Below are 127,113 nucleotides of genomic sequence, written 5' to 3' on the forward strand. Positions count from 1 at the left end.
AGAGTACCCAGCAGAATGGAGTCCAGGAGGGAAAGTTGCTAAATGTGCAGCCATCTCTGAAAAAGATCCAAATAATGCAATCCAGCTGAGAGTTTCTTTATGTCTATTAAAAAGAATAAGGAGTCTTGCAACACCTTAAAAACTAACCATTTTATTACGGCATAAGCCTTCGTGGACGAACTCCACTTCATCAGAGGCATGAATACTAGGTATACATTAGTTGGCAGGTCTGTTGTAAAAGAGCCAGATTTCAGGCAGCGTGGAAGTGTGGAAAACCATATGGTATCCTTCACAAAGGCTTTTGAAACACTGCTGCAAAAATTACTCCAGGCAATGAGGGAGCATGTGTTGCAATAACAGCATCCTCACCATATGTTTTGTTAGTCAGGATATGGGTTGAAAAGCATGGCAATAAGAAGCTACAATAATGTGCTGGGGAGGTGCACGCTGCTTTGGAGGACTAGTTTAAGATTATTCAGGGAGAACTTAAAGTCCTCTTCCCTTTAAATAATATGCCAAAATGATATAAATCCAGATACACGTTATAAACTAAACACAATGGCATAACTCAGCTAAAGGTGAGATTATAGAAAAACAGCCCTGACCTGCTTCAAGGATGCTGGCTCACTTGGGCCTACTTCTTACTGAGGAACAGGGCCGGTGTGTCCATTTAGGCAAGCTAGGCAGTTGCCTAGGGCGCCAAAATGGAGGGGGCGCTGACCAGCCTGCCCCCCAAACCCCCGTGCCATGCCATCGCCTGGCGCCGCCCTCCCACGGCACGCCTTTTTTATTTTTTCTCCTCCCGACATTGCCGGGCGAGGGACGGGCTAGCGAGGCACCACGCTAGTGGCTGACTGGCGTGACGCCCCTCCTTGCTGGCCCTCCCCTCGCCCGGCAACGTCGGGAGAAGAAAAAGTAAAAAAGCAAGCACCGGCCGAGCGAGGAGCCCCGCCCAGCAGCCCTCCGGGCACAGAGCCTATGCATGAGCCAGTGGGCACGGAGTGGCAGCCTTGCCTGCCAGGGCGTGCTGCCAAGTGCCAGGGCCAGGGACGGCTGGGCAAGCCAGCAAGCCTTGGGTGCCTGGTTCCTCAGCGGAGTCTCCTGGGTGCGTCGCCGCTGGGACAGGGAGAACTTAGCTGAGGAAAGAGAAGGTGTGTGTGGGTGTGTGTGTGAGTGAGTGAGTGAGAGAGTGAGTGAGAGAGAGAGAGACAAACTGTGAGGGAGAGGGGGGAGCCTTGCCCCCTTCTCTGTTTCTTCCCCTCCCTGTGTTAAATTCCTGTGACTGTCATTCATTTTAACTGTTTTAAATACAGAGTTTTAAATTACTCTCACCTGCCCTGGGGCCTTGGGATGAAAGATGGGTAAAATTTTAAATAAATAAATAAATACTACCTCTTGCTGAAAGAGAAAGAACTACCGTAAGTTGTACTGATGTAGAATTCTATATGTGCTGCATCCCTATCCCAGATGATCATCTTCATTTTTAACCAGTGTTTTACATCCCTTTCTACTAGTGATGCCATTTCCTTAATAAGCATTGGTTCTTGCATCTACGCTTTGTGTGTGTTTTCCTCCTCATTAAGTTCTAGGAAGCTTAAACAGGGAACATCTACAGTTCACTACACCACACAATAGGATAGCATTATTTTCAACACAAGGCAGCACAGAGCAAGGTACAGTTCTAGAAACATAAAAACATAGGTTTGGAAAATATGTGAAACTGTTGGAGTGGAAACATTTCGTTCAGCAAAACCACAGACACCCTCTTTATATACACTTAACAGTTAGTTTTAGCATCAACTGCAGAAATAAAAAATGGCTGAATCGAGATATGCTGGTCCCAATCCAGAAAATTAGATCCATCCACTTAACTGATGCAATGCACTGCAATTATATCTGGTTCTCACTGAATTCTGAGGCCACTAATTGCTGCATGCAGCAAAGTTTAACTAGAATGGAGCCACTGCGTTAGTTCCTTGGACTTCTCAGGCAAAAAAACCCCAACAGCATGGTTCTCCCATCAGTGGGGATAATCAGGATTTAATCTGATGGGATACCTGACAGCAGAGCATATTCAAATCATTAGAGTGGCTCCATTTCAGGGATAAATAGCACCTCCTAGACACAACATCGTAATCCTGTTTTTCTAAGCCCCAATTCGTCTGAATCCAAGCAGTTTATGGAAACCAAACAGTATTTCATTAAACTTGCCAAGAATGAGAGCACCGTTTGGGATTGCAAACTATGTTGCGTCAGTGCAAATGCATTAAATGATTTTACCATTTACTTTAAAAATGTGAATGCTATATGATGACTAGGTTTCACTGACTGGAAGCTGGGGGCAGACAATACAGTTGTCTGCTTTTAGGCAGGCATTGAATAAAGTTTTAGTTTGCCTCTCTTTATATTATATTGTCTCTATTAATTTTGCTTTCATCCTGCTGCTGCTGCTTTGTATTCTTTATCTAATTTGTGTCCTCTCTACTGAAATGGTAAGCCATTTGGTAAAAAGAAGAAGAAGAAGGAATTTGATTGCAGAAATAAATAAGCAAAGGACTGAAGGTAGCATGATGGAAGCATCCTTGTGGATTTCTTTTCCTATATTCCACTACCACCATTTCCGGCCACAGAGTTGACAGGTTGTTATAGTGCTATGGAAACTCTGCAAGAGCAAGACTATGATGCTCATTTTAGCTCCTCCGAGAGCACTTTGTCCTATAAAGTGATCCTAAAATGCTACAGAGAAATCTAACTCCTGATCTGCTCTCCCACAGTGGGTTAGAATGAGGCAGAAGTGACCCTCTCTCAGCTCTGCTGGTGGTGATGGAGAGGGGCTCCAGCACTCTGGGCTTCCCCATTGCATCCATTGCCATTGGCAATGCTAGCCAATGATCCAATGATATAGATAGATCACTCATGTGAGGTAATCAATCAATTACTTAATTGGCAGGATCCCTAGATCCAAAACATGGGGATAAACATACACTCTAGCAAGAGAGAGACCATATCAGTTAAAAATCACAGAATCATGCAGCACAGTGAAGCACAAGAGTAACGGGCTGTTAAAAAGGTAAAGGTAAAGGGACCCCTGACCATTAGGTCCAGTCGTGACAGACTCTGGGGTTGCGCACTCATCTCGCATTATTGGCCGAGGGAGCCGGCATACAGCTTCCAGGTCATGTAGCCAGCATGACAAAGCCGCTTCTGGCAAACCAGAGCAGCACATGGAAACACCGTTTACCTTCCCGCTATAGCGCTTCCTATTTATCTACTTGCATTTTGACGTGCTTTCGAACTGCTAGGTTGGCAGGAGCTGGGACCAAGAAACGGGAACTCACCCCGTCACAGGGATTCGAACCGCCGACCTTCTGATCAACAAGCCCTAGGCTGTTAACGGGCTGTTAGACCTTTTAAATATCATGTTCTAGCCACTTTCATTGCTTCCCGTCTCTTCCCCTCTTGCAATGAACAGACCACACCATTTAATAAGCTCATCTCAAAACTTCTCTTTTGGCCCTATGTTCATGCATAAAGCAAGGGTGGGGATGGAACCTCTAGCCCCCAGGCCAAATGTGGCCCTCCAGGTCTTTTTGGCCCTTGGCACACTTCCCAGGCCACACTACCTGCTCCGCAGGTCACATCCTTCACCAGGCCAGACTCCCGGCTCTTCTCAAGTACCTCTTTCTGGCTGGATGGCGGAGAAAGGTGTGTTGAAACTTCTGGCTTTTATGTTTCTGGAATGTGGCCTACAATGGAAAAGTAAGCCGCATCTGCTTTTGGCTGTAACCCTGTTCTCTCAAAGTTGCCTATTAGGAAATGCGGCCAAACTGAAAAAGGTCCCCCCCCCCAGCTGATTAAAACATGTTTAATCCTCTTTTGCATTTTCATATCCCTGAAGAAAGGGGTAATCAAATTAGACCTTGCTTTGTTACTGCAACAGAGCTACTTGTAATCATTCTTTTCCTGTTTGAGCACAGATAAAACTAGGAAAAAAGGGCAGTGAATCAGCCCAGAATTTTGTGATATGCCATTTTTTAAAGGGTTACAAACTTACAATGTAAGACAATGCTTATTTTCTTGTGGTTTTTTATATGGAAGGATTTTTGCGGTGCCTTCTGTGAAAAGGCTAGATTACTAATAAGGCACAGAAAATAGATTTCTCAAGCCTATTATTCACTTGCATTATTTCATGCTAGTGTTGTCTAGATCACAATGTGCAGATTCCTACACTTAAGAGTGGTTGACTTTTTTTTCTTTAACAGAGTTTCAAGCCATGATGTTTCAAACCTCTGGATTTTTTGTGGTTACTTGTTAGATACTGTATATGTGTCTCTGGGGTCTATGGGGGTGTTAAGGGAGGGGTAGCATTCCTGGTGGGGGACACGTAGTGTTTCTTCTGGGGTAGTTTGTCCACCTTTGGTCCCCACCCTGCAGTTGGCTCTCACCCACCTGTGGCTCCTAGAAGGTGTCAGCGTGTGATGTGACAGTGGTCACAGTCCACAAATGGCTTTGGCTGGCCAACTAAACCAGGTGAGGGTAGCCGATGGGTCTCAAACCCTCGGTGAGTTAGGGACTTCCCCTGCATGTGAAGACAGCTCCAGTGGATTGAGCAGATGAGACCAAGAGTGGGTCCAAGAGTCAAGAAGGCAGTTTCTGCATGTGCTGTGGAGGGAAGTGAGAGGCAGATGGCACTCACCCACCTGGGAAGGTAGCCCATCTAGAAAGAAAACTATCACCCTAAATCTCTGCTGCCTTGAGGGATATCTTCAGAAGAAAAGGCTAAGGATTAAACTTTACGCAAATCTGGAGTCGAGTCCTCAAGATGGTTGGATGGTGCCTTGTACGCCTCCTTCCGGCAGCCCAGCTGGTGCCAAACATATTGCTCTGTTTTCCTTTTAACCACATCAGCAAGGCGCTGTGTGCGTGTGTGTGTTGTCGTTTGGGCAGCCCAGGACCTCCATACACACTGCCCAGACTTGCGGCCCAGGGAGGGCACTTCAGTGTTGCTAACACAACAGCTTGACTTCACCCCCCGAGGCACACCCCATTGTCTCTCGTGACTGACAGATGCCAACAATGTGTGCCACTCCATTAGGAAAGCATGGATTTCAGCTTCTGACATTTTTCAGTGCTTCCAAAGTTGGAGTAGAGAACCTGTGGCTCTCCTGTTGTTGTTGTTATTGTTGTTGTTGTTGTTGTTGTTGTTGTTTGTGTCCACCTCCCAGAAGTCCCAGCCAGCCCAATGGTCAGGGATAGAATCATAGAGTTGGAAGAGACCACAAGGGCCATCCAGTCCAACCCCCTGCCAAGCAGGAAACACCATCAAAGCATTCTTGACATATGTCTGTCAAGCCTCTGCTTAAAGACCTCCAAAGAAGGAGACTCCACCACACTCCTTGGCAGCAAATTCCACTGTTGAACAGCTCTTACTGTCAGGAAGTTCTTCCTAATGTTCAGGTGGAATCTTCTTTCTTGAAGTTTGAATCCATTGCTCCGTGTCCGCTTCTCTGGAGCAGCAGAAAACAACCTTTCTCCCTCCTCTATATGACATTCTTTTATATATTTGAACATGGCTATCATATCACCCCTTAACCTTCTCTTCTCCAGGCTAAACATACCCAGCTCCCTAAGCCGTTCCTCATAAGGCATCGTTTCCAGGCCTTTGACCATTTTGTTTGCCCTCCTCTGGAAACATTCCAACTTGTCAGTATCCTTCTTGAACTGTGGTGTCCAGAACTGGACACAGTACTCCAGGTGAGGTCTGACCAGAGCAGAATACAGTGGTACTATTACTTCCCTAGATCTAGATGCTATACTCCTATTGATGCAGCCCAGAATTGCATTGGCTTTTTTAGCTGCTGCGTCACACTGCTGGAGTTGTAGCCCAACATGATGGGAGTTGTAGCCCAATGACAATCTGGAGAGGCGCAGGTTACACACCCCTGTTCCAAACAACTGTACAGTGGTACCTCGGGTTACAGTCCCTTCAGGTTACAGTCGCTTCAGGTAACAGACTCCGCTAACCCAGAAATACCGGTAGTACCTCAGGATGCTTCAGGATGAGAACAGAAATCGTGTGGCGGCAGCGGGAGGCCCCATTATGCATGGAGGAGACATCAATGAATGAAAGAATAATGGACGTCTGTAAAAATTAACGGCAAGCGGTTCATCTGGTTTGCCTCCTTTTCAAAGTTAGGAAGAACTTCCTGACAGTAAGAGCTGTTCGGCAGTGAAATTTGCTGCCAAGGAGTGTGGTGGAGTCTCCTTCTTTGGAGGTCTTTAAGCAGAGGCTTGACAGCCATCTGTCAGGAATGCTTTGATGGTGTTTCCTGCTTGGCAGGGGGTTGGACTGGATGGCCCTTGTGGTCTCTTCCAACTCTATGATTCTATGATTCTAAAGTGTTAATACAAAAGGAGGATTCTGAACCGAGTCACTAATCTTATTTTCTCTTGATAAATGAGGCTCCTAAGCATGAAAGGGATGTGAAATAGTGAGGCTTATACATCTGTCACTGATTCCAGCTTCATCTGTTTGTTTAGCTATAGAAGAAAAAGAGATTGTAGGGTCTACCAGTTACAGGCTGATCTGAAAGAAAATCATAGGTGATTACGGATTTTTTCCAGTGAACAGCATAAGGTAAGTCACAATGCTGAGGCACTGATAAAATGGCCAATTACTATAACAAACCTCACATGCAAAATATGTCAGATTTGATTCCAAGCATCTCCTGTTCAAAAGATTATTTCGGGTAGCAGAGCTAGGAAAGACCTTGGGAGAACTGCAGCCAAATGGCTTCACCCATTATAAGGCAGATTCAGAAGTTCTATATTTCAGGTGATTCCACATTTTAATTTATCACTTGTAGTTCAGGAGTAGAGAATATTTTCTATTACTCCTGTGAAAATATGCTCAAATAGGTGTTCTAGCTTTTAAAAGAAGCCAAATATGCATACAATTGTGCCACAAATGATAGAATAAGTGTACGTTTTATTTCTGGAACCAGTTTTTTTAATTGAAAGGAAATCTACTAACATACATGAAGAAATACCAACTATTTACTAAAAAGTAGAGCATGAAACTCTTAATCTAAGGGTTGTGAGCTCGAGCTCCACATTGGGCAAGATTCCTGCATTGCAGGGGGTTGGACTAGATGACCCTCATGATCCCGTCCAGCTCTACCATTCTATGATTCTATGTATAACAGGAAAACTATCATTTGTTAGGGAATGAGGAAAAGGATGAAAATGTTTTTGCTTTTGAATAAATGAATTTGGTAAGCGTAATACCATATATTTAAATGAAAAACTTTTGTGATGTGAGGTTATTGTACATTTGCTCTGACTTCTGTTGTGAGTGAGAAGTTCAGGATTGCCACACTTGCCTGTGCTTGATTTTGTTGAGAAAATCACTCCTGGTATTTTGTAATCTGAATTTATTTACAAATATACAGGTTGAGTTTTGATAGAGGCACTCAGTTTAGAAACTGCAACAGAAAGCTCTACTACTTCATATTTGATCCCCAGAGAGAGGCAGACACCCCCACAAAATTGCTGCTAGCTTAGACTACAAAACTCAACTTTCCATTTTTGTCCTCCGAACTCAAACTTCTCTTTGTTCCTTTTCCACAAGATTAATAAATGCATTTGTTTTGTTTTGTTTTGTAGAGTGAAGACACCAGTAACATTATCTAAGTATTGTGCCCTACAAAGTGTACGATGCCACCACGGGACATTGTCATTGTAAATTGCTTATATATTCTGCTGATAACATACCTGCTCCTTTTTGCTATATTTGTTTGCCTCTTTGTTCTTATCTATGCATCCAACCTTCTCTTTGTCAGCAAGAACACTGACTGAAGAACCCCAAAATACAAATGCAAACCAAAATTTGATGAGTCATATTTGCCGACTTCCTTCCCACAGCATTGAAATGTATCTCTGAATCTTGTGCAACGCCATCATATAGCTTTGAGAGACTGTGACTTGGTGTATACATGGAGCAGAATGGGGTAATAAAGATGAAAATACTGATGCATACTGAAGGTAAAGGTAAAGGTAAAGGGACCCCTGACCATTAGGTCCAGTCATGACCGACTCTGGGGTTGCGCGCTCATCTCGCATTATTGGCCGAGGGAGCCGGTGTACAGCTTCCGGGTCATGTGGCCAGCATGACAAAGCTGCTTCTGGCAAACCAGAGCATCACACAGAAACGCCGTTTACCTTCCCACTGTTTACCTTCCCATTTATCTACCTGCACTTTGACGTGCTTTCGAACTGCTAGGTTGGCAGGAGCTGGGACTAAGCAACGGGAGCTCACCCCGTCGCAGGGATTCGAACCGCCGACCTTCTGATCAGCAAGCCCTAGGCTCTGTGGTTTAACCCACAGCGCCACCTGCATACTGAAGGTAGGAAATGTCATTTCTGAATGCTTCCCCACATAAAAAGCTCCCTGCAAACAAAACTTTTCACATCTCAAGAGACAAGTTCTAAGCAAGCCACCCCCCGCCCTTTCAGTTTCTTGGTTTCAGGGAGATATTTGGGTTCTTTGGTTGTTTTCCGTGTAGAGGAGCAGCATTCAGAACTGTGATTCCCACTTCACCTGCCATCTGAAGTGGTGCAGGACACTCCAAGAAAAATGCCCCCCCCCCGTTCCTCTGTATTTGTAGACCAGGCATGTCCACTTACTGCTCTGTTGGTGCAGATGAGGGAGACGCTCTCTACTAGCTACCTTGTCTCATTCCCCCAAATGGTATTCAAGCTGGGGGTAAGCTTATCAAGCATTTTTTTTGCTTTAGTAGAGGAACTGTTGATAGAAAAAAAGAAAATAATAACTCAAGTACCGTATGTCTTTTGGCTGTGGGTAAATTCTCCCCAAATTTAAGGGACAGAGACATATATAAAAGATGCAAGACTAGTGAAGACTGAATTGGGTTGGATTTCTGAGTAACTGCCAAAGTTCTCCCGCTGATGGTTAAATTCTCAGTGCTTCTCAGAACTCATTCATTTATTTTTAAATTCTACAAAATGACTCAAAAGTAAAAATGGTTCAAGAAGACACAAACACACAAAAACACATTCAACCCAAATAAGCAATAGGGCACAGTACTTCCCCAAGACATATATAAAATAGTATCTAAGTCAAACTGAGCATGACAGAGTTCGGTAAGTTTCCAGAAAGCTTATGGATGTTTATGCAGAAAATTCCATGTGAAAGTCTGAAAAGAGATCATGAAGACAAATTTTGGACAAACGTTTCCTAGTTGAGATGGATATTCTGGATAACATCTAATGTCAAGTGAGCTGACTTCTTCCTCTTCCTCTCCAACCCTGATGGACCCCTCTGTCCACATCTGCTCCAGAAGATCACCAAATCTCCAGAGCAGATTTTTGGGTTATTGGGGATGGAGGCAATAGGGAGAGGGAAAATCTGTTACACCCACTATGTGTTTCCTTCTAGTGGAGTTTTCTGGTCATTCAATGAATCTTTATGCACAGGGTTGGATGTCACAAATGAGATGGGAATGCCTATGTTCAAGTTTTCCTCCATAACATATTGCTTATCCACTCCTGCCAGTGGAAACCAGTGGTTTGGAATGGAGGTGGAGAAATGCACAAGTGATGGTGTCATTATATGGGGTAAGTGATACCATATGATACAGTGCAGAATGCAACATAGGAATATCTAGAAACATTCTTATACGGATATGTTTGTGCACAGAACAATTGTTATGCAATTCATTTTATTTACTGTTTCCAAAATTTTTGCTCAATTTGTATTTGATTTTATGAATTGTGCAGCATTAGATTGAATGAAACTGACACTGGAATCATTCGATGAAAGGTGGGGCTACAAAATTCTCCTATAAATTCTTCTAGTAGATAGATAGATAGATAGATAGATAGATAGATAGATAGATAGATAGACAGATACTTTATTGTCATTGTACATAGTACAATGAAATTGAATGTCATTTCATAAAAACAAAACAAAAGCATTATAGCAGTATCAACAACTTTTACTAAGAACTTCAAATGTTCTATTATAATGTCTATTACTTCACTGTACATTTTTTATTTCTGCATTAATATTTCCTTTTAGAATCCACCATCCTCTTGCTCATTATAAAGGTTTGGTTTCATAATATCCGTATGTCAGGTAAAAAACATATGAATGTTGTTTTCTTTATTACAGTTTTGAAGTTGAAACAAATACTTCTGCAAACATTTTGGATATATCCGACTTGATAATATTGATCCAAACATCACCGGCTAGTGGTGTTAAATTGTGTGTAATACTGGCCAGAAGGAAAATTTGAACACACCTCTTCATCAATATATGCTTGCCTGGAAATAAATATATTCAATTAATAAAAGTTCTCATAAAAATGTAAAGTTCATTCTTAATGTGTGCTGATTACACTTCAGATAACTGCTATGCAAAGTAAGAAGGTAAAGGGACCCCTGACCATTAGGTCCAGTCATGACCAATGCTGTAGCAGTACCTATTTATCTACTTGCACTTTGAGGTGCTTTCGAACTGCTAGGTTGGCAGGAGCTGGGACCGAGCAACGGGAGCTCTCACCCCGTCACGGGGATTCAAACTGCCGACCTCCAGATCAGCAATCCCTAGGCTCAGTGGTTTAACCCACAGCGCCACCCGCAAAGTAAAGTAGTCACCAAAAGCATCAATAGTATCATAGAATGATAACAGGTATTTAAGTCTGACATTTAAAAAAAACTTAGGAGGCTTATTTTTAAAGATTATGACAGATCAGTGAATGTAGAAAATAGCAAGTTCTCTGCAGAATTTCAGTAGGATGAGCATTTTGGACCAAGTGAGTGCAACCAGTTTGATCAAAACAGAATAACTCTGCCAAACTCTTGAAGATGCCTTGCACACTGTCAGATCATAACTCCACCGACCTCAGTGGTGTCTAGAACGACTGGCAGTCACTCTCCAGGAGACATACCCAACCCTACCTGAAGATGTTTGGGATTGAACCTAGGACCTTCTACAGGTGGACCTTTCCCCAGAAGGGCCTGTCTCCAGATCAGGGTTTTAAACTGGAAAGACTAGAAACCTGAGCTTAAAGAACAATGAGCAGAAGACACTACTCTATTGATCAGATAAAAACAAAAACCAGACTACTAGCCTTTATACCAGGCCTGATCAATGCCTGCTATTTTCTGGTGAGACTGAAGACGGTCATATGTATGCAGGATAGCTCACCAGACTAGGCTCCAGGCACATGAGCTATGGTGGTATAGACACTTCTTACCTTGTCTTCTGTTCCTGGGAGAGCTGTGCATTAAGATTATCTAATGTTCTCCGAAGCTCTCGATTCTGACGCTGTTGATGCCGTTCGAAAAGCACTTCAGCCCTAGCTTCCTGAATGCGCTTTCTGTCCCACTCCGCATTTCTTTGACGTTCTTCTTCATCCAACCTCTATATCAAAAAGGAAATGCTCGTTATTTCTTCATAGCCAGCAACAATTCACAAACACCCAAATCCTAACTAGGGCAATCCTCATACAACCGAACTGATGTACGTACAGTATGCATGTATGTACATGTGCAAATGGTGCTGTGCATGCCTTCTACCTGTGTGTTTAAACAAACCACGTGCCGGTGGCAGAGTTGGCATACCTAAGGCGGCGGCACAGGAGATTTCAAGCCCACAGCTCAGAACTTTGATCAAACTGCTTCCTCAGTCCTCATTGTAGGCAGGAAGTCTACCCACCCACCGAATGTGCTGGTCCCTCAGTCTTACTTATGCTGGATCTGATGTAGGTACGGGGCACGGCTGGTGAGTTTGCTTTCAACTATATGAAATCTACATATAGTTATGCTGAGAGTTGCAAGCTGCCTGCCTCTGGCATAAAGGCACAATTATACAGAGCCCAGAATGTGGAAATCCACGCAACTGACATTATCATATTTACATAAAACATTTGCCAAGTAGCATATGCCCCCATATAAACATATATACCCTAATATACTTCTTAATTATTTCTTCCTTCTGTAATTATCAAGGATTAGACATACTGCATGTTTGGTGGGAATGTGCAATGAAATAGGAGGCTTAGTTACAGTTAAGGACAAGTGTTAAAAAGACAGCTCTATTAGTTCCCGTAATTATTATCTTAGGATATTTGGAAGAGGTAGGATCAGTACAGTAACAGGAAAGAGAACTATGTTATTTATAAAACAGCTGTACATATTTTAATAGCACAATATAGGGGGAAAGGAAAGACACATTTATGGAATAGGAAATTAAGAGTTGGTCAAATTAAATGCATTAGCTTTCTGTCCATCTGGGCACAGTTTGGGCCTTCCCACCATCTTTGGTGACCGAGGCTAAGAGAATGCACTTTAATACAGAAAACCTATGGAGGTACAGGAGTTTGGGAATCTGTTTTCTGTGCCTTGCTGGATCAATGCAGCCAGGATGAGAGGTGTGGGCAGCCCTTTCCCTTCTCCTCCTTGGAACAATATACAGTGGTACCTCTACTTACGAATTTAATGCGTTCCGAACGGACATTTGGAAGTCGAAAAAAATTGTAAGTCGAATCCCATAGGAATGCATTGGGAGAAAAAATTCGTAAGTCGAAGCAATCCTATCTAAAAATTCGTAAGTAGAAAAAATCCTATCTAAACCGCATCCAAGATGGCGGACGGAGCTCCGTTCTTAAGTAGAAACATTCGTAAGTAGAGTTATTCGTAAGTAGAGGTACCACTGTATACAATTTCAAGTTTCCCACCCATTCACATCAATCATCTTCTCCAGTTTCAGGGCTTATAGAGTTCTTGGTGCTTTGGGGGAACATGTCAGAGGAACAAGGGGATTCAACGCCAAAGCTGTCTGTGGCACACCCAGTCTTCACATGCATTGACACAGACACAGACACACACATGTGTATCAGGGGCTCGCACAGTGATGTATATGAATCACTCTGCAGTACAAATTGCACACATTCCAAAGGCCTTTCAGCCAGACTCTGGCCAGCTACAGGACTGCAGCCTGAATTGGGCTGAGCTGATGAAGCATAATTTCATTTTTAAGGTTGTTAAGAAAATAATGCAGTCATCGGGTTGATGTGGATAGATTACCTGTATGTAATTGTTTTGTAGTTTTAATCATTATGGAGTAGTGTTCCCAAAATAATTGTGTGGTCAGGGTGGCAATTATGTTAAGTGTGAATTAGTTCTTACAATGAGTTCTGGAAGACTGGTGAAAAATAATTAAGTATTTGTGTTTTTTTAAACATCCTATTTCAAAAGAGGATTCATCAGTTTCTACTGCAGCACAACAGCAATATGAAAGTGAATACCAGCTTCTCCAGAACTTGTTGCAGCTGAACATCACGTATTTCTTTCAGCTGATCTTGGTTCATTCCTTTCCATCGGTTAGGAATCACTCGACCTTTACCAAAGGAACTGGCAGCTTGCTGTGGGTTTTCAGAGAGCAGGTCTCCTCTAAGCAGATTTGAAATCTCAGCCATGTTATCTTTGTCTTCTTGCTCCTTTTCAAGTTGTTTTCTTGATGCAACGTCAGCAGCCTTAAAAAAGACATTGTTGTAGGAAAAACTCAGAAAAACAGCAAACCCTTATTGGTTCTTCCAAAAGATTTACCTTGTTAAACCGGGCACAATTCTTAATGAGTACACAGTGGCATAGTAATGGGGGGGGCGTGCCGCCCCGGACGGCAGGCTGGGCGGGGGGCAGCAGGCTGGACAGGGGTGACCACCTCCGATGGCTGCCGCTGCAAGCGCCCCTCGCCGCCCATGTGGAGGCGAGGCCGGGGTGCGTTGCGGAAAGAGCTCCGGCGGCTTCCAAGCCTGGCTCCTCCACGGCATCTCCTCCCTGCCGGAGGAGCTGCCCTCCGCCAGCAGCACAGCCCTCGCCCGCCTCCATGATGGCCCTGAAGAAAGCCAGGCGGCGGGTGAGCAGGACCAGCCCCTGCAGAGCCTGCGCAAACTGGCTGTGAGGAGAACCATCTCGAGCACAGTAAGGATGGGCGGAGGGAGGGCCAAAGGGAAAGGGGGAGGCCTGCCGGACGCCGCCCGCCACTGCCTGCTGTGTCGCCGCGTCATATCCCTCCTGTGTGCACATGCGTTGTGCGTCATGACACATGTGTCACGACACGCGGCGCATGCGTGCGACGGACCGGCGGGGTGCCTTCGGGTTTGCCGTCCCGGGCGGCCAGGTGGCTAGCTACACTGCTGTGAGTACAGCATGATATTGTTATGTTATCTAATACACTTTACTACAATCCCTTCTCTTCAGCTCACAGGAGAATCAAGATAGAAAGATAAATAAGGAAGACCTAAGAATGGAAACATCAGCAACTGAATTAGACTAAATCAGGCACCCCCAAACTGCGGCCCTCCAGATGTTTTGGCCTACAACTCCCATGATCCCTAGCTAAGAGGACCAGTGGTCAGGGATGATGGGAATTGTAGTCCAAAACATCTGGAGGGCTGCAGTTTGGGGGGTGCCTGGACTAAATGAACTGAAGAAAAGGGAGCCAACATAGAACAGAGAAACACAAGAGGATGAGAATCAGAGGAAAGCATCCTGCAGCTGACTGGTCTTACTCAACTGGAAAAATGAATCTTGCTGTTTTATTGATTTCAATTATTGTGTTTCTGAAGTGCACTGTCAACTGCTTTCTAAAGTTGTGAAAAGTGGTATGCAAATACTATAAAGAAATAAGAAGAAAGAGGAACAAGATGGGAAAGCGGCTAATCAATAAGTAGGAATAAAGGAAGAGCACAAAGTAAAACTCTCAAAGATTAGAATGAGCCAAAACAGACAAGATTCACTAACTGATAAGTGACAAGAGTTAGCAGTAGTCTAACAAGTGGAATAACAGAAAGAGAAGAATCAAAACTCACCCACAGCTTAAAAACAAGATAGGAAAGAACCAGATGAAATAAATAAATAAGATGCAGGAGGGCCAACTAAAAGTTCAAGAGACTAAAGTTAAAAAAAAATTAAAATCTGCTCATAATTCACTAAACCCCACTTTATTTTGGAGGGAACATCCTAAGCTGAGCCAGAATAAACCAATGATTTAAACGTCAAAAGGTCAAGCAAACCAAATGTCAGATATCACTGTTGTTGGTTCCTTCTCTTACTGGAATCATTCATCATAAAATACGAGCCAATTCTTAAGTCATGCAGGATTCACTTGGAATGGGAGTTTTCCCACAGGCCTGCGGAGGACTTGTCCCTACCCCTTAGAAGTCCTGAGTTTTATTCCAGGAACAAAAGGATGACCACTTCCAAGGGTGGGGGGGGGGAGGAAAAAAGACAGTGAGTTGTACATTTGAAGGAAATCTTTTTGCGGAAACTGAACAACTAGTTATAATGGGGTTGTTTGGTCCTGAAATGGCCCTAAAAACATTCCATAAGAATAGACTATTCCATCGGAAATGTTGGATGGCCATTTGTCTTGGATGCTTTAGTTGAGATTCCTGCATTGCACAGGGTTGGACGATGACCGTTGGGTCTCTTCCAACTATACAATTCTATGAAACTGTTTTTATATATGTTTTATTGTTAAATTGCTTTGAGATGTTTTATGGGAACAGATTCATAAATAAAATAAAGTATGTCTCTAGAGGATGTCTAAATATTCTGAAATGTTTTTTCAGTGTCTTACTTGTTACACTATATTACACTGAACTTGGAAAATAATAGTTGATCTTGTTTTTCCTTTTAATACTGATTTACCAGAGCTTTGTTAAATTCTGTAGTAGTGATGCAAATGGCCCGTCTTGTTTCTTCATCTATTCTTTGAAGGTTCAGAGCCTTTTGATCAAGTTCCATTCTGTGTTGGTCATGGAGATCATCTAAATTAGTGAAACAGAATTGGACACATGTACCGTAAATCAGTATAACTGGGGTGGGGTGGGGAGGAACCTATTGCCGCATTCTGTTGCTTCTGCCTGTTCCTTGGACTCAAGTTTCCATGTCCACCTTACACAACCCAATTCATTTGCCCTGCTCTCCTGACAAACCAGTAACTTCTCTAATCCCTAGATCCGGCTTTCTCCCTCCAATTAATACGCATCACATGCATATGACTGTGCAATCCAATGAATGTCTACTCTTAGGTAAATCCCACTCATTTCAATGGGACTTATACCCAGTAATTAGGTACTGAACTGCTTCACTGCTCCAGACTGTGGATTAGGGCTGACAAAACTGAAATGTATTCCAAGCCCAAAAACAAACAAAAAGGCAACAACACTAGTATGTCAGGGAGAAGTGTTCTAATAAAAATATGTAGGAATTCTTTTGTCTGGCGTGCAGCTGAATAACTTGACAACTGTTTGGCCAACTACCTGAGATATAACTTTCAAAACAAATTCAAAAATCTAGGTTAATTTATTACCTGCATATTTTTTAGCTGCCAGTGCGTTCTCCCAATCTTTTTGTTGTTGCAAAAGCCATTCCCTTGTTTGTTCCTTCTGGAATTTCCACCTATTCTCACTGTTCAAATCTTCTCCCATAAACTTCTGCAGGCCAGATATGGTACATCGAGGGTCACTGTCTGCGAGACGGGCTGGAGTATCTTTCTTTAGGGCTTGCGGGTCCGACAAATCAAATTCACGCCGTGTTTCTGGCCGCTGATAATTTTGGCGAAATTCATTGACGGCTTTGTTTAGAATTTGAGAGTCTCTTTTCTGTCGTTCGTCTAAGATGCAGAGGATTTTGTCATTTTGTTTCATTTCAGCAGCTGGATTAAAAAAGAAAAAGAAAAAAGTCTCATTCACAACCCAGATGAAACATATACTCTTTTTAACTATCCTATATAATAATGTCCATGTTGTCCCTGCGTCCAGATGTCCCGTGTGTCCCTGGGTCACTGCGCATGTGCCCCAGGGATACAGGGATTGGACAGCAGAGACTGCGCGCGCGCACTCTCCCCCCACTCTGCCTCCTCCAACCGCCGCTCCCGCCGGGGTGGAGGCCGGCGAAGGCCTCCTCACAACCCTCCCTGGCCGTGAGGAGCGGCGGTTGGAGGAGGCGGGGGGGGGGGGAGAGTGCGCGCGTCCTTCCTGTCGGCGGCTGGGGGAGAGGAAGGAAGGAGGAGAAAGCGCCGCTTTCTCCTCCTCCGTTCCTGTCCCCCTGCCGCCGACAGCAAGGACGGGTCCCAGGGTTCGGAGAAGCGCTGCGCAAGCGCTTCTCCGAACCCTGGGATGTCTGCTTCCTGTCGGCGGCTGCGGGAGAGGAACGGAGAAGGAGAAAGCAGCGCTTTCTCCTCCTCCGTTCCTGTCCCCCTGCCGCCGACAGCAATGACAGGTCCCAGGGTTCGGAGAAGCGCTGCGCAAGCGCTTCTCCGAACCCTGGGATGTCTGCTTCCTGTCGGCGGCTGCGGGAGAGGAACGGAGAAGGAGAAAGCAGCGCTTTCTCCTCCTCCGTTCCTGTCCCCCTGCCGCCGACAGCAAGGACGGGTCCCAGGGTTCGGAGAAGCGCTGCGCAAGCGCTTCTCCGAACCCTGGGATGTCTGCTTCCTGTCGGCGGCTGCGGGAGAGGAACGGAGAAGGAGAAAGCAGCGCTTTCTCCTCCTCCGTTCCTGTCCCCCTGCCGCCGACAGCAAGGACGGGTCCCAGGGTTCGGAGAAGCGCTGCGCAAGCGCTTCTCCGAACCCTGGGATGTCTGCTTCCTGTCGGCGGCTGCGGGAGAGGAACGGAGAAGGAGAAAGCAGCGCTTTCTCCTCCTCCGTTCCTGTCCCCCTGCCGCCGACAGCAAGGACGGGTCCCAGGGTTCGGAGAAGCGCTGCGCAAGCGCTTCTCCGAACCCTGGGATATCTGCTTCCTGTCGGCGGCTGCGGGAGAGGAACGGAGAAGTAAAAACCAGCGCTTTCTCCTCCTCCGTTCCTGTCCCCCTGCCGCCGACAGCAAGGACAGGTCCCAGGGTTCGGAGAAGCGCTGCGCAAGCGCTTCTCCGAACCCCAGGATTCTAGCGCCCGTTATTGAACGGGCTGAAAACCACTAGTTTATCAATAAAAGAATTACAAATTTATTGACCAGCATCCAAAGACTTGCATGGGCACATTTCTGATGGTTCCATGGTTCCTAACACCAGCTGTTAGGAAGGTGAGACAGCCTGCTTCAGACAGTCAATTTCAGACTGCAAATGCTCTTAACATTTTTACCACCATGCAGATAAGTGAGAAATGCCTTTTGGCACCAAATGTCTTTGAGCTGCCCCCAATTTTTTTCTTTGTTAAATATATGTCTCACCCTCCTCCCAAAGGAGCCAGGGTGCCTGTTGTATGCATGCAGCATGGCTTCCAGCTACCATTCTTCACACTTCTGTACCATAGGCTGCTGCTCTGAAGCACACACACACACACACACACACCAGTTGTGGGAGCTTCTTTTTCAGTGACACTAAAGAAGCCTCAGAATCCTCAGTATTTTTGAGTTCCCCATGTGGTCATTTGGACCATTCCTTATTTTAAAAATGCTAAAGAGCCATTCTTTTTATTGAACCAACTTGTTTTGGTATAGAAATATGCAAATGTTTGAGCAACAGAGAAAAGTGGCAGCATGAAAAGAGTAAGGATGCAATTCTAATCATGTCTACTCAGGTAAGTGGAGTTATCAGGTAATCTGCCATCTTTCTACTCCCAAATGCCTTGCTGCCTTGGCTGATTTTCAACTTGTGAGGTTCCAAATGCACACATGGATATGTAAATACCGGTACCTGGTCCACAAGAGGGGGGTGGGGGTGGGGCCCAGGTAGGATTGGGGAAACAGCAGACTAAGTATCCCTTCTGAGGCTCCTCTCCTTTTCTTTTTCAAATGGTCACTAGAGTTCTATTACACATATTTGTAGTATTTTGAGTTAGAATCATAGAGTTGGAAGAGACCACAAGGGCCATCCAGTCCAACCCCCTGCCAAGCAGGAAACACCATCAAAGCATTCTTGACCTCTGCTTAAAGACCTCCAAAGAAGGAGACTCCACCACACTCCTTGGTAGCAAATTCCACTGCCGAACAGCTCTTACTGTCAGGAAGTTCTTCCTGATGTTTAGGTGGAATCTTCTTTCTTGTAGTTTGAATCCATTGCTCCGTGTCTGCTTCTCTGGAGCAGCAGAAAACAATCTTTCTCCCTCCTCCATATGACATCCTTTCATATATTTGAACATGGCTATCATATCACCCCTTAACCTTCTCTTCTCCGGGCTAAACATACCCAGCTCCCTAAGCCGTTCCCCCGAGTTGGGGGGAATCTTCTAATCCCTGGACCCAGCAAATGTTTAAATATAACAATTTATAGGCACTGTAACAGAAATATAGTGTCCAGATCAAGGAAAGTCATAATACAGCCCTATTCTGCCTTGGTCAGACCACACCTGGAATATTGTGTCCAGTTCTGGGAACCACAATTTAAGAAGGATGTTGACAAGCTGGAACGTGTGCAGAGGAGGGTGACCAAGTTGATCAAGGAACTGGAAACCAAGTCTTATGAAGAATAGTTGAATGTATGTTTAGCCTGGAAAAGATGAGATATGCTAGCCATCCTCAAATATCTCAAGGGCTTTCACATGGAAGAGGGAACAAGCTTGTTTTCTCCTGCTCCGGAGGGTAGGACTCAAACCAATGGCTTCAAGTTACAAGAAAGGAGATTGTGACTAAACATCAGGAAGAAAACCTTTCTGACAGTAAGAGCTGTTCAACAGTGGAACGGACTCCCTCAGAAGGTGGTGGACTCTCCTTCATTGGTGGTTTTGAAGCAGAGGTTGGGTGGCCATCTGTTGCAGATACTTTAGCTGAGATTCCTGCATTGCAGGGGGTTGGACTAGATGACCTTAGGGTAACTTTCAACTTTACAATTCTATTATTCTATGATAAGCAATGATTCAAATTCCTGGTGAAGTGATAGCCTAGGCCATAAGGTGAACAAACAAAGTGGATCTGTGCCAGATAACAAATGGGTGGGCCACCATCCCTAAACTGGCTGTTAGTTAGAAAGACTAATGGCCAGATGGAAGTGATCTGAGCCAGAAGCTGGAAGTGGGAAGCAACAGGCTCGGAAACCAGAGAGTCAGAGTGGTGTTTCTGTTTGAATCCAAGGCTGCAGCTACGAGGTGTCAATGCTGTGAGGCCCTCAATCGTAGGCTCAGGTTGTATATATGTGGAAAGAAACCATATATCGTAAAGACACCTCAGCCTTGTCCAAAGGAAACACCGCCCCTGCACCACTCGGATATTGCGGTGGCATGCAACAGTAAGCAGGATCTAGTTTGCATTGGTGCTATATTGAGTATATCTCTACTACAAATTTATAACAGATTTACGCCACTGTAATTTCGATGGTTTCCCAAAGAATCATGGAATGGGAGTTTGGTGAGTATTGTCAATAAGAACTCACACAACTACAGTTCCCATAATTCCCTGGGGAAAGAAATAACAATTAGACTTGTTTAAGTTTGCGGTGAACATATGTCTTTCTGTTGCAACTCCTACTGGCTGGAAACTAGGTGTGTTTGAATCCGAAGAGGAGTACCTCCAGATTCCAGCACACCTAGTTTCCAGCCAGTAGGAGTTGCAACAGAAAGACTTATGCACCTCTTCCGTGTACCTGGGGTTAAGTCCCACTTAATGGCACTTGCTTCCAAGTAGACATAGAACCATAGAATTGTAGAGTTGGAAGGGACACCAAGGGTCATCATCTAGTGCAACCCCATCCAATGCATGAATCCTGCCCACAGCTAGCCCTGGGGGGAGGTGTATAGGATTTTGCTGTTAATCTTATATAATGTTGGCAATTCATGAATTCCATCTTCACAGCAGAAGATTCATAGAAAATGTAAGGTGTTATTTAAGAAGAAAATAGTAAGAGAACAAATTTTGATAGTTGTTTGATAAATTACTGTTTTAAAACTATTAACAAATATACCAATGGTGTCCTCATATGCCCTCTGAGTTGCTTCTCGGATCTTTCTGTCCTTGATTTGAGCGTCCAAAGCTTCTGTGTCAACCTGTAGTTAAAAAACCCCACCACAAAACTGTTTGAAATGTATAAATTATAAAGAAATTACTGTATTACCAAAACTATGCAGGGCTAACTTCAACATAGAAACTGCTATTCAAGATGCAGCATTTAGAAATGAACCAGTGATCAGATTATCCATGAACTGCTCCAAGTCTAATCCTTTCCTAGTATAGGATGTCATTATAAGTTCTCTATACAGGAGTAAAAAGGGTATTAACATATTTTGCAAACTCAAGACACTAGCTGGAAAATGAAGACTTGTGTTCATCTATTATGTGTCCAACATATTTGCTTTAAGCACACATTCTGGAAAACAAGGGGTTAGGGTTAGGGGCAGATTCAGGTACATTTCCAGTGAGAACCAGTGTGTCACAGAATGCTGGAATGGGATGAGGGAGACCTGTGCTCAAATCCCCTACTGAGTGGCTTGGGTTCATACAGAGAGTACAACTGTCTTCACTGTGAGCACCCTACATCAGCGTTTCTCAACCGCTGTTCCGCGGCACACTAGTGTGCCGCGAGACGCTGGCTGGTGTGCCACGACGTGCGGCGACGAGAAGGGCGATTTGCATTGTCACGTGCCTGGCGGCCGCCAATACACAACTCTGACCTACCGGAAAGGAAGCCGGCCGGGTCACGACGCGGGGCGAGCGCAGCTCTCAACAGCCACCACCACGGGAGAGTGGTTTTAGACAAACTTAAAGAAGCTGGCTGGATGAGCTCAACCTGAAACTTGCTGAGCAAGGGATTGTGCTGGCAGAGAAATCAGCGGCTTGTGAAACCTTATTACAGGAGATTGCAACCAACACAGCAATTGGCAAGTGTTTCATAATTATATAGTCAATATAGGGCGGCACAGAGTTAAATTTTTAAACTTTTTTAATGGTGGTGTGCCTCGTGATTTTTTTCATGGAACAAGTGTGCCTTGGCCCAAAAAAGGTTGAGAAACACTGCCCTACATAACAAACAAACAATACAATATAGTGGTGCCTCGGATTACAGACGCTTCAGGTTACAAACGCTTCAGGTTTAGGTTACAAACTCTGCTAACCCAAAAATAGTACCTCAGGTTAAGAACTTTGCTTCAGTATGAGAACAGAAATCGTGCTCCGGCGGTGTGGCGGCAGCAGGAGGCCCCATTAGCTAAAGTGGTGCTTCAAGTTAAGAACAGTTTCAGGTTAAGAACGGACCTCCGGAATGAATTAAGTTTTTAACCAGAGATACCACTGTATATTAGTAAGAGATTCCTGTCCTTAAACACATTATTTACTTGCCTTTAGGAGCGTCTATCAAAGAATTGCTCTCAAATGTCTAAACATGACTCTACTAACACTTGGCATACTTGCTGTGGGAACTACAGTATTACTCCGTTATCAGAATAATTACAGCTAGTGATAAAGCATGGCATTTTTTTAAATCATGAAGTTCACTGAGAGGACTTTTGTCTAATCACCATCGCTCAGGTAGTGACCAAGCTTTTGTAAATTCAATGTCTTCAATGCATTTGTAGATATCATAAATGAGCAGTAATTAACAAAAGATTACATAAATAAAGGTAAATATAAATAAAACTGGGAGAGATAAATAGCAGTCTTAGTAGTAGTTGGTACTATGAGTTATACAATTTCAGAAAGAAAATAGCCTAATAATTCAAGGAATGGCTATGTTTATAAATTATTTTCCAAAGTGTTTTCCAAATATTTCTGTGGTTTATTCATAATATTTGCAATAGGGAGTTTGCAAGAAAAGTTGCAAGTCATCTGAAAAAGTTTTATGCTGCTCATTGGGACATTGCGGTACCGTTTATTTGATGATTGTATTGATCAGGCTACAAGAACCAACATGCTCAGTAAAATCAATTTTGACATTCCAATTTCAGAAATTTAAATCAACACTTTGGTCTACCGTAAAGCAGGGGTAGGCAAACTAAGGCCCAATCGCCTTCTGTGGACGGTCCAGGAATCAGCGTGTTTTTACATGAGTAGAATGTGTCCTTTTGTTTAAATTGCAACTCTGGGTTATTTGTGGGGCCTGCCTGGTGTTTTTACATGAGTAGAATGTGTGTTTTTATTTAAAATGCATCTCCGGGTTATTTGTGGGGCATAGAAATTTGTTCTTTCTCCCCCTTCAAAATATAGTCGACTCAGCCCACCATATGGTCTGAGGGAAGGTAGACCGGCCCATGGCTGAAAAAGGTTGCTGACCCCTGCTCTAAAGGTCCTAAAAGGAAGCATTGCCCCTTTCCAGGATACAGGTAGGTAGCCGTGTTGGTCTGGATCAAAGTAAAATAAAAAAATTTCCTTCAGTAGCACCTTAAAGACCAACTAAGTTTTTATTTTGGTATGAGCTTTCGTGTGCATGCACACTTCTTCAGATACCCTTTCCAGGAGTCACTCTGCCCATTGTTAGAGGCACTCTACCTACAGTACCAGAATTATTATTATTATTATTTATTCCCCCACAAACTCCACATCCCTCTCCTGCACGCTTACCCCGATGGTCCTGACCCTGGCGTCGAACACCCGGCTTTGCCTCTGCAGCTCCCTGTAGCGCCTTCGCTGGAGGGCAGCATCCTCGGCGAGGTCTCCGCGTTGGTCCAGTTTATGCATGGCGGATGGCTGGGAGCAAGTTGCTCTCTCGGGGGGGGGGGGCGTCTAAAAACCTGCAAATGGCAAAGCAACTATTTCCACTTACAGTATATGTTTGTGCGCGTGAATGTTTGTGCGTGTGTATAATAAATAATATATATACAAAAAATAAATAATTGTTATATATTTATTTATAATCCTTCTTTCCTCCTGACAGATAAAATAGCAAAAGTTAAAAACATAGGGGGTGGGAAACACTCGTTAAAAAGTATTAAACATTAATCGAATTAAAGCTATCTATATCTATAGCTTCCCCCCACCTAGCCTTCTCTCCTCCTCTTCCTCCTCGGGATGCTAAGGAGGATGTCAACAACGCGCGGTTGCCAAGGGAAACAGGCCGCGCCCCCCAGCCTGGTTCTCTTCCGCTCCAAGGACCGCCTTGCCCCATAAGCCACGCCTTCCTCCTGGCTCCGCCCACCCAGTCTCACCATCGCGCTTCCTCTTGCGCCTTCACCCTGTGAAGAACACACCGCCCTTTTCCTTACTGGTACTTCCGGTGAATGCCCCCCAACAAAGCACGGGGCGGGATTTCACCATCGACGCGAGAAGGCTAGAGCTACGCTGTGCTGCTCCAGATGTCGGAGTCGAAGGTGCTTCTAGTTTCTTCCGTGACTTCTTAAATCTTTGCTTTACTCCCGAGAAACTGGGTGCAGGGTCAGTTATCAAGCGGCGCTCCTCCTGCCCACGGGGGCCGCTCAGGGCATGGGGCCCAAGGCCTCGCCTTCTCCTCCCTGGAGGGGCCAGAGAGGCTGGACTGCTGCGGCCAAAGCCGGAAAAGTGAACGTGAAAGTAATGAAATACTGTTTCAACGCACTAGAAGTGTGTTTAAAAAAAAAACAAAAAACCCTGCACCTCCGTACTTTATACCACAGTAGACAAGGTATTTTTTTTTTAAAAAAAGTAAAATTAAAGGTTACTCTAGATACAACCTAATTTTTAGTCAGGGATAGAATTCCAGGGTTCACTTAATATATTTAGTACATGTATTATAGTGCATAACTGATTTATATTTCTAGCATATATTGATATACTGCTTGTAATAACAAGAAGATTGTTCGTAACTGATTTATGTACTTTATTATTTGCGCCATCAATAAAAGCTAAATAATTTCGCAACTAAATCGAAAATTTCTTTGCGGCTGTGGCGGTAAAGTGATTCCCTCGTTTTGCCCAGGAAAATCCTCCCGCTTCCGGGATTCCCACAAGAGCGGGCGTCTCGCCAGCCGCTCTCCGGAGTCCAGCATCGGCTGCACCCAGCGCGGCTCTCTCGACGTCCCTCGGGCAGCGCAACTTCAGCGCACGCGCTACTCGGAAGCGGAAACACTGCCCCCGGCGTCTCCTCGCGTTCGCCGGAGCCTTTAAAATTGGGGCGGGGCTTGCATTCCGATTCCGGCGAAGCTCCTCGAACTGCCCCGCCCCTCTCTTCGGACTCTCGCGAGATCTTGTTCCCTTACGGGGGGGGGGGGAGAGAGAGAGAGACGCTCGAGGAAGAGACGATAGAGACGCGTCTGTGAGGCCGAATCCGGGCGAGAAGGTGGTCGTCTTCTCCCCGCTCCTCCCGTTCAAAAACCTTTGGGCGAGGTGACCCTCGGGGCTCCCCTCAGCTCTGTGCTTGTTTGCCTTGTATGACTTTTATCGTGGTTTTTCTTTTAAAAAATAAGGAGACTAATTTTCTTTTTGAAATCCTCGTTTGAATGTGTTTAGCGCCACCTGGATTTTATATTAAATTATTACACCTATATTTTGAATATGAGGGTGTGGAGAAAGCAGGTTACGTTATATCCACCTGTATTAAAAAAGCACACACGCATCACGAAACATATGTGTGTGTGTGCGTGTTCCTATCTATACACACACACACACACAGTCTTGAGATTCCTGCAGTGCAGTGGTTGGGCCAAAAGACCCTCAGGGTCCTGTCCAACTCTACAATTTTACTTACTTTTACTTATATATAGTAGTGTTATATGGCACCTATTTTATTAACTGTTGATAATTTAAATACTGGGTGCTGAATACTGTATTGTCACTGACTTGTTAAAAATATTACTTAGGCTCACCTGGGTTCAAAGGATTTAACTTCTGGGTAGGCATGGTTAGGATGGTGCTGCAAGAAACGTTTTAAAGCGGGAATTAGACAAATTAATGGAGGATACATATCAATGGCAGCTACAGTGGGATTTGTGGAGGGCTGTGTTGAGTGCCAGTTTAGTAGGGTCAGATGGGTTGGAGAGGGCAGTTCCCTTCATTATTATTATCTATTAAATTCATGCCTAGCTACTGGCCTGCCTGTTCCAGCAATGTTCTTATATGTTACGACTATTATGTGTTATGCAGTGGAAGGTCTCCATTTAATGGGATTAATGATTTATGGTATGATCCTAACTATGTCTCTTCAGAAATTTATCCTGTTGAATTCAGTGGTGTGTACAGTACTCCCAAGTGAGCAGTGTTAGTTTGCAGCCCTGGTAGTTATCCATATCATTTCTACTGAGCAACTCTCATATTCCAAGGGTTGCAGTGTTTGATTGTTACTTAAAGTGTTTATTAACTACTGAGGGGGAATTGTCTATATATTCTTCTTTCAAAAATGATTTTCTCTTTCTCTCCTCTCCCTGTAATCCATAGATGGGATACTTGCAGCTTTTGATAGTGGAAAATTTCAAATCATGGCAAGGGAAACAATGCATAGGACCATTCAAGAAATTCACATGTGTTGTCGGTCCCAATGGTTCAGGTAACATGTGAACAATTCAGACAGGCTTCTGCCTGTTATCTCCACACGGTTGCTAGAGTTTTTCTTTATCCTGTGTATTATTTGTTGTCTTTGATGTACCAAGCAAGATTTATTGTGTGCTACTTTGAATGCTAAAAGGTGGCTCACAAATGGTTATAATGAAATACATTTTTTAAAAATCGATTGGGTGGAATGTAGTTCTACCTACCCAAATTGATTAATCTGTATTAAAATAACACATTGTAAACTAAACTGAATAAACTAGCCCTCTGGGGAAAGTTTGCTGAAGATTTCTCAGTTTGTGAGACAATGGCCATTACTCAAATATCAAGCTTTTAAAAGCCTTTAGCCCCACCAATGATGCCTTTGAGGATCTTTTCATTCTTATCCCAATATAGAATTGTTCATATAGGATGATATACCTGCTAAGTCTGTAGGTGGCATATGCATTGCTGAGGTTGCAATGTTTAATCTTCTGAGTTCTTCCAAGGTACCCTGTGTGCTTTTCTCCCTTATTTCACTGGAACTACCGTGTGGCCCTTACTTTCCTCCTCATATGCTATGCTTAAATTCTGTTTTAAGCATAAACAAGCTGTCTTAAATTCATATTAAAACTAGAAAGTAAAATACAAGCTTATTCAACCTTAATTGCTGAGGTAATACTTCATTTTCGGTTGGAAGCCGCCCAGAGTGGCTGGGGAAATCCAGCCAGATGGGCGGGGTATAAATAATAAATTATTATTATTATTGTTTTATTTTATATTGTAGAGGGGGAAAGTAGGGCGCAATAAGAGGAATTAACTTACAGCTGAGTAAGGTTATAGGTGGCTTTCATTTCAAAATATTTTAGAAGAGATAGTTCCTGTCTCTTCTAAGATGGTACCTGGTATGGCAGGTTTGTATATGTTACAGAAAAATAATACATTTTCCCCTTAAGAATTATTATTAAAATCAATTTATGATTAATTTTTATAATAGTTCTGAAGGAAAAAAACTATTATATAATATAATTACCCTATAAATTACCAAACCAAGACTTGGGGGTATAGGGTAATGATTTCAATGTTTTCTACAGTGACGTCTTTGCTGTTTGTGCTTAGGGTTATCGGAAACTATTAAAATCCTTTGTTGTATTCTTAATCTTCAAGACTAACTTAGGGGACAGAAAAGAGTCTATAATTTAATATTAAAATATGGCAGCACCTCTTAAGTGAAGCGAGGCATCTATCAGTGTCATATCAGTGAAGCAGTTTTGGGGCATACTTTTTTTTGTGTCAGTAGCATAGCTGCCAAGTTTTCCCTTTTCTCGCGAGGAAGCCTATTCAGCATAAGGGAATTTCCCTTAAAAAAAGGGAGAACTTGGCAGCTATGAGTCAGTAAGCACATTTGGAATTTAAGAGGGCTCCAATCACAAAATGGCTGCTGTGGGGTATGCTGTGTGGCATAACATAAAATGGCTGCCACATCTAAAAGAGCAGAAAGAGTACAGCAAAATGGTACAAGCATGCCCCTGCTACCCCTATCAGTGGGGGAAAAGTAACTCTAGCAGCCACAACTGTGCTTGCTCACAAAAAAGGCGCTTTTTGCCTACGTCGTCCATTCAGAACGGAAGGAAAGTGTGTCTCCAGCTCTGAAATTTAATGAAATGTGAGTGTTATTAAGAGAGCAAGCTCAGCACAGGAGAGGTTAGAGATGTTGAAGGAAAACAAATAGCAAAATGGTCAGGGGGGGCCCTCCATTTTTTCTGAAAAAAATGGGGGACGCCACATTTTCCATTTTTTTAATGGACCGTCACATCTTTACAGTACAGGAACTGGACAGAAAGACCCCCACACACACATTAAACATTGCCACACCCACACCCCACACTCTTCCCTTATCTACCGCTCTCCCCCTTTTCCTCCCCAATGTCTCAACAATTGAAACTGATCTGTAAAAATGTTATGAGAGACATTGTACACGTCTCTGTAAACTGAGAAAACCGTTAATAAAAATATTTATTAAAAAAAAAAAAGAGTGAGCAGACTCGTATGCATTGTGGGATTTTGAAGGGATGTTTAATGAGAACTTTTGTGGGTGGTTTACTGTAGGAGGTACTGGCACACAGATTCCAGCAGGTGTCATGTTGGTGATCTCAGGCATACTTTGTGCTCTTGATGCACCTGTATGGTGCCCCACACTCTGTGGGAATTGCTGTGTGAGGCACTATTTCAGAAATTGCCTCCTTATTTGTGTATCTAGAGGTATAAAAATTATTATAAAGAAGAAAGCTCAGTTATATAGTCTCCTATTACCTGTGCTAGTGGTTTTTAGTCATAAAAGTACAGTGCAAAACTGTTTCAACCTGTATCTATGACTGATAGCGAATCTTATTAAAGTTCAATATGGCGTAGTCAGTAAAATGTGCATAGAAGTGTGTTCTAAATTGTGGAATTACACTGGCCCTGTTTATAATCTAACATAAAAATAATGTCTCTGAGTTCATAGCTGTGGTGATACACGAGTCATGATTCTTTGCTGGTATGAATCAAACATGAGTCAGTGAGAAGTTTATCACACCACACCATATTTTAAGCTTTTTTTCTTATGATGGTTCATGTAGTATTGTTAATGGTTTTGACATGCCCTCAAGCTTTCATATCATCATGTATACAGCAAGCCTTTGTTGTTATTTTTGAACTTTGGCTAGGCAAATGAAATACAAGTCATCAAATCAGCCTTTCAGCTCTTCAAAAAGTTGGGTTACCCACTATGGAGTGTGTGATGAAAATTAACTTTCAAGCTTGGCTAACGTCATTAAAATATGCCCTTTAAAAAGAGGATAGAAAGGAATCTGAGAATAACTTCATTTCCCCCTAAATTATGAGGCTTGGGTAGTTGATACCCAACCCATAGAATCAGGAAAATCTGTTGGATATGATTAGACGTACATACAGTCAAGGCCGTGCCAATGGATAAAAATATCTTAGTTTAAAGGGAAGTTTCTGAATTAAGAGTCTCTTACATCTGATCTGAAATGAAAATAAAGAGTCTTGTGATTATCTAAATTATATTTGAAAAGGGTAATATTTTTATGTTTTATACAACTGAAGGGAAATCAAATGTAATGGATGCACTTAGCTTTGTAATGGGTGAGAAGGCATCTAATTTGAGAGTGAGGCACATCCAAGAACTGATATATGGAGCACATATCGGGAAGCCGGTTTCATCTACTGGAAGTGTAAAAATGGTGTACATGGAGGAAAATGGGGAAGAGAAAACATTTGCAAGAATTATTCGAGGTGAGTGGGGTTTTTCTAAATAGTGGGTATGAGGTTTATATGGAAAAAATACATAGAAGCTTTTCAATATATACGTTTTTATTTTAAGTAATAAGTATAGAAAAAATTAATACATTAGCATAATCAGCAACATACATAGAAGCTTTTATGATCATTTGTATAATTACTTTAAATTTTAAAATAGCCTGCTTTATAACTGCTGTTGATTTTGCTTGTTCTTATTTTTAGGTTGCATTTTGCATTTTTAGGGTGCATGTTTATCTTATGTTGTACTGTGTCAGTTGTGTGTAAGCCACCTTGTGTACTTCTGTAGAAAGGTGGGCTATAAATTCATATTAGTACAGTGGTACCTCGCAAGACGAAGCCGCCCAACAGCTGATACAGAAGGCAAAGGAAGATCAGCAAAGGAAGATGCCGCTGCGCTTCGGCTCCGGCAGAGACGAGCAGAACACAAAGGGGAACCAGCTGTAGCGTGGGAAGAAGGCAAAGGAAGATCAGCTGTCAGCTTCCCACGCTGACAGCTGATCTTCCTTTGCCTTCTTCCCGAGCAAGCGCTGCTGCCGCTGCCGCCGCCAGTCCTCCGAGCCAAGCGCTGCGCTTCAGCTTGGGGCACTGGCGGCGGCAGCAGCGCTTGCTCAGGGAAGGCAAGCGCCGCCACCAGTCCCCCAAACCAAAGTGCAGTAGGGGGCTTGGCTTGGGGGACTGGCAGCGGCAGCGGCGCTTGCTCTCTTGGCTCGGGGAAGGCAGGCAGGCAAGAGAGCAAGCGTCTCTCTTTGCCTGCTTGTCCTCCCTTTGATAAAAAGGGAGATTGGTGTGATGGGGGCTTGGGGGTGGGCTTGTGTGTCATAATAGGGGGGAATAGAGAGGGGAAGAGTTAACACTGACTGCCTTATGCTGAAATGAGAGATTATGGTAGGTAGTTGAGTCATCAAAATTTCCAAGGTGTTAATCACTGTGATACGTCTGCTTTCTACTGTCAAATTCCTTTGGCTCCAGAAGTCATTAACAGCTAATCACTGAGATATTCACACTTAGGCATACCAGACAGAAGTATAGTACAGTGGTACCTCGCAAGACGAATTTAATTCGTTCCACGAGTAAATTCGTCCTACGAAAAATTTGTCTTGCGAGTCACGGTTTCCCATAGGAATGCATTGAAACTTAATCAATGCGTCCCTATGGGCTTCGGGGGACTGCCCAGCCTCAGATGGGCATTAAAGGCACACGTAGAAGGGGAGAAAAGAGGAAGAGTCTTAACAGGACAATTTTGTGCTATCAAAATTCTCGCCGCTGTAGTAGCATACATGAATAGGGTCCTCCTCTTCTTCGGTAGATCTTGGCCTAAAATACCTAGCAAGAAAGCTTCTGGTTGTTTAGCAAATGTTATTTTCAACATTTTCTTCAATTCATTTTATATCATTTCCCAGTACATTTTTACCTTTTTGCAATCCCACCACATATGATAAAACGTACCTTCTGCCTCATATATCCAACACTCTTTTCATTTTTATACATTTTTGCCAATTTAACCGGTGATATATACCATCTATACATCATTTTCATATAATTCTCAATAATATACAATCCATTATTTTCAAATTTACTTTCCACAGTTTTATCCAATCTTCAAATTGTATATTGTGACCTATGTCTTGCGCCCATTTAATCATTACCGATTTTACTTCTTCGTCTTTAGTTTCCCATTCCAAAAGGATATTATATGCCTTTTTTCCTTTTGGAATTTGGAAACCAAATATAAAAAGCCTTTCTTATTGTCCTCTTTGAAAATATCCTTTACCTGTCTATGGTGCAACCAAACATTGGAGATGTTCTTTTATTTCTTCATATTCTTTCAGTTTTAGTTTCCCCTCTTGTTCAACCAGAAATTCTCTATATGTTGGCCATTCTCCCCTTTCCCCAATGTTTTAAGTGTCAGTGCTTCAATAGGTGATAACCACCAGGGTGTCTTGGGTTCTAGTAAGTCTTTATATTTTTCCCACAATTTGAACAATGATCTCCTTATTATGTGATTGTGGAATACTTTGTGTATTTTTGCTTTTCCATACCATAGGTAAACATGCCATCCAAACCTGTTATCATGTCCTTCCTGTTCTGTTATTTCCTCCCTTTCTAACTTGATCCAATCATGGATCCATATTAGGGATGCAGCTTCATAGTACAATTTTAAGTCTGGGAGTGAGAAACCGCCTCTTTCTTTCACATCTGTTAGTATCTTATTTTTTATCCTTGGCTTTTCCCCATTCCAGACAAATCTTGAGATCTCTCTCTGCCATTCTTTGAAGCATGCATTCCCCGTTATTACTAGAATAGATTGGAAGAGAAATAACATCCTTGGAAGTAAATTCCTTTTTATAGTTGCAATTCTTCTAAGTTTTTTGCCATCTGTGTGTAACACAGCACTAGTGCAAGAGCAGATCTGGTAACAGTTCAGAACTAAAAACCACGTCAGAAAGTGATGAACGGTTTTCTTGGCTTGAGTAGTCATTATCCCTTTCAAAATGGATGGATTGTATAATCTGCTCTTTCTTCCAAAACTAGGCAGCGGATCTGAATTCCTTGTTAATGACAAGATTGTCAGCAGATCTGTTTATACAAAGGAACTTGAAGAAATTGGTATAATTGCTAGAGCAAGGAATTGTCTAGTTTTTCAGGTAAATATTTGTGTTGTAATCTAATGTATCAGGAAACTAGAGCATAACTGTGACAGGTGTTTCTGCAGCTTCAGAGGCATGGAAGAATCTGGGGAGTAGAATGTGTGACATCCTGTGACCTGCAGCCCTCACACCCATTGATAGATTGAAGCAGGTACTGTATTAGCCTTGTATTTTAGCACCAGCTTAGCAGCCATGCAACAAATTGTGTGCAGAGGAAGGAGAGAGTGTTCTGCCTTTGCCTGTGCCTGGCATAGAAACCAAGCAGGGCTGCCAGAGGACGGAAGCCGTCTCCTCGTTCAGCATAGAAATCTGGTAAGCTGTTTTCAGCTCCCAGCAGGCTAGTAAACATTTTTTTTTTGCAGGCTAGTAATTTAGGCTTATTTACAGAATAAGATCAGAAGCTTTTGTTTCTTCTTAACAGTTTCTGCTTAACTGCACTAGAATTGTGGTTAACATTGACTGTGGTTAGTTGCATCACAAGCCATAGTTTGAATGGATAATAATAGCACGTAAAATGACAATGTGAAGAAACTCAGTGTGGGAAAAGCAGAAACAAAAGCTTCTGAATTTACCCTGGTCATGGAGGAGGAAATGGGGGATGCAGAAGACCAAAGCTAGTTGTGGTTTGTTTTTCCTTGTGCATGTTATGCTAAACCATAGTTCTACTTACAGGCAGGTAGCTGTGTTGGTCTGACGTAGTCGAAAAAAAATTAAAAATTTCCTTCCAGTAGCACCTTAGAGACCAACTAAGTTTGTCATTGGTATGAGCTTTCGTGTGCATGCACACTTACAGAAGTCACTGGACCCTTGTATATAGTGGGAGGGTGGTGAGGGGTATTACTCAGAAGGGTGGTGGGAATGGGTGTTTGTTTGACTGACTGATAGCTGTTAATGGCTGCAATTGGTTTTACAGGAAAAAGCAAGGGGTCAGATGGCTAACGATAGTGTTATGTATAATGAGATAAGAAACCAATGTCTTTATTCAGACCATAGTTTAATGTAGGAGTGAGAAACTTCCACCTCACTAAGTCCACCAGGCTTCACAGATTGGACAGGCTATTTCGGACAAACTAGCTACCTTTCCTGTGTCTGATGTTAAAAACTACAGTTCCCAGGATTCTTTGTGTGGTCGGCAAAAGTGCTTTGAATGTACTTTACATGTACTGTGTGTATGTGACCGAAGTTTGCTCCCAATTCTTTAAATCAGATGGTGGATTCATATGACATGCAAACATGGCCTTTGTTTTTAATCCCTTTCTCATTTTTGTTGCTGGTGACAAGGTTTTGCTTTAGTTTTAACGCATTGTAATTCTGTAGTTTGGTCCTACTTCATTTTAGGGTGAAGTTGAAACAATTGCTATGAAGAAACCCAAGGAAAGAACTATACTTTTTGAACAAATTAGTCATTCAGGAGAACTTGCTGCTGAATACGCAGAAAAGAAGAAGAATATGCAACAGTCGGAGGAAGAGGCACAGTTTAGTTATAACAAGAAGAAAAACGTTGCAGCTGAGCGCAAACGTGCCAAGTTGGAGAAAGAAGAGGTAATTCAAAGAACAGCACAAAACATTTGACTCTTAAAGTTTTTGTGCGAAGTTCAGCAATACTGTTTTTGGTTCTTAGGTGGTGTTTTTCTTGTTTTCAAGACACTTGTGATTTAAACCAGTGTTTTCTAAGTAATTTCCCATTATAGAGATTTTGCTCATAAGCACCAGCATTATTATGCCAAAATATGCTTCCTCTGAATTTACTTTTAACTATTTGTGCAGAAATCTTACGAATCGGGTTTCATTTGACATCTTTCTCTGCTTCCCCTGGTTCAGAGCTGAGAATGATGTGTCTGGTTCTTGTTCAACAGTAGAAATAATAATCAACTAAAATAATAAATGGCTCTGCAATGTAAGCAGTGGTGTAGCATCTAAGGCAAATGGAAAAGAACTACCTGCTGCTTCCCTCCCTCTTCCCCCATGGATCCAGCTTCTCCTTTTTTCAGTCCTTCCCTGGCAGCTGCTTTTCTTACTTCCCAGGCCCACCTTTTCTTTTTCAGCCAGCATACTTACTCTGTCTCCACTTCTTCTTCTGACCCTACCAACCAAATACCTGGTAATAGAATCTGTCCAATCAGAAGGGAAATAAGTGCAAAGAGTGAAAGCTAAGTAAAGAAGAGCTGGACCTTGAGCATGCAGCAGGACATGAACAGGTCAGCTGAGGAGTGTGCATGACAGGGTGTGGATTGGCCATACCCACAGCAGGCATACAGTTTCCAGATGTTTGGCCAAAACCTGGCCCTTGGACCAAAAAAGGTTAGCCATACCCGTTTTAAGGAGCAAAAGAGACTTTCTGGCCCACCATGGTGCAGATTGAAACCGTGGCACTTGTGGCCTGGACCTGGCCAGTGTGCTATGGATCTGGCCCTATTCCTCCAACACCTACGGTATAACCTGTTGTGACAAACTACAGAATCATATAATTAAACAATTATCAAATCACGTTGCTATGGGGAAGGCAAAACCTATGAATGGAGTACGTTTCCTTTCCAGCTCTGTTAACCAGTGGCTCACATTTTGTCCATAGCAAGGTGGTGAGTGTCGTAAGACAAGAGAGGCTGGGAGAAAGAGTTGACAACAGTGCCTAGGCCATGCCCCTGATAGATAGCCGAGGCAGAGATCAGGGTAGGAGATCTTCTTTCTCTGATTCACACAGAGACCCAGCCTGCAGGAAACCAGCACATGGGCACATGGTGGTACTCATCTGCTCTTCATCCACCCCTCCCCCCATAAAAACCACTGAAACCCTTGGCATAGCGATGTATATTAAGAAATTTCTAATATTTACAAATACTGTTTTAGATATTTAAATGTATAGGCTGCATCTATAAATCACAAATTATTACTCATATACTGTATATTGCATGTATATATTATATAACTGAAATAAATGCTTGTTTGGTGCTTTGCTTTCAACTTTTAACTACCAATATCCATTGCTGTTGAATATCAGTTAGCTGTTAATAATTTGGTTGTTTACAGGCAGAGCATTACCAGATGATGTTTGACAAGTTAAGGGAATGTAGAGAGAGGCTGCAAATGTTCAAGCTGTATCACAATGAACAAAAAATTAACTTTCTGAACAATAGATTGGCTGCAAAAAACAAGGATATTGATTCTAACAAAATGGCTGTTTCGGATGCTGAAGATGCAGTGGGAGCCAAGAAAAAAGTGCTTGGAGCATTAAATAGAAAACAGCAGCAGATCGAAAAAGAAATAAAGTAAGTGCACAAGTTAACACTGTTGGGAAATGTTTGTTTCTACCCATCTCTGTCAGAATGCTGTGCTACACCTAGAAGAAGAAGAAGAGTTTGGATTTGATATCCTGCTTTATCACTACCCGAAGGAGTCTCAAAGCAGCTATCATTCTCCTTTCCCCTCCTCCCCCACAACAGACACCCTGTGAGGTGGGTGGGGCTGAGAGACTTCAGAGAAGTGTGACTAGCCCAAGGTCACCCAGCAGCTGCATGTGGAGGAGCGGGGATGCAAACCCGGTTCCCAGATTACGAGTCTACCGCTCTTAACCACTACACCACACTGGCTCCTAGTGGGTGTTGCTGGTATGTGAGGATTCTGTTTCCCAATTTTCAGGAGGCAATATAATGTTGTGAAATGCTTTGAGTGGGAATGCTTCCGTTTATTCTCTTTCAGCTCTCCAGAGCCAGCCTGCCGAATCTGGAGATTATGCAAAGCCTCAGTTTCTATTTACTGACCAATATTGCCAAGAAGCTAAAATCCCACAGGAGTTCAAAATATTTTTTTTAAATCTGATTTCACCCCTTCCCTTGCCAATCCCAGCTTCTTAGCATAACAGAAGAGTGAACAAAGCCTCCAAACCCAACCTTAAAGGTAAATAAAACAAAAAAATTCCTTCAGTAGCACCTTAAAGACCAACTAAGTTTTTATTTTGGTATGAGCTTTCGTGTGCATGCACACTTCTTCAGATACACTTGCTATATACACTTGCATGCACACGAAAGCTCATACCAAAATAAAAACTTAGTTGGTCTTTATGGTGCTACTGAAGGAATTTTTTTATTTTGCTTCGACTCAGACCAACACGGCTACCTACCTGTAACTTAAAGGTAAAGGTAAAGGACCCCTGACAGTTAAGTCCAGTCGCGAATGACTCTGGGGTTGTGGCGCTCATCTCGCTCTATAGGCCGAGGGAGCCAGCGTTTGTCCGCAGACAGCTTCCGGGTCATGTGGAAAGCATGACTAAGCCGCTTCTGGCGAAACCAGAGCAGCACACGGAAACGCCGTTTACCTTCCCGCCAGAGGGGGACCTATTTGTCTACTTGCACTTTGACGTGGTTTTGAACTGCTAGGTTGGCAGGAGCTGGGATCGAACAACGGGAGCTCACCCTGTCATGGGGATTCAAACCTTATGCCATCACAAAACAGGACTGTCCAGCGCCACTTTACTGACGTTTCAGAATATGAATTCCCATATTCCCCTCACTCTAGTTAAGGGCAAACCTATCAGCTCTCTACCTAGGGACCTGGGTAGAAGTGAAACATTTCTTCCTGAGACTCAAGAGCCTCTCAGGAGACACCTCGTGACTTGGATAAGGAGAGAGGCTAGGGGAATGATTTGTCCAATGAAGTTAAGGGAGCCAAATTATTTAAAGCCTTGGATTATTGTCCAAGCCATTTCCAATGTGGTTATGTGCTCTGCTTAACCAGTTCCAGCAAAGGCACTATCCAGGGCAGCTTCAGTCTCTGCATCTGTCAGAGTATCTCGGAAGGCAGCCTCTTTCCCTGCAGTATTAAAAGATGTAGCAGAATCAGAGTGAGCCTCCCCCTTGAGTACTATATTGAGCCCCCCCCCCAATATATTAGATTAACCAGACATGGGCTTTTTTATATTGGCATTGGGCAGAATTTCCTGGTAGATCTCTGGGTGATTTGAATAAAGTAACCCACTAAATGGATGTCTCCTTATGCCAACCTTAAAGTCACATTCAAAGTAAGTGGACCATTGGTCATGCTGTGGGAAAAGGTTGATTACTTTAATGGAGCCTTTCAAAATTCTTTCTTGAATTCCTTTGAAAAGTACTTTGTTCAAAGATCAAAATATATCCATTTTTAGGTCTCTGGAAATTTTGCTGAATCAAAAACGACCTCAGTATATTAAAGCAAAAGAAAGAACCTCTTACCAAATAAAAAAAGTAGATACAGCTAAGAAAGATTTAAGAGATCATATGAAAGAACAGGCTAAGATAGAAGAAAACAAAAAAGAGCTAGAGACAGAACTGATGGATATTGATAAAGCTTGGAAAGCATATGAAAAAAAGGTTGAAGAGGAGGCACTGCACCAAGGGAGAGATGTTTTGCTGGAAGAAAGTCAGGTAAATTTCAAAACAAGCATAAAAATGCTCAAGCTTTAACTTTAGGTAGCTTTAGACATATACTTAACACATCAAGAGCTCATTGTTTTCACCATTTCATTTTATTTTATTTTTTCATTTTTGGAGTGATTATTATTTATTAGCAACATAAATTAGGAAGTTGTTGCAGTAGATATTCATTATCTTTTGTTTGTATAATATTAAATGTTGTTTTTTGTTTCTAGTGTCCCATATAGTCCTACATGTTATTTTTTAAAGTTAATTAAAACCAGAAACAAAATAAGTTTTTTAATACCTTAAATGGACAATGATTTGGAAAATTCAAGCTATAAAATTAATACATGGTGGATGTTTTTTAAAAGAATAATATTTTACTGATTGCTTGGTAAATGACTTTTATGTCATTACAACTTGGTAATGTATGTCCGATCTCGTGTCCAGATATGTAAATATAAGGAGCTGAAAGAACTAGTTAGGAAAAAAGTAGCTGTATTGACTCAGCAACTGAAAAAACTGCACTTGGAGCAAAAGGCAGATGAAGACAAGATGGCATTTGAGCAGCGGCAACAGAGAGAGATCGAGGTACTAGTAAATACAGTGGTACCTCGGTTTAAGTACACAATTGGTTCCAGAAGTCCGTACTTAACCTGAAGCGTACTTAACCTGAAGTGAACTTTCCCATTGAAAGTAATGGAAAGTGGATTAATCCGTTCCAGACGGTCCATGGAGTACTTAAACTGAAGCGTGCTTAACCTGAAGGTATGAGTGTAATTGGTTCCGGAAGTCCGTACTTAACCTGAAGCGTACTTAACCTGAAGTGAACTTTCCCATTGAAAGTAATGGGAAGTGGATTAATCCATTCCAGACAGGTCCGCGGAGTACTTAACCTGAAGCTTACTTAACCTGAAGCGAACTTTCCCATTGAAAGTAATGGAAAGTGGATTAATCCGTTCCAGAGGCAGTGTATGACAGTGGTTCTACTTGTATCTTGTCCAGTAGTGTGTTAATAATTAGATAGATAGATAGATAGATAGATAGATAGATAGATAGATAGATAGATAGATAAGTGGGAGAGAAACAGAGATCCTTGCAAGCCTTTAGACACAGCTCTGGAACAGGAAAGTTGGCAGGGAAAGGAGGAAGCTGCTTTGTGAACCTCACAGGGGGAGAAACTTGCCTGTTGTGAAAGATGCTAACCTGAAGAGCCTTTGGGTACCAGGGACCCATCAGGCAGACTCTCAGGTAAATGAATGCTTTGGGGCTCTGAGAGCTCCCTCTAGCAAACTCACAATGTTTCCTCTAATAGACTTTTCAAAGTGAGATCCTTCATTCTAAAGCCACTAGCATTTTAGAGGTAGAAGAGAGACAGTTTGCTACTGTTCATGGCATTGATTCTCTCAAGTCCAGAAGACCTGAGGATGTGTTTCTAGTACAAATGGGCAGTGTTATGTAGATTGTCCTCTGCATCATTGGCTCTATTTGGGGGAAGGGTTAATACGGCCATCTGTCAGGGATGCTTTAGCTGAGATTCCTGCATTGCAGGGGGGGTTGGACTAGATGACCCTTGGGGTCTCTTCCAACTCTAAAATTCCATGTTAATGGTTGATTGGATGCCAAATTATGCCCAAAATGGTTTATTCAGCAGCATTGCATCCTGAAGTTCTTCCAATTGGTGGGAGGGTTAAATACAGAGTGCTTTGTTTTGCTCTGTCTCTGAAGTAAGTCAGAGGAGCAGTCCACCCCTGTAGAACCTCCATCCACTAGGGAGAGAACAAGGGTGAGCCCCACATTCCTTTTTGATAAAGTATCTTTTGACATTCTGTTTTTGTTCAGGCAAGTATGAAGCAAGTTATGGAACAGATAGAAGATCATGAAAAGCGGATAGAGAAGTTGACAGAGTATAGCAGCACATGTGTGTATGTATTTATAAAATCTGATTAAATCTAAATTCATCACTTTTTGCACAAACATGAGCTATGATATTAAAATCATTTTATAATTCTTTGGTTTCCCCCACAAACCTGCTATCAAAATAGTATATTAAAGGGAGAGCATTGCATGCAATTCTACAGGTGTATTCTGTATATACCCAGGCAAACCCACAGAGCTCTGGAGTGGGCTGAGTTTCATAAGTTGACTGGGGATATTATTTTTAATATATATTAAATTTATATCCTACGTTTTCTCCCAGATGAATCCAGGGTGACTGTCAGGACGCTGTCAGAGGCTCCCAGCTGGTTGTCCTCTTTCAGCAGGTCTGGGAAGGCTCCCTCACAGAGGGCAGCACTCATCACCCTGCGGAGCCCATTGCCCAGCCCTTCCTGGCTCACTTTTATGAGCCAGAATGGGCAAGGATCAAGGAGACAGGTGGTCGGTTTCACTCGTCCAAGCAGCCTGTCCACACCTATACTGTCTTCCATCTTCCTCCTCCCTGAAGGGTCAGGATGGGGAGGTAGTCTCCACCATTCCTCCTCTGCCCAGTTCCTGACAGTGACAGACAATGCAGTAGTAAGAACAATACTCTCTCCCAGTAAATCACTATGAGCAAGGTTGTTTTGGTGCTAATACCACTTGAGGTGAAAAGGATAATGAAGAATCATCTCCACCCCTATTGTTCAGCCCGGATACTGAGATCCAGCTCCGAGGGCCTTCTGGCAGTTCCCTCACTGTGAGAAGTGAGGTTACAGGGAACCAGACAGAGGGCCTTCTCGGTAGTGGCACCTGCTCTGTGGAATGCCCTCCCATCAGATGTCAAGGAAATAAACAACTATCTGACTTGTAGAAGACATCTGAAGGCAGCCCTGTTTAGGGAAGTTTTCTAATGTTTGATGTTTTATCGTGTTTTTAATATTCTGTTGGGAGTCACCCAGAGTGGCTGGGGAAACCCAGCCAGATGGGCAGGGTATAAATTAATAATAATAATAATAATAATAATAACAATAATAGTAATAATAATAATAATAATAATTGTTATTATTACTGATCTTACGTGTGTACATTTTTGTAATGGATAGAAAGTGTCCTACCCAGCCAGGAAGGTTACTGTGCAAGGGGTGGGGGTGGGATGGGGAGATTCTTGTCTTAAGAATTTAGTTTAATGAGTTTTGCATTTGGGGATGCATACTGTTTTTCATTGTGGACACTTTGGATGATCAGGAATTTTCTCCTATGGTAGCTTTTTCCAGAGAGTTGTACTTTTATTTGCAGATCAAGATCCTATAACTAGGTGTCCCCACCTAAGATCATTTACCTAGGGGTCAGGTAAAAACACTGTTGTTTAAGAACAACCAAGAGCCTTAAAGTGCAATCCTGGTTGTTCCTTGGCAAGCAGGGTTTCTATTTGACACTAAATGCAAGGCCTGCTAGGACTGGCTTTTCTCAGCAGCTCCCAAATAGAGCCCATCCCTGCTGAAAGTGATGACAATCTGTTGATTGGCAGGTACTTCAAGCCCTCCTTGAGTTAACCAGGGCTATTGACTGTCTGGCTCCGAAGTGCCCTCTCCGATTGCATGGAGCCCGGACAGCCCCATGGTTTCCCCCGGAGCTGAGGGCGATGAAACAGTCGCTGAGACGGCTAGAGCGCCGGTGGCGGAAAACTCATTCTGAATCAGACCGAACATGGGCTAGAGCTCAACTTTGAGCCTACCAAGTGGCAATGGCAACGGCGAAGAGGACCTTCTTCACCGCTTCTATCGCATCTGCAGAAAACAGCAGCAGGAGACTCTTCCAGGTGGTTCGCAATCTATCTGAACCACCTTCGTCATTGGGGCCTGGTAGGGACCCCAATATCTGCTGCAATGCTTTTGCAAAGTTTTTTTTGCAGATAAAGTCACTCAGATTTGGAAGTAGGTAGACTCCACCGTGGGAGCAGGGCCGGGGCGGGAGAGGGCTGGAGCCCTGTCTAGTCATGTTTCATGGGATCAATTTCAATCTGTTACCTCCGAGGATGTGGACAGGCTGCTTGGACGAGTGAAACCGACCACCTGTCTCCTTGACCCTTGCCCATCCTGGCTAATAAAAGTGAGCTGGGAAGGGCTGGGCGATGGGCTCCGCGGGGTGGTAAATGCTTCCCTCTATGAGGCAGTATTCCCAGACCCGCTGAAAGAGGCGGTCATTAAACCACTTCTTAAAAAAACATCTTTAGACCCGGCAAATATGGCCAATTATCGCCCAGTCTCAAATCTACCATTCTTCGGCAAGGTGATTGAGTGAGTGGTTGCTGAACAACTCCAAGCACGCCTGGAGGATGCGGACCATTTGGATCCCTTCCAATCGGGATTCAGGCCTCATCATGGGACTGAAATTGCCTTGGTCGTGCTGGTTGATGATCTCCAGCGGGCTAGGGACAAAGGTGAGAGCTGTTTCCTAGTTCTGCTGGATCTCTCAGTGGCCTTCGATACAATAGACCATAACATCCTTCTGGATGGGAGCTGGAGGGGTTGGGAGCTGGGGGGGGGCTGTCATATGGTGGTTCTGCTCCTTCCTCCTGGGCCGTGTTCAGAAAGTGGTGGTGGGGGATGAGTGTTCAGACCTCTGGGCTCTCACTTGTGGGGTGCCTCAGGGTTCTGTCCTCTCCCCCATGCTTTTACCATCTATATGAAGCCGCTGGGAGAGATCATCAGGGGGTTTGGGCTGGGTGTTCATCAGTATGCGGATGACACCCAACTCTATCTCTCTTCTAAATCAGAACCAGTGAAGGCAGTGAAGGTCCTGTGTGAGTGTCTGGAGGTGGTTGGAGGATGGATGGTGGCTAACAGATTGAGGTTGAATCCTGACAAGACAGAAGTACTGTTTTGGGGGGACAGGGGGCGGGCGGGTGGGGGGGACTCCCTGGTCCTGAATGGGGTCACTGTGCCCCTGAAGGACCAGGTGCGCAGCCTGGGAGTCATTTTGGACTCACAGCTGTCCATGGAGCCGCAGGTTAATTCTGTGTCCAGGGCAGCTGTCTATCAGCTCCATCTGGTACGCAGGCTGAGACCCTACCTGCCCACAGACTGTCTCACCAGACTGGTGCATGCTCTAGTTATCTCCCGCTTGGACTACTGCAATGCGCTCTACGTGGGGCTACCTTTGACCTGCAATTAATCCAGAATGCAGCAGCTAGACTGGTGACTGGGAGTGGCCGCCGAGACCACATAACACCGGTCCTAAGAGACCTACATTGGCTCCCAGTACGTTTCCGAGCACAGTTTAAAGTGTTGGTGCTGACCTTTAAAGCCCTAAATGGCCTCGGTCCTGTATACCTGAAGGAGCGTCTCCACCCCCATCGTTCAGCCCGGAAACTGAGATCCAGCACCGAGGGCCTTCTGGCAATTCCCTCACTGCGAGAAGCAAAGCTACAGGGAACCAGGCAGAGGGCCTTTTCGGTAGTGGCGCCCGCCCTGTGGAACGCCCTCCCATCGGAGGTCAAGGAGATAAATAACTACCTGACATTTAGAAAACACCTAAAGGCAGCCCTGTTTAGGGAAGTTTTTAATCTGTGATATTTTAATGTATTTTGGTATTTGTTGGAAGCCGCCCAGAGTGGCGGGGGAGTTACTGGGATCCTCCCTTGACGGATTCATGGCAAAATTGCTTAGTTGACATTAAACCAATTGGGCTGTGTTTTTTACCATTTTGCTTTGGTTTGAAGTGAATCTTTAGCAGAGAAAAAACAGGAAGAAGTAACACTCACAAATGAAATTGAAAGGTCAAAGATACGAATGACTGAGTTAAATGAAGAACTGAATAAAATTGTCAGTGACCTGCATAATGCAAAAATCGATGTCCATGAGGGGAAACGCCAGAAGATGAGGGCTGAAACCTTGGAGAGCCTCAAAAGACTATATCCTGGTCACGTGGTAACTAGATGGACTCGTTGTTATATTTTTAAGTGTCCAGTAGACTTCAGAATTTTGCCTTGTGAATAGCTGGTTGTCTTTATCACGTTTCCTGCTTGATAAATGCTGAGAAGTGTTGAACATAAGTGCAACTGAGAACTAGCAAACCATTTTTGAGTATCAGTATTTTTCTAACTGGGTGAAGAAAGTAGCACTATGACGTGGCTACATAACTTTTATGCTCACTAAAAGTGAAAAACTAGTAGCTAGCTAGCTATTTATTTATTTCATAAAATATATACCCCACCTGATTAAAAAGAAATAAATCTCAACATGGTTTACAAAAAGAAACTATGAAACCACAAGAATACGTTTCACCAACTCTGGCTGTGCGGGACAAGAGGAGCAGGAAGTCGGAAGCTCCCTGCTGAACCACTTTGAGATGGGTGGACAACACTAGGAGCCAATCATAGCTTTTCCATTGTAATCGACTGTCCACACTGTTGGGAGGAATATTGTGCGTTTCCTGCGCCTGTGTTGCATCAGCACAGGTGAACATGATAGAGAGGCTGTGGGGAAGGTGCAGTTCACCTGAGCAATAATTTAATTCTTGGCACTCATTCACTTTAATCTTTGCAGCTTAAAAAAAGTTTGTTTTTTTAACAAATGATCACTAAAACATTCCATACACCTTCTTTTTCTTAAAAAAAATAGTATTTGAATTATTAGAATATCACTGGCGTACCCATTGCAGACACTGTCTTTTTAGCAATGTGTTCAGTGGCTGTGCCCAAAATGATTTTTAATAATAAAACAATCCGTTTTATGGTTATCATTTTTTTAAATATTTATTTCAAAACCAGAAAAAAGAAAGAACATAATACAAACTTCAAATTCAAAAATACAGACATTGAGTTCATTTTCTAACATTGATCTATTACATAAATTGCCTACCTTAAAATAAAAATATGCATCATTACTCTAAACTTCCCTTTGCTATATATAAATACAACACAGTTAGAAAATTTATATTCTAGATAATATTATAAATTCTCACAAACCCCCCACTCCCCCTCACCCGTGTGATCTCAGAATTTTACTTCTTCCATCTTGTGTTATTTCTATTTGGTAATTGTCCAGTTAATTCTGTTATTCTTTTCTTATTTACCCCTGTGCGTTTTACACATTATCTATTATTATTTCAATTCCGGAACAATATTTTTTCATGTATTCCTTCACTCCATCCCATTATTTGATTATTTTCTGATTTGTATGGCCTCTAATAATTGCCATCAATTTTACCATTTCTACAAACTCTCTAATTGGTTTTTAACTTCTTTCCAGCCCTTATAATAATTACCTTCGAATAAATTTATAGTCTTTATTGTCAAATTTATCCCTAAATATTTTACTTTTCGTACAATTTGTAATTCCGTTTCTTGCTCCAATTTCTTTTTATTCTGTTCATCCATATTTTTTATCATTATCTTAGTTTATCTTTATTTTAAATCTCACCACCTTGCCATATTTCTCCATATTTCTCAGCAACTTGCTTATACTTCCTCTTGGTTCTTCTACCATTACAATTATATCATCAGCAAATGCCCTTACCTTATATTCAGCTCTTCCTAGTGTTACGCTTCTAATCTCCTCCTCTTTCCTTATATCTTGATTTAGTACTTCTTATGTTAATGAAGGGAGAGGTTTGCCAATTGTGTTATTGAGCTAGATCTGATCCTATAGTTTGCATTCCCCCCCCCCCCCCGCAATATTCCTCCTAAAATGCTTCTTAAAGAAGCTTTCCTCTTTGCCTCTATGCCTCTGTGTGTTAAAGTGCAATGTAACAGTGAGACTTGCTATCAAGGCTAAGAGCTGACCTTGTCTGGAACACAGAGTAAGAGGCAGAGAGGTTTATCAGCGGTACTGCCAGGCTGACGCTGGAATCCTGGAATCCATTATTAAGTAAAGATATTGGTCTGTAATTGTTTATATTATCCTTGTTTTTATCTTGTTTAGGAATTACTGTTATATGTGCTAATTGCCACGACTCCGGGATTCTTCCTTCATTATGTTATTTATGAGTTCTTTCAGTGGAGTAGCCACTACTTCTTCCATTTTTTTTATAATGCAAGGCGGTAAGACCATCCGGGCCTGTTGACTTCCCCTGCTTGGCTTTGGCGATAGCCTCATGTATTTCCATCATAGAAAGCGGGGCATTTAGATATGCTATTTTTTCCTTTCCCACTCTAGGTGAGTCTTTCCCCTGCATATAATTATTTATCTTAAATAAAATTTTAAAGTGGTTAATAAAACACTTGCTTATTCTGGTTTGTCTATTATTTTCTCGCCCTCTTTGATTTTATCTATTAACCTCTATGTCTTTTCTTCAGTTGCCATGCCAACATTATGCTAGGCTTATTCACAAACTCAAAGGATCTCTGTTTCATCCATCTTTTATTATTTTGGATTTCAGTATTTAACATCGATGAGTTGTATTTGTAATAGCTTAATTTTTTTGTGCTGCTGTTTTATTTTTTGGTTCTTTCGCTAATATTTTTTCATTTCTCGCTATTTCCTCTCTTAATTGCTTTAAATTCCTTTTATGAGCTCCCCTTTTCCTTGCGTTTTGTTGTATATAGAATCCTCTAACAAATGCTTTGCTAGCATCCCAAATTATTCTTACACCAGTGTCTTGTGATTTATTAATCCCAAAGAATTCTTTCATCAATTCCTGTGCTTTGTTCACCAGCTTTTCATCATTTAATAATTTTTCATTTAATCGCCATCTTCTATTACCCTTTTGTTTGTTTTTTAATTCTAGTATTACTGGATTGTGATCTGTTATTGTTTTGGGGTGAATCTCTTTTTTATTTTCATTATTAAATTGTTTGAGATCGAGATTGCATCAGTTCTCCCTGATGATTGCTTGGCTTCTGAGAAATTCATGAACTGTTTCTCAAATGGGTTTTTGTATCTCTAGGCCAGCGTTTCTCAACCGCTGTTCCGCGGCACACTACTGTGCCGCGAGACGCTGGCTGGTGTGCCGCAGCGTGCGGCGACGAGAAGGGCGATTTGCAGAACTACCGTATGGAGCGGAGAACCTTCTCAGCATGGCTGCGTTTGAGCGCGCCCTTCACAAGATGGCGGCGATTCCTGTCATAACCCGCCTGCCTGCCCCGCCCGCACCACCACCACTCTCCGCTCTCTCTTTTATCTCTATGGTTCCTCCTCGAGCGTCCCTTTGACTGAGTTGTCTATGGTCTTCCGCACCCAATCGAAAGCCGCCGAGCGCTCATATAGGGCGGCACAGAGTTAATTTTTTTAACTTTTTAAATGGTGGTGTGCCGCGTGATTTTTTTCACGGAACAAGTGTGCCGTGGCCCAAAAAAGGTTGAGAAACACTGCTCTAGGCATCCCTTAAGTTTAAACTGTCCATCATTTGGAAAAAAGTATGTGGTAGTTTTCCTTTTTTTGTTTTCCTTTCCCTTTCTGTCCTATCCAGTTCTAATGAGGGAACTCCATTAAAGTCCCCCATTATTATAATCTCATCATCAATGTATTCTAGTAATCTTTCCTTCACTTCTTTAAAATAATTTGTTTCATTACCATTTGGCGCATATATTCCCACTACATGTATTACTATTTGCTGGGTCCACCTTAAAATCTTAATACCTAGAATCCTTCCTTCCTCATCCTTAAATATTTGGTTTGCTTGTAATTTCGAATTCACATATATTACTATTTCTCTTTTTTCTTTTGATCTGATGCAATAAATTCTTGCCCTAGTCTTTTATTAACCAATATCCTTCTATGCCTTCTTGCTACATGAGTTTCTTGTAGGCAAATTACATCCCATTTCTTTTTTCTCAAAAGATGTTCAATCTTATTCCTTTTAGTTTTATAATTTAGCCCGTTCACATTCCAAGATATAAGTTGCAACTCCATTATAGTTTTTACTTTTTAAAAAAGTTTTATTTAATTATTTAATACAAGTGCAAGTGTAATAATGATTAGTGAGAGTTCCTTTTTCTGTGAATTGGTTAAAATTATGTATTGTTCTAATTGTTCCGCGTTCTTTCCCTTATTTCATTAATTATGGTAGGTCTTTCTCTTCCTCTTTTTATGATTATCATTATGGTAGTGATGCCCTCCAGATGCTGTTGGACTGCAGCTCCCAACATCCTTGACCATTGTTCTTGCTGGCTAATAGCTTGAGTCCCGCAGTGTTTGGAAGCCTCACATTGGCTAGCCATATAGTATGATATTAAACTCTAATTCAAGTGGTTTTTCACTAAGCTAAAGCTGGAAAAGGGTTTTAGCAGTAACCACAAGTTTATTTTAAAATGGTGTGATAAAACAATGCCATAGTAATACATGAACATTGATACCCAGAGATTTCTAATATGCTCTACATAGTCGGTTCTCATATGGGCTCAAATAAGGTTGCTTCTAGAATGAGGATTGTAAGCTTCAGTTTTTCTGATGCCTCCTGAAAATTGATGCTTCCATCAAGAAAAAATTGGGAAAAAATGTGAAATTAGCTAAAGTGAAATGTGTGCTGTACAAACTCAAAGTTAAGTTTGCTCATTATTCCTGTTCTGTTTTTAGTTTGGAAGACTGCTTGACTTATGTCACCCTATCCATAAAAAATATCAGCTTGCTGTCACCAAAGTTTTTGGCATGTATATGGTTGCGATTGTTGTGGCTTCAGAAAAAGTAGCTAGAGACTGTATTCATTTCCTCAAGGAACAAAGAGCTGAGGCTGAAACTTTCCTTCCTTTAGATTATCTTGAGGTACACTTTTATTAAAAGTATATTAGTTTTTTATTCACAAAGCCGATTGGGGATTACTTTGACATCTAAGAAATTTTGTTAGTTTAAATTTGCTTTAAAAATATTTTGTAATATGTGACTGTAGTCTTAGAAGATTTTGTACAACTATTAAAGTGTATAGGTTTGTATACCTGGTCTCTCTGTGGCTCCTTTTGGGCATAGCTGCCAAGTTTTCCCTTTTCTCGCAAGGAAGCCTATTCAGCATAAGGGAAAATCCCTTAAAAAATGGGATAACTTGGCAGCTATGCTTTTGGGCCCAATCAATATTGTTTTATTAATTTATGAGTGTCTGAAAGCATGTTTGGTATGTTAGAAACAGATTCTGATAGGATACTTGTAATCTTTGTTACAAGCTCTTTCATTGTATTTAAGTAACCTTTTCTAAACATTTTTTATTTAGGTAGAACCAATCAAGGAACAGTTGAGAGAGATAAAAGGAACTAAAATGATGATTGATGTTATACAGCCATCATTTACTGCACTGAAGAAAGTAATTCAGTTTGTTTGTGGAAACGGTTTAGTATGTGAAACAGTAAAGGAAGCAAGACAAATAGCATTTGAAGGACCATACCGGCTTAAAGTAAGCACAAAGAACCTCACTTTTAAAATAAGATTTTCTGCTGGCTTTGAAACACGCAAGCTACATGTTCAGAAGAATCATGTAGCACATCTTTTCCAGAACTGTATCACTTGAAATGCTAGCCAGTGCCAGAAACCTTTTATACAGCTAAAATAGGCTAGACTAAAACACTTCCCCCTGACATGACATAAGACTGGTGGTGCTCTGAACATTTGCTTTTGAAAATGTGTTAGTTTTATCTATTTTGATTATTTTATTATATCTACTGGGTTTTTTTGCTGTTTTAAATTAAAATAAAGCATTATATAAAATATAATGCTGGCAGGAGCTGGGACAGAGCCACCTAGTTTATAATCTAATGACACATTAGCTACTGAAGTTAAATCATTGTCCCACTGAATGGGTAAAATAGGAACCTTCAGAGCTTTATATGTCACCATACACACCAGGCTCATAAGACAATTGACATCCAGTGCAGGTCTTTTAAAACTGCTGTTATATGAGACCAGCCAGAGTGTTCAGTAATTTATAGTTTTATGGTCAACTTTGAGTTCTGAGGTAGTGAAACCTCTATAACGTGACCGGGAGACTAATTAGGCAATAATGGCCGCCCAGCACACTTCTGAAGCGTCCTGCTTTTCGTCTTCCTTTAGCAGAGAGCACAACAAGTAGCACAGCAGCTGATCTCAAGTATAAAATAAAACAGGACTGCATCAGGCTCCTTATCTTTTAGATATACAGTCATACCTCGGTTTGAGTACTTTCAGTTTAAGTACTCTGCGGACCTATCTGGAACGGATTAATCCTCTTTCTATTACTTTCAATGGGAAAGTTCGCTTCAGGTTAAGTACGCTTCAGTTTAAGTACTCCACGGACCGCCTGGAACGGATTAATCCGCTTTCCATTACTTTCAATGGGAAAGCACGCTTCAGGTTAAGTACAGACTTCCGGAACCAATTGTGTACTTAAACCGGGGTACCACTGTATTTATTTACATTCCTGGGGATTGAGCTGACATGCTCTCTCCAGCCGGGAAAACGAAACAAACTAACAGAACACAAAGCAATTCATACCAACACAGAGGTTCTGGTTAGGTATAAGCGAGCCAGAGGTTATCACATATACTGCCTTTCATCCAAGATACAGGGTAGTCAAATACACACTGTAATATATCATTGTCTTAATCCTGAACTATTTCACTGATTTTAAGTCTTGTTTTATTGGAAGGCAAAATTGATTTTAATATAGCTAGTTTGGAATTCCTCACCACCACCACCCAATATACTTGCCCTCACCTCAGTCCAGGAATTGTTAGTATACATATGCCTAATTGCCCTCTAGTGATATTGATCAATTCAGAAAAAAAAATGTTTAATTTTCAGACAGTGGCTCTGGATGGAACTTTATTTTTGAAATCTGGTGTAATCTCTGGTGGCTCAAGTGATTTGAAAAAGAAAGCTAGATACTGGGATGAAAAAGAGGTGAATGAACTTAAAGAGCAAAGAGAGAAGCTGATGAATGAACTAAAGGTAAAGCTATGGAAATTATGTCCAACAGTATCAGCGTCGAAACTCCCATTGTTCTAGATGCGTTTTGTGACAAACTAGAGAATGGAAGGAAAGGAGGACCTTTTTCTGCCTCCCCACATCCAGCCACTCTCCGAAGACTGGAGAAAAAGGCGTGCCTGTTATAAAAAGGCGTGCCTAGACATTCCATTGTTGGGCCCCATAACCTAAGTTAAAGGTGCCAGGGTATTGTAATATCATTACTGTAATACTGTAAAAGGAACAATTCAACTTTTGATGAATTGATTCAGTTTTTTCCCCTAATGAACACATTTTTAAAATGCAATTTCCCATAATATTATGCATTTTTTTTGTTACTTTCACTAATACATGCTTTCCCTAAGAAACACATTCTTGTGCATATTACTCGGCTGGAGAACTGCACCGCAAATTTCTTACAGAAAGTGTGATTTAGGTAGGTTTCCCTTTAAATGCAAACTAAATCAGATTTCTCTCCTATCCCTAGGACTTGATGAAAATCAAACGCAAAGAGATCGATTTAAAGCAGTTGCAAGCTCAATGCCAAGGAATTCAAACACGACATAAATATTCGCAAAATGAGCTAGAAGTTCTTAAAAGAAAACATATTGCTAATTTCTATAAGGTAATATTAAACTCTCACATGGCTGTTTTCCTTGTCTCACTTTGGGCAAAATGACCTGCTTTTTGGTTTTAACTAAGACATCTTAAATGGTAACATAATTGAGGTTTTTTCTTTACCTGTTGAAGAAATAAATGTAATATTTTTTTAAAAAAACCCATAATTTATGAGGGAATGTTTCTTTTGGGAGACTTGACTTTCATTTTTATAATTTTATACTCTAAACATGTCTACATTTAGATGAACAGGAAACTAAACATTGCCCTTTTTGTGTTTGGGTGTTGGAGTGGTGTGGGGGGGGGGGGCTTCTTCTAATCCCCAGACTGGCTTACTTTTTTTTGTGCCAAGGACTGCATTGCCCTTGATCCAGGGGCGTGAGTGCAACCAGATTTTTGTCAATTTTGTTTATAAAAGTCAAATCTTGGGAGGGTGGGGAGGACACAAAAAACTTATGTCATCACAGTAGCATAGTGAAGTTTACCTTTGGAAGGAGCCCATAAAACAATTTCTTTAAATTAAATTTTTTATTAAATTTATTTTGTAAATTGAGAAATTTAGGTTGTCGGGCCTCAAACATATTGCTGTCACCAGTTACAGCAGGAACCAGTTACAGCAGCAACAAATTATTTCTAAGAATCAATATCATTAAAATCATTAAATGTTTTAAAAAAGAAAAAATGGAAGGCCCCACAAAAAGCCTTTTTTGGCATCATGGTCTCATAAGTGGGGAACCAATAGAGCAGTTTTAGCAGAGGCCTCACAAAAAATGGTTTTGAGTGCAAAATGCAGGTTAGCTACCTATGTTCTAATAGTTACATTTGCAGTACAACTGTGTGGTTCCAGAATAAAATATCCTTACAACAAAGAATTAAAACAGTGAGACTAGTTCTCCATTGTTTTTAAAGACTATTCATATTTATTTGTATTTAGGAAAAATCTATGCTGGAAAGTGCACTCTTAAATAGCCAGTCAGAACATGAGATGTTGAATGAAGGAGTTTTACAAAGAGCTGTAAAAATGGATGGACTCCAAAAGAAAATTAATGAGGTATAAGTTTTTCATTCATGGCAGCATATAGAATCATAGAATGGCTATCTTATGGCAATTTGTTGTAGATGCGTGTTTCTTGCGTGGCACAAGGACATAAACAGCACATAAAACTTTGTTAAAATAAATTTTAACGATGTTAATAACAAAAGCATAGACAAGTGTTCAAATAATTTTCTGGCATCTGTGGAAAAAAGGCACCCCCATGTATGTAATATAAAACTAGCTACTTAATACTAACTCTCCTCATGACATCTTTTGAGGTGCTTTATTCATTTAGTGTAAAATAATGTTTGATGAAAAAATTACATTGGGTTAGCATATGGTGGGCAAAATAATTACATAGTGAGTTTCAATTACACCCAAAGGGACATTTTTGATCCTGTTGCAGGATGCCTTTATCTCCCTTTGAGATAGATGACTGGTATTGCTCAGAACTCAAGTTCTATAAAGCCCTTTATAACTGCAGAAAGGTCGCTGTTTCCCCTGGCATGATCTATCTGAATTGCAGCATCCACTGGGAGAAACATGTATGATTAATGACTGCACAATTTTAATGTCCATCATAGCCAGATACCTTATCAGGGTACAATGATGGTCCAATGTCAAAGACCCATCATTCAGAGGTTAAGATACAACTTCCCAATTTATTTGGATAATTCTTTGACAACTTACAACCCTTTGTGGGAACGCTGCTCAGTTTAGTAAGACCCATATCTTATGTTTCATTTAAATTGAACCAATATTGTACGTAAAGCAGGTCGGCTTTAGCTGCCATAGATGCTAATCAAAGTTCAGCTCTCTAAGAAGAACTGATGGTGTTCTTGAAGAATTCTATCTAAAAAATTGTAAGTAGAAAAAATCCTATCTAAACCGCATCCAAGATGGCGGACGGAGCTCCGTTCGTAAATAGTTATTTGTAAGTAGAGGTACCACTGTGAAATTCTTCTGGCCCTATCAAGCTTTTCAGTGTTCTTGTGTTCCAATTAACAGGTCAATACCTCACAGTGAATAATATAATACATTATTAAAGAAGAAAATGTGCAAGTGAGGTTTCTTTCCAGTGAATTTGTGAAAGGTCATTAAGAAAATTCTTGTCTTGACAATGTTCCTAAATGGCACATTCACACAGACACAAACATATAGAAGTGTTGTTGTAGATTTGTGTATAGATTATATACTTGTTGAATGTAATATGTGAACATCCCTACAATAACAATTGATACGTCTTACATTTCTAAAACCTTCATAAACTCTGTGAAAGAACTTCTTTTAAGGAATTATATTTAATTGCCTTCTTGGTGGGGGGTTGTTGCAATAGGTGGAAGACAATGTTTTCCGTGAATTCTGTGCAGAGATTGGCGTAAACAATATTCGTGTATATGAAAAAGAACATTTGCAAGAGCAGCAAGAAATTGACAATAAGAGGTAACTATTCAGAAGTGAATAGTAGTGATGTTTCGTAGCATCATTCTGTAATCAGAATTCCTCCTTATTCTGTATAAATACGGTACATACTTAATGTCTCTGTCCTAGGATATTGTTCAACTATCATCATATGATGATTATTTTATTGTTAAATTCAGGTCAGAACTATGCTTGCATAGAATGCCTTTGCCAGTATGCATTTGCTACTCCTTGGGGATGCAAGTACATTGGGGGAGAGGAATTTATTCTTTTCCAAAGCTGTTTTTCCTACCCTATCCGCACCAACAGGGATGTTTGTGTCTAATGTTTTTATATGTTGCTTCCTTATTTACCCCTGATTCCAATACCCTTTGCTTCCTTGGTTGTTTTTCTTGGATTGAAGATTAGATTGTAAGTTTTGGGGGATCTACACTGCAAAGTGCCATGCATTCTGATGCCACTATATTATTATTATTATTATTATTATTATTATTATTATTATTATTATTATTATTAAAGAATAGCTTGGTTTTTTACCTTGCATTTAGAGAAGGACAGGCAGCCTAAAGCCACATGCACACCTGCCCAATTTCTAGTTCAGCTGATCAGTTCAGCATTTTAGCAAGTGTTATCTGTCCCTCCTCTGGTAATCTGCTGTGTAGAGTGGAAGAGGGGGCAAGAGAAAAATAGGTGTGCCAGAAATAAAGAGAGAAAGGGGGATGCCCCACACAATTCTGACTCTGTCCCTGCCCACTGTTGACTTTGGCCCTACCACAGTCAATACACATCCCTTGACATTACTTCTGAGAGATGTAATCGCCTTTGACAGGAAAACATTGCCCTCTCCATCTTAACATATTGCTGTATTGTGTCTGTTCAGGTTTCAGTTTGAAAACCAGAAGACACGACTGAGTGCTCAGCTTGAGTATATTTGCAGCCTGGTAGACAAGGCGGTGAAGAAGAATAACATGTTAAAGGAGAATATTTGCAAAGATGAAGCTTATATTATTAGCCTGAAAAAGGTAACCAATGCTTTGTACAATAATTTATATCCAGCTTTTCAAGTTTTCACTACAATTAAGCAGTGAATAAAATTTCTTAAAGTAATAAAATAATCAGATTTGGTTACAGTCATTTACTTCACAAAAGAAATTGGTTTAATTATTTTCCAAGCACAATTCAAAGTATTGGTGCTGACCTTTAAAGCCCTAAATGGCCTCGGTCCAGTATACCTGAAGGAGCGTCTCCACCCCCATCGTTCTGCCTGGACACTGAGGTCCAGGGCCGAGGGCCTTCTGGCGGTTCCCTCACTGCGAGAAGCAAAGCTACAGGGAACCAGGCAGAGGGCCTTCTCAGTAGTGGCACCCGCCCTGTAGAACGCCCTCCCATCAGATGTCAAAGAGAAAAACAACTGCCAGACTTTTAGAAGACATCTGAAGGCAGCCCTGTTTAGGGAAGCTTTTGCTGTTTAATAGATTATTGTATTTTAATCTGTTGAAAGCCACCCAGAGTTGCTGGGGATGCCCAGCCAGATGGGCGGGGTATAAATAAATTATTATTATTATTATTATTATTATTATTATTATTATTTTATAAGACCTCCTTTTCTAGGCACTATGCAGACATATCTTGCGAATCGCGGTTTCCCATAGGAATGCATTGAAATTTCTTTTTTTGCCCACAGGAACGCATTAATTAAATTTCAATGCATTCCAATGGGAAACTGCGATTCGCAAGATGAATTTTTCGCAAGACGAATTCGTCTTGCGAGTCACCATCAGATCGCAAGACGCATTTGTCTTGTGTGAAATTCATCTTGCAGGGCATTCGTCTTGCGAGGTACCACTGTACCTTGTCTGGATAATATTTATAAATACTTTTATAAATACTTTTCGTACATAGGATGAGGCAAACTTTTTACAAATGGTAGAGGAAGTTATGGTGGAACTGCAACAGCTTAAGGAAAGGTGGAATGTTAATAAGGCTGATATTGCAGAAGCACAGAATCAAGTAGAGGAATCAAGGATAGCATTGCTAACTCTAATAAGGTAAGTAATGTTGTGTTTAGAATAGTTAAGTGATTTGTGGGCGAGGAACTCCAGATATCCGAAACTTCTCACACAAATTTGTGTGAACAGGAACATTTGAGTTGAGCATTGTATATTTTCTAATCAGATAGTACAATACTGTACAACTGCTATGACCTAGATCCGAAGGGTTGTGATGGAGAGGTTCTTCGTGTACAACAGGGTCTCTCCAATACCATCTTCACTGCAGCCTGACAAGCCACTCATGAATTGGTGGAAACTTAGATGCAATCTCTGGTGCAGAGCAGGTTAAGAGATCCAGAAGCCGATGTGCACATGTTCGGCTACGGTGCTCGTTGGATCAACACCGCAGGGTGGCTTTGGATGGTAAAAGAAAGTGGCAAGAGCAGATCTGTAAATGACTCAATTACAAAACTGTTTCTATCTTTGAAAGAGGGCATGCAAAACTTTCCCAGTTACTTGTGTCTGCTTACACACGTCACTGAAAGAAAGAAAGAAAGCTGAATTTGATGGGGAAGTAATGGATTTTTAGAATGGATTGAGCTAACTTTGTATTTGGGTTACAAACTTAAGCTTGAAGTGTGGTTCAAAAGTACTATCTCGTGTGTTTCTCAACCCAGGTATTAAGTCTAAATTAATAATATAATACACAAACTATTCTTATATAAATTTTAAACCTTCAGCAGGTGAAATAGTAGTGTTATGTTTTCTATGTTCTTGCTTTTTGGTGGCAGAGAGTTGGCAAAGTTGCAAAAGGAAGGTATTGCCATCGAGACCTCTCTGGAGCAGAAAAAGTTAGAAAGGCACAATACCTTTCTTGATTGCAAACTCCAGGACTTAAAGATAGGACTTCTGTTGGGATCTTTGGATGACATTAGTGAAATAGAGGTAGGTTTTGTGGCATATTAAATAATTTAATACAGTTGTGGAGTTCGTACATAAATAAGGTCTGCCAGACCTTGATCTAACTAGAGTAGTGTTTTCCAAACTTGGGTCTCCAGCCGTCAGAGATGATGGGAACTGTAGTCCAAAAACAGCTACAGTTTGGAAAACACTGAACTAGAGTTTTACCTGGTGGTAAGTACCAAATTTTTAGAAGAGAGGGCACAGAGAGAACCAGAACTGCAAGGATGTCATCCCGATGGGTGTTTCCCCCTGAATCCAATACTATTTTATTCAAATGCTAGGGTGTATATTTAACAATCGATGCTCCTGCCCCTCAAAAAGGGCAAACGTGTAATAAGATATGATATTTGGGGGGGGGGGATAAAATTGAGGCACCACTGGTTTTCATGAAGAAGTAAACAGTACCTTAACCATAAGTAGAAGGATGGGAGAGAAGAGAGAAGCAAATGCTGCGGTTGTTTGGGGTTTTTCAGTTTTAAGTATGATGTATCTCCATTAATTTTGCTGGCTGTTTGTTACAGCTGGGATCTGATACTGAAACTACAGAAATGACGGCTGATATCTATGAAAGAGAACAGGCAATTCATGTAGACTATAGCAATCTTGCAAAAGAGCTAATGGTAAGAGAAGATCTCCATTTTAATATTGTGTATGAAAGCATGTTTTCATGAGCTTGGTTCCACAGTTTATTCTCCGTTTGGCTGAATAATGTGGTTAAAAGGAACATCTGGCTACCATGATTCCTGAGATATTCTCTGCCGCATGCAACTTGCTCAGTAAGCAGGGCTACAATCAGTCGCCCCAGAGACTGTCCATCCCGTGGTTTGCAGGACCACTGAACCGCTTCCTGCTGCTATTAACCATGGAGGGAAGCTTTCATGGATGCCCATTGGAGCTTCCCTCCCACAGACGGAAGCAGCTTCAGGGAGAAGGGTGGTTTTCATCAGCATGTGGGGGACATTCTCCCACAACTTGTGCAGTCCGCACTTCATAGCACAACTACCTGTTGTGATAAGTGCTTTTGCATTTCATAAGTTTGTGGTGAGGAAAAAATGGGGAGCATTATGTATGCTACCTTGAGCTCCTTGGAGAAAAGGTGGGATATAAATAAGAAAAGAGAAGAAATTAGTTCTGCATTCATTCTGCATTACTGACACTGCACACTGTGTTGAGACTATTGTTGTATGTAGGTATTCACAGCTATATCAGGTTTGTCACCTGAACCAAATTCTCCCTGGGGCCTGGAGGATAGTCCCTCAGATGGGTAAATATTGCCATCTGCCATCCACTGGCAGGAATTGCAGAGTTGGGGAACTAGATTTCTCCCGGTGTAGAGACCCTGGTCAGTTTCCTGCATCCTCTCCAGATGGTTTTGCCTTTCATAGCTCATGACTAGCCTCACATCTTGGACTATTGGGTGATTTATCTTCCCTTCCCTCTGCTTGCTTGCTTGCTGTTCATTATGGTGAGTTTTTTTAGTGGTTTGGGTTATGTTTTTTCCTGACAGTATTTTAATTTTTTCTTCACACGTCTCCCCACATCCACTTGGCTTCTTGGCCCAGTGGTTTGGTGTTTTGTTTGTTTCCTGGCCCCTCAGCTTCCCCATCTGGAGTGAATCCCTGAGTTTAATTTTATTCAATGGTAGTTGTGGTATGTGAGCAATTGTCTTCAGTCTCTTGCCCACACCTGCTCTCCTAAGCCACAGCAGTTCATCATCTTCTCTTAGTAGCTTTTGCACCCAGATCTTTCCTGAAAGCCTTTTTAAAACATGTTTCTTAGTCCTAGTGTGTTTTCCTTATTGTGTCAGTATCAGTACCTTAAAAATCATACTTCCTAAACTCTGCCTTTCCTGCTTGTGGGTGATAGATGGCAGTATCCAACCCTCTGATGTATGCTCTAAGAAGGTCAATAGCACTATCTGAGTCCATAAGGCCAGGAGGAATAAGCATTGCACTTGCAGCCCCACAGGGACAATCAAAATGTTGCAACTGCAGCAGGTCACTCTGGTGTGGACATTACCTTCCCCCCCCTCTCTTTTATTTTAAGACTTTGGGGCGATTTTTAATAACCCAATACCAATTATCCATTGTTTTTATACTTCCTTATTTCATTTTACATCTAGGACTTGCGCTCCGACAAAGATATTGAAACTCGCCTAACACAACTTCAGCAGGAAATAGCATCTAGAGAAAATGTTTTATCAAAAACAGCAGCACCGAATATGAGAGCTCTTGAGAGATTACATGTTGTTATGGGCAGATTTCAAGAATCGGTTGATGGTAATATTGAACTTTTGTAATTAGTAAAATTTTAATTAATAAAATTAAGAATAAAATTAACATTTTTAATTAGTAAATTTAATAATAAAACGATTCTGCGATTCTGATAGTAGTAGTAGTGAGAAAGGTGTTTTTGTAAACCCAGATTGCTTGGCACTCCACAATGCACTTATATCCCAATTTATTACATTATTGCAAATCTTTCAAAATGTCCTAGCAGTTGACAGGAAAGAGGTGAACACATGTCTTAGATTAGAAAGCCATAACTTTCATTCATTGTTTGCCTTCAATAAGTAATTGAGATAAAATATTTGAAAGGTGGGCAGGAGGCCTCCTCTCCACCCCCCCCCCCCAGAAGTAACTTGGCTGTTTGTCCTGCTGGACTATCTATTAGGGCCTTTTTCCTCTGATGAAGCCCTATACTTGAACATATGGTTCGGCTATGAGCAGGCCCCTTCAGCACTTGCTCCCAAACCTGCTGGGCAGTCCCCATCCCATCCCATCCCATAACGGCTTTACTGTTCTGCCTGACAAGTTGTCACCATTATTTGCATCAAGCAAGGACTCCACTTTCTTTACATTAGTAAAGAAGCAACAATTTGCATGCACTATAAACAGGCAACACCAGATGGAGCCAGAGAGCAGGGAATCTTTATATGCGTTTTTCCAAAGGGTTTTTTATTTTGTTTTGTTTAACGATCTAATTTCTGACTGACTTACAGCATTTTTTTCTGTGTGTGGATTCACCACAAGATCCCTTAGGCAATATTCCAAGAAAGTAATCATCGTTGGCCTTTCCCCCCTCCCTTTCTTGAGATAATAACACCTTAGGGACCTGAAAACATCTCTTGGTTACAACATTTAAAAAACTTCCAAAAAAACTTGTAAGATACTCTTCTTTGTCCCTCCTGTGATGACTCAAAGCTTCCATTCATCCCAAGAGTTACCTATCAGGCCCGCAATGCTTGACAAACATCCTGGGCACCACACATCCTGGTTGCCCCAAAGGGCATGCAGGGCTGGGAAGACAGTGCTGCCCTTCTCAGACCCCACAACTCTCTCCTATGTCAGGGGCCCTATGTCAGAATCTATACTTCAATGGCAATTTTTGCAAGGATGTTCATTTTTCTTTGTCCCTTTAGGGCAATAGATGTAGAGGTACTGAAGAAAGAGTAAATCCTGGTAAATCCAGTGTTCCTTCAAAAAAATAGACATTTGCAAGGATTTTTCTTTCTCTTCATGAAAGTGTGAAGCAATTCAATTTTCCACCATACACAGATAGATAAATGGGCCACATAAGCTACAATAAAGTTTGAATTTAAATAGCAATGCAAACACGTAATGTTCACTGAGAACATTTTTTTTTAATTGCAAGAACCTGGCCTTGTACAGCACAAACTTGTATGTTGAGAAAAGTGTCTTTCTGTTGCAAAAGAATATCTGCATAAATACTGTTTTCTTGTGTTTGTTTACTGTAGTTGGTAGGAAATTATGGGTAGAATCCAGCTTTGCTCTCATGGAGGGACTTTTGATTCAGTGGAAAAGGAGAAGGGTTGATTTTTGCTAATTCATTCTTTCACCTGCACTCTCCACACCACCTTCAACCCTCTGCTGGAGGGTGACAGCTATCTGAAACTAATTTGAGTATGGAGTAAATTACTTACCTATGTTCTTAAATTAGCAGAAGCATACACCACAAAAAGCTCTTCCTTGAATGCAAGGACATTAATTGGATTCTACCCTATATTATATAAGGGTTTATAATATATACCCTATATATATATATATATATATATATATATATATATATATATATATATATACCCTATATATTAGAGATGCGGGTGGCGCTGTGGGTTAAACCACTAAGCCTGGGGCTTGCTGATCAGAAGGTCGGTGGTTCGAATCCCCGCAACAGGGTGAGCTCCCGTTGCTCGGTCCCAGCTCCTGCCAACCTACGCTAGCAGTTCAAAAGCACGTCAAAGTGCAAGTAGATAAATAGGTTCCGCTCCGGCGGGAAGGCAAATGGCGTTTCCGTGTGCTGCTCTGGTTTGCCAGAAGTGGCTTAGTCATGCTGGCCACATGACCCGGAAGCTGTACGCCGGCTCCCTCGGCCAATAAAGCGAGATGGGCGCCGCAACCCCAGAGTCGTCCGCAACTGGGCCTAATGTTCAAGGGTCCCTTTACCTTTAACCTTATAAAAATAATTCCAATATTTTAGTGATGTGTTATGTTAAAGCTAGTTCAATTATCCTTTTACAGTGTTTGAGACTTGTAGGACAGAAGCCAGATTATGTAGGCAAGAATTTGAGAAGGTGAAGAAAAGGAGATATGAGCTGTTCAGCCAGTGTTTTGAACATGTGTCAGTAGCTATAGATCAGATCTACAAAAAACTCTGCCGAAACAATAGCGCTCAGGTTTGTAATTTTTCAGATATTTCATTTAATACTCTTTAACAACAACAGTGAGTGTACTGGTTCTAAATTAAGGCTAGATTACTGGTCTATCAGAAAACGAATCATTCAAGGAATTATTATTCTTAGTTTTTAAAACAAATATAGGCAACCAGATTCAGGATTCAAAATAAAGTGATCCAAGACAAACAGCAAAGGGTCCAATCCCTCTGCTTCCATGACTTGGAAATACAGAGTTAGCTGGGCATGGGGAAATGACAGAGCTGGTGAAAGATGACTTACCTGTGAAGCTGCATCAAGGCTCCGCAGTAGAAGAGTTTGTTTCGGGGGTGGGAAGTTTGTTCTTTGCAAAGCTGACATGCAGTTATCATGAAGGTTAGGTTACCTTGACATGTACAGAACTAGTGTGTTCTCAAGCTTTGTGCTCATGGACACAGAAAGGAGCTCTGGCTTGTATCCAAAGCAGCTCGTGAATGATTTTTTGTTCTTTTCCATCCAGTACAAATACTGCTTTGGACTTTCATATCTAGATGCTCCCTGTTCTCCAAATTTACTTTGAAGAATGTTGTATTGTTTGCATCCATAACTTAAATAGGATTACATTTTTGTCCAAAAGAATAATTTAAATTGTATTTCTGGAAACCAGTATTTTTTTAGCATTCATGAAAGCTGAGGAAGCCAGTATGGTGTCCTCCTGATGTTGCGGACAAGAACTCCTGTCCCTGTTTGTTGGCTGTTCTTGCTGTGGCTAATAGTTGTTCACAGCAACTGGAGGTCACCATGTTGACAAAAGCTAATGCCCATGTTTTGTTATTAACTGAGCAAGGAAGCTGGTATCTTTCAGGCGTTTCTTAGTCCCGAAAATCCCGAAGAGCCTTACTTGGAAGGTATTGGCTATAACTGTGTAGCTCCTGGAAAAAGATTTATGCCAATGGACAACCTGTCAGGTGGTGAAAAATCTGTTGCAGCTTTGGCTCTTGTGTTTGCAATACACAGGTAATAAATACACTTCAAAAAAGAATGAAATATGATATAACACATATATCACAGTTTATACAACCGTGGTATCGTTTTGAAGTCACTCCACTCTTCATATAATGTTGAGATTCTACCTCTGGGCATATATGGTGGACAAGATGAGAAGGGAGAGCAACATATATAAGCTTTCAGTTTGTTCTGGGAGTGTGGAAAGGCAAGAGAGGATTTGGTCTGTTGTCGGTCCTGTGCTTAAGCTTAGAAGTTCTGGAAGTAAATGTGGAAAACTGTTGATACCCGGTTTCCAGGGGATGTTCTTTCTATATTCAGTTCTACCTCAGGCTCCAACCCTGAAAACCTGGTTCTCCAATTTATTTAACTAGATCAACAAGAGATTGGCAACATGGTGAGAAATACACAAATAGATTTTAGCCTAGAATGTCCCACTTTTCCCCAAGGTCCAGCTATTCCAACGGAAGTCTGTCAGGGATGCAACCAGTGAGGGGGCTTCTTCCAGGTGCAGAATTTGAGAGTGGTGCAGTATTAATACTCCTAAGGAACTGCAGCTTTTGCTACAAAGATACAGTGATGCCTCGCTATACGAATGCCCTGCTATACGAACTTTTCGCTAGATGAATGGGTTTTGCGATCGGAGGTTGCCTCGCAAGACGACGAGGTTTTCTATGGCCGCCGCTTTGTCTTGCTGTTGCCGCCTGTCCTGTCTGCCTGCCTTCCCCGAGCCAAGGGAGCAAGCGCCGCCGCCGCCAGTCCCCCAGAGCCCATAGGAACGCATTAATTAACTTTTAATGCATTCCTATGGGAAACGGTGCCTCACTAGACTAATTTTTCGTAGGACAAATTGACCCTCGGAACGAATTAAATTCGTCTAGCGAGGTACCACTAACCATCTAAGTTATCCATTAAGGACTTCCATGCAAATCAGTATCCAAATAAATAAAAATTATACAAAGTATAATTCCTTGGGGCAGAATTACTCTATTTAAAATTCAACATGGGTTAGTTTTCAGATTAGCACCATTATTTAAAGGATATAAAATATCAGTGAGAAAGTTTACACAAATCATTTACTTAGTGGCCTTTTTTCTTGCTGATTGAAACAAATGATTTAAAGTGCCTTTATTGATAATTCTGTCCCACTGGCATACGAATTATAAGGTGGGGGAGGCAGTATACTATATGGGGTGCTTGTTTTAAATTCTGTATTTGTGGGGGATTTTAGCTATATATTAAGAAAAAGTAAAAAGAAGTCTTGAAATCCAGAATATGCAGTCATTAAAGTAGAAATCAGGTGGTGGCAGGTGCACCCTCAATGGGTGAAATTGTTTCTGTTACTCTTACAGGTACAATTGGACTAATTTACTTTCCATTAATATTTGTGCTTACTTTGTTGTTTCAGCTTTAGGCCTGCCCCCTTTTTTGTTTTGGATGAAGTAGATGCAGCACTAGATAACACAAACATTGGCAAGGTAAGCTATCTGTCTTTCTTCCTAAAAGAAAAACAACATTCCATCTCAGAAACGTGCTTTTTCTTTTTATATATGAAAACAATATATTTTTTTAAGCAGGGGCAAAGAGTAAATAGCAAACAAACCCTTTATTAAAGAGACTACACTGGTTATGCTACATTTATCAGACACTATTTGAAATGGAAGGAAGCGAATTGCATCTCATGCTAATTGCCTGTTAAAAGCAGTTTTGATTGTTCACTTAAGAATCTTTCCATGCCTGCCCAACACATCTTAGGATTTACTAGTAGTTTCCAGCCACAAACACTGTTGAGTTCTTGAAAGCCACAGTTCATTGGGATCTCAGGACTCCAGAAATTGTCAGTGAGTAGACATGCATTTGCCTAGGGACCAAGGCAGGTGTGAAAAACCTCCAGTCCACAGACCTAACCCAGCCCACCGGGCCATTTTGCCAAGCCCTGCCCATGTAAAGTGAGGTAAAGACAGGGCTTGGCAAAGGGGCGTTGTAGCACTTCTTATTCAGCTGGTTGTCGAGCACTTGAGATGTACTGTGGTGCAGGGGTTTTGCAGGCTCCTTTGGAAAGGAACCTGCAACCTTCCACAATTTTTTGACAGTATTAATCAAACCTCTGCTGTAGCCCTATTAGCACGTGAGGGTTTTAATTAAGACCCAAATAGATAATAAAATTATCTATTATAGTGAGGACCCTCCCATGATTGCTTCTGGCCTTATTTGTTAAGCAACTTCTTACAATTTCTCCAAGCCGTAATGGTGTGGGTTTTTAAAAATAAAATAAAATACTGTCTTAGTGAGAAGAGATATATTGCATGAGGAATTTTTATTCCAAACAGATTCTCTAAATTAACGTATTTTATAGCATATTTTATGAACTGTGGCTTTCAAGAACTCACCTGGGGACCCAGGTGGCGCTGTGGGTTAAACTACTGAGCCTAGGGCTTGCTGGTCAGAAGGTCAGCGGTTCAAATCCCTGTGACGGGGTGAGCTCCTGTTGCTCGGTCCCAGCTCCTGCCAACCTAGCAGTTCGGAAGCATGTCAAAATGCAAGTAGATAAATCGGAACTGCTACAGTGGGAAGGTAAATGGCGTTTCCGTGTGCCGCTCTGGTTTGCCAGAAGTGGCTTTGTCATGCTGGCCACATGTGCTGGAAGCTGTACGCCAGCTCCCTCGGCCAATAATGCGAGATGAGCGCGCAACCCCAGAGTCGGTCACGACTGGACCTAATGGTCAGGGGTCCCTTTACCTTTTTATAGCATAGTCTTGTATTTGAGATGTCTTGCCAACAGTATGCTTACCCACTCTATAAAGCAAGTTTCTTTTCTAATCATTGTATTTCTGCATGTATCTAACCCTCTTTTTTCTTCTCAAAAAGATATCCAGCTTCATTAAAGAGCAGGCCCACGAAAAGTTTCAGGTTATCGTTATTTCTCTAAAGGAAGAGTTTTATTCTGAAGCAGATGCTTTACTTGGAGTCTGCCCTGAGGTATATATATGCACACAAAACACACTCTTGGGTGATAGTTTCCGCACCTTAAGTGTTTCATAGAGAAAACAGAAACAGAATATGGCTACACTTCTATAGAATCGAATCCCTGGTGATTTTAAAGGGTTGGGTGGCAGAAATGCAAAGAAGCCAAACACCTACAGCTGCATCATTCTGGCCTGGTGTGCTATGGTAACTCTTGATCATTTCTCTCCTTAGCAAGAAGATACTGTGTACAGTCAAGTACTGAGCCTGGATCTTACTCTGTATCGAGAGTCTGATGATGAAAATGAAAGGCAACCAAAAGGCAGAAAGAGATCTGCATTGAAATATGATATAAAGTGAATTTGTGGCTGTGGGCTTTTGTTTAACCACGGTGTGACAGGTTTGAATGTTACTGATTAGAATTCAGTATAAAACTAAATTCACATATATTTAATGTGAGAACTGCTTGTTTAGCATTATATTAATATGCTTATTCTCTGTGGAAGTTTAACGGCTAAAATTTGTAATAGCTGTGGCCCTACGTAGACATTAGATAGTTTCCTGATGTCTCTATCAAAAAGAAAAGCTGCTGGAGGGCCAGATGGGATTGAATGTGGAAATATTTCCCCACCATTCTGCCCCCCACCACTTTAACTTTGCCACTACCTTGAGAGGTTTCAAATAGGTATTTGCAAGAGCAAACATGTGAAAGGTCATGGGGGTGCAATATGGAATGGAAGAATGAGTATTAGCCACTCCCCAAAGCTTGATTTTTCCTCTAGCAGTGTTTTCCTGTTTAAAACAGGGTCATGACACACAGCCACATGTAACATCTGCATTGGCCTGAGTTATTATAGTTAAAGTCGCACACTTTTTTGGTGTTTTTGAGCTGATCGTTATCCTTGGTCAGACAAAGACTGGGGACCAATGACATTTACTAATAAAAAGCATATATAGACAACTAGAACCACTGGCACTGGTCACTGAAGATTATTATGCAACAGTTTCTTACACAAAATATTTCTTAGTGTTTCCATTAAATTTGTTTTGCTTGCATTCATATTTGAAAGTTGCTAAATAAACTATTCAATGTTTAGTTTCTAATTAAACTAAGTTGTCGTCACTTCTAAGCATAGATGCTAATATAAGTGGTAAACAGAGCTTTTTTCAGCTGGAAATCGTCAGAACTCAGTTCCAGCACCTCTCCGGTGGGCACCATTGCCATTCTAAGAGAACAATTGTTCATGGCGAGTTCTGACACCTCGTTTTCTAGGAAAATAGTTGTGGTGATTACATTTTAGGCTGCAATTCACTCCTGGTATCTCTTGCCCCTGCCAGATGACACAGATCAATTCTTAGAGATGCTGCATGTTATACACCTGCTTGTGTTCTTGAACTGTATCACTTTGAAATGCAGGATTGTATGAAAAATCATCCTGATACAGAAAACAAGCAGAGTGGGGAAAGAAAATTAGAAACTTTTCATGGATGCTTAGGTTCAGTAACCGTCCTGTAGCAGTCTACATTGGGTGCAGTTTCCAGATCAAGAAATTTATGAACTACTGTGGTCAAGCTGTCTTACTCGGTTATCTGGGCCTCCAGAAACACCCCACAGGCTGCATTACCTGCCGTTTCAGTAGGAGTGGAACAAGAACCACTCGCCCACAGTGCCTCCATCATGCCAGGATTCAAGCTTCGCTTATTTCCCCTCATCTGTGCCAACACTGCATCTCAGCAGCAATTCAGGTCCTACACACCCTGTCCTGATTCAGATGTCTCCAGGATAGTGATACCACCTTGCCCCAAAACTCCTAATGACTGTTGCCAGTGGCTTCATATAATCATTAAATAGCATCAGGCAGTCAAAAATCAATCTCCCAGTGCTACTTTCTGGACTTGGTCCCAAAGGTAGGACCAGAACCACAGGTCCCCCAATTCCCATTGCATGGAGCCGGTCCAGGATGATACAGTGGTCAATTGTATCAAAAGCTGCAGCAATCAAGAAGCAAGTGCAAAGTCAGAATTGCAGGGTTGGAAGGGACCCCGAGGGTCATGTCAAGCTCTGCAATGCAGGAATCTCAATTAAAAGCTTCCATGACAGATTGTTGCATTCTTCTTGTCATGCTCATATCAGGACAACTCAGTCCTAGCCCTGAATCCAGATTGGAACAGATCTCTTCCCCAATAAGCGGGTAATTGTTGGTCAGTAGCTATTGTAATAAAAGGTTAAGGGATGATATGATAGCCATGTTCAAATATATAAAAGGATGTCATATAGAAGAGGGTGAAAGGTTGTTTTCTGCTGCTCCAGAGAAGCGGACACGGAGCAATGGATTCAAGCTACAAGGAAGAAGATTCCACCTAAACATTAGGAAGAACTTCCTGACAGTAAGATGTGTTCAACAGTGGAATTTGCTGCCAAGGAGTGTGGTGGAGTCTCCTTCTTTGGAGGTCTTTAAGCAGAGGCTTGACAGTCATATGTCAGGAATACTTTGGTGTTTCCTGCTTGGCAGGGGGTTGGACTGGATGGCCCTTGTGGTCTCTTCCAACTATGATTCTATGAAAACAATGCTGTTCTAACAAAGCTCTTCTACTAGTCTCATAGCTTTTACCTTCTATTTATGTCCTTTATTTTATGACATTTTCCTAGGTTTAAATATATATATACAGAAAACAACAAATATTTGCTCCTGGGTTTCAAATCTCTTTATTAAAATGTACATAAATTAAAAGCCCTTATTGTTCCCCACTGCAACCAAGTTTTTTTTTAAACTTACAAAATGTGCAAAACCTGTTTTCATTTGCAATGGGTAGGAGTAAGCAAAATAAAAATTACCATAACTGCTGTTCCACAGATGTTTGCACAAGAGTTCACTCTGATGGGTAGGTTCTGTAGCAGTTCTCATGCACTTTTCTCACAACTGCCCTTGTGAGAAGATGATTTCTAATACTCACCTTTGGATTCAGACGAATGGAAACAAAATTAGTCCAATTAAAAGAAGGTAAAACGCTGTTTCACAGATTTATGTCAGAAGCTATATATCCTTTTGCAGTATTCCTTCACTGAGGTAGTTGCAAATTGGTTAACGGAGACCCTTAAAATGTACATATCCTGAATAGGTGTACAAGTCTGTAATAGAAAATCCATTCCTAAACAATTCTTACTAAACAATGCATATAAATTTAAAGGATCTTCTTGGCCACTCTTGGAATCCTTATCCATGATATAATCAGATGAGACTCTCATCGTAGACCACTGTTGTTCAAGTTACATTCTTGTATTCAGAGAGGGCAACATCTTCAACACTACCTGTTTTTGAAAAAAAGTCTTTTCAAATTGAAAAAAATACTATTTTCTTTTATCTAGACAAATTATAGAAGCAATGGGTATGCACAGGTGCCAGGAAATTCTGCCTCTAGTTCTAAAAGCAGCTGTTTTAAAGCTTTGAAAACTTTGGCAGAAAGGAAACTGCCTTGTAGTATTGCAGGTAGATGCTTATGCTCTCGGCTAAGGAGCAGTTTAGTATCTCTCCATGGATGATAAAGGCACACACTATGCCGAGATACAAACTTAATTCATAATTTATCCCTTTACATGCAGAGAAATGTGTTTCCATCAAGATAGTCAGTTCCAACTGCCGTTGATGACGTGAGCAAAGATCTCTCTAAACACCTCCAGATTAGGAAATAACTGCAGAGTTTGGAGATGCACGAGTTCTCCCAATTGGTTCTAGATTGCTGGCACGCCACCCCACTGTTTATATGGCAAAAATAAGATTCCCCACTTCTACCACAGAAATAAAGTAAGCAGGATAGTGTTTATGAAATCTCTGCACAAGGATTTTTTTCCTGTAACTCTTGGCATTTCAAGCCACACTTTTATTCTCAAAATGACCATTTGGGGGGGTCTTATAGTAATAAACAAATATTTATTTAACCCAAATTAGGACTTAGTGATAACTAAGATGCAGTGCAACTTCCCCCATGGTGTGGCATGACACTAGGCACATTCTTGAAAATATCAGCTGCATCCCCCATGAGACTATTTTTACACATCCTGCATTCATTTAATTCTGTTTACTTTTACACTGCAGGCTCATAAATATGTGCTATGCACTGTTTGTAGGCTTGGAAACAATGTCCCCTTGAAAATAAAAATAAATGTCAAATAACGGGTTAGAATTACCATTATCTGGAAGCCTTGGTCTCTTAAGTTGGTCATTACTGCTCTCCCCTAGCCGTCTCTTGGCACAATCCACGCAAGATGTTCCTGTAAGAACAAACAGGATTCCAAAATCGTACACATGTATTGAACATAAGGATTTTCATGAAAAGACTGGCTCCAACTAGGCACGTATTGACCTCCATTAGAATTCACATCATAATCCTGTGCCGTATGCCAGATGTAGGTAACCATTGTGGATGGAGGCCCACGTTCACCGTTGGATAACCCTTCGGGGGTCATACCAGCAGAGGTAGAATTTGCACCTGTATCAGGGTCCTGCCCATTCAGCTGTGTATCTACTTTAACTTTTTTTCCCTTTGCTGCTGCTGCCCAAACTGGTGGGGTTGGAGGCTTTTTCAGGTCCCTGAACCCACGGTTAACCAGTTATAAAAGGTATGCCAGGGTGGAGATTTCCCTGCTGAAATGAATGCATCCACAACCTGGGCCCCAGAGGCCTGATCTGGCCTCCTAAGTCCCCACTGATTTTACTGGCAAAATCAGTGGGGAGATAAAGTAGGCAGGAAGCAGGAGTGGGCAGAGAAGGTTAACGTCCAGATTGCCCCCCCCCAAAAAAAATTGATCTGCACAGGTTAGCTTGATCATTGACAGGCATTCCCCAGAGGATTTTCCCGCTTGAATAGAAAAATGAGATGTTTGTTTCAAGTAGTTTGTTTGACCAGATAACTTGAGTTTTATACAGTTGTAACTGTTTGAAGTGGTACCTCAAAATCCAAACACTGAGTTTAAGGCAACTTAAGTCCATAGATCAACAGGTAAATGTGTTTAAATTGTGGCTGTGCACAAAAGAAACACACAAATCGCCCTTCAGTGGTATTACTATAGGGTTCTCCTAAAATAAGCCATACCAGAAAAATATGCCATAATAATAATTATTATTATTTATACCCCACCCATCTGGCTGGGTTTCCCCAGCCACTCTGGGCGGCTTCCAACAGAAACATTAAATTTGCACCATTAAACACTAATACTCCGAAAATAAGCCATACCCCGAAAATAAGCCACAGTGATAGGCAGTTTAACCTTGTTAAACTGTACCATACTTAATAAAAATAATAATAAGACATCCCCTGAAAATAAGCCACCGTGTTATTTTTTTGAGGAAAAATAAATATAAGACGGTGTCTTATTTTTGGAGAAACACGGCACATATAGGGTTCTCCTGACAGGCACAACTTTGAGGTAGCCTTCCAATGCTCCTGCCTTAAGCACTACGATGCTGAAACAAAATCCCTGAGGAACACCTATACATTTACAGTACTGCTTGCAAAATTAAGGGATTACTGCACGAAACAAATACGCCATAAACCAAAATAAATAAACCATAATAAAAGTTTACAAAACATAAACCCTACCTATTATACCAAGGCAAAGTAGATAATGTATTCAAGCACCCCCTGTCACTAAATCAGCTATATTTGTTCATAGGCTGAGCTCAGTCCTTGGCCATTTTCTTCCTTGCTTTCAAATGAAATGAAAGTGAGACCAAACAGGTACAAAATCATCCTCTCTTTTTTGGCCCCCAAGGACTTAGTTTTTCTAGCACAGCAATATTCCACACGTTAGTGTACCAAGTAGTAAGAATGGCTCAATTTCCCCCAAACTGCAGTGGTTGTTCTAGCTGCTATAATAAGGTGCTATATCAACTCTTTATTATGCAAATGTTTGTTAAATTTGTCAATTATAAATCAAACCACTAACTGAGAAGTTGGGAAAATGTGAATTTAAGATCTTATCAATTTCTCTGAATACTATTGCCAGAGAGAGTTCATTATTATTATTATTATTATTATTATTATTATTATTTTACTGTTGTTGTTGTTGTTGTTGTTGTTGTTGTTGTAAAACAGAATATAATTACTCGATAATTCAAACTAGCACATAATTTTTCATGAGTGTAAAATCATACTATCCCAGGTCTTCCCAAGACCCACCCCAACTGAATATTACAAGGCCTACATTCAAATTTAAAAAATGTACTTAACCCAAAAGTGTTGTACTGTCCACCCGATCTGCATCTGGAGAAAGAATGAAAACTATGTCATGAACGAGATAGGATAGACTTAACTACATTGCTAATAAACAAGGTTGCATGTTAGGCTAAATGCACACAGGCATCTTATCTAGGACATTATTAACATGTGACTCTGCACACACGCGCACAATATTTTATATTACAATATTTCTGTATTATATAAAGTGGTATGTTTCTCCATGGAGGTGAACCGCAAATAATTATTTATATTTAACTTGTGCTTTTACTAGTCCAAGAGTCTACATCCTCATTTCTGCAGTACTGTATCATGATAATATTTCCATGATGGAGTAGACTCTTGGGATAAGAGAAAACAGCTCTTCTTCCTAGAACTACTGGGCCAAAGATGGGATAGGGCAGCATGTGGGCAACCTTCTTGAAAATGGGATATTTGCCCTTTGGCAATACTTATTAACATGTATATTTTGCTGTATCCCAAGCCTTCCAAAATAAAAAGAGCAAAATATTGTAGTACATGTGAAAAGGATCTTGGGGTCTTAGTAGACCACAGGCTTAACATGAGTCAACAGTGTGATGCAGCAGCAAAAAAAGCTAATGCTATTCTAGGCTGCATCAACAGAAGTCTAGTGTCCAGATCAAGGGAAGTCATAGTCCCACTCTATTCTCCCTTGGTCAGACCACACCTGGAGTTGTGTGTCCAGTTCTGGGCCCCACAATTTAAGAAGGATATTGCAAAGTTGGAATGTGTGCAATGGAGAGCAACCAAGATGATCAAGGTTCTGGAAACCAAGCCTTATGAACAATGGTTGAGGGAATTGGGTATGTTTAGCCTGAATAAAAGAACTCATAGATCTATAATTCGATGATTTGGCTATCATTTCCATGATTGTCATAGGTCAGGCATCCCCAAACTGCGGCCCTCCAGATGTTTTGGCCTACAACTCCCATGATCCCTAGCTAACAGGACCAGTAGTCAGGGAAGATGGGAATTGTAGTCCAAAATATCTGGAGGGCCGAAGTTTGGAGATGCCTGTCATAGGTAGTACAGAAACAAGGGATGGTGGTTGTTACAGACCATTTTACAAATGAATGTGGCATCCGAAGGATGAAGTTTCACACACAAAGCAATACCCTTTATTCCAGAAATATAAGAAACTAAAAACAACTGGTATATGGAGAAGAGAAAAAAATGTTTTGACACAACATTTGACACACACATACAGCACCTGGACTTCTCTGTTTGCAGATCTGAGTGGAGAGATCTTGAACATACTCTGGGAAACTTTCAAAGCAATTTCCATAGGATACTACTTTTATTCCGTGTAGGAGCATATCTGCCTGGAGTTTAAAAAACTGGTCTTCATTTTCTTTAAGCACCAGCATATAATGTTCTAGATCCACTTTGTTTTTGACAGTGTACAGAAAGAGGGCCTGAAATATCTGATCACGCAGGGTTTCTCCGCAGCCCACAAACAAAAACGATTTTGTCCGGTACAGGTTCTGCAGAGCCTCCTATGAAGAACAAGTCACATATAAGATAAATGTTTAATTGTAAGGCAGCCTAGGCTCGTAAACGGCCATTTTCCTGATTGCCTATAGTGGACCAAAATTGCTTCCAGGCAAGGGAGTTTTCAAACAGTTTTCCTTTAGGTTGTCACTATGCCACAAATGACTTATAATTGTACATTTGGGCTAGTAAAATTTTTGCAAGTTAGTATTTTGATGGCTTCATTACATATGTACTTACAACACAACATAACCATTTGCACTTTTATGCCCAATGAATTTGGTAGTATAACGTTACTTTTCAAAATATACACATATATTAGAAATATTTTTGTTAAGATGTCTTAACAAAAGATATTTTTGTTAAGTTGCTGAGCCACTGTCTGCATCCACTTAATTAGCATTTCATTAGAATATTTTATAGTGGAAAGAACTGATTCAAACCCTTCCTCAGAAAAAGAGTAGCCTATAGCAAATCACTACTTTTCAGCGTGACCAAACTCACATGGCTCTTGTTAAAACTACATAGATAACAAATATGGTTGCTGAACGCAGGCCTGAGTTCGACCCTCTCACACTGTGCACATCTACACTTCATCAAGGAGTGATGCATACACTGGAAAAAGTATCAGAAAAAGGCCTGCAACTTACATTGGGGTAATGCTCTGGGGATCACGCCTAAAGCCAAAATCACATATAGTCAAAACCCATCGGGTTCAATGGCAGATGGAACTGCTAAAGTCATTTCCCCCCCAGACCCCGCCACCTTTTTAATTTGTTGCTGCACGTGTAAAGCTGAATGTGCACAAGTTAAATGTGGGCAAGTTGTGGGCTTGTTGCACAAAATTCCTCCTCACCCACAAAAGCCATATATGTTAAATGATACAACATGGGCAACAGGGATTAATATAAGGAGCTGGAGGCCACGGAAGGCAAGCTCCTGGCCCCAACAACAGAAATATGCTTTTGAAGCAGTTCCTGATTTATAGGCGACATAACTTGAAAGAGAAGAATTTCCTGGTTTCAAGGTGCACATACCATCACCTCAGGGTCTTGAGTAACATCCTTATATCCTGAGGGATCCAACACCATTCCGCAGGGATCAGCGTACAGACCGTGAATGTGAAGAACTCCATATTTGACGTGTCCTTTTGCCCACTGGAGAACCTGGAGAAAGTCAAACTGTTTATTAATTCTGTCAAGCATGAGGCAGAAAGGGGTCGTGTCTCAAAAGGGACATGTGATTTATTCATTTTGGTGACAGTACTATCACTTCCCTCATTTACTTTAAAAAACAACTACCAGTAAATCAATCAATATACTTTATTCGACCGATAGTCAGAAACAAAAAACATTTCTCAGTACAAAGATAAACATATAAAACTGAAGGCATCAGAGGGATACATAAAAATATAAAAATATAAAACTGAAGGCATCAGAGGGATACATAAATGGGGTATGACCGCACTACTAAACCTCCTACAGATAACCCACATCAAGACATTCGATTATACGTTTCCGACACTTGAGCGCCAGGAGGAGGAATTTAGCCATTGAGAAGGTTATTTTCCCAGTGGGCTTGTTTAGCAAATATGCTGCCTGCCGTTCTCTTGGTCGGGAACTAAACTAAGATAAATACGGGTCTATAAGATATTGCCTTAAATCATTATAAAAGGGACAACTCAGTAGAATGTGTTCTGTGGATTCTACCTCACCCAAGGCACAATGGCACATTCTCTGACCGTATGGGACTCCAAATCTTCCCCTCAAAACCGCAGAATCAAGGACATTCAGTCTAGCCGCAGTAAGTAGTCTGCGGTATTCCACGTAGTGGATATCCACCAGGTAACGGGCTGGTGCACATACACCTGCTCCCCTAAAAACATCCCAGATTTCACGTGGGCTATGTCCTCCTGTCTCTACCAGTAAATCTGAAAAAGGAACCCACCCAAACTGCAGGCTACAGCATTTGCACAAATTTCATTTGCTACCTGTTGAAGGCTTGCCATTGTTTACAGAATTGTCTAGGCTGCAACATGGCATTCGAGAGCTAAGTTACAAATTATTAAATGCAGAACAATATTCTGCAATAATGCAAATTCTACAATGGTATCATTTCAAACAAAATGGGGGAGGGGATAATCTGCAAATCAAAATATATGTGTTTATTTTCCTTTTCTATTTTTTAAATGGAAAAATACAGCAATGTTCTAGAAAACAATACGGTGAAAATGTATCTATCAATCCAGCTACCTTCTACAGAAAAATGTCAATACAAGTAATCCAGCTATAGCCATTCAAATGGGCAAAAGAATGTTGTCAAACATGCCTCTTTCTTAACCAGCTGTTTCAGTTTACCTGGGACTTTCAAAACACCCTGTGATTTCACAGCTGACCTTTATTTCTACTGCAAAACATGCTATTGGTTTAGTTGCTATGATGTTATAGCAAGCCTTGGGCACCTGACTGCTTTGGGGTAATATAACAACACTAGATCCCACATTCACAAGTCCATAGGCTCCTACTGGCTTACTTAAAGAGTACGGAAATGCACTAATATAATAAGCTTTCCTAATTTGCTGCTAAACGTTGAATCCTCTTTGAGCTTTGTTATTGCAAAGGGACATATTTCTTGTAACTGCTTGTGAAATAGGTTTTCTAAAAAACAAACCTGACAGTGGTTATGCTACACATAGCTGAAAAGGGAACACTCCAGTACAACTAGACTAAACATTTTTGTTTTTAGAGAAACACTGTATATCTAGGTAACATTTTAAAGAGGAAGAATTTTCTGCCCACTGTTAACAGAACGCAGTATTCAAAATAAAAGAACAATGACGAAGAACAACCTTGGGCTACTTCCTGCCCCCTGCAAATGCAAGTTCCACGGAAAGAAATTTCTCAGCCTGCTCTCATTCATTTCAATAAAAGTTGTGGGAATTGCTAAAGTGTTTGCAATTGCATTCTGTAAACAGAGTGGAGGGTGGGCAGCTGGTCTTAACTAGGGTTGGAGTGAAACAGTGATAGGATCAAATATCATGAAATTAGCTTAGTTCCAGGAAAAATCATTTTGCCAATTCAACACATTTACTTGCTCAGTCCCAGCTCCTGCCAACCTAGCAGTTCGAAAGCACGTCAAAGTGCAAGTAGATAAATAGGAACCGCTACAGCGGGAAGGTAAACGGCGTTTCCATGTGCTGCTATGGTTCGCCAGAAGCAGCTTTGTCATGCTGGCCACATGCCCTGGAAGCTATACGCCGGCTCCCTCGGCCAATAATGCAAGATGAGCGCGCAACCCCAGAGTCGGTCACGACTGGACCTAATGGTCAGGGGTCCCTTTACCTTTAAGTTACATGCTGAACTCAATAGGGCTTACTTCTGATTCAACATGCATATCTCTCCCAGCCCTGGCACACACAAATACAGCATGGGACACTTTTTGTACCTTTAGATGTCTGCAAGGCATTCAATGTTTTTATTTTTAAAATCCAGAGCACTTCGGCCTGCTCAGACCACCTTCTTCTTGCTCTCAGACTACCTTCCAGATCACCTCCCCTCACTATCAGACCACCTTCCCTTGCTTAGCCAATCTTCCCTTTGCTCTCAGATCACCTCTGCCCACTCTCAGACCAGCTTCCCTTTGCCCTCTGTGCTCTTGCTAGGCCTTCTCTCACCCTCCGACCCGGACGCCGCCAAAACACTCTCCCAGAATGAGTGCAATGGCTGATTGACACGCTTCTACTATGTATTTGATTTTTCCCAATTTTTCCAACATATTCATTTATATAAGATCGCATTTAAGATTGAGGTCATGAAAGTAAAGTGAGCTAAGTTGTAGGCTTACTGTATATTCAGCTGCTTTCAATAGCAAAAGAGGCAGACAGTTATTATGTCAACAGTAATTCCTAGTTCGCCAATATTCAAAATCTGATTACAGTGGTACCTCGGTTTAAGTACACAATTGGTTCCGGAAGTCTGTACTTAACCTGAAGCGAACTTTCCCATTGAAAGTAATGGAAAGTGGATTAATCCGTTCCAGACGGGTCCGCGGAGTACTTAAACTGAAAGTACTCAAACCGAAGCGTACTTAAACCGAGATATGACTGTACAGCAGGACTTTCAGGTGAAAAATTTTTGCAGCTGCTCTGATTCTGTCCCCCCAAATAAAGCCATTTTACCTCTGAAAATACATCTCAAACCGAAACAGCTGACTTTGAGGTGGATGAACCACCCTGAAATAATTGGATGAAGGGCGGTATATGAATTTAATAAATAACCACCACCGAACACCTGATTAATTGCCCTTGTTAATTTGGTACAGCGGTAGTCTTAGCATACCTTGTCCTTATCTTTTAAGTCAAGAGATTCCATTGGTTTACCCTGTTGCTGACCAAAGATTTCAAGTAAGTTGTCATAGTTTGTGGTCAGCACCATAGTGCCTCTCTCCATTAGCCGAAGAATTGACTGCAGAACAACAGGATTCTGAATGTGTTGCTCCAAGTTATCAAAAACCTCCATTAGGCAGTCCTGAAAGAAGTTGGGCTTGGCATCTCCGGTGCGCTGGGGGAGGAAAGAGAAGCACAGAAGGAAGACATCTGTGTAGAGGCCTTTGAGAGTAAGACAAAAACTGTGAAGCCATCAAAATTCACGGGGGATGAAGCTATCAACACCTAGTGGCCCTGATGGCTCTATTTTACCTTCACCGTCAGAGGCGCATAGCCTCTGAGTTTCAGCTGCAGGAAATCACAAGTGGGGAGAGTGCTGTGTTCAGGTTCTGCCGGCGAGCTTGTCATGGACATCTGGTTGGTTGCTGTGAGAAGAGGGTGCTGGATGAGTCTCATACAGCAGGCTCTTCTTATTTTCTAACAGGGCTCATGGCATTACCACAAAGTCTGCACAATCTGCAGACTACAAGGCCATGTCTTCTGGTCCGCCAAGGTCTCAATAACTCTGCTGAAGTTGAGGTTTGTGAGTGCACAACTTGCCGTAGGTGAGGATGAGGGGATATCAGAAAGCTGTGCATTATGCTACTCTACAAAAAGTGTTTCGTTTTTTCCCTGGGGACAGTAAATAGTAACCACATGCCAGGATAACTTTTGCATCCTGGTGGAACTGTAACCACTCTCATCCACAGACAAAACAAGAAGGAAATAGAGCGCTACGGCTCACCACATTAATATACCTAAGGTAAGTCCTGGCATAACCTTGTCCTCCTGAACCATTTCAAATAGCCCCCCTGCCTCGCTCCAAAAAGGGACAACATGCCTTCCCCCAATTTGCCCTGTGCGAACAGGACGGTGTTAGCCTAAAAATGCAAACATGGAGAAACTGCCAAATACCTGGAAGCAGGGCGTGGAAAAGACCCACTTAAGCCCAAATAGTGACTTAAAGAGGCTAGTGCCTGGGAAATCCAAATCTAAGATTTCTTGGTTGCCTTGAACCTGAGCAGGAACCAAACCCCTAATCACAAAAACTGGTTCAAATGCAATAGTTCAACAAACAGGTCAGGACAGGAGGGGCCTTAGAAGGGTCTCTCTCTTTCTCCGTCTTCCTCTCCCCCCCCCCCCAATGCCAACAGAAAGGCAGGCAAAGTATACAAGGTCAGCTACCTTATATCCAGTGCTATTTTTCTAGAAAAAGAGGTGTGGGAACTAACCCTCGTTCTCTTATAATGGCAATGGCGCTCACCTGAGAGTTGCTGGAACTAAGTTCTGGTGTTTCCTCAAACTTGGGTCTCCAACTGTTGGACTACAACTCCCATCACCCCTAGCTCGCAGGACCAGTGGTCAGGGATGATGGGAGTTGTACTTCAACAACAACTGGTGGCCCAAGTTTGAGGAAAGACTATTGTATGGTAATTACGTGTGTCAAGTATTGTTTGATCCAAAGCTATAGATATGTGCTTACCGGCGACATCTTTCTGATGAGGTCATGTGCAACCACAAGCAAGTCTCGCTCTTTGACCACTTTTTTGCGGAATTCAGCCACATCCCCCGGGTGTAGCACCTCCAGCTGATCCGCGGCTTCAATGACGGCTTCAATGCAGCTTCGCCAGGAGCACAAGGCTGGAATTCCTGGCGCTACAGCAGCACTCACGCCCGTTCCAATCACTAACAGGAGGTCTTGGGGCTGCTTCCGCACAAGGCTTTTTAAAAATTTCCTGGAGAGTAGAAGTCAAGCAGAAATTCTATTTATGGCCGCAGATGACATAGCTACATTTTGTTAATCAACTGCATAACACATTAATTAATCCAACTTTTCTTTTGGAACTCAGCAGAAGTTCTCAATATGGTGTCCATGGTTCCCTCTGCCCCCTATTTAATCCTCACAACAACCTTGTGAGGTAGGTTAGGCTAAGAGATAGTGACTTGAAGAAAGACTTTAAGAAAGCCGACTAGACTTTAAGAAAGCCGACTTCAGAAAACTTAGAGAAACGCTGGGTGAGATGCCATGGAGAGTAATACTAAAAAGGAAATAAAATATTTAAAAAATCCTTCAGCAGCACCTTAAAGACCAACTAAGTTTTTATTTTGGTATGAGCTTTCGTGTGCATGCACACTTCATCAGATACACTGAAACAGAAGCCACCAGACCCTTATGTATATTCAGAGGGTGGGGGGTGGGGGTGATGGGCTAAACCTGTTGATGACTGTTAACGACTGTTAATGACTGCAATTGGTCTTGCGGGGGGGGGGGGGGAGCAAGGGCTGAGGTGCTAAGGAAAGCTTGATCATGTATAATGAGATAAGAATCCTATGTCTTTATTCATTCCAGGTGGCCCCATGGTTTTAAGCTTGCTAATGAGTTGCAATTCAGCAACTTCTCCTTCCAGTCTGTTTCTGAAATTTTTCTGTAATAAAACAGCTGCTTTGAGATCTTGTATAGAATGTCCTGGGAGATTGAAGTGTTCTCCTACTGGTTTCTCTGTCTTGTGGTTCCTGATGTCAGATTTGTGTCCATTTATCCTTTAGCGTAGGGTTTGGCCTGTTTGTCCAATATAGAGAGCTGAAGGGCACTGTTGGCATTTGATGGCATACACAATGTTAGAAGATGAGCAATTAAATAGTCCTGAGATGGTATGTTGGATGTTGTTGGGGCCAGTAATGGTGTTGTCCGGGTGTATGTGGCAGCAAAGTTGGCATCTGGGTTTATTGCAGGCTCTGGTACCAGTGTCCATGTTAAGTCTGGTGGTTGTATTATTGTGGGTGAGGAGTTGTTTAAAACCTTTCATTGCCTACAGACAGCCATCCAAACCGCCGACCTTTTGATCAGCAAGCCCTAGGCTCTGTGGTTTAACCCACAGCGCCACACGCGTCCCTGTAACTTCCCTTACTTTCCCCTAAACTTTAGTTCCTATTTCCACAATGAAGGGACCTTTAATTTCTGGTTTTCTGGTGGGTCTGTTATATAAAATGGCAGCAAATCAGTAATTGTAGCTGAACCAGAACAGGACCTGACATCAGAAAGCTGGTTTTCTCCTGCTCTGGAGGGTAGGACTGAAACCAATGGCTTCACGTTACAAGAAAGGAGATTCCAACTAAACACATGGAAAAAGTTTCTGGTAGTAAGAGCTGTTCAACAGTGGAGCAGTCTCCCTCGGGAGGTTGTGGACTCTCCTTCCTTGAAGGCTTTTAAGCAGAGCTCGGGTGGCCATATGTCCTGGATGCTTTAGCAGAGATTCCTGCATTGCAGGGGGTTGGACTGGATGACCCTTAGGGTCCCTTCCAACTCTATGATTCTATGATCACAGATGCCAGGTATCAACTGGGTTCCTTTAAAATCAGGAACCTTTTAATTAACTGTGGAAGGGAACTTAGCTGAACAGGACTGAAAGGGTGGAAGCAGCTTTAGTGTGGAAGAAGTCACAGTTCCTCATCCTATCCAATCAGTACTGTACAATCTCCCAGAGTCTGCACTGCCTCAAGCTCACAGGAGAAAAGGCACAATATATAATAAATAATAAAGGCACAAACTATAATAAATAAGAAAATAAGAATAAGATATTGGTAGTACAGTTGTACCTCGGGTTGCGAACACCTCGGGTTGCGAACAACCCGGGTTACGAACTGCGCAAACCCAGAAGTGTTTTTGCCGCATGCGCAAAACGGCGGTTCGGGCCTTTTTCGGGTTACGAACTTTTCGGGTTACGAACTGCGACCCGGAACGGATCGCGTTCGTAACCCGAGGTACCACTGTAGTATGTATGCTTTCATATTTCTAGGAAAATACTTTTTATGGGGAGGATTTAGATTTGGTTCACATTTAAAGCCCCATTTATCAAATTCACATTCTCTGAAACAGTACGACAATCAAACAGAGCCAACCGTCAAAGCACACGCGCGCGCACACACACACACCATGATTCGTGATATATTGCCAGGTCAAAATTATGAAACCGCTATCACGATCTGGACTTCAAACTGGTTTTGGATGATATATCGATATATTTTCCAGCCCTAAAAATAACATGCATAAATGCATCACATTCGGGGGAAATGCTTGTAAAATGTATACATTAGTCAAAACTGCACACAAAAATGTGTTTATTAGAAGAAATGCGCACACAAAAATCTGACCAATTTTCATGAGCATTTAAAAAAAATGCAAACTGCTACAGAAATATGGACAACAGAATTTAAGATTGGTAAAATGAGAAACTGAGGGAACCAACTCTGAGAGATGTTTCCATCCCTACTTTTGGCATTTATAAAATGTAAAAGAGTGCTCCACACAGAATTGTTGTGGATATAAAATGGAGAGGCTGCTATAAACATTAAAAGTATCAGCAATAATCCTCATGTACCTAAAAGTTTTTTTAAAAGTGTTTAAAGAGTTGTTTTCACCTTGATTTTTGTTCACTTCCATTTGTAGCTCTTTCGGCTGAATCCATTTCTCCAGCTCCTGTGAAATTATAATACAAGGATTCAATAGACTAATTACAGCTGACACATTAATCAACTTTATCAATATACTAACACATTTTGGACCAATAATTTAAAAAGTTGGCTCCAATTAATCGGGTCAACTTCTCGCCCCCTATACTTGCACCCTCTGTTAGGTCACAGCTCTCTCTCCAATAGGTATCACAGCAGACTCGCCAGAAATGATGGGATGGACATGAAAGGAACCCTGGAATATTTTACAGAAACCACAGCAACAAGAAAACTAGGTTCCACTTGCAACCCTTTATTGTTTGTTGTTGTCGTTTAGTCGTGTCCGACTCTTCGTGACCCCATGGACCAGAGCACGCCAGGCACTCCTGTCTTCCACTGCCTCCCGCAGTTTGGTCAAACTCATGTTCGTAGCTTCGAGAACACTGTCCAACCATCTCGTCCTCTGTCGTCCCCTTCTCCTTGTGCCCTCAATCTTTCCCAACATCAGGGTCTTTTCCACTGGAGTCTTCTCTTCTCATGAGGTGGCCAAAGTATTGGAGCCTCAGCTTCAGGATCTGTCCAGCCCTAACTGGCCTACTCTTGAGGAGCCATGGCAACCTAGTTAGTCTTCCAGAGAATCCCTTTCTGCTGCCGTGGCTTTTGGAACATGGGGGCGCCCCCTTGGTTCACGGGGTTCTTCCGAGACTTAGCGGGGGTCTGTCAGTGCACCAGGCACACTGAATGTGCACCCCAGGAGCATTTCCAACCCTTTCCGGCAGGCTGCACATTGCAAGGAATAGGTCAGCAAACGGGGAGGGAGAAACTAGCCATGTTCACTTTCAGAGACATTTGCCTGCCCCTGCTGAACTTCTCAGATCCCTGGGTCAGCCTACCCATGAGGCAAGGTGAGGCGACCGACTGCCTTCAGTGGCAGGATCCCTCAGGGCAGCAGATCCGGCCTCCAAGGGCTGCCTCACCTGCTGTTGCTGCAGTGGCGGCAATGGTTGTGGCCCGCTCCTTGGAGGCCGGGTCTGCAGTCTCCGCAGAGTGCCCCCACCACCACCACCAATGCTGCCCCTACAGTGGTCTCCCTGTGAATAGGAAGTGCCGCTGGTCTCCTCAACCCCCAGGAAGAAATGGCAGGGGCTGCCCCCTGGAGTCTTTACAGTCCCCTCGTCCCCAATGTTGGTCTTTACACCTCACTTGCTCCTGGTGTAGATTGTCACTCTCCCTTCAGGGGGGCACCATTTTGGGAGTTTGCCTCAGGGGCCAAAATGTCCTGGGCTGGCCCTGACCCCACGGCCCCACAAAATGCCCTTTGAAAGCCACTGTTTCTCTCAGAGAGAGCCTGGTCCGGACCCACCAGTGATCCTCAGGGCCACATCCTGCTCCCGTGCCTCTCCTCCCCAACCGTGCCATGGCCTTTTGGTTGGAGTAAAAGTGGCCAGGAGATAATAGTACAGGGGGGGGGCGAGGAAGGACAGGCGGACTTCTTCCTTTGAGGGGAAAGGGCCAGATGAGCTATTGAATGGAACTATCAAGTGAAATAATTATACCAGAAAGATATGGAGGTCTCGTACACCCCAGGTAGTGTGGTTGCTGACCTTGAGCCAGACATCTTGGAGAGTGAAGTCAAATGGGCCTTAGAAAGCACTGCTAATAACAAGGCCAGTGGAAGTGATGATATTCCAGCTGAACTATTTAAAATTTTAAAAGATGATGCTGTTAAGGTGCTACACCCAATATGCCAGCAAGTTTGGAAAACTCAGCAATGGCCAGAGGATTGGAGAAGATCAGTCTACATCCCAATTCCAAAGAAGGGCAGTGCCAAAGAATGCTCCAACTACCGCACAATTGCGCTCATTTCACACGCTAGCAAGGTTATGCTTAAAATTCTACAAGGCAGGCTTAGGCAGTATGTGGACCGAGAACTCCCAGAAGTGCAAGCTGGATTTCGAAAGGGCAGAGGAACCAGAGACCAAATAGCAAACATGCGCTGGATTATGGAGAAAGGTAGAGAGTTCCAGAAAAACGTCTACTTCTGCTTCATTGACTATGCAAAAGCCTTTGACTGCGTCGACCACAGCAAACTATGGCAAGTTCTTAAAGAAATGGGAGTGCCTGATCACCTCATCTGTCTCCTGAGAAATCTCTATGTGGGACAAGAAGCTACAGTTAGAACTGGATATGGAACAACTGATTGGTTCAAAATTGGGAAAGGAGTACGACAAGGTTGTATATTGTCTCCCTGCTTATTTAACTTATATGCAGAATTCATCATGCGAAAGGCTGGACTAGATGAATCCCAAGCCGGAATTAAGATTGCCGGAAGAAATATCAACAACCTCAGATATGCAGATGACACAACCTTGATGGCAGAAAGCGAGGAGGAATTAAAGAACCTTTTAATGAGGGTGAAAGAGGAGAGCGCAAAATATGGTCTGAAGCTCAACCTCAAAAAAACCAAGATCATGGCCACTGGTCCCATCACCTCCTGGCAAATAGAAGGGGAAGAAATGGAGGCAGTGAGAGATTTTACTTTCTTGGGCTCCTTGATCACTGCAGATGGTGACAGCAGTCACGAAATTAAAAGACGCCTGCTTCTTGGGAGAAAAGCAATGACAAACCTAGACAGCATCTTAAAAAGCAGAGACATCACCTTGCCGACAAAGGTCCGTATAGTTAAAGCTATGGTTTTCCCAGTAGTGATGTATGGAAGTGAGAGCTGGACCATAAAGAAGGCTGATCGCCGAAGAATTGATGCTTTTGAATTATGGTGCTGGAGGAGACTCTTGAGAGTCCCATGGACTGCTAGAAGATCAAACCTATCCATTCTTAAGGAAATCAGCCCTGAGTGCTCCCTGGAAGGACAGATCGTGAAGCTGAGGCTCCAATACTTTGGCCACCTCATGAGAAGAGAAGAATCCTTGGAAAAGACCCTGATGTTGGGAAAGATTGAGGGCACTAGGAGAAGGGGACGACAGAGGACAAGATGGTTGGACAGTGCTCTCGAAGCTATGAACATGAGTCTGACCAAACTGCGGGAGGCAGTGCAAGACAGGAGTGCCTGGCATGCTATGGTCCATGGGGTCACGAAGAGTCGGACACGACTAAACGACTAAACAACAACAACAAAATCAAGTGAAATAAAAGGTTAATGTTTAATCAAGAAAATGGAGTAAGAGAGGGAAGATCATTTAAAGAGAATTAAGTGAAGATAAAAGTACCAAGGAAGGATTAAAGAAGCTGGTGGGATGGGGTGGAGATTAGGTGAGTGGGGTAAAGAGAAGTAACAGTGGGTGAGTAAAAAACTTCGGGTGCAAACCAGTGTTTCATTCTATCCAAAACAACCCCAAAGAAAATCTCTACATTAAACTTTCATTTCCATTAAATTAGTTAACAGGTTTCTAACAATACTAGAAGCCAGACTGAACAGTGTATTCACACACACAAAAACCCTGCAGACATTCCTTCATCCTGTTACCTATCTGGCACAGAAACTGCTGTTTCACTCGGAGAGTAAAAATAGCAGACATTAGAGGTGCTATTTTGACCAATGACCGCCTGTTATTTGACCTCAAGCAAGGCTCTCTGGTGTCTCACCCCTAAGCTCTGATGTCACACCTACCAGGATAAAGATGTCAAGGCAAAGGGGGGGGGAATCAGAAATTGAACCTTAAGGAAGCAGAAACAAATAAGCAGCAGCACTTCAAGAATCCAGCAAAGCAGCTGGAATGGAATGTGTGTCCTCAAGGGATAAAGACACAACAAGGTGCAAACGAGAAATAGAGACAGTTGACACACTGCGCTCACTAGAGAAGCTAAGGCAAATAAGGCCACCCAAAGAGAAGAACAGGCTGATGGTGTTTCAGGTGACATTTTCTTATTGGAGAAGATCTAAGGGGAAAGTGCCACTCAATGGGTGCAGTGAAAGTGAATTAAAGGATTCTGTCTCTTTAGCACAACAAATCCACTTTTTTGTAAAGAAAAGAAAAAAAGAATCTGGACTTTTTGCAGTTTGGAAAGTGGCAGGGAAATGCATTGACAAGTGTGGGATGAGCAAATGACTAACAGCTCAGCAATGGCCAGATATAATCTAACATCCACGTAAGCTTTGTGTAAGCAAATCAGAATGAATGCTCAATTGAGAGGTCATTCGGAGGGGCCAAATAACAGTGAGAGTTTGAGGCTGAAAAGCAGGGTTCAAATTGAAGAAGAGAGAATTACAGCAGGAATAATAGAGTGGAGCCGGGACAAAAAGGGAGCACCCCCCACAATAAGCAAAAAACAACAGACAGAAGGTTCTTTTCCTTATATATTTCAAGTACACGTCAAAACCTTCTTCCCATCTCACTCAAGAGTTATATAAACACAGTCCTTTCCTGTTCCTTATGGCTGAGCGATATGCTTTGAAGAGCATCGTAGCAAGCAGAAACCCAACAGGTTCTGTTGCCGGAGGAAAGGCTTCACCTGTTGAATGCCTGCCTGCCTAACCACTCTTGTCGGGTGGGTGGAGCGAGGAAGAACAGTCAGGTTACAAATGTTACCGAGACAGAATGACTTTGATTGTTCCCTGTGCTGATAGATAAGAGGAGCCTTGGCTGCAGAGGGTGCCTTTTAGGGGTGGGGAGGCGTCTTCCAAACGAGCGATGCTCCCCAAAGCAACGAGGAGGAGCAGGGCTCCCCAAGGCGCGGAGCGTCAAGGCGCAGAACCGCCTCCCGAAAGCGGGTGGGTAGAAGAAATCCGCCCCCGCGCCGGGCTGCTCGCCAAGGAAGAGGACGAGGCTCCTTCCAAGGCAAGGCGTGCACATTATGGGATGGAGAAATCCTCGCCATTTCCTCTTTTCCGCGCGCGCGCGCCCGCCCGGGTCGCACGGGGAGGGCACCCCAAGGCCACCAGCGCTCTGGTGGGCCCCGACCCACAACCCTCCCGCTCGTGCCAGGCGGAGGAAGGCCGACCCCCCCCCCCCCCGCGCCGTGACTCGGGCGCCCCTGACCTGGCGCTGCCGCCGCCGCCGCCGCTGCTGCCGCTTCCTCGGTGACCGGTCTCCCGTCCGGCGCAACGCGACGCACAACCCCTTCTCCCGCCGCCACCGGCGCAGCCGAAGCCCAGAAGGAGCGAAAGAGGCGTCGGCTCCTCCTCCGGCGGCTCCGCCTCCTTCCTGCGAGCTCTTCCGATGGCTCCAGGCTGCAGAAACGGCGCTGCTTTGCGCCTGCGATCCTCAAACTTCGTTCTCCGGTCCACCCTTTCGGAAGGAAAACTTGCTCGCGCCGCACCGATTTTTTTTTTATTATTGGTAAGAACTGCAATTGGGTTTGTTTAGCCTGGAGAAGAGAACATGATAGCCATGTTCAAATATATGAAAGGATGTCATATGGAGGAGGGAGAAAGATTGTTTTCTGCTGCTCCAGAGAAGCGGACACGTAGCAATGGATTCAAACTTCAAGAAAGAAGATTCCACCTAAACATTAGGAAGAACTTCCTGACAGTAAGAGCTGTTCGGCAGTGGAATTTGCTACCAAGGAGTGTGGTGGAGTCTCCTTCTTTGGAGGTCTTTAAGCAGAGGCTTGACAGACATATGTCAAGAATGCTTTGATGGTGTTTCCTGCTTGGCAGGGGGTTGGACTGGATGGCCCTTGTGGTCTCTTCCAACTCTATGATTCTATGATTCTAGGAAACAGAAAGAAGCAACTCCTAGCAGTGCTTGATTTATAACATAGAACGCATACCTTTATAATATATACAGTATGATCATGGGGCATACAGAAAGCTATACAGTATACGGTAAGAACATGAGTCCTTCCCAAAGGAAGTCTCTCCTCCGAGAAATCCAGCGGCCTGAGACACCGAAACATGTGAGAGTCAGGGAGAGCTGGCACACCACCCTTTGAGAACGACTCTTCTCAAAGAAGTCCAAAAAGCATATCTGAGAATACACAACCTTGTAAACATGGGGCAGTTGTTTATGACTTGAGGGTGGGGCTCAAGTAACCCAGAACTAATAAGCCCCCCTGAGTTCAATGGGGCCAACACTCAGGTATAGCATGCATTAAAAGCTAGCCCAGTCTCCTCCTTGACATGCTAGTTTTCTCTCTTTCCTTTTTCAAAAATGGATCATCGAAAAATGAGATACCTTCTCCTTGGAAGCCTGCATTGGTAGAAATGAGAAAGAATACTACATGCTATTTCCATACCCTCCTCCTGTTCCGGCACCAGGATCTGTTCGTTAGCAGGACCACACCAGAGGTGGCACGACCCTGATGACTTGCACCAGAGTGAGCATCTTTTGGTCCAGCACTCTGGACTTGCAGCAGATGAAAAAACAGGACCTTCCGGGATCCAAACAGAAGCTGGGATTGGCTTCTGTGATCTGGTATGTGCCACTTAAAATGGGACACTTGAGGGACAGGCACTAGCAATCATGAGCTCCAAATTCTTGTCATCCAAAGTAGTGTCAGGTAAAGACATTTCAAGGATTATAGAAAGCCAAGAAAGTAGAGAGAAGACTAGACTCATGATTCTGCTAAATTCTTTGCTTAATTGGGGGGGAGGGTTAATTGTGTGCACTTCTCTGTGTCCCTCTATATCTGTAAATTCAAGCAAACAGAACAACATGGCCCAAGAGCTTAAGGGGACTAAAACATGATCCAGAACCTATTCATTTTCCTGAATACATGACCACCTTTCTTTGTATTACAGGCCAACCGTCAAACCCAGTCGTATTTATTGTACTCCCCACCCTCCCACTTTGTACTGATATGCTGGTGCCTTTGGGTCAAAATACTGTACATAAATAAGCCACAGCGTAACATAACATCCTTGGGGAGCCCTATCCAGTAGCAAAGAGCCCATCATTCCCCCAGTTTCCATTGCTCAAGTATACGGCTTGGCTAAATGACAGGATCACGTTCTCATTTACAGTTTTAATATTGTGAGATCGACAGATAAGGAAGCATAACATATTTTGCTGTTCAGAACATAAAAAAAACTGAGAACTCAAAATACATTATAAAATGCATTATAGACAACAATAGTTAGGCTACCCCTGTCCAGATAGGGGCGTAGTTGGGCCACCAGCTGAAGCTGATGGAAGGCACTCTGGGCCACTGAGGCCACCTGAGCCTCTAGTGACAGCAAAGGATCCAGGAGGACCCCCAAGCTGTGAACCTGCTCCAATTGGAGAACAGCCTTTACCAAAGGTGTCATGGGCTTTGAAGAAACTCGATCTCAGGACGCAAGGGAGAAACATACTAAGAGGAAGTTACAGATAGGTAGCCGTGTTGGTCTGAGTCGAAGCAAAATAGAAAAAAATGAAGAAGGTATCTGAAGAAGTGTGCATGCACACGAAAGCTCATACCAAAATAAAAACTTAGTTGGTCTTTAAGGTGCTACTGAAGGAATTTTTATACTAAGAAGAAGGCACGCTTGGGAAATCCACACCGTGATCAACTCCCGCCGGGAAACCAATGTCCCCACTGTGGAAGGACGTGTGGATCCAGAATTGGCCTCCACTGTCACATACGGACTCACTGTTAAAACTGTGTTTATGGAAGACAATCTTACTCGGCTACGAGGGATCGCCAAAGAAAGAAGAAAGAACCCCATCAAGAGTGATCAAGGGAACCACCTACTAACAGTGCCTCAGTCTGGATTGAGCTTCAGTTCATTGGCTCTCATCCAGTCTATAAGTGAGGCAAGATATTGTTGTGGATTTGGGGGGGACCCCCCCCTAAACCTAGACATTAACAAATTGTAGGATTTTGATTATTTGGGATATGAAGGGAGAAAACAAACTGCAGAGGAATTCCTGGGCAAGCCTATGCAAAACAACCTGGCCAAGCTAGGGCCATTGAGAAACAACATTACAGTACAGGGCCATTGAAAAAACCTTCCTCCTTCCTTGCCCTGGAGATTTGGAAGGTTGCCAGGGTCACTGGGTGTGAGGTGGCAGGAGGAGAGGCTTAGAATCTCATAATTGTGGAGTTTGAAAGGGACCCTAAGGGTCATTTAGTCCAACCCCCTGCAATGCAGAAATCTCAGCTAAGCATCCATGACAGATGGCCATCCAACCTCTGCTTCAAAACCTCCAAGGAAGGAGAGTCCACAACCTCCCGAGGGAGACCGTTCCACTGTCAAACAGTGCAAACACTGTGTGCATGCGTATGGGCTTCCCCCCGACCCGGAAGTGCACCGGAAATGACCTCTTATGGGTCGGGAGAGGCCCATACGCATGCGCACAATTGGTTTTTGGCACTTTTCCCGATCTCGAAGTGCGCCACCGCGCTGTGCGTAGTAAGAGCGGGCGGCGGCAGCGGGCGGTGGGGGTCGTCGCGGGCCCAATTGGGAGGCCAATTGGGCCGCATCTGGCCCGTGGGCCGTAGTTTGGGGACACCAAGCCAAAGGTGTTTAAACTGCAGTGCAGCTGGGGGAGAGCAACCTCCATTCTCTGCCTTGTCAGATCTCCCAGCCCACCCACCCTCTTTTTTATGCATTGCTTGACTATGGCCTTGCTATAACTAATGCCGGTTGCCTGGTTTTAAGGGCCAGGTAGGAATTTTCCCACTTGGCAAATCGGCACCAGCCATTTGGTTTTCCCTGCCTTGTAGCAATCCTCACAACTTTGTAAGGTTAGGCATTGCCCTGGTTTGCCAGAAGCAGCTTAGTCATGCTGGCCACATGACCTGGAAGCTGTATGCTGGATCCCTTGGCCAGTAAAGCAAAATGAGCGCCGCAACCCCAGAGTCATCTGCGACTGGACCTAATGATCCCTTTATCCTTTACGCCTTGTCATAGGAGGGGCAATTGTTGCCTCTGGCCTGCCCCTCCACATTAAGGGTATCCCGTTAAAGGGATCCGGGGGTGCCACGACCCCATCGGTGACTCTGGGGGTGCTCTTAATTGATGTATATCATAGGACTCCCCCTATCTGTGGTTGACCCTTCAGAGTCTTCCTGTAGATGGGCAAGAGTCAGGATATAGTCTGGCTTCATCCAAATGCCTAAGCCAAACTGCTCACAGCTGTAACCAATAAAGTTGTAGTCTAATTTATCCCAATTAACCCAATATATTTGTGTCTGTGTGTTTATTTCGGAGGGAACTGTAGGGCCTAGGCCCTAGGGCAGGCATGCCCAACTTGCGGCCCTCCAGATGTTTTGGCCTACAACTCCCATGATCCCTAGCTAACAGGACAAGTGGTCAGGGATGGTGGGAATTGTAGTCCAAAACATCTGGAGGGCCGCAAGTTGGGCATGCCTGCCCTAGGGCCTTGCTACACAACCAAACAACAAAGAAAGGGAAAGAAGAAAACAAACAAAGAAAAGGTGAGTCGGTAGGAAGGGAAAGAAAGAAAAGAAAGTGGAGGGAAGAAAACACAGAACTGTTGGAAGGTACATACACTTTGCCATTGAAACAAATCAACAAATGTATTTCAAATTGAAGTCTTGTGTTTCAGGAGTCTCTCTTCACATATAATATATAATACATAAACACTTTTCCTCACACAGTGAGCCCTGCTAGGACTTTACTTGAGGGGTTCTACGCGAGGACCCACTTGAGTTGAGACAGCTGAAAATTACTGACAACCACCCCAGCCATAAAATAGTGGCACACTTCAGCATAATTGGCCGGCAGTTAAAGACATCCTTTTCTGTCTCTTCAGAATTAAGTTCCCTTGAGTGCAATAGAACTTAATTTTTCTGGTTAATGGCTATAGCAGAGGTCAGCCTTTTTGAGTCCATGGCTCCCTTGACCAACTGTATTCTTTCTAAACAAAATAAAAAAATTCCTTCCAGTAGCACCTTAGAGACCACCTAAGTTTGTCATTGGTATGAGCTTTCGTGTGCATGCACACTATATTCTTTCTGTGACACCCCTGTGGGACTTTCCTGTAAAGGAGCCCTGGGGTGTTTTGGGAAAGCAATAGAATTGGCAGCTGTAACTGTACTTTCCTTCCCTGCTTTCCTCATCTCCATCTATGATCTGTAGTCCATAGCACAAAACAAAACAAAATGTATTTCCCTGTCGCTACTTATTTTTGCCACATTATTTGTCCATATTTTGGGCTTACTCTAGGTGGCGCTATCTGCCAGTTTCCCCCTTTGCTTATAATAGAATACTGTACTAACAGCAGGAATGGCGCTACAATCATAAATGGAAACCGTTTTTTAAAACTTTAACCAAACAAAATGTTCACTGCTGCTATTACTGTACTGTATTTATATCTCCCATATTTCAAGTACAGTGGTACCTAGGTTCTCAAACTTAATCTGTTCCAAAAGTCGGTTCGACTTCCAAAGCGTTCTAAAACCAAGGCGCACTTTCCCATAGAAAGTAATGCAAAATGGGTTAATCCGTTCCAGGCTTTTAAAAATTACAAGTAGTGTCAGGAGGAGATCAGATCTCCCTATTCTTTTCTTTTTTAAACCCTCAATAGCAGTCAAGGGGAGGGGGTAAATAAAGTGGGATAGTGCTTCTGGGGGAGAGGTTTAATCCTTTCCTAGTGATCGCACCATCAGCTTGTTTGCCCAATAGGGGAAAACACACATGCACAAATAAATGATTCTATGAAATAGCAGCTTTGGGGGTGACATCGTGATCTGACCTCCCCCCTCCACAGTTCTGGTTTCATTTTGTTTAAAAATGCAGCAGAATCCCAATGTCACACTGAGCTGGGTTCTTAGCTATAGAATCTCCTCCTTATTCCAGCTGCCTTCAGTGAGCTGTACTTAGTGATGAGATAATACTAAGGACGATACCTTATGTCTTGAGAGGAACAATGGAAATACCATCACCTGGTTTTGCTGAATATGGTCCTCCTTTTGGGAGGGCAGCAGCATTTTGTATACAATGTGAGTAAACAATAAAGAAGTAAGGTACGCCCTCCTGTATTGCTACTTCACAATAAGTTGTTCACATGTTAAAGGGATTAGAAAACGAGGGCTTCAAACATCTGAGATCGGATCAGAAGGGTCTAAATGGGGCTGTCACCGTAATCGCCCAAACTACACTTAGACAGTAGGATGACTAAAACCGCAATCTTGGAATAGGCCTGATTGAACTCCATAGGTCTTACATCTGAATGGATATGCATAGATTTTGCAATATATGTAAACCCTGCAGTTTTTTCTCACAGTGTTAAAGGTTTAAGTAATTATCATTTATTATTATTAACCAGCATGCATTGTCGCATACAATTAGAAACTAAAAGACAAAGAAGACACAAAGATTAACAAATTACCATTTCTTCAATATGGACACAATGATTACAAAAGCCTTTTTGTGGGTGTCATTTTGTATTACGTGACATTGGAGCATTTAGGACTGTACAACATTTGATCATTTTTATTTTATAGTAACAGAGCACAGAAAGTAGACCAAGCCCGTCCAAAAGCGCACTTGTATAAATGTGAGAGACATGAAATAGGAAAGCTGCCTTTTTGGACCAAAGTTCATCAGCCTTTGGGCTTTGCAGATGTATTCTTTTTTAGGCAGGCAGGAATAATGAAGAACAAAGCATTAAAATGTGCATAGAAGTTGTAGAAGTTGCTCCAGTTAAAAGGTGGCACTTTAAGAGTTTTCCCTCCTCTTAATTCTCTGGAACTTCCATTCCCCACACTAAGGCCCATTGTGTAAATAATGTATATAAGCAGATGGTTTGGGGAAAAGAGCATTCGTCTTCTCTTCTCCTCCTTGATGATTATGAGCTGAATAAAGAGCATGAAATTCACTCTTGACTCCGAGTTATTTCAGCTATTATGATTCAGACTCATCTAAGCAGCATTTCATACATTATGCGGCAACAACAAAGGTTTGTCACCAATGAATGAACATACAGGGAACCACAATCTCATTTTCAGATATATACTTTAAAAACATACTGTGGGAAGAGGCCACATAAACAGCACAAATTCTGTAGTCATTGTAGGTTAAATTCTACCAAAAAAACCACCCACCCCAGAACATTTTTAAGATACTCTCGTTCTTCAGAATGCTTGTTCTTTGACTGAAAACTTGTCACTAAAGTACATTCTTTGATTCTCTGGAAAAATCCTGCAGTTGATTCATATCTGTCGTTGCCGCTGTTCCAGAAGAAAGGAAGTGCTGAGTTGCCTGAATCGCTATTTCTTATTAGAAAGAGCTACGGCCACAATTAAGGCAACCAAGAGGACAGCACCACCAACCGAGACCAGAATGGTGATTACTATCATTCCTCCAGCTCGCTCAAACATCACATCAGCAGTTTCATAGTTTGTCACTGGAATGCAAAAGGAAAACGGATTCAAGAATTAAAGCAGGGGTCAGCAAACTTTTTCAGCAGGGGGTCGCTCCACTGTCCCTCAGATCGTGGGTGGAGGGCAGACTATATTTTGAAAAAATAATAATGAACGAATTCCTACGCCCCACAACTAACGCAGAGATGCATTTTAAATAAAATGACACATTCTACTCATGTAAAAACAAGCTGATTCCCAGACCGTCTGCGGGCCGGATTAAGAAGGCGATTGGGCCTTAGTTTGCCTATCCATGAAGTAAAGCAATCAAGACAGATTTGCAAAAGGTCAAAGTCCATTTTATATCCCTACTAGGTAAAGGGACCCCTGACCATTAGGTCCAGTCGTGACCGACTCTGGGGTTGCGCGCTCATCTCGCGTTATTGGCCGAGGGAGCCGGTGTACAGCTTCCAGGTCATGTGGCCAGCATGACAAAGCCACTTCTGGCGAACCAGAGCAGCACATGGAAATGCTGTTTACCTTCCCGCTGTAGTGGTACCTATTTATCTACTTGCACTTTGACGTGCTTTCGAACTGCTAGGTTGGCAGGAGCTGGGACCGAGCAACGGGAGCTCACCCCGTTGTGGGGATTCGAACCGCTGACCTTCTGATCGGCAAGCCCTAGGCTCTGTGGTTTAATCCACAGCGCCAACTGCGTCCCTTATCCCTACTAAGGAAGTACTTTATACTTATGTCATAGCTGCCAAGTTTTCCCTTTTCTCGCGAGGAAGCCTATTAAGCATAAGGGAATTTCCCTTTAAAAAAGGGATAACTTGGCAGCTAGGACTTATGTATAACAACTAAAAATATTGCACTGAGGTATTCAGGAAGGACTTGTATAACACAAGTATGCACACAACATGTTCCTATTGAATCAGCAAGGTGACAGAGTGTCCATGTGGTCCCACATAACTGAACACTCCTTCCTACAGAAAGAACATTCCTTCCACATAGAGAACTAGAGGTCAGGAAGAGGAGTACCCACTTCTGCATATCAGAAAAAACTAACCACAGCAAAGTTGTTCCTGTGTTAGTTTTTTGGGGGGTGGGGTGGGGAAAACAAAGTGTATTGTGGCATAGACAAACGATTTTCATTCTGGCCTACATGTGCACCTAGTGTATGGAACCTAATGTCATAATAAAAGTGGTTAGACTTTAAGGTTCTGCTTGTTCACAACTCACAAGTGTATCTATTTTTATTTTCACACAGTGGGCGGCATCCGTACATCAATGGCCACATAGGTTACGCAGCAGTGGAAAACCCAGATTCAAAATCTTTCACATACCAAGTAGGTGAATATTTTCTGGTACCATATCTGTCCTAAACTGCATAGTTATCTTTTAACTGGGCGATGTGTTACATTCTAAGATTTATCTGTTCATTTCTGAAACTCACCATTTCTGGTCTGTATTGCTGTTGACCAATCTGTATGACCTCTTATTGTAGACTTGCCATCCAAGAAAAAGAAGTTCACCCTAGAAAATAGAGATTAAAAGGCCAGTGAAAATTCATATGCACTTTAAAATATCAAGTATGAAAATAGAACTTGAGACAATCTCACTGTAGTCTTTGCCCCATGTTTTAACATGTTAAATAGGAATGCTTGACCCACCATCCTGAATCCAGTCTTAGCTTCTATTATTAAAATTGGATATTTCCCTGGGGGGAATGTTGCCTTTTTAGAATACTGGTACTTTGTACTTTTGCTTTTATCTTGGAAAATAAATGCAGGTGGTGCACGAATAATGGCCATAATTAAAAGTGTGCAAACATAATCAACCAAAAATACTGTCCTGGTTCAACCTGTCTCTTCTACTATTTTTATTACTGAAAAACTTACTTTTTTTTATAAAACTATCTCAAGATCCATTGTAAATGTTATATTTTGTTCTGTTTTGTTGGTATGTAACAAAACGTTTTGCAATTGATTCTGTACATTTTGGATAATCAGAAAACCAATAAAAATTTAATACTGAAAGAAGAAGAATATAGTAATTTTCTTTTTTAAAAAATGCCCCCCAAAGGATACTGGAGGAAACAGGGCAATGTCACTCCTCTATATTCTATTGCCAGAGGCAGTGGCTTCAAGTTTGGGTCTGCTAAACCAACACTGATGCATTGCCAACCACATTCATACATAATAGAACAAAATTATCATTTGTATGATACTAGCTAAACCCAAAAGATCTATCATTAATAGGTAAGCAAAGGATGAGGAGTTTCTCCCACCCCACAAGCATTCTAATGGAACAAGAAAGCTTTTTACACCACTCCTGGAAACCCTGTTAGAAGGCAGCCTAATTTTATTTAAGTGGTAAACCTGTGTTGGACTACGCCACTCCAGATTGTACTAAAATTCTTCTCCCTATAAAAATATTTCTTCCATATGCAGTCATACCTTGGTTTAAGTACACTTCAGTTTGAGTACTTTAAGTTTAAGTACTCCGCGGACCCGTCTGGAACGGATTAATCCACTTTCCATTACTTTCAATGGGAAAGTTCGCTTCAGTTTATGAACGCTTCAGGTTAAGTACAGACTTCCAGAACCAATTGTGTACTTAAACCGAGGTACCACTGTATAAAAAAAACTAGATACCAGGGGAGCCTAGCTTTTGCCCCATCATCATGCTAATTCTCCATGTGTATATATGGAGGAGAATTCAGACATATGGACCCCCCTCTGTATTCTCAAATGGTACGGATCCCATTCACTGAGAACTAGTATATCGTGTGCCTATCCTGACAGCATTCCAAAGGCAAGGTCCCATGTGACAGGTTTTTCTCCTGTTGATTGTGAACAAAGCTTGATGTTTGCACTGCCCTATTTTCCATTTAAGAATGCTACAATCTCAGTTCCTCCCCTGCCCAGATGCAGCCCATCATACACCAGTAACCATCTGAAAAGTACAAATATTCAGCCTCTAAAATTAGTGCATGGTCTGTAAATAAAATATACATTATTTTTAAAAAGTCAGAGGTGCAAATATTTCAATCAGTGTCCATAGTTACCTATAAAATGTGGATGGCTTAAGGGCTTGATTGCAGAAGGGGCCTTTAGTTTGACGGCAAAACTCTGATCCCACCTGGTAGCCTATGAGTGTCATGAGCTCATATTGGCTGTCTTCTAAATCCAGAACCACAAGGTTCCTAGCTATTTCACAGGAGACACTCTTGAATTCACCGGCAAAATAAAGAGTGGCTTGAGGTGTTTTGCGGAGATTTTCAATCTGTTCAGTATCTGTCACACCTTCAAAAGATGAAGAACAGCCCATCATATGATAATCACAGCTATATTTCATCAGTACAGCACAAAGAGTCATTTCATGTAGAAACAGAAAACGTTACAGCTCTTCCGGGATGACACCTGTTCAGATGGCAGGTGAGGAATTGCATCTTTGATATGCGACCAAGAATAAACTTTCTATGCATGCATAAATAGTCTCCTTCTTGACATGCTAGTTTTCTCTATTTGAGGGGCCTCTCTCTTTCCTTTTTCAAAAATGGATCATCGAAAAATGAGATCCCTTCTCCTTGGAAGCCTGCATTGGTAGAAATGAGAAAGAATACTACATGCTATTTCCATTCCCTCCTCCTTATGTTCTGGCACCAGGATGGATCTGTTTGTTAGCAGGACCACACCAGAGGTGGCACGACACTGCTGACCTGCACCAGAGTGAGCATCTTTTGGTCCAGCACTCGCAGCAGATGAAAAAACAGGACCTTCCGGGATCCAAACAGAAGCTGGGATTGGCTTCTGTGATCTGGTATGTGCCGCTTAAAATGGGACACTTGAGGGACAGGCACTAGCAATCATGAGCTCCAAATTCTTGTCATCCAAAGTAGTGTCAGGTAAGACATTTCAAGGATTATAGAAAGCCAAGAAAGTAGAGAGGAGACTAGACCCATGATTCTGCTAAATTCTTTAGCTTAATGGGGGGGGAGAGATAATTGTGTGCACTTCTCTGTGTCCCTCTGTAAATTCTCTGTGTCCCTCTGTAAAAATTGAATCTGTAAATTCAAGCAAACAGAACAACATAGCCCAAGAGCTTAAGGGGACTAAAACATGATCCAGAACCTATTCATTTTCCTGAATATATGACCACCTTTCTTTATATTACAGGCCAACCGTCAAACCCAGTCGTATTTATTGTACTCCCCACCCTCCCACTTTGTACTGATATGCTGGTGCCTTTGGGTCAAATACTGTACATAAATAAGCCACAGAATAACATAACATCCTTGGGGAGCCCTATCCAGTAGCAAAGAGCCCATCATTCCCCCAGTTTCCATTGCTCAAGTATATGGCTTGGCTAAATGACAGGATCACGTTCTCATTTACAGTTTTAATATCGTGAGATCGACAGATAAGGAAGCATAACATATTTGGTATTTTATTTTCCTCGAGCACTCGCATTGCATTTCCAGATAAGGAAAAGAGAAAAAGATTACAGCACTCAGTCACTAATTCTCTACGTTATGAAGTAGTCCCTGAAAAATGCTCCAAGTATTCTGTTGGCCATTTCAAAGCAAGCGGGATTTCATTGGGACTGGAAAGTCCAGCTGAGACATACATGAATGGAAAAGGAATGAAGTATAACATGGAACAGAAATGCTGTAGTTTTTATCTTCAGTTCTTGATCAGCAAGTTTTGCTTGTCTGTGTGGTGCCACCAGACTGATGTACAAAGGATAAGGAAAACATCTCTCCCCACCCCTCCCCAGATCACATCTGCTGGCGACTCTTGTTATTTTAACCTTTCTCAGGCTGGACTGCAGTTTTAAAACCTGGTTTTGAAAATCGTATCCTGAGCACTTGGGATATAAATGGGTATGAATGTTAATGTTTTCCCCTAAGTTTCAGGCACTCGGCATTTAAATGCCCTTCAAGTGGGTTGCATGGGAGCTATGTGGAAATAAGTTTTTAAAATTCACACAGCCGCAGGTTCATCACTTCTGGAAGACAGCCAGAACAGACCATCCCCTCAGCTACTGACCTCTGCTCAATGTAGAATGCTGAGGTTTGTCCTCTGGAGAAACATGTGAGACTTTTAATAGAAGGGAAACAATTATTAGACCAAAGGGGGCTACCCTTTGGCCTACCAAATGTTGTTGAACCAGAATGCCCCCATCAGTCCTGCCTATTGGGGCTGATAGAAGTGGAGCCCAACAAGATCTAGAGAGCCACAGGTTCTCCACATCTGGATTAGAGTAACAAAATCTCTCAGACAGGATCCCGCTCATTCCTGCACGGCTGCATCAAATGTTACATGCGCACACACACACACACACACACACACAAAATCCCATACCTGGCAAAGTGGACGAGTCAGGAACTTGAGCTACAGCTATTCTCACTGTGGCTGGAGAAAACTTCGCGGCGGTAACACACTTTGGGACATTGACAAGAAAGTAGGTGCTCATGTAGGTTGTTAAAAGCATGCTGTTGTTAGGGAAGAAATCCATTGCTGAAAAGCAAAATGAAAAGTAACATCATGGTATTGTTCCACGGGATGGCTAATTTTTCACAAACTCTGTCGATTGAATAAAGTGCACTTTTCAAAGTGCCTTTGCTTGAATCCAAGCCCCAAACTTGCAGATAGCCATCACTAAGGGCAAAGACATAAACAGACATTTATTGCTATGTTCAGAGCAGGCTCCTACTTTTATACCAGCTCCATCCCCTCCCAGTCAGAAGGGGGCAAGAATTACTGTGAAACTTTCAGTGGTACTGCTTCTGAAAGTCCCAAGTTTGCAGCACTGACGCAGGCTGCTCCTATTCAGAAGCTTTTGTGCAAAAAAACTTGAGGGCAGCTGCTGCAGAATGCCACACCATGTGCCAAATTTTCTCCACACACCCCCAACAATATTCAATAGCTGGATGTGTTGTGCTGTTTCAAATCACAGGCGCAGGCCCAGTGAGATGCTGAAATGGGCTGGCTCATGCATGCAGGCCCATCACTTCATGAACACAGCCCTGAATAGTGACAGCCTTGTCTGAATGAACCATTCAGCTTATTTCAAATGCAGGGCTTTTTGGTAGAACCAGCTCAGTTTAGCTGCCATTCTCAAGTGATGAGAAACTGCACACACATGGTTCTAAGTAATAAAAGAAGACTAATTCCTTCAGTTGAGTTGCCTTCTCTAAGTGGTTTTAAATTTTTTCTCTATGAAAGAATTATGCTGCTGAAGACTAAACTGCCCCCTAATGGAAAAGAACTCATTTAATACTCAAAGATGGGACCCAGGTGGCACTGTGGGTTAAACCACTGAGCCTAGGGCTTGCTGATCAGAAGGTCAGCGGTTCGAATCCCTGTGACGGGGTGAGCTCCCGTTGCTCGGTCCCAGCTTCTGCCAACCTAGCAGTTCAAAAGCACGTCAAAATGCAAGTACTGTAGATAAATAGGAACCGCTACAGCGGGAAGGTAAAGGGCGTTTCCATGTGCTGCTCTGGTTCGCCAGAAGTGGCTTTGTCATGCTGGCCACATGACCCAGAAGCTGTACGCCGAATCCCTCGGCCAATAATGCGAGATGAGCGCGCAACCCCAGAGTTGGTCACGACTGGACCTAATGGTCAGGGGTCCCTTTACCTTTTAATACTCAAAGATAGCTAGAAGGATTATACCCTCCAAAAAGATTAGACAGATGATAGATAGATAGATAGATAGATAGATAGATAGATAGATAGATAGATAGATAGATAGACAGACAGATAGAAGCACAAATGGGGATGGAGTTTCAAAGAACTGGAGGCCTTCAGTATATATAGGTCAGGAGTAGGGAATGTTTTCCCGCCAGACAGAGGCCACATTCTCTTCCAGAGAGGCTTCTGGAGGCCACATGCTAATGGTAGGCAGGGCCAGGGGCAAAAGTGACCCCTGAATGTGAATGTTGCCATACTCCAAGGAGATCTTCCAGGCAGGCAAAAACACTGAAGTAGAGTTTGAGGGATGACGCCTTCTGAAAGAGGGGGTGGCTGAGGAGGGATACAAGCCAGGGAGAGCCCCAAGGGCCAGAGAGGCAGATCCGAGGTGCTGGCGTAAGGCAAGGAAACATCAAACTTTAGACTGCACGGGTGGAGGGCCAGTCAAAATGGCAGTAACCCAACTTTGGACACAGAGAAGAAGGAAGCAGAACTGCTTTTCACCCTATCAGTTTATCATAATAATCCATCTCTAGTCAAATGTTGTTTTTTTAATCTCAGCAAAAAAAACTCATTAGCTGCCCATCAGCATGTTTGCCCTTTACCCATCCAGGCACACCCACCCACTGCTTCCTTTCTGAAGAGATCATTACAGCAGCGTAACATGTTTTGCATTGCAAGAAAAATTGAAATACACGATGTTGTTAACATTGCAGCTTCTCTGATGTAGTTCTACAAACAGTAGCAGGGAACATAAAGCTTATTTGGTTTCTTCCCTAACAGCTTCATATGAAATGTATCTTATCTTGCTCTATTTATATCTCTGAATATATATCACAAACAAAATGATTTCTCCACTATTGCTTTAACATACAGGTGTCCTTTCTAGCTTTCTACTCATGTCATGAGGCTTTCTAGTCATTTGTCATTTCCCAGCGACAATCAGTTATAGCCTTGAAGATTTCAGTTCTTTCTCAGACATATACAAAGCAACTCCACTGAATTATTACTTGTGATTCTTTGTTTTCCAAAGTGCCGCTTGGAACTGTACATACTGTAAAAGTAAATTTCCTTATGACAAGGATTGATTTATTGTAAGATTGCCAAGAAAAAAATATTGAAGCAAAGTTATTATGCTTTTAACATCTGCATGAGAAGCAGAAATTCCGCTCTTTGGAGGCATCCAGTTGTAATAATGGGGGGAAAAGCTTAAGTATCTGAATTGTTTACTTGTCCCACAGCTTTTAAAGGTACAGGACTCTCCCAAGGGAAGAAAACAACAACAACTAGCAACCTTAATTTCTTGCAGTGGAAGAGAAATATCAGCAGAATCAGGTCATGATGAGAAAAATATTATGGATTAAATATTTTGCAAGCAAATTGTATGTGTAGAACATAAACTGTTATTTAATATGAACAGTTATTTGCCATAAAACATCATCAAAACATATGGAACTTCATCGATATGAATTTATGTACTGAGATGACAATGGGCTTTATGTCCTCCTGTCCATCCAGACCAAGCTCTACACTTCAACGCTTTGGCAACCTATTCCTGCTCAAGCAAGAAGGTGATACTTACTGATTTTTTCCAGGTCTTCCACTAGAACAGCCCATCCGGATCCCAAACTGCCAAGCAAGCACAAGAGCAAACTCAGCTTCATCTTGTACAGCTAGTACCCAAGACTTAACTAAGTGGGCAACTGAAAGGACAGTTGATCAAACTGCAAGTTTTCTGCTTTGGGCGGGGGGGGGGGCTGTGTGGATGGGCAGCCCATTCTTTTGCAAGCATGAAATGGGCCAGAAAAACGGGGGAAACCGGATAATCAGGTGCTGCACAAGCAAGACAGGGGAGCGAGGTGTGCTGCGCACTTATGCAACAACACAGCCCTTAACGTATTGGGAACTGCATGCTGACCTATAAAAGGACTTACAGGAATGTAAAAAAGTTTTTTTAAAAAAAATTATGAGAACTGGGCTGAAACAAGATCGTTTTCTTTCTATATTCCTAATGGAGTCCATTCTTTCAGAAGAATATCAGAAGCATACCTATGGTAATATTTAACATTTACATACAGCTTCAGAGATTTTTTAAAAAACTTGTTAGGCAGTGGAATTTGCTACCAAGGAGTGTGGTGGAGTCTCCTTCTTTGGAGGTCTTTAAGCAGAGGCTTGACAGGCATATGTCAAGAATGCTTTGATGGTGTTTCCTGCTTGGCAGAGGGTTCGACTGGATGGCCCTTGTGGTCTTTTCCAACTCTACAATTCTATGATTCTATGTTAGCATGTGAGAGGTTCCAAAGTCATCTGTCTGTGCCCGGAGTTAATGTTGTTAATGTGGGGTAGACTGTAGAAAATAAATAACATATGCATTATGTGACCAAGGTAACTTGAGAGACCACCATCCCCCTTACATCCCTGGTAGCTCATGGCCTTCAGCTGGAGAGTTTCTCCCTGAAGTCCTTAATGCTAAGATGTTGTGCTACAGCAACACAGAAGAGGGCTATGGCTGCCCGTTTGGGGGACATCATAATTTTGAGATACAACAGGCACCCACGATCTGTAGTTCATGGAAACAAGTGAAGACATTTTTGTTTCAACAAGCTTTTCCAGCTGGATGGAAAACTCACCTCCGTACTCATCTCTACCTTCGGAGTTCTTTTTCTATTGTTTTAAAACAGATCCTTCATTTTCTCTGTATTTCTAAACTATTTTAGTTATTTTTATTGTAAATCACTTTGAGACTTATGCAAAAAGCAATGAATAAACTAATAAAATTATTATCATTATATCCATTTTTTAAAGTTAACTTTCTACTGTAAATGTACCCTTCCATGCAAAAACAGCACATGTAGTCTTGGGGAATTGGATAGATCTGCAGGTGTGTATTTTTTCAGTTGTATGTGGGCTCGTTCTCACTTCCACTTGTCCTGTGCTTAGAAAGCATGGGGCTGAGCAGTTTTCTCCCTGCCCCGCTCCCAGGGGTGAAGTGGGGGGGAGCCAGGGGGGCCGTGATCCTGGGCACACAATATGGGGGGCGCAAACCAGCCCCCCCCCGAAATCCCCATAGCGCCCTGCCTGGCTGGGGCAGTGAGGGTTGGGTGAGCTCAGAGGAGGTTCTTCACCCTCTATGCCCCACCTCGCCCAGCACACAAGTGTCTGCCTGTCAGCAGTGAGGGCTGGATGAGTGCAGAAGCTGAAGAGCACCCTCTGCACCCCACCCCTGACCTGGAAAACCAACTATTCTCAGGGGAAACCCACTGTTTAGCTCTAAATCAGAAGAAACTGCAAACCAACGAAAACCCAACAAGCCATTTGCTCTGAGTGAGTGCTAAAGAGCAATTTTTCTCCGGGGGGGGGGGGAGGGGGAGGAAGTGTGGCTAAGCCCATGACTCAATAATAGTGCTAATGGGTTCTTCCAAATACAGTGGTACTTCGGTTTATGAACACAATTGGTTCCGGAAGTCTGTTCATAAACTGAAGCGTTCATAAACTGAAGCGAACTTTCCCATTGAAAGTAATGGAAAGTGGATTAATCTGTTCCAGACGGGTCCGTGGAGTACTCAACCTGAAGCGTACTTAACCCAAAGCATGGGTGTAATTGGTTCCGGAAGTCTGTTCATAAACTGAAGCGTTCATAAACTGAAGTGAACTTTCCCATTGAAAGTAATGGAAAGTGAATTAATCCGTTCCAGATGGGTCCGCGGCATTCATAAACCAAAAATTCGTAAACCGAGGTTCCACTGTAGTAGCAACTCCTACCAAGAACAAAGCATGGATCTCATAAAAGCACTGCTCTTTGTTGCAGAGGGTTAGAACTTGTCCCTGTTTAGCCACAGCAGTAACTTGTCCATCTCTACTGGGCGCCTAAGAATGCCATGTGTCCTAGTATGACCTAGTTATTTATACCCCTCTCAGCTTCACAGCCTTCCCCAACCTGGAAATTGTTCGGGGAGCCTAGGATTCTGAGCCGGAAGCCATCTGTTTTAAATGTGCTTGAAATGTATGATGGGTACGCGGCTTTAGATTCTTTTGCTCTGGTTTCTGACAGCAGAAAAGTCCGTCTTGTCCAGTCCTATCCCTTCACCACTGTCCCTGCCTTTCATTCTGTTCTGTTTTCAAAGTTGATGACCTCTGCAAACAGGTTCAGCTACATGCTTTGATGACCTATAATCTTTAACTACATCAATATTTGAGTACAATGCCCATGTTCCAGAGCATTCTCATCTCAATGACACGAGGAGAATGCAAACTGGCTAGAGAAAGCTAGTTGTAATCAAATCAAGAGCAACGTGATTTACCACAGGGGTGGGGTTCCGTTTTGGCTCAGTGGGCCAGATCCTTATCTGTTCCCACCTTGTGGGCCAACGTTGACAAGTTTTTTTTTTGGGGGGGGGGAACAACCCACCTGCTAGTCAACTGACATGACATTATAACACCCTCCCACCCCCACCCCCATGTAAAATAAGGCCACAGCCATCTAGTAGGAGAAATCCAGGAGTTCAAGTCCATGGCCTGCTGTGTTAGTTTTCAGTTTTCAACATGCATTTGGAATGCAGTCCTCAACCTGCCATCCGTATAGCAAGGTCCTTTCCACAGCGCCCTGGGCAGGACCCATGATAATATCAAAATGACCACGAGGGGGTAAAGTTCTGAGAATGGCAAACACAGCTGAGAGGAGAGGATGCAGCCTGCAGAGCTTTTGACTTATTCAAATATATGAAAGGATGTCATATGGAGGAGGGAGAAAGATTGTTTTCTGCTGCTCCAGAGAAGCGGACACAGAGCAATGGATTCAAACTACAAGAAAGAAGATTCCACCTGAACATTAGGAAGAACTTCCTGACAGTAAGAGCTGTTCGGCAGTGGAATTTGCTGTCAAGGAGTGTGGTAGAGTCTCCTTCTTTGGAGGTCTTTAAGCGGAGGCTTGATAGGCATATGTCAAGAATGCTTTGATGGTGTTTCCTGCTTGGCAGGGGGTTGGACTGGATGGCCCTTGTGGTCTCTTCCAACTCTATGATTCTATGACTTCTTCAAGGCAAGTTGTGGGCAGGAAACACAGTGCATTCCTCTAGATCGTTTATTCTCAAAAAATTACACACATTTCTGTTCATTTAACTCCGAAGGGCAGCATACCACAAAGAAGCAAGTTACATTTCTTCTCATAATGAACAACATACATAGGATTGAATACCTCACAAGAGCTATAAGCCTGCACACCTGAAAGGAGGAACTGTAAAGCTTCTGCTTCCCATTTTAAACTGTTCACAGTTCCCCGTGATGTCTGACGGTTGTGGGTTGCTTAAACTCTGGTTAATGTGAACAAGCCCAAAGATCCCAGCATGTTTATTAAGCCACAGTTTACTGCAGTGGTGAACCATGTGAGTCTAAGTCTCACTTATAATGGGAAAGACAGTTTCTCAATACAGTACACCTGAACTAGGCTATTGGGCAAATATAAGTGCAAATGGCTTCATCTGCAGCCTGAAACAAGACACAAGGAAGAAAAGTGACTGGGGACTGGGCAAGTTACAACTAAGGAACACCGTCAAACTCAGTTCAAGCAGCGTTTTACCCATTCTTCAGCTCCTGGCTTCACAGCTTGTATACTCATGCTTCAGAACAGGCCTCCCCAAACTTCGGCCCTCCAGATGTTTTGGACTACAATTCCCATCTTCCCTGACCACTGGTCCTGTTAGCTAGGAATCATGGGAGTTGTAGGCCCAAACATCTGGAGGGCCACAGTTTAATCATGCAGTCAGCCAACTTTTTTTTGAAAAAAGCTTAAGCTTAAGGTATCTGGATTGAGATTTTTAGTTACATCATCACTTTACAAATCAAGTGATCAATAACCCTACACCAGCTGTTGCTAAGCTACAACTCCCACCATCCATTGGCTACGCTGCCTGGGACTGATGAGAGCTGGAATCCAAGTAGAGATGGAGGCCACAAACTCCCCATCCCTCAGCCAAGCCAACAAAAAAAACGTTTTGGGGGTGCCCTTCATTAGGTGTGATGTAGATTAGACTGACAACAGGGCCAGCAAAAATCATAAACAGCAACTCTTGCTGCGTGAAAACTGCAGATTGTGTTATTAGAGGAGCATCGCATTAGAACAAGGTCAGCCATGGCTCCTCCAACGCCCTATTGTTCCAAGTGCAGGGCGATTTTCAGGAATGTCATGATGTATGTTAAACAAATGAGCATTCTGGAATGTGGTTTCCCATGCAATTCTATGTATAAATGTTGCTCAGTTTCACCCAAAGACAGAGCTTAAGCAGCCACAACAATTTTCAGATTTGTAACCAGTTTCCTCTGCCATTGCCCTCCCCGCCCCTGGCCATGTTGACTCCAATTACTCAATATTCTCTTCTTTTAAATTGGAACTTAAATACAGCATCAATTAAGATACCTTTAGAAGTTTACATTTGTACTCTACTACAATCAATTTTCACAAATCAAATGATTGCTTTATAAAAACCACACATGCTAAATGACCCAGGCTATATCACTTAAATCAGGGTAGCCAATTTGGTGTCTTCCATATATTTAGAACTACAACTCCCATAATCCCTGGCCACTGGCCATGTTGGCTGGGCTGATAGGAGTTGTAGTTAGAAATACTGGAAAACATCATATGAGCTACCCACAACTTCAGTAACAGGGCTTATAGCCCATTGCTCAAAGTTAAGAAGTCATTCAAGCAATTAATGTTAGAATATTATTATGGACTATCCACCCACTTTTTAAACTGAAAAAAGCCATATATTTAAGTTCATTGCTGCTTGAGAGTTGGAGATAAGTTCATGAATATTCCTGTTCTACGCATGGGACTAGTCACATGGGGTCAGTTTTTTAAAGATGTGCATTTTTGTAACCAGACTTCGTATCCAAGCATCTGGGAGCATTGAAAGGGCATCCACAGCTGGTTTGCCACCTTTTCTGACTTGAAGACTATATTTAGTGGGTGGAAGAAGCTTCTAATTCTGACTCAGAAGTTTCTAGCACTCTTGGAGCAGTCTGTTGGGTTGTTTGGGATTCGTATCTCATCTCAGTGGGAGTCTCTTCTGATGCCCTGGGAAAGAAAGAGAGAAGGGAGGAGGGGTTCACATCATGCAACCCCTTGATCACTAGCTCACTTACATTTTAAACCAACTTCACTGAAAAGCCTAATGTGAAGCAAGACGAACACTACAGTCATTTAATGCATGTGCAAACCAGCCCTATTTACCCCAGCTGATTAGGACAAGTTCGTGGTAGCTCAAGCAGACACTTAAGCCACCTCAATCACTTTCCAGAGCTGCTCTCTTAATGGTGCTATAAGGCTACATCTAGGGCAGTCTTTTTCTGCAGCAAAAGCTCTCAGGCCCACCTTATAGGTTTCCTTCCCATGTGCATGAAGCTCTGAAGGGGTTCTATTGGGGGATGTTGGTTAGATCTGAACCTTAATAACAGGGCCGGCTCTAGGTAGAGTCCCGGTAGCGCGGTGTGCTAGGGCGCCAGGCCGGTAGGCGGGGCGCTGCGTGGCAAAGCCGCGCGGAAACCATGCTGCGCCCTCCAAGGGCGGGGGCGCTGGAGTGATTTCCTCCCCTCAGTGCCAGGGCGCCCGACCTGCTCGGGACTGCCCTGCTTAATAATGGGTAGAGACTGTAAGGGGGAGAAAGTACAGAGAACCGCCCCCTTGCATCAGAAGTAGCTCCTCCCCAAGCAGCGATGGAAGCGAGGGCTCTGAGGAGGCTAGTGAGGAAGTGGAGAGAGAGGGCCAGGGCTCCAGCAGCATGGGAGAGCCCCGGCAACACAGGAGGGAGGAAAGAGAGGGGGAGAAGGGAGAAAATGAAAGCATGGACCCTTTCCTCCGGTTCCGGAATTACGCAGGAGAAAGAAAGGGAGGAGATTCACTGTCCCGAGACTCCTATGTTGGAGAAGATCATGTGGGGGGGGGGCAGTGCCGGATTCTGCATCGGAATGAGCAGACATGTTTCACACACCTGTCTCACTGTAAATAGACTGCACTAATAAAAACTGTTTAAAGACAAGCATGCGGAACGTCGTTACTCTAGAATAGTCGCAAGAACCCCTGACAGAGACAAAGCAGAGCACAAAAGAAACTCACGTTACAGCCAGAAGAGCAGCAGCAAGAAATCCAGCCACTAGGGTGAACATCAGCACACTCAGGATGGAAGTTATGACTATCATTCCACCACTTCTGCGACCTGGCCAGGTATCAATGGTAGAGGACCATTTCACTAGGAGAGGAAGTGGAGTGTTGTCAGCCTTCTGCACAACCTAGCTCTTTAGATGGGACAATGAAGTAGGGTTGCCATATTTCAAACAGTGAGAATCTGGACAGAAGTTGTTGATTTTCCCGGACATATAGCCAATTTCTGCCTGGATGCTGCTTCGGACTGCAGTATTGCAGGTATGTCCACGGAATTCCAGACGTATGGCAACCCTACAATGAAAGAGCACTTGGCAACCGGTAGTTTGTTGCTTTTAACAGGAGGATTCGGTATAACAACACCGGACAGTCAAACAAAAAATGAAACACACTGTTGCCACTCCAATCTCTGAGCAGTGCCAGATTCCAGGGGTTGCAAGTGCTCACCCAGGGTTCGTGTTTCCGTTTGGAATGAGGGACAGAAGAGACTGTGGAGTCTTTATGATGTATGGTTTATTTACACATGTGTACAACCTGAACCTACGATTGAGGGGTTCACAGCATCACCACCCCAAAAGGGTCTTGTTTCTTCCTTAGCTACAGCCTTGGATTCAAACAGAAATCAAGCATTGCTCTCAAGTATTGTTCCGACTCTCTCTCTAGCTTGCTGCTTTACTTCTAGATCACATTACTGCCAAACTCTGCTCTCAACTCTGGCTTTTGTCCTTCTCACTTTCTGTGAGTTCCATTAGCCATCTCTCACAGAGCCCCTTCCTTTGTTCCCCTGAATGGCTCATCACCCAGGCTATCACCTCAGCAGGAAGCTGGCCTGCCTTTCCCAAGAGTTAGAAGCCTTGGTTAAATTTGAATACTTGCTTGATCCAGGGATTAGAGGGGGCTCAGCATACAGTTTATTCCCCCCCAAAAAACCCAGCCCCCTCATAATAATACTTACACTTTCTGGTTTTGATTGGTTGAGACCAGAGAGTTTGGTCTTTCATGACACCTGCTGTACTGTCTACAAGGACGTATTTAAACCTGGTAGCGAGAATGCGGAAAAGGCTTTACTGTTCCGATAACAGAAGACAACATCTTAACGCACCAAAACCCTGGCCTCTTACCTGCAGAATCCTCAGCGTAGGCTACAGTTCAGGCATAAGCAATAACCTATTAAAGCACTTGGCGAGCTGCTAGACTTGTTATTAAGGCCTGGCTTGAGAATCTGGATCTCTGCTTGAAAGAAATCTTATGATGGTTCCTCCCAGGCTTTCTTGCCTTCCCCACCCCCTGCCACCTTTGTCCAGAAAACACATCTGAGTCCTTGCTGACAAAGGGAGGTTGCAGGGATAAAGCAGCAAGTGCCTAGGCATCCTTCTTCCTGTCTTCTGCTTTATATTAATGCCCATCCATGACTGCTTTGCAGCTGTTTATGGCAGAGACCCAAATTCCGACACTTTGGTTTCTGCTGAATATTTAATCTAGGGATTAGTATTTCAAGCATGTGGACAGTGGAAGAGCAAACTCTCCTGATCCTGCTTCCTGAATGTAACTCCCTTTTTTTAAAAAAAGGCCTCTAAAAGCAGAGTGTTTCTGCTGGGTGCTGTAGCCCTCCCTGCATTTTGCAAGGAGTATTCTGAATGAAGCAAATTAAATACGACATAATAGGCATCTGAAACCTGGTGGGATGAGTCTCATGATTGGAATGTAGAAATAGAGGGATACAATCTATTTCAGAGAAATAGACAAAACAGGAAAGGAGGAGGAGGAGGAGCGGTATACGTCAGGGATGTGTATACCTGTGAAGAGATCCAGGATTTAAAACTCCAAAGCCAAATTGAAAGTATCTGGGGCAAAATGAAGGGAGAGAAAAATAACTGTGATCTCATTGTGGGTGGGAGTTTACTATAGATCCCCAAGCCAAACTGAGGACACAGATGATGCATTCCTGGAACAGATGACCAGGCATTCAAAAGGAAGTGAGATAGTAGTAATGAGGCTCCAGAGTCATTGGGAAGAGACTTGCCGCAGTCACAACTAAATGCAGGTCAGCTGGCTTATTTTAAATTTGTATGCTGTTTTGAGTATTTAAAAGCAGCTTGTACAAACAAAGCAGCAGCAGGAACAATACTGCTGACTTGGGAGCAAAAGAGGTTTGCAAAGGAGAGGGGGGGCCTTTTCTGTGGTGATGCCCCAGCTTTGGAATTCCCTCCCCAGGGAGGCACTGATGTTTCTCAATCTTTTCAGCATTAGGCCAAGACATTGGTTTTTATGACCTCTGTTTTGCTTAATAGTCTCGTAGTTCATTACTTTATTTATACTGCTGCACTTAATAGATTATATTGAATTTTTACTGCGCTGGAATCTCTTGAGTGAAGGGTGATTTAGAATACTTTAAAAACAACCAAATTAAAAGACGCAGAAGCGAGACAGTATGAATAAAAGCCACCAAAAGCCTTAGCAAATCCTACCATCTCAGCCTCCCCCTCCTACCATCAACCATCCAATTTCACTTTGTGGGAATATCTGGAGAAGGACTTGGGTGCTGATCTTAATTCCAGGAAGACTTATCATTATGCCACCATTCAATTGGATAGGGGGTATTCTGTCCCTTTCAGATTACCCTCAGCACTTATGTTTTAAAAACTTTCTTGGGAGAAATGCATACCTGTAGGCTGTGTCTTGGGAGAGAGGTGGATTACAAGCATCTAGAAAATTTGGGTCATACAAACAAGTGGCATCGTCACCAACTCTGACCAGATACTGAGCCATGATAGCAGGTGCTTTGGTAGCGTCCACAGCATCAGACAGCTTGGGAAGCGACGCGCAGTTGGGAACATTAAACACCGCAGCTTTGTAAGGCCCACTTTGTCCTCCACTGGTTTGATGGAAAGTAGCGTCGAGAGGTTTACTACTATTGTCCATAACAAAGGAACCTGAAGTACTTGCTGCAGCAGAAATGGACACATGCAAAAAGTTTACATGACAGTTTGTACATGGCACTCACCAGCACTCTCAGCTTATTTATTTAAGTAACTGTTATGCAGTGTTTTTTCTTGTGCCGCTGCAGGAGAATGACCAGCGGCCATTTGCCAAAATGACTGTCTGACTCTAGCCATTCCCCGCTCCCCATTCCAAACTTTGCCATCCAAGTGGAAATTGCTATCTGTAACTGCTTCTGTACAGGAGCCTGTGACAGGGACCGGTTTACTCCAGTTCCAAACAATATAATATCTGCTTTTGCCCCCCCCCCTTTGAACAAGGACAGACACAATAAGCACCCACTTACCAGAGTCCATCATGACATACAGGTATACTTCATAGGATGCTCCTTTCAACATCGAGCCATCAAACACACAGAAGGGCTTCTCTAAAGCAACTGTTGTGAGGGTGGGATTGTTTGTGGCAAATTTGGGGTTTGCAATGTGTGGTCCGAGTGTCTGGCCTTCTAGAGTAAGAAGAAAAATTACTTGCTATTAACTTTGGAGCAGTCAATCAAAATTCACCCAATCTCCCAGGTTCAAGCAAGAAGCTGTTGTACTCTTTGAACTTAGGGAGAGGGGTATAGATACAGTCTCGTAATGTTGGCATGTGTCTGTCTTGAAACTTTCTGTTCTGTTCTTTAGCCCAAACATGAATCTCACTTCTACTTAAAAACCCTATATTTTTATGGTGGCAGTGCTGCTATGGCAACCCACATCAGAACAAAATTAAAAAATTCCTTCAGTAGCACCTTAAAGACCAAGTATGAGCTTTCGTGTGCATGCACACTTCTTGGTCTTTAAGGTGCTACTGAAGGAATTTTAAAATTTTGTTTCGACTCAGAACAACACGGCTACCTACCCACATCAGAACAGACGGTGACTTAGCAGTGGGTCCTCCTGACCCACCAGTTGAAGACCCATTCACATAGCCTGATGCTATCAAGACTAAGGGAATGACACCCATGAGGATGCATTTTACCACAGCCTGAGTAGCACAGGGGTTGAGTTAGAAGCAAGGAGATTCTCCACTCAGGTCTTACCTCTAGACCAGGCATCCCCAAACTGCGGCCCTCCAGATGTTTTGGCCTACAACTCCCATGATCCCTAGCTAATAGGACCAGTGGTCAGGGAAGATGGGAATTGTAGTCCAAAACATCTGGAGGGCCGAAGTTTGGGGATGCCTGCTCTAGAGGAACTTCTCTGTTTCTACCTGTTGCCTAACAAAGGAGGGGGCCTTGCTGGTGCCCCATTTGTGGAATGCTCTCCCACGAGACGCACACCTGCGCATTCACTATGGTCTTTTAAGGAACCAGGTGAAGACCTTTATTTTTTCACAGGCTGTTTCAATTACAATGGATGTGGTCATTTGCTTTCTTTCTTAGACTAGCTGGTTTTATGCCCTTTAAAAATTATGTTTTGCTGGTTTACTCTGCTTTGCTAGGTTTGTTTTTTCCTTATAATTGGATTTATTGTTTTTATTGTTTTAAACTGATCGGATTCAGGGATTTGTTTGGGGCTTAAATGTGCTTGCAAACCAGCGTGTGAGCAGTATAGACTTTAACAAACGCTGTATGACTAGTCTATATATTTGACAAAATATAGCACAGCCTTAAGTTAGTCTGTCACTGTCCCATTTATGTATAAGGATTACAAAACATATGTGAAGTGATTTGAATATTCACAAGCACTATCATCTGCATTAAGTGTCTTTCTGCCCTTAACACAGAGAAGAGAGTGGTTTTCCTTTCCATTTCCACAAACAGCAAGCTAACTACCATAGCTGTCAACTTTCGGATTTGAAAATAAGGGCTCAGCAGCCTCACCTGTCCCGGGGACAGTCTACGGTATATCTAACAATCCAGGATAGCAGCGGGAAACGGTGCTGGAATAAGGGAATTTCCAGCAAAAAAAAAGAGGGAAGGTTGACAACTGTGGCTTGGAATAAGGGAGTTTCCCGCAAAAAAAGGGAGGGTTGGCAGCTATGCTAACTACATCCTAAGTTACAGTGACATTACAACTGCAGCACACAATGTCCGTAGTTCATATGTTCCTGTTCCTTTAACAGTTATTACATCTATCGTTGGTCATCTTTAGCACTTCCAAATCCTTACAGCAGCTGCCACCAGTAAATATCCAATCCTATGCAAATTTACTGAGAAACAGCTCCCCTCCCCCCAAAAAAACCCAATCCAGGAACCAGATAAGAAGATAGCTGCTATATGTTAGTAGTGTAGAACATCGACAGAGTCTGCTCATACTAAAGATTTTGCCAATAAAAATCACAGGCACACAAGCCCTATCTATGTTTTACTTGCAGAGGCAGGCTTTAGATTTGTAGGATCTACTTTGATTTTATTAGAATCCCAAGGTCCACCAACCCATGTCAAGTCTTCCCTTTTCTTGCGAGGAAGCCTATTCAGCATAAGAGAATTTCCTTTGACAGAGAACTTGACAACCAGGTGAGCATAACAAACAGATTGAGCCTAGGGATTTGCAATTGGTCCCATGACCAAGCTAACAAGCCATTTCACACAAAAATCTGTGCCTCGTTTTCCACTCTCCTTCAAATATTTTCCCCCAGCAACCTATTTGGGAGGGAGCAGGGGAGAAAGCTCTTTAGTTGTTGTTTCCAACAGATGTTTGAGAGTTAGGTCTCCAGGTGATTTTCAGGATATTGGCAAAGGTTTCTACCTTAACAGAGAAAATAATGCCTTTCTCTCCTTTGCACTCTTGATGCTAAACTGAAGAGCATGCTAATAATTGTTGTGGTACTTAGTTGTACAAACATTCAAGGCCAGAATTAACACAATTGTGTTATGCTGTTCAAAGCCACAGGCAAATATCATTAGTGATGCAAGACTTGAATTGTCAAGAGCACACAGCTATGAAAAATGACACTTTTAACATCTATGTGTTAATTAATAAACCATGTGGAAGGAAGAGTAATGAAAATTAAACAGATATTGGCTTACCCCAAGTATATTGTATCTACTTTAGTATCTTTTGATTTTACCAAGACTACTGTATTATAAAATACTGTCATTGGATATGTAATAATTGCACTCACCTATTGAAGGAAGTAACAGAGTGAGAAAAGGAGGAGAACAAACTGGGGGGCTCTACAAGATGCTGCACAAGAAGTACAGCAGCACAAAACACATACAGTGCGGCAGAGAGATTAACACTGACCATGTTGCCCTATTATGGCCCCCCTTTAAGGTGCTTGACGCTCTGGGACCTTGTAGTGAGGAGCAATCGAGGCACTCGGGTTACTTTTTGAAACAAAGGGGAAATTGTCCGTTCCAGATGTGCACACTTGAAAGCAAGTTCCATTGAACTTGATGGGCTTGCAGCTTCCAATGCAATATATACTTAAGATTACATTAGAGTGCCGTGTCTGAAAAGTATTTCCTAAAAAAGAAGAAGGAAGAGTCTTCTGCTTTGAATCCCAGAAAAAAGAAACTTTCTCCTGCAGGGAAGAGTTTCCATGAAGAACCTATCAGCCCAGTTGTGTAGCACAAATAGTATTAGGGAACAGGTTAAAAGCAAGCACCACTCCTGATACCAGTGACTTACCTATGCAGAGCTGCCACAAACAGCAAAAAATCAGCTGCAACCAGAAAGCCCACATAATCAGACAGTAGAAGAGGAAGCCCCTGCTACCTACGGCCCCAACTCACAAATGCCAGCTCCACAGCTCGCACTAACTACCGGTATATCAATGGTTCTACACCTTCTACTAATTGCTTTGTTCCACCAATCAGCGGCTCACATTCTGCTCCCTTTCAAGCTCTCTTGCAGGCACCCTTTCTCATCCTTGCCCCAAACAGACATTATCATCTGCATCTAATCTGGGGGGTGGGGGTGAGGGGGAGCTGTGCCTGCCTCACCCAGTAGAAGGAGACTGCAGTCCTTCTGGCACAGTTTTAGCAAGGTCTCGTTTTTTAAAGTTTGCTGTGATGCGAGTTGTTACTGGAACTTCCTCATAGTTTTCCCAAAGGAAGCAGCAGCTTATTCTGAAGTTAAAAGTAAAACATCTTGTTTTGCAATAAGAACGGAACGTATGTATGTATTTAATATATTGCATTCCTGCATGACACCTGTAATAACAGTAGCACATTGTTAGAAACTTTATTGGAGTAGCCAAGATTAGTTTTGGATTAGCACCTGCCTTCCCCAACCTGGTGCTGTCCAGCCCACAGCAACCTTGACCACCAGCCGTGTTGGCAGGGACTGATGTTGGCAGTTGCAGTCTAAAACATCCTGGAGCTCACCGGATTGATTGAGGAAGGGTGAATAATTAGAAAGGCACAAGTTCTCTTTGGTCAAATCTCTAGCCCTTATCCTCCCGCCATAATGTGAGGTTGGAAATCCTGACCTACCTTAGAGGCTTGTTGAAGGGATGGCCGGAATATAGTATATGTTCAGCACTTCAAGCATTCTGAAGCACAATATAAACGCTAAATATTTTTATGGCCACTACTGCTAGTACTTGAGAAATGCTTTCACAGATGCCTGGCAGGGATAAATTTAGTAGGTTAGGCTTGCTTCTCTCATTCCAGCATCTCCGTGCTGGGAATTTTTTGTTCTGTTCCTAGTTGGTCATGAATTTTATTTGCTTGTTTGTTTTATTCCATTGATGAGAATGTTGATAGTGCAGAAGTTGGATTTTTGAAATGTTTGCTGTACAGGGACTAGATGCTTGAATCAGTGGGAGCCTTGCTTGAAGTACTGCCGTCATAGAGAAGCGCACTTCCTGGCTGCAAGAAGCACCTGCATACCAAAATCTAGATACACTGAGGGCTCAGCTACAGTGGCAAAGAAAAAGTGCTTTATATGCGTTGTTTATGCATTCTAACACTGTGACACCAGATGGCGCTGTGGAGTTCTGTTTTTGCCAACCCGATTTCTCATACAAAGCTTAAAACGTGTTTAGCTGAAACACTTCTTTGTTGTGTCTAGATCCAGCCTTAGCAAGAGTTGTGTGTGTCTCTCCACACACACACACACACCCCATCAAAGCATTCTTGACATATGCCTGTCAAGCCTCCGCTTAAAGACCTCCAAAGAAGGAGACCCCACCACACTCCTTGGTAGCAAATTCCACTGCCGAACAGCTCTTACTGTCAGGAAGTTCTTCCTAATGTTTAGGTGGAATCTTCTTTCTTGTAGTTTGAATCCATTGCTCCGTGTCCGCTTCTCTGGAGCAGCAGAAAACAACCTTTCACCCTCTTCTATATGACATCCTTTTATATATTTGAACATGGCTATCATATCACCCCTTAACCTTCTATTCTCCAGGCTAAACATACCCAGCTCCCTAAGCCGTTCCTCATAAGGCATCGTTTCCAGGCCTTTGACCATTTTGGTTGCCCTCCTCTGGACACGTTCCAGCTTGTCAGTATCCTTCTTGAACTGTGGTGCCCAGAATTTTATTTTATTTTGAGCACATCTGTTGAGATCAAATAAGAGACCAAAATACTTCTCTGTAGTTCAAGGCATGCACCCCGAGGCAAGGTTATTCCTTATTTTATAATTTACCATATACAGTACTGACAGCAAATATTCTTAGAAGAAAATAATTACTCCAGATTAGTGTTGCCTAGTAGGTAAGAGACATGGATTTGAAAGATCCCGATTCAAATTTCTCCTTTGCTATTCAGCTTAGCAGAAGTGGATGGTTGCTGTATTGCAGCTCCTCTGTGCAATAATTTGGATAATAGTACTAGGACCTGCCACGCAGGGTTGTTGTAGGAAAACAATTAAATATTGCAGAGATTAGATAACCTTTATGTTTTTAAATGTAGGAAACACAGGCCTGATTCTTAGATGGTATAACATGGCACATCTTACAAATTTGTATGAATAAAATTATTAATTTAGGAATCCCTTCTTGTCGCTAACCTGATATGACAAGAATCCTGATTGCTAAGCATGTTCAAACTAGTATGTTTAGTCCTTCACACTGAAAGTCCAGGGACATTTGGGGCAGCCTTTCCTGTGAGCCCCCTCCCCACTGAATATCTCATGTTATCTCACTTATATGTCAACACACATATTGAGTTGTGAGCCGTTCAGTGCTGAGTAATCAAGTGATGTGTGTGCAAATGTCAATGTCCCCTTAGGAAACAAGAGTGTTGCTGCTCTAGAATGCCATTCATGCTGTGCACACTGCTTTTGTGAGGAGAGGACCATACGAAGTGGGTTCTGGCCCATTAAAAATATGCTACAATAAACTGACACACTTCTTCCTTCAAACTGTGTTGCTGTGTTTACTGTCTTCTTCTATTAATTTGTGGCATAATTTTCTCTGTTAACCTTGTAAAGGAAAAGGTAAAGGGGTCCCTGACCATCAGGTCCAGTCGTGTCCGACTCTGGGGTTGCGGCGCTCATCTCGCTCTATAGGCCGAGGGAGCCGGCGTTTGTCCGCAGACAGCTTCCGGGTCATGTGCCGAGCATGACAAAGCTGCTTCTGGTGAACCAGAGCAGCGCACAGAAACGCCGTTTACCTTCCCGCCGGAGCGGTCCCTATTTATCTACTTGTACTTTGAGGTGCTTTCGAACTGCTAGGTGGGCAGGAGCTGGGACCGAGCAATGGGAGCTCACCCCGTTGCAGGGATTCGAACCGCCGACCTTCTGATCAGCAAGCCCTAGACTCTGTGGTTTAACCCACAGCGCCACCTGGGTCCCAGCAAAGAAAGGCATATTGAGATATGGTGCTAAGGGATAAACTGAATAGGAAACTACATAAATGAAGAACAAAGAGACATGTGGGCTTGACTTTGTTGCATATGCTATTGACCACCGGTGACTCATGGCAAATTATGGACAGATGGGACGCGGGTGGCGCTACAGCGGGAAGGTAAACAGCGTTTCCGTGTGCTGCTCTGGTTTGCCAGAAGCAGCTTAGTCATGCTGGCCACATGACCCGGAAGCTGTACGCCGGCTCCCTAGGCCAATAAAGTGAGATGAGCGCCGCAACCCCAGAGTCGGTCATGGCTGGACCTAATAGTCAGGGGTCCCTTTACCTTTACTTTTATTTAACATCTTTTAGTAGAGATGTTAAATAAAACATCTCTTGGTTTGACTTTCAAACTATAGTTTTTCCTATAATTCTGGTATGAATTTGTTCTTCCATGGGTGTGTGGGTGTGGCAGGAGAGTTTGTTGAAGGTTATTGTTCTGTATAATATCTGTAAAAGATAAATGGACAGTTTTGTTTTTTTAAAAAAAGAAAGGCAACTGTATGCCAAATAAATACCCCTATTATTAGAATTTGTGGTTAGTGTTTAATCAGAAAAGCAGTCCTGGGCATACATGAAACTGAAATGCCACTAATCATTTTCTGAACTGTTTGGCACTCTCCATTAATAGTTTGAGAACAGTGCAGTTCAGATTCAGTTTTTGATACCAACCTGTTTTCTTGGTTGGCATCAATTCACAGCAGTTTCTCAGAAATGTCTTGTCCTCTGGAAAGCAAGGCTTTGCATCCTCTAGCGATAAACTTGATAAGCAGGGTGTGGGGGGATTTTGTGACATTATCTAGCACAAATCACATTTACTTTGCAGTCTGACACAATACAGCTGTCATTGTTCATGTCCCACAGGACTTGCTCCTTGGCAGGTTCTCTGCCTTTATTGGACGCATATATCATACACTCTCATGAAAGGAACAGCGTCTCTTAATGTGAGAGAACACACAGTATTTATACAGACATTCCAGGAGGCTGAGTTCTTAACATTTTTCTTTCCTTTTTTAAAACTTGTCCTCCATAGGTCTAGTTCTACCAGTTAAGCAAGAGGGGGGGGGGGAGAAAGACCCTTGCATTATTTCTTACTTTGCATTCTAAAGATACTTTCTCACACTCACACAAACCCCTGTTGAGACCAAGCTTCCCCACTACTTATGTCCATGCCAGGATAATCTTCACCTAATGAGTTTCAGAATATCAGCCTGTGATTTTAAGCAAAAGAGTTTTCCTCTCAAAAAGCTGGATGTGTATCTTGAAATCTCCAAATGTGTCTGGATGATAGCAGGTGTGGCTTCTCCCAGCCATTCCTGTCCTCTCCACAACAATTTAGGGGAATGGCAATAGCTGAGGAAGGAACTTGTTGCTGATACGGGGTAAAATAACACACCTGGTTTCCAGATTGTAATTTGGTGGCAGTACATGGACTGCTTTAAGATTCATTTCCCGTTGCTGTTAGATTACTAACCCATGGGTGGCACTGTGGTCTAAAACACTGAGCCTCTTGGGCTTGCCAATCTGAAGGGCGGCGGTTCGAATCCCCGTGATGGGGTGAGCTCCCGTTGCTCGGCCCCTGCTCCTGCCAACCTAGCAGTTTGGAAGCACACCAGTGCAAGTAGATAAATAGGTACCGCTCCAGCAGGAAGGTAAATGGTATTTCCATGCGCTGCTATGGCACTCATCCCAGTCTTCCATGAACCAGTAGTCCTGCTGGCCACATGACCCAGAAAGCTGTCTGTGGACAAATGCCGGCTCCCTTAGCCTGAAGCGAGATGAGCGCCACAACCCCAGTGGCCTTTGACTGGACTTAACCATCCAGGGGTCCTTTACCTTTTACTGTTTCATATACAGTCGTACCTCCATTTATGTAACCCTCTGGTTACGTAAACTTAGGGGTGCACGCGTGGCAAACCCGAAAGTATTTTACTGGGTTTCATCACGTGTGCATGTGCAGAAGTGGTCCTCAGGTTGCGGAAACCTCAGGATCCAACCTGACCTCCAGAATGGATCCCATCCACAACTGGAGGTACCACTGTATTGTAGTACCAACAATGTACTGTACTACCAGCAATCCCTGCCCCAAGGCACTGATCCCAGCAACTCTTCCCAGTAGGTCTTGCCCCAATGTGGCAGTTGCCAGGAGTGACTGAAGGCCCCCGCTTCCCCCTGCTCTCTAAGACTCCTCCCCTGGTTCCTTCCCCAGCAGCCTATGGCTCCTTCGTCTTGTCTCTCCTTGGTCTGCCCTCTTCATTTCTTTGCATGTTCTACGAGGGGAGCAGGTTGCAGCAGGAGGCGGAGACTCTCTAGCATCCTCAGCAGCCTGCCTCATCTCTGCCTCTTGGCCCCACTCTGCTTCTGCATTTGAGTCTCTTACTGCTCCCTAAACCTTGTTGCCCCTTCAGCTTCTGACACCTCCTTCTCATAGCTGCCAAGTACCCCGTTTCCCCCGGGAAACCCCCGTTTTTACTTACCTTTTCCCGGCATAGCTGCCAAGTACCCCGTTTCCCCCGGGAAACCCCCGTTTTTACTTACCTTTTCCCGGTGGTCCCCCGTATCACTTCGTCTCCCATTTTTCTCTGTTATTTTCTCCTGCCAGCGGCCATTTTTTCCCCTTCTGATTTGCTCTTCTATGGGCACAAAAAATGGCCACCGACGGCTTCAAAAGTCGCATCTACGCATGACCGGAAGTGCGTAGACGCGACTTCCGGTGTCGGCGACGGCCATTTTGGGTGCCCATAGAAGGGCAAAGCGACACCGGAAGTTACGTCGACGCAACTTCCAGTGTCACACGGCTGCCGGTCCCGGATTCTGCAGTCCGGGACTTGGAAGGTAAGCTCCTTCTCCCCGTCTGCTGCCTCTTCTCCCTGTGACCACTCATCATCATCCCACCAATTCCCTGGCTCTCAGCCTTCTTCCCCAGCCGGTGTCTCCCACCACACTCCTCTGTATCCAGCCCGTCCAAGACAATGAAGTACTGGAGGCTTATAAATGGTGGGATTTGAATAGGAAGGTGTTCTGGAAAACAGCCTGAGGCATAAGGAGCATTATGGTTAGGCAGTCAAGATGTACAAAGTTCACTAGAATAACTGGGAGGGGGGGTTGTGCATAGGCACTATTCCTTGGGCCCATTTTAATATATGATAATCAAATTTAGCCTAGTTGGTTTATGCTATACATGCGCTCTCTCTCTCTCTCTCTCTCTCTCTCTCTCTCTCTCTCTCTCTCTCTCTCTCTCTCTCTCTCTCTGCGCAAGTTTAAATCCAGATTTTGGATATTTTTGGACACTTAGTAACTATGGTTGTAGAAAGACAAATGAAGTATTAAAGCATATAATATACAGATTTATACAAAACTGGTGATTTAGACAACACCCTGCCAAAATAAGGCAACTTTGTCAGAAGAAAGGTGTGGAGGAACAGAGGAGGCCAGTGACTATGATCATTATATGGTTGGCTGGTTGAAAGGTGAGCTTCCACCCACTGGCTCAGCATCCGAGTTGTTCTGGGATGTTTCTGCACATTTCAGCTCCTCAGAAGTGAAAGAATCTTCAGCACATAAGTCCTGGGGATGGAAGAGGCTGGGCCAGTACTATGACAGTGTTGCGCAGTTGTTAGGTGGCACATGTAAAGAGTGTGTGTTTTTATGAGAGTGGCTTGTATAAGTATTGTGGGTATACATTATAATTTTGTGTGATAGGTATGAGAATGGGGAAATACACAACACATACCAGCCTGCAAATGTACACAGTTCTCCATACTATTATTATTCTCCATTAGATTATTTACCAGTAATTTCTATGACACTTCATACATTGAAAAGATCTCTAAGCAGTGTACAGAAAACTGAAGCAGCAGACAACTTAAACAAAATATTACAAAAATACAGTTACCGGTATATATAAAACTTCCTTCTGACACACCCTCCGGGTTCTCACCTGGGGGGCCAAACAAACTCTTAGCTCACACACAAGAGTCTCACAATGAGGTGTCTCTCCCTCTAGACTTTTTATGCACAGTCCCAAGGTGGGTGGTCCTTCCTGGGACTGCTCACGTCTGTGTCCCACGCACAGTTCCAGGTGCAGCAGCAGGTTTGTTGAGGTTTTCAGGCAGAGCAGAAGATGTGGAAATAGCCCCCCCCCTCCACTCGTAGCTCTTTCTTCACCCTCTACCCTCTCCCCCTTCTACAACTGCAAGGTGATATGGACCAACCAATTAACTCCACAATGGACAATTTAGGGACAGTTTGCATAATAATCAGGACCGATGTTTCCATGGTCTACCACATCACATCACACGTGAGAGATTGCCCCTTTTACATTTCACACGCAAGCTTTCTCACTCAGTTCTAAAAACTGGATTTTCAAAATTAAACCTGATTTTTTGTGTGTGTTGCAGGTAGGTAGCCGTGTTGGTCTGCCGTAGTCGAAAAAAAATAAAAAAAATTCCTTCCAGTAGCACCTTAGGGACCAGCTAAGTTTGTCATTGGTATGAGCTTTCATGTGCTGAAGAAGTGTGCATGCACACGAAAGCTCATACCAATGACAAACTTAGCTGGTCCCTAAGGTGCTACTGGAAGGAATTTGTGTGTGTGTGTGTTGATTATTGTCCAATTTAATATTTTTGATGTGAGTGTTTTTTCCTGTTTTTCATCCTAATAAGCAGAGTAATAATTATTGATATATTGTATGCCAGGCTAAAGACTGCTGGAATTAGTTCTTTGGTTTAATTATGTTTTACAAGCAGTTTATGCAAGTATTTAATTGCATTCCTGCAAATATGTTGTTAATTATATTCAGCCTCTTAATGTGATGATGAGATTTGTTGATGCCATAATGAGCTTTATTAAATCCCATGGCATACATGTGCCACAGTTAACTGTAGACAGTTCCTCTATGAAAAATAGCTGTAAACTGAATTATCTTGGTTTCCTGAGCCTGTTTATGGATCCTTCCCTGCCATAGCTGCCAAGTTTTCCCTTTTCTCATGAGGAAGCCTATTCAGCATAAGGGAATTTCCCTTAAAAAAGGGGATAACTTGGCAGCTATGTTCCCTGCCCTCCTCTCTCTGATGAATGGCCAGGTTGTTTGCTTGGTCTCCTGCATTTATGAAGAGGCGGGAGCTCCCTTGCCCTGTTTATTATAGCATAGGTATGAAATGTCCTTTCTTATACACAAACAATGAGTTGTTCCTATATTGAGGTGCAGCCTTCTAATCCACAGTACCTCCTATTATTCTGTATCCCCATTTCTCTTGGGTTTTTATGTCCCAAAAGGAATGTAGTGGGGGAGGAGAAGGAAGAAAACCTATTCCAAGCTTAAAGCAAGTGTGGGAGTGGCTGGGGTGTGTGTGTGTAAAGAAATTGGGTATTGATTATTTCATATCAAAGATGAGGATATTATTTGATGTGTTTCCAATTACTGCTTCCTTTGACATTAGAGTTGTTCTTTTCTCTCAAGAATGTGCTTGTATTCTTGCTTACAGTGTCAACAAGCATTTCTCCTGGCTTCGGAAATATTCAGGAGCAGCTGGGTTTAGGTACCGTAAGAGAAGTGCTATTTGTTCTGATTTTGGCATTAGCAAGAGAAGTGCTATGTTGAATGAAAATTGCAAGTCAGTGGTGCCCTCTAGTGAAACCCACATGAATCCATGCGTAACTGATACAAGTCTTTGCACAGCAAAATTACCATATGGAATTCATTGCCAAAAGATGTTGTTATGGCTGTCTCTAATCTTTGTGAATCAAGCTTCCACTGAATTAATGATTACGAGGAAGAGATTTGAATTTATCTGGTGAAATTGATATTCATATGATACATTTCAGGAGCAAGGACTTGAAAAGTTTGTACAAATCTGGACTGTTTTGGGTCCTGCTCTAGTTTGTGCTCTTGAGCTTCAGGGTTGCCATATTTTGAAGAGCAAAAAAAGAGGACACATTTGCCGACTTCTGCTTTTAACTACGGATTGCTATGATTACTCTCATTTCACATACCCATGAAAAAGAGGATGTGGCTTTGAAAAGTGCCTCTCTTGCAGTAATGGCATTGCTCTGAGTAAAGCCCCCCCCCCATATTATACACCATCCCTGCCTTGGCTGATCTGTGCTTTCCGCCTCTGAGCTTTCTGTTCTCCTACTTTCGATGCCCACCGGGTTCTGGGAGAGGGGCATCTAGAATGCTTTCCAAAGACACTGAGTCTGTCAGCTGTCTCTCCCCTGGTGCTTCTTTTTCCTGCTGCTCCTCTCCCAATATCTCCCAACTTCTCCCCTCTGCAGCCTCTGAGCTATGACCTTCCGCAAACCACTGTTGTAAATCTATACTGTCTCCCTCTTCTCTGGCAGGTTCAGGCTGAGGAGGCAGTAGCCACCATTCCTCCCCCTCCTCTTCCCAGTCCCTGACAATGTGTGATGTTGCTGTTTAAATCTCCTTAGCCACATGCCCACAAGGCTTCCCTTGTGGTACATAGTGGGCCTGTATGATTGTGTTACAAGTGATCACTCACTTGCATGGCAGCAAATGATGAGATTTTGCAGAATTTACTTGCTTCACCAAAGCACTGGAAGATTGCACTTGAAGTTGAAAGGGGTTGTTTGGAATTCAGGATAAAGGGCACTATAGAAACTTGATTTATAATTCATATTCTTTGGGCTTTGCTCTCACTTTTGGAGTTTACCAAATTCATGTGTTTGCACCATGGTGTCTCTGGCAGTTCTTCTGGGGTGTAGGTTGTTTAAAAAATCAAGGATTTGTTATGAGAATGCTAAATGAAAGGGTTTTCCAAAATAACTAAATAATTCATCCCTTTGTTTTGTTTCATCTTCAGATATGGCCTTAGTGCGTCCTATTTAACTAATCATGATACCATAGAAGTATAATTGTGTGGTTCTGTCTCTCATGCCCCAGCAACCGGTTAGTGCTGATACTCCAGAATAAGAAGTTCTAGTATCGCTGCAAGATCTGAGCCTGGGTTTAAGGAGAATTAGGGAGGGTTGGAAGACAAGTGCCTGAAGCCATAGAGCATGGGAGCCACAGAGCATTAAAAACTTAGGGAAGTTTTTTTAATGTTTGATGTTTTATTGTGTTTTGAATTTTCTGTTGGGAGCCTCCCATGAATGAATGAATAAAAAACAACGCAGTGGTTTGCCTCTCCTTTAGATGTAAAAATTAACCTCTTTGTCCCTTGTAGATGCTCCCATGACATTTATATGGGCACAGGACTCATATGTTCTAGGATTCTTTTGTAAGGCGACAGATTAATTTGGCTTCTGGTTTGCTGGAGAATAGAGTGACTCCTGCAAATACCAAGGTTTCCCATCCCTCCTATAGAGTTCACAAAGCCGTCTCAGTCGCCATTAAGTAATCATTCTGAAATGTCCCAGTACTTGCAGCAATGACTCCACTGAGCTTCACACAGTCCCTTCCATCTTGAAGATCTCTTTTCTTTAGGAGCCAACTAATTCCTAGGCAACCTTATTCTATAAAGAGTTCAGAATTGAATGAGTGCCTCCATGAACAGATTTCACTGTACCTTAACTCCTAAAGGCTGGCAATTCAGAGAGCCACCCTTCTGTTCACTCTCTTGCAGCCCTTATTAATATTCAACAGCATTCTGTGCCACCCTATTGAATAATTCACTTCCTTGCTTCTAAGCCATCACAGTGTTAATTTCTTTACAATTACACTTAAAACAGATATGGCTGAATTTCAGCTATGGAAAAATAAGACTGGTGGCTGGAGGCATCCATACCATATCTGCCATTGTTCTGAAATCAGGAAACCAAGCCTTTTGAGGAATGGTTGAAGGAGCTGGCAGCCTATGTTTAGCCTGTAAAAGAAGAGACGAGATATGGTAGCTGTAGAATAGTGGGCAAGAAGGATGAAGACACAGCTCTCAAAACAACCAGCTCTTTATTCTAGCTCTGAGTCCAGACTGAACAGCAGCTTAGCCAACTGGCTTATATAGTACTCAGTAACTTGCAACAGTAACAAACTTCCCCTAGCTACCCAATCCGTGAACAGCACTCTCAATCCTTCATTTGCATGTTGTGGACCTGAGTGAGAACTGCAGCCACAGTGGGCAGGGTAAGAACTGCAGCCACGGTGGCCAGAAGGAGTACTGCAGTTAACTTAATACATAACAGTAGCCATCTTCAAATATCTAAAGGGCTGTCACATGGAAGATGGAGCAAGCTAGTTTTTTCCTGCTCTGGAGGGTAGGACTCAAACCCATGGCTTCAAGTTATAAGGAATGAGATTCTGGCTAAACATCAGAAAAAACTTTATGAAGGTAAGAGCTGTTCAACAGTGAAACGGTCTCCCTCGGGAGGTTGTGGACTCTCCTTCCTTGGAGGTTTTTAAAACAGAGGTTGGGTGGCCATCTGTCAGGGATGCTTTAGATGAACATGTGGATGTGGCCGATGGGTATATCCTATATGTACCCTTCTCGGAACTGGCTGTGGTTACGCTGAATGTGCATTCTACAGCAACCCCTGATTTGCATC

General features: G+C 42.7%; 5 protein-coding genes across 7 annotated transcripts; 1 reads left to right on the top strand and 4 right to left on the bottom strand.

Annotated features, from left to right (window-relative positions):
• Positions 1-6,615: 6,615 nt before the first annotated feature.
• RIBC2 (RIB43A domain with coiled-coils 2) lies at positions 6,616-23,949 on the bottom strand. 2 transcript variants are annotated; one of them, XM_060275163.1, is made up of 7 exons: positions 23,511-23,949; positions 20,923-21,004; positions 16,403-16,747; positions 15,739-15,857; positions 13,332-13,559; positions 11,280-11,446; positions 6,617-10,344 (listed from the first exon to the last, which is right to left on the bottom strand). In XM_060275163.1, exons 1-7 carry the CDS (start codon positions 23,625-23,627, stop codon positions 10,263-10,265), a joined length of 1,140 nt encoding a protein of 379 aa, XP_060131146.1. In that variant the 5' UTR covers positions 23,628-23,949; the 3' UTR covers positions 6,617-10,262. The 2 variants fall into 2 exon arrangements, with proteins under 2 accessions (XP_060131147.1, XP_060131146.1); XM_060275164.1 differs by lacking the exon at positions 20,923-21,004 and having other exon boundaries at positions 6,616-10,344; positions 23,511-23,567.
• A 202-nt stretch (positions 23,950-24,151) lies between these two features.
• SMC1B (structural maintenance of chromosomes 1B) lies at positions 24,152-66,393 on the top strand. The gene is made up of 26 exons (XM_035138120.2): positions 24,152-24,256; positions 26,295-26,403; positions 29,496-29,684; positions 32,244-32,356; positions 33,698-33,901; positions 35,387-35,625; positions 37,497-37,755; positions 38,197-38,337; positions 39,589-39,671; positions 43,388-43,595; positions 48,183-48,368; positions 48,808-48,987; positions 50,370-50,516; positions 51,019-51,156; positions 52,084-52,200; positions 53,522-53,628; positions 54,488-54,629; positions 55,510-55,655; positions 56,390-56,543; positions 57,083-57,181; positions 58,684-58,840; positions 61,103-61,257; positions 62,099-62,250; positions 63,647-63,716; positions 65,107-65,217; positions 65,437-66,393. Exons 1-26 carry the CDS (start codon positions 24,242-24,244, stop codon positions 65,560-65,562), a joined length of 3,747 nt encoding a protein of 1,248 aa, XP_034994011.2. The 5' UTR covers positions 24,152-24,241; the 3' UTR covers positions 65,563-66,393.
• Positions 66,394-67,893: 1,500 nt separating this feature from the next.
• On the bottom strand, positions 67,894-86,927 carry FAM118A (family with sequence similarity 118 member A). Its single transcript, XM_035138385.2, has 9 exons — positions 86,818-86,927; positions 81,791-81,848; positions 78,855-79,107; positions 77,286-77,507; positions 73,986-74,114; positions 72,668-72,953; positions 71,431-71,463; positions 69,389-69,472; positions 67,894-68,512 (listed from the first exon to the last, which is right to left on the bottom strand). The coding sequence occupies exons 2-9, from the start codon at positions 81,835-81,837 to the stop codon at positions 68,466-68,468; spliced, it is 1,101 nt and encodes a 366-aa protein (XP_034994276.1). The 5' UTR covers positions 81,838-81,848; positions 86,818-86,927; the 3' UTR covers positions 67,894-68,465.
• Positions 86,928-93,574: 6,647 nt separating this feature from the next.
• LOC118096527 (uncharacterized) lies at positions 93,575-102,423 on the bottom strand. The gene is made up of 5 exons (XM_035138473.2): positions 102,313-102,423; positions 99,400-99,555; positions 97,101-97,338; positions 95,487-95,566; positions 93,575-94,074 (listed from the first exon to the last, which is right to left on the bottom strand). The coding sequence occupies exons 1-5, from the start codon at positions 102,392-102,394 to the stop codon at positions 93,938-93,940; spliced, it is 693 nt and encodes a 230-aa protein (XP_034994364.2). The 5' UTR covers positions 102,395-102,423; the 3' UTR covers positions 93,575-93,937.
• Positions 102,424-105,796: 3,373 nt separating this feature from the next.
• UPK3A (uroplakin 3A) lies at positions 105,797-115,734 on the bottom strand. Of its 2 annotated transcripts, none has more exons than XM_060275167.1 (6): positions 115,446-115,734; positions 112,175-112,330; positions 111,554-111,833; positions 109,844-109,926; positions 108,844-108,976; positions 105,797-107,805 (listed from the first exon to the last, which is right to left on the bottom strand). In XM_060275167.1, exons 1-6 carry the CDS (start codon positions 115,498-115,500, stop codon positions 107,691-107,693), a joined length of 822 nt encoding a protein of 273 aa, XP_060131150.1. In that variant the 5' UTR covers positions 115,501-115,734; the 3' UTR covers positions 105,797-107,690. The 2 variants fall into 2 exon arrangements, with proteins under 2 accessions (XP_060131150.1, XP_060131148.1); XM_060275165.1 differs by having other exon boundaries at positions 112,175-112,333.
• Positions 115,735-127,113: the final 11,379 nt, after the last annotated feature.

The sequence above is a fragment of the Zootoca vivipara genome, chromosome 5, assembly GCF_963506605.1.
Source record: "Zootoca vivipara chromosome 5, rZooViv1.1, whole genome shotgun sequence".
In the NCBI taxonomy this organism is placed as follows: Eukaryota; Metazoa; Chordata; class Lepidosauria; order Squamata; family Lacertidae; genus Zootoca; species Zootoca vivipara.

Excerpts from the sequence above, each read along its gene's own strand:
- FAM118A (XM_035138385.2), bottom strand. The coding sequence starts at position 81,837 with ATGGATTCAGCCGAAAGAGCTACAAATGGAAGTGAACAAAAATCAAG. Across the intron at positions 77,508-78,854 it reads TCATCAGAAAGATGTCGCCG|CGCACCGGAGATGCCAAGCC; the intron begins GTAAGCACATAT and ends TTCCTCCCCCAG. Across the intron at positions 74,115-77,285 it reads ACTTAAAAGATAAGGACAAG|GTTCTCCAGTGGGCAAAAGG; the intron begins GTATGCTAAGAC and ends GACTTTCTCCAG.
- UPK3A (XM_060275165.1), bottom strand. The coding sequence starts at position 115,500 with ATGTGGGCTTTCTGGTTGCAGCTGATTTTTTGCTGTTTGTGGCAGCTC. Across the intron at positions 112,334-115,445 it reads TTTGTGGCAGCTCTGCATAG|AAGGCCAGACACTCGGACCA; the intron begins GTAAGTCACTGG and ends TTCTTACTCTAG. Across the intron at positions 111,834-112,174 it reads GTATGTCATGATGGACTCTG|CAAGTACTTCAGGTTCCTTT; the intron begins GTAAGTGGGTGC and ends TTTCTGCTGCAG.
- RIBC2 (XM_060275163.1), bottom strand. The coding sequence starts at position 23,627 with ATGCATAAACTGGACCAACGCGGAGACCTCGCCGAGGATGCTGCCCTC. Across the intron at positions 16,748-20,922 it reads GGCATATGAGGACACCATTG|CTGCTGAAATGAAACAAAAT; the intron begins GTATATTTGTTA and ends TTTTTAATCCAG. Across the intron at positions 13,560-15,738 it reads CAGAATTTAACAAAGCTCTG|GCTGCTGACGTTGCATCAAG; the intron begins GTAAATCAGTAT and ends GTCTTTTTTAAG.
- LOC118096527 (XM_035138473.2), bottom strand. The coding sequence starts at position 102,394 with ATGAAGCTGAGTTTGCTCTTGTGCTTGCTTGGCAGTTTGGGATCCGGA. Across the intron at positions 95,567-97,100 it reads AAGCCATCCACATTTTATAG|GGTGAACTTCTTTTTCTTGG; the intron begins GTAACTATGGAC and ends TCTATTTTCTAG. Across the intron at positions 94,075-95,486 it reads AGCAATACAGACCAGAAATG|TGACAAACTATGAAACTGCT; the intron begins GTGAGTTTCAGA and ends TTTGCATTCCAG.
- SMC1B (XM_035138120.2), top strand. Across the intron at positions 33,902-35,386 it reads CCAAGTTGGAGAAAGAAGAG|GCAGAGCATTACCAGATGAT; the intron begins GTAATTCAAAGA and ends GGTTGTTTACAG. Across the intron at positions 53,629-54,487 it reads CAAGAAATTGACAATAAGAG|GTTTCAGTTTGAAAACCAGA; the intron begins GTAACTATTCAG and ends GTGTCTGTTCAG.